Here is a 135115-nt window from a genome sequence, read left to right on the forward strand (position 1 = left end):
ATAGGGGTGAAAAGCGTGTCTGGCTATAGACTTTGCTCCTAGCACCTTCTGGTGCTGCTGCTATGTGACCTAGACTCCATGATGCAACCTCCTAGTGCCTCTGGTTTCCTCACTAGCACAAAGGGTGATTTGAAGGACACTAACTCAGAGGGGGCCTCAGAGGCACACCTTCCCATGGTATGAACTGCATGTGACAGCCAGCAGGCTGTCATTGTTCACTTTTCTGTTGCTGAGACAGATTACCCTGACTGTGGAGGTTTGAATATGCTTGGCCCATGGGAAGTGGCACAGTTAGGAGGTGTGGCCTTGTTGGAGTAGGTGTGGCTTTGTTGGAGGAAGTGTATTACTGTAGGATGGGCTTTGAGGTCCTATGCTCAAGCAATACCCAGTGAGGAAGAGCACCTTCTTCTGGCTGCCCGTGAAAGGCTGTGTCTCCCAGCCTTTGGATCAAGATGTAGAACTCTCAGCTCCTTCTGTAGCATCATGCCTGCCTGGATGGATGCTGCCTTGCTACCCACCACGATGACAATGGACCGAACCTTTGAAACTGTAAGCCAACCCCAATTAAATGGTGTCCTTTGTAAAAGTTGCTTTGGTCATGGTATCTCTACATAGAAATGAAACCCCAAGACACTGACAAAAACAAACAAACAAACAAAACAAAACAAAAACCTTTGTGAGAGAAAGGATTTATTTTGGTTTATAGTTCCAGAGAGACTTCCTTGTGCTGGGGCAGGACACACAGGAAGTAGAAAGAAAGAACAGGAAGTGAAGTCAGGCTACCAAACCTCAAAGCCTGTTCCAGTGACATGTTTCTTCCAGCAAGGCTCCACCTCTTAAAGTTCCCACAAGGTTCTTAAACAGGACCAAGTGTTCAATTACGGAAGCCTATAGGGCTCATTCCTCATTCCAGTCATAGCATGCCGCCTAGAACAAGCTGCAGGATTGCTAGTAGCCCATACACAGTACTGTTGTGTGTAGAAGCAGCCCGTCTTTTAGGTGCCTAGGAGATGAGACTCGAAGTCCTTTGGCTTTGTGGGTAAAATCATTCCCCTATTTGCATATGAGGAAATAAGAGATCAGAAAGCCTCAGAGGCCATGTCAATCACACAGCCAGACATGGTGAAAGCAGAAATGCAAACCAGGTCTCTGTGACCTCAAAGCTTTTATAGTTCTGTTCCTTCCCAGGTTGATGCTCCATTGTGAGTGTGGTTCGCCCTCCTGCCCCCCCCCCCACACAAGTGACTCTAGTTAGCACTCTGAGATGTAGCTTCCTGTTAGAGATTTAGGACCCTTTCCTACATCAGGGTCACCCAGCCAGCCTCAGGCTTTTTGTGGCACTGTCTGTGACCTAGGACTTTGTCTGTGTCACACTTTGCTCATTTGTGTCCCTGTGTAGCCCGAGCTGACCATGCTGTCAGCCTTCCCTCTGCTCAGACTGGCTGAGGGAGTCAGAGCTGGTGGTCCCCCGAGGCAGGGATCTGTTCTCTCTGGGTGATGTGTCAGCTCTGTCCCACTCCAAGCTCAGTTTTCACAGATTCCATTTTTCCAGGGTCAGCCCCACCCCGCCCGCCGAGTTGGCTTCATAATATAGAACCCAGTTCTCACCTGGGTGTTCTGAATTTAGGTCATAATCACAGACTATCAATCAGGACTTTAGACACTGGCATCCGTTCCTCCCCCTCCCCTCATGGAAGAGGCTGTGAGGCAGAACACAATGCCTTTCTTTTTTCCATTCCCTGCTCTGGTGAATAAGGAGTCACTTTCAAGGTGGGGTCAGCCAGGGGAAAAGCAGACGACCTGTGCCCTGACCCATGGGGAAGGACAGATTAGGCACTGCTCTGGAGGGTGGGCAGGTGCATGCAAGCTCCCATAGCAGGGCAGGCTCCGACTTCTCTTTTTTCTGCTTGCCCTGCTATCCCTCTCCATTGTCTTCCTCCACTGCTGCCTCCTCCACCTCAGTGATTTCCTTGTTCCTTTCTTTGTCTCCTCACTGTAGGCACCATGCTGTGTGTGTGAGGGTATGTGTGTGTATGTTTTTGTTCTGTGTGTGAATGTGTGTGCATGTGTGGGGGGGTGTATGAGTGTATGTGGTTGTATGTGTGTGTTTATGTGTGTATGTATGTATGTATGTGCTTATATGTGTTGGTGTGTGTATGTGTTTGCATATGTATGTCTGTGTATTTTGTGTGTGAATGTGTGTGCATGTGGGTGTGTGTGTATGAGTGTATGTGTTTGTGTGTGTGTATGTGAGTACATGTTTGTATGTGTATATGTCTGTATGTGAGTGTGTGTATTTGTGTGTATGTGTTTGTATCTGTGTGTGAATGTGTGTGTTTGTGTGTGTGTTTGTATATGTGTATGTATGTCAGTGTGTATTTATGTGTGAATTTGTGTGTTTGTGTGTGTTTGTGTGTATATGTGTATATATGTTTGAGTGGGTATATATGTGTATGTGTGTACGTGTTTGTGTGTGTATGTGTATATGTAGGTGTATATGTGTGTGTTTGTGTTTGTATGTTTGTGTGTGTGTGCATGTATGTATGTATGTATTTATGTTTGTATGGATGTGCATGCATGTGTGTGTGTGTAAGTTCCTTTCTCATAGCAATCTGTTCTTGGTTGATGAATTCTTGTTTTCCTCAGACTCTCTAAGTGGTTCACTTTTGGAGAAGAATCTTGTGCTTTAGGTATGGGTCACCTGTTGGGGTCAGGACCGAAGCATTCAGGATTTTCAGTGAGCTGCCTGCTCTGCAGACGGATCTTTTGTTATTACTGAGACTGTAGCTCAGCCTGGGCTGAAGCTCGCTGTATAGAGCAGGGTGATCTCAAATTCTTGATCCTCCTGCCTCCTAAGAGCTGGAATTATATATGTGCACCCTCACACCCTGCTTGGACACTGACTTTTGGCTCTGTCCTGAAGAGACCAGTGGTCAGATCTGCCTCTCTGGCAGACAGCTATGTGAACCTGGCTTCAGTATCAAATCTTCTCAGCTGTGTCTCCCACCTGTGCGAAGGCTGCAGCAACTGTGCATTTGGGCTCCACACCCATGACCACTGCTGTTCACATAAGTATACTCAAATGAAGGGTGATAGGACCCCTGAGCACTCCACAGGCTGCCATGGGGGAACTCCTCCTCCGTCAGCAGCACACAATCCTTCCCGGGCCCCAGCTGTTTCAAGGGCAGGCCTGGTATCCACTGTTCCCCTAACTGCAGCTTACCTTATTTGTATATGGCCTCTTATTTTAATCTCTTGTAGGATGGCCCTTGTTGACTGGACAACTGAGAGGCTGGGCTCATTCCCCTCTTCCAGTCAGTGACCACCCCTCTCCCTTTCTGTTAGCAATCACAGAGTCTCATAGAATCACACAGGACTCCCATGAAAGCACCTCATATACTGAGCTTCTCCCTGTCACACCGCACACCTCTCCCCCCTTTTCTCCTACAGCTAGTGTCCTTTGTTCCCCTAGACAGTTGAGCTTCCATTTCCCTGTCATCTGTACATATACCTTTATGTACAGATGCAAAGAGCACCATCCACGGACAAGAGAAAGCATGCGATGTTTGTATTTCTGAGGCAGACTTAATTTACTTATATGACTGTTTCTGTTTGCATCCATTGCATACCATGACCAAAACAACTCTTACAAAGGAAATCACTTATTTGAGGGGCTGGCTTACAGTTTCAGAGGTTTAGTCCATTATCATCATGGTAGGGAGCATGGTGGCCTGCAGGCAGACATGGGGCTGGGGAAGTAGCTGAGAGTTCTAGCCCTAAAGTCACAGGCAACAGCAGAAGAAAGAAGTCACTGGACCTGGCTTGGGTTTCTGAAACCTTAAAGCCTACCTTAGTGACACATGTCCTCTAACAAGGCCACACCTCCTCATCCTTCTCAAACAGTGTCACTTCCTGATGACTAAGTATTCAGATCTATGTGCCTATGGGGGCCATTCTCATTCAAAGCACCACACCTAGTCTCTGTGAATAGTGTTGCAGGAAACACTAATGATCAGTCTCTGCAACACATCGACTTACTCATCTGGATCATAGCATAGGTCTTTTTTTTTTTTTTTAAGCTTTCTGAAGAACCTTCATACTGAGTTCCATAGTGGTTGGAATGATTAAATTCCCCAGCACAGTAATAATGGTTCTTTCTTGCATGGTAGAGGTGTTTTCATATGTGTATTGGTTATTTGTATTTTATCTTTTGAGGTCTGTCTTCATGTTCTACTAGCCCATTTATTGACTGGTTTATTGTTTTGGTATTTAGTCTCTCTCTCTCTCTCTCTCTCTCTCTCTCTCTCTCTCTCTCTCTTTCTCTGTGTGTGTGTGTGTGTGTGTGTGTGCGTGCATGGCACATATGGAAGTCAGCAGGCAATTTTTAGGTCCTCCCTTTCACACGTGGGTCCAGGGGGATGAATTCAGGTTGTCAGGCATGGAAGTAAGTGTACTTACCAGTGCTCTAGTGCTTAGCGGTTCTCAGCTCTGAGTATAGCATAGATACTAACTCCTCTGCAGTCTCAGTACTACTTCCTCCTGCTTATCCTGATCCTCTGCAGTGTCCTCTGCCATCTCAGGGATGCACATTCTCTTCTGTATCTGTGGCACTCCTTCAACTGGGCATCCTCTGAGGCTCTGGTGATGCTGGAGGAGGTGGCCTGTCAGTCACTTTGATGGCCACAGCAGGGACCTGATGTCTAGTTGGGTCCTGGCCCGCGTACTTGGTAGATGTGTCTGAATGCATCTGTTACCCTGGCAGATCCTCTCTCCCTCCTCTTTTCTAGTATCCCTATGGCCTCTTTGTCCCAGTCATAGGTGCTCTCCTTTTCTCCATCCTCCTGCCTCAGCCTCCAGAGGGCTGGGATTACAGGTGAGTGTTACTCCTGGCCTCTAGGTACATTCAGAACATGGGAATCCCCTGTGTAATCTGTCTGAATCATGGTTCCTGGCACTGATGGATGAACGAATGACCTTCAACATGGTCACGTGTTCTTTCGTGTATGTGTATGTGATATTTGCTTGTCTGCAGGCACACAGTGTGAGTGCTCTATGTGTGTGTGTATGCATGCACATGGAGTTGAGTTTGATGTTCTTTATCTCTTGACACTCTATTTGCTCAGGCATCAACTCTTACTGAACCTGGAGTTACCTATTCAGCTAGCCTAGCTGGCCCCTCACCTGCCTCAGGCACCGCTGTCCCTGTTTCCCAAATCCCAGGCATACAGGCAGTCCCTACGCTTGCCTGGCTCTTACCTGGGTTCTGCCTGTCACATTTGCACAGCAAATGCTGTATCAATCAAGTCACCACCCCAGCCAAGATGTCATTTTCTCAGGCAAGCTTGATGGAGCCATTTTACCTTAATTTGCTTTGATTCATTTACTTAGTTAATTTAGCTGTAATGAGGATGGAACCAAGCTGAAAACTGTGGGTCAGACCCATAGCCATAGCTAAGGTGTAAGAGCACACGCTGCACAAATTCAGCAGGCTGCCATGCCTGCTCTAACCCAGGCTCTAACCACTATGCCCCACTGTTTCCATTTTATCCGTCAGGAAATGGACCCAGAGATGTGGAAAGACTTGTCCAGATCCACACGGATGCGGAGAATATGACTGCTCCCCTTCCAAAGTCTGTTTCTTACTGAGGACAGTGCCGTCTTTATTTAAAATTTTTGATATAATTTTTTTTTGTGGTGCTGGAGGTGGGAGTGTGTCAAAAACAGGGTCCTGTGGATACTGGGCAAGCTCTCTGCTCCCAAGCTGCAACCCTTTACATTAGAACCATTTCAATGTAATTGACATTTATTTATTTATTTTTATATATCTATTTATTTATTTATTTAGTGTTTAGTTAGTTCAGCAGAGATAGGGATGGAATGAAGGTTGTGAATTTTAGGTTAGTGCCTTACCAAGTTCTTAAGATCATGTTAATTCTACCTACCATCTACCTGTCTGTCTGTCTTTCTATCTAATCCATCCATCCATCCATCTATCTATCTATCTATCTATCTGTCATCTATTTATCTATCAATCATCTATTTATATATCTATCTCTATTTACAATCTATCAATTTATATATCTACCTATCTATCATCTATTATCTATTAATCATCTATCTATCATCTATTATCTATCTCTTCTCCCACCTCCCCCCACCCCCTGTCTCTCTACTCATTTGTGCTGGTGATGGAACCCAGACGCATAAGCTAAGGTTCTACCACTGAGCTAGATGCCAGGCCCTACAGCCCTTCTTGTACGGTTAACTATTTTATATATGAGTATTTGCCTGCATGTACACCTTTGGCACCATGTGAATGCCTGGTTCCCACAGAGGTCGGAAGAGGGCGCTGGATCCTCTGGAACTGGAGTTCTATATGGTTATGAAATACCAGATTGGTGCCAGGGCCTCTGCAAGAGAAGCCAGTGCTCTTAACCAGCAGCAGTGTCTCCAAACCCAAGAGCATTTTTTTTTTCAACCGTGTTGTGTATGCTGCATTTTTTCCTAGATATGTTGTGAATGTTACTCAGTGTGTCTCTGGTATTGCATCACAAAAATGACAAAATCCTTGTCGAGGGGCTCTTTGGAAGATAAATTGGCCAACTTTAGACACTCCCTGCCGATCGCCAATGGACAGAGTTGCCTGCCATCGTGCTATTTTCATTTTTGCTGACTCCTGCCTTGTACAACTGTGTTGCTTTTCTGTTGTTAATGTCTTGTCATGGGGTCTTTCCCGAGTGCTTCCAGAGTCACCCGAAGGTCAGGTCAGGCCTGGCCAGGCAGAGCGAGTCATCTGGTCCACAGAAGTATTCCTGCCACTGAGATGGGTCGCAGTGCAGCGTTCTGGAAGCTTGTGCCCTGCAACAGTATTTCTGATTCGCTATGTGGCCTTTTTGTGCTGTTTGGAGCTTTGTTTGCTTTTTATAGTATCAGGCAAGGAACTTGAGGGTAGGACCAGGTCTGTGTCTGTGTGAGCAGAGCTTCCAGTGCCACTCCACGGAGAGGAGGTGTCTGTGGCGGTCATGGTTCAGGAAGTAAGCAGTAAGTAACCACGCCCACAACCTCTATCACTCCATCCCTCCAACCTTCTCACCCCCCACCTCCCACAACACCCACCTCCACCCTCTCACTCTCACCCCCAAACCCACTCCCCACCCCTCACTGCCCCACCCCCACCCACCTATCCCCCCCAAAACACTCCCCTCACTCCCCCACCCCACCGATCCCACCCCACCCCCACTCCCACCTCAAGCAGTAGAAAAAAAATACAGCTTTGGCCTCGCCTGTTAGCAGGCCTCCAGGGCAAAGAAGGGTGCAGACCGTTGCCTTCTTAAATTGTGGCGCCTCCAATAACTGTTGTCTGGGATGGTTCACTCCTGTGAACCATCTCTGTATTTATGCTTCTTCCTGTAGTCAAGAGATTGGAGAAGGAACCCAGGGCTGCAGATGCTACAAGGCCTGGGGCTTCAGCTGCTTCCTTTGTCAAGTAAAAATTTAAACAACGGTAATTATCAGGATGAGAGAGCTGTAGGATGTCTGCAGGGTCCGGCCCATAGCAGTTTTATTGATTACTATAAAGTTCTTGAAAGCCAAGTAGAGGCAGGAGAGTGGATTTCAGTCTGGGAGTCTGCGGCCAGCCTAAGCAACATAGAGAGACTTATTGTCTCAAAACAATAGCAAATAAACATTGCTGGGCCAGGGGTCCAGGTCAACGGTGGGTACCAGCTTATTTCAACCCTGAGATCTGATGGGGAAATAAAAGCCACAAACAGCAACAAAAACTCAGATCACTTGGGGAAGGTTTGCTCTACCATGCAACACAGGTGAGGAGTCCCTGGGATTCAGAACTCTGTAGTCAGGAGATGGGGAGATGGTTCAGCTGGGAAATAAAGAACTGGCCAAGCGTGAGGGCCTGAATTTGAGTCCCAGAACCCATACAGAAAGCTAGATGCAGAAGCCTGCCCTCCCCTTGTAATCTCATTGTAGGGGAGCCAGAGACAAGAGGGACCCGGTGAGCTCCAGGTCTAAAAATTGAAAGTTTTTGAGACATCCCATCTCAACAAAATTCATTGAGAAATCCTGCCTCAACAAGTTCTGTGGGAGAGGCATCAAAGAAGATAACTGACCCCTACCTGCAATGCACACATATATGCACAGGGAACACACACACACAGAACACAGGAACACATGCATGAACATACATAGGAACACCTGTTCACACATATACAGGAATGCATGCATTCTCACACCCAGGAACACATGCATGCACATACACAGAAACATACACATCCAGATACTCAGGAACACATACAAATACACACAGAGACACATGCACACACACACACAGGAACTCACACATGCACACACATACATGGCTAGAAAGACACATGCATATAACAGTCTGAGAGCTACAAACAAACTGTAGCACAAGCATAACATGAAGAGCTTCTCGGGGTTTGGGAAATGAGCCCCCAGCTGACTTAGCACATGGACTTCTTAACGCTGACCAACCTAGGACTCCGTTACCTGCTGGCTGGGGGCATGTTGATGATGGAACATGCATGTTCCATCCCGGCCCAGTCACTCTTGCCAAAGGTGACTCAGGTGAGCATTTTATCCTTCCCGTTGCCAGTTGCTATGATCCAACCAGTACAGTCATGCCATGCACCCAGGCCGCTCACCTGTGCAGAAAATTCCCTGGCTTGTCTCCACTAGACTCGGAATGGAAAGAGGGGGAGACACTGACTGCTCCAGGGTGCGTGGTAGGCGTGGAGAGGAAGGGCACAACCAATGTGAGCAGAGCAAAGTGCCAGGAACCCCCAGGGCAGGTTCAATATGGAGGAGCCCCCCCCACCACTTCCTGACAGTTTAAACATATAGGTCACGATAACACCACACACCTCTTAGTACAAAGTATGGCAGGTTCTAGAAGTACAAAATTGAAAGTTGATGACCCGGGGTTACAGAGAAGGTTTGACTTAAATAGGAGGAGGAGCGAGAGACATAGTTTTACAAGGGACCTGTAAACTAAGACCTATGGGGAAACCCAGACGAGGATATTTATTAGTCAAAGGAACGGCAAGTAGAAGCCAGACAGGTTTTGGAATGTTTGACGAGCCATAAAGAGGCTAAGGAAGCTAACACACCGTGAGCAGGGGAACGAGGCTGGGCACTAGCTATCATTTCGAGCACACGGATATGTAATATATACCATACTGCTCAACGAACCCCACCTGACTGAGGATGGGGATCCCCATGTACTCTTGAAGCCTTGTTCCAAAGATGTCAGCTCGGATTTGAAACCCCCCCCCCCCACAGACTGCTTCAAGTGTGGAAAGGGGGTGGTTTCAACTCTGAGAACCCTGTCTGTCAGTGAGCTGTTGACACCTGCCTCTGTAGCTGGGGCTGCAGTAAGGAAATGTCTGGAATGCGTGGCTTTAGGTGTGCAGTGGGTTCCTGTCCTTGGTCCAAACAAACATCCATCCAGTCCTGACTGGGGAGTAAAAGGGATTTAATCCTGTCGCTGCTCTGCCTGCCCTCTTAGAAGAACCTGGAAGAGACCAGAACTTTCTAAGGACCAGGGTGGGAACCCACAGCAGGAGAACACCCAGAGAGTGTGTGGCTTCTCCCTCCCCCACTTAGCAGAAGGAACTAACAGAAGTCAGGTTGGGGGATGGTGGTGAGGGACAAGGATAAATGTTTTAAAAACTCTGCTGCAAGCTTGTCAGGGCAACACATGGACTAAAATTGAAATGACGTGTAGAAGATGGCACGGCCCCCAAGGGTGACTTGCAAATTGAGGCACTTCATAGTTCTGGAATCCAGGAGACAATGGACCAACGTTGTGGACTTGCTGACAAAGCAAACAGACCCTGCTTACCTCTTCGAAGGGGGGATTCTTCAGAAATGAAGGCTAAGCGGAAATGTTTCCAAGATTTGCTGAGTGAAGCTGGAACACAAAGACCCATTACTGCAGGACCCCCCAACCCCCAAATGATTCTCCCGAGTAAAGGCAGCATTCCCAAGGGACGTTCGGGCTGCAGGAGACAGGAGGATGCAGAAAAGGACACATGTTGGGTGAACATCCAAAATATCAGTTCTGTAGAGCAATAAAGAAGGAATGCTCCACTCTAAGGGGTCAACAGTGCCAGTGTGGAAGAGAATTGATAAAAACCACCATTCACCAAGACAGACTCTATGCTGAGCCATCCAGCAAGTCTCAGCAGATCTCAAAGGACTGAACTTCCATGGCAGTGAGCTCAGACCACAGGGCAGTCAGACAAGAAAGTAATAACAGAAAGCGCATCAGAGAGCCCCCCACCTACCCAAGCATTTGGGAATGCATTTCTGAATAACCAGAGGTGAGATCACAATGGGAATTCTTTGGATGGAAGGACAAAGAGAATCTACATTTATTATATTATGTATATACTCCATTATGTTTATATTGGAACTTGCTAGAGGCAGCTAAGAAAAAGCCAAGATGCAGAAGTTTCTAGCAGTAAGTGCATTAGAAATTAAGGAGGCCAAGCCAGGCATGATGGTATATGCCTGTCATTCATTCCCCCAGTGCAGTGGGGCAGAGGCAGGAGGATTGCTGCATGTTTGAGGTCAGACTGGTTAATATGGTGAGACTCTATTGAGAGACAGAGAGACAGAGAGACAGAGGCAGAGAGACAGAGACAGACACAGCAAGAGTCACTGAGATAAAAAGACAAAGGCAAAAAGAAAGTGTGACAGGGAGTTGTGGCAGAGACAGAGTGAAAGACAGACAGACAAAGAGGCAGAAGGACAGAGACAAAAAAAGTTTGACAGACAGGGAGAGAGAGACAGAGAGAAGGGGGGGAGGGAGCGAGAGGGAGAGAGAGAGAGAGAGGGAGAGAGAGAGGGGGAGAGAAAGAGAGGTTGGTCACAAACAACTTTAAACCAATAAAGGTGATGGGGTAGACAAGAAGGCTCAGTAGGTAAATGTGCTTGTCAACAAGCCCGCTGACCACAATTGGATCCCCAGGACCTACATGATGGAAGGAGAGAACTGACTTCCAAAAGTTGCCCTCTGACCACACACATGTCATGGTGCATTCAAAGCCCCACACTGTCACCCCCCCAAATAAATAATTAATAAGTGAAAATTTGAAGACCTTTTTTTCCACTTGCCCCCCCCCCAGGCTGTAGCCTATAAGACCTCTTAGCTGGCATTAGCTGACATCTTCAACTGCTCCTCCACATTGGGACTGCCTGTCACTTGTGTAGACCTCATACATAGGGACATCACACTTCCTTCTGCTACCTTCATAGGGAATAAACTACCGGAAGCACAGACAATTCACTGTCCTTCGCTGCTTCTGTGGGGCCACGGCATCTCAGTGCAGGACATTCCTATGTGGTCCTGTGCACCGTGCCAGGAGCTTCCATAACTATCACTGTCTTTGTGTCCGCCTCAGAGAGGCTTGGCGCAGAGACAGGTCTTTAGCATAGTTTTGTTATTGTCTTGTTTTTTATTACCATCACACTTTGAAATGCACATCTGCCGTTGCCAGGGAAACTGCATCTCCACAGTGCTTCCAGCACAGGCCACAGGATCCTGGCCAGGGCCTCAGAGGACTTACAGTCTGCCTGGCTTCTTTCTATCTATTACTGAGCTCTGTCCTCAGCCCCTGGCTCCCAAGGTCTCCAAAGACAGCAAAGACTGCAGCAAGCGCTTGTGATGTCCTGGCTGGATGAAGCCTTCTTTGTCCATTGGTTGCCAATCACAGTGACTATGAACAGTCTCCTGTCTTCCTCTTCAGCAGCATATATTGTGTCTGTCTTTGCTCAGTGACTCTGTGTTCTAATGGCTCCTTCTTTTTCTCCCCCACAGCCAACAGGCAAAATTGTGGGTGATGATTTAATATGACTAATAATAGGGAATCGGTGTGAATAGCCCAAGGCCAGGAACAAACCGGTGGTGACTGCTGCGGGTGAACGCTGCCTTACAGTGCTGTGTGTCGCCTGTGCTGGCCTTGAGGAACTGCTCCGCCAGCCTGTGTGTCCTGCCATTTTACACATGACCTCTGCTCTGGGGGCCAGGGGTTTGCTCGCTCAGCAAATTCCAGCAGCAGTGTGCAAACTGCGCTTAAAAGCAAGTCAGCGTTGGTACAGTGGCTGTGTCCTCAGAGAGATCTAGAACAATGAGCTTTGGCAGCAGGACAGATGAATCAGAACATGGAGACTGCAATGAAGTCCCTCTGCTAAGGAAAATGTGTAGAGGTGAGGGCGTGGGCAACATTCTGCAAGACAAGGGGCTTCACAGTGGTCCCCAGTCTATGTACTTTCTTTAAGACACTTTTTTACATTTATTTATTTATTTGTTTAATGTGTGTGTGTGTTGTGTATGTGTATGCATGTGTTGTATGTTGCATATGTGTGTATGTGTCTATGTGCTTGTATCTGTGTATGTGTGTGTATGTGCATATGTGTGTGTGTTTGTGTGTTTGTGTGTATGTGTGTGTGAGAGAGAATGCCTATACACAAAAACAAACAAAAACAACTTTAAACAGTATAATAGAAGATAAAAACAATTAAATTACAGAATTATTGATTTTATGTATGTATATGAGTACACTGTAGCTGTCAGACACACCAGAAGAGGTAATCAGATCCCACTGCAGATGGCCATGAGCCACCATGTGGTTGCTGAGATTTGAACTCAGGACCTCTAGAAGAAGAGTCAGTGCTCTTAACCACTGAGCCATCTCTCCAGCCAGCTGAAGAGCCCTTCCTTAAGTCACTGACCTCCCAGCCAGACCATACTCCAGAGTCCTCTACATGCTAGCACTGTGGTCAACAGAAAGCATGGCTGGCAGGATGGCACACATTTACTTTAAAATGAGTAAATACATCTTCCTTGCATTCCCCCAAGTGAGCAAACTCTGCTTTACTGGGTGGCAAACAAGTCTGATATATGAAAAGTACCCAAGACTCAGAATCCCATATCACAGACGGAGGGCTTCTCCTTGTTCAGCAGAGATACCAACGTAGCCCAGCATGTCCCACCAACACAGGTGGGCACCAGCATGCCACCCCAGGACATGTAAGTTTCCTCTGTAGTGGTCAGTGTGCTTGAGTATCCAAAGCAAGGCTTCTGGAAAGTTCCAGTAGCACCTGCTGGGGAGGCTCAGGAGAAACAGTTTCAAGCAAAATCTCCTCTAATTTGGACAGGCGACAGGGAAGACATAACATGGAGATTATTCTTTTGTGCCAAACTACTTGGTGGTGGTGATGGTGATTGGTGGTGATGGTGGTGGTGGTGATGGTGGTGGTGGTGATGGTGGTGGTGGTGATGGTGGTGGTGGTGATGGTGGTGGTGGAGATGGTGGTGGTGGTGATGGTGGTGGTGGAGATGGTGGTGGTGATGGTGGTGGTGGTGGTGATGGTGGTGGTGGTGGTGATGGTGGTGGTGGTGATGGTGGTGGTGGTGGTGATGGTGGTGGTGGTGGTGGTGGTGGTGGTGGTGGTGGTGGTGGTGGTGATGGTGGTGGTGGTGATGGTGGTGGTGGTGATGGTGGTGGTGGTGATGATGGTGATGGTGGTGGTGGTAGTGTGTCCTGTTTATGAAGCAGTAATCTCTGTTGTTCATGGGACTAAGCTCTGGCATGAAGCAACTTTACGTAGAGAAGTGCAGAATAGGTGTTGAGCCAGGATCACCATGTGCTCCACACACAGGGGCAGCAGTTGAGGTGAGGCAGCCTAATGGCAAGACAATGGTAAGACAGGTCTGTAAATGCTACCTTGTATCCAGCTCCTACTTAGGATGTGGGAACTTGATCACAAAGACTCCATTGGCCAATTGTTAGATGGCAGAGAGTAGCTTCTCAACCTGAGCGCTGACCCCCTGAAACATCCCTTTCCAGGAGTCACCTAAAACCATCAGAAAACACATATATTTCCATCGTGACTCAGAACAGCAGTAAAACTAGAGTTATGAAGTAGCAATGAAAATAATTTTACCATTGTGGGTCATCACAATGTGAGAAACTGTATTAATGGGTCACAGCAATTAGGGAGGCTGAGAACCCCCATGTTAGAGGATCTGGGTCCAAGTCTCCAGGTGACTCCTTCCTTGGTCCAGCTTCATGTCTTATGTTTTTTCCACTCCAACCCACCTTGACTCTTCTCCCTACCTCCCCCCCCCCGGAGCAGGCTGAGGTTGCACAGGGTGGGTTGCTTGAGTGATGGAGGGAGGTCCCAAGGAGACAGGTCACAAACTGCCATACACCTGTGCATTGCAGAGGAAGAAAGGGTGTAACAGAGAGGGAAACAGGTCGGCCGACTGTGGATGGATGCTTAGCAGACACCAACCCTGCCTTACCCCCTCCATCCCCCCCATGCCTCCACCCCCTCCATGCTCTGCCTCCTCCCAGTATCCACAGCCTTGGGAACCTATATATAAGTCCCATGGTAAGACAAGGGCAAGTAAGGGAAGAGAGGGAAGTTAAAGATTCAAGTCTGTTTTGGGAGCATTTCTCTGACTCCAACACTTTAAGTCCTTTGAAGATTAGCCTTCTGGGATCCCTGAGCTAATGTGTGGTTTTATGAACAATGAGCATGTATGTTGGGGGGGGCATGGAGTACACGTGGAAGTAAAAATCATGGGTGCTGTTTTCTAGTAGCATCCAGAAAGTGGATTCCTTCCAGCTTTGAGCTGAGAGGCCTTCTTATCCCAACCATCCTGCAAACCCTCTGAATTGAGGATCAGCCTCTGACTTAAGCCCATAGTATAAGCACACCATGACAAGGTTCCAGCAGAGCTGTCCCCTAGAGGTCTCATGAGCATGCCAAGGGCCCCAAGCACACTCACAGGTATGTCCGTGATGGGGTCTGCACAGAGGCTGCCTGGCACCTTTCCAGGCAGTGAAAAGCCTGGGCCCCCAGTCCCTGTAACCTCCTCCCCTGGGTGAATTACCTGCACACAATTAATTATGCAATTATCTAGATGGGGCCATGAAGAGCAACGATCAAATCATCAAGATGGGCTGTGGGATAAGACGCTTCTATGTTGCCAAGTGGAAAACAGTCCTCCCTCACTTCTGAGGTCCAGTGGCTGCCACAGCTAGGGCTCCAGTGTGAGCTTGGGGTGAACCTGGCTCAACAGGTCCTCAATGGGTTCCAAAGCCCAACCTGCTACCCCCAGAGCACTGCCACTTTGAGTAGCCTGGCTGTTCTTATGTCATGGAGAGGGTGCCGTCTGGAGAGCTGCTTTTCCGAAAACAGGGTGGTTCTAAGTTTGGGGTCTAAGATCAGGGCCTAAGAGAATAGACCCATTGTCCACCTGAGCTGCTGAAGATCTGCTTTTTGAAGCAGAGATGGGTAAGGTGCACACAGATCTGAAAGTCAATACTTGGAACCAGGTGTTGGGGAAGACTGGAGGCCGCATCTTTGGTTTTTATTTATTTACTTACTTACTTATTTATTTATTTATTATTTATTTATTTGCTTTTATTTGCTTGTTTGTTTTCAAATGAACTATTTTCTGAAAGAGGCTTAAAGTTACGAAAGAGGAGAGGATAAGGAAGGTGGGTTTGTTAGATCTCGGAAAAGGTTTTTTTTTTCCCCCCGGTAGCTTTTTATTAGTAGTTGCATCATAATTCGGGGTCCCAGGGTAGGGGTTCCCAAGGTCCCCCTTTTTTATCCAGGGGAAAAGGTCAAAGAAAAGAGGAGAGGTGAACAGAGCCTGGTCAGATCTTCCCAGGAAATGTGCCTTCTGCTATGCGGTCATCCCAGGCTGAGACCACGGGGTAGCGGGACTTGTACACACGCCAGTACCACTCACACACAGAGACGTCACCCCGCTTCACGGTCATCGCCTTCTCACAATGGTGGAAGTCCAGGTAGTTCTGCCAGCAGTTCCTGGTCTGGTTCTGGTTTGGGAAGCGGCTGTCAAAGGGAGCAGTTTTGTAGTTCTTGATTTTAGTCTTGATGTGTTCAGCCATCCTGACTCCTTAAGACTGACCCGGAGCAGCGTTACTTCAATGTGACCCTTAGCAAAGACGCCAATCGGAAAAAGTTTCTAACAAGATGCAGGAGAGTAGATTGTCTGAATTGTGAGTCGTGAGCTCCAGGGATTTGGAGAGTTAGGAATACTCCAGGGATTTGGCCTGGTAGTTAGGAATACTTGCTGCATCTGCAGAGTTTATTAGTTTAGTTCCTGGGTTGGGCAGCTCATAACTACCTGTGACTCCAGCTCCAGGGATCAACACCCTTTTCTGACCTCCTTGGGCACCCACACATGTGGAATACACACATGCATACTTAAGTACAGATGAACCCATCCTCCTCGGCGCTCACTGCTGCCACTGCTTACCTGCATCAGTTGCCATGGTGACAGGCTGCCAGCGCTGTGGCAAGAGTCTAAGCGTTCCTCCTACTTCCTGTCTGTTTGCAGCCCTTTGCTGCTTCCCATTCAGAGAAGCTCTTCTGAGGCAGGCACTATTTGGGGGGAACTTCAAGTGGAGAAAACCAAGTCCCCATTTTCGGGCCTCCTGCCCAGTAGGGGGCAGACACACAAGCAAATGCTTATAGGACAGTTATAAATCCCTGTCAACACTGCCTGTCCTGACTCCAATAAGCCGTGTCATCACACGACTGCAGCGTCAGTGCTGCTGACTGGGGATGTGTGTGAAGCAGTCCCCACATCCCCACGCCTCAACCCCACTGGAGAGTCCACATGATGCTGTTACACTGAATCCCTAGACACTGAAACCTAGGATCATGTGCTCCAGAGCTCCTGGGTGATTGACCCCGAACCCAAGTATGCAAACTCCAAGGCTGATAAGCTGTAAGGCCAGGCTGTCTCATTCTACCCTACCCTGCTGCCCTATTTTCAAAATGCAGCTAGACCCCTAAGGCCTCACAAGCAGAATCCAGGTGCTAGATGTTCTGGCCTTCTTTGTAAAAGTCCTTCTAACCTTGCTTTGTCATTGCAAGAATTTTCTCTCTATGGCGAACTAAGAAAGCAACTAGATCCCTCCTTCCAGGGTCCCAATGACAAACCGAAGATCCTCCCGGGAACTAATAAACTAATGACTTATTATATTTACTTACAAAGCATGGGTGATTGTCACAGGCAGGAATGTGGGTGACCCTCCCTCAAGTAGCCACACTGGAAGGTCTGCATCCAGCATGGATGATGGCTCCCACAAAGCTGCATAGATGAGCCTCTTTCCCCTAGTCCTCCCCAGACTATATACTATACCCCCCCAAGTCCCCAGGGCTCCACTCAATTAGAGCAGAATAGGAGACTGCATACAAGAGATTGGGAGGAGGGGCTGGATACTCAGGTGAGGGTCCCATGGCCCTCAGATCCCTCTCCTGTGAGGGAACGCCCATACCCAACAAGGCCAGCTGTGATGATCTTTTGCAAGCAGGCAAAGCTGAACCCAAGACGACAGCAGCTGCTTGGCTCTGAGGATGTGCTATGCAACATGCGTATTTGAAATTTTGGATGAAATATTTTAAAAGCAAAGAACAGGGGCTGGAGAGATGGCTCAGCAGTAAAGAACACTGACTGGTCTTCCAGAGGTCCTGGGTTCAATTCCCAGCACCCACATGGTGGCTCACAACCATCTGTAATGGGATCCGATGCTCTCATCTGGTGTCTCTGAAGACAGCGACAGTGCACTCATATTAAATAAATAAATAATTTTTTTTTTAAAAAGCAAAGAACATAGAGTTGATTTCAGGTGCTTATTTGCTAGAGCAGACTCAAGAACCTTGCTGGGACTTGGGTAGGCAGGCTCTCCATCTTTGGTTCTGTCAGCTTGGGGCGGGGGGCAGAGATGGGCTCTGTTCTTTCCTGGTTTCCATGTATTTATCAGTGCTGATCTCTCAAGGACACAGGCTGGCCTGAGCATCTCTCTGCTTCAAGCCACAGAACTCCTGAGTGCAGCTGGGTAGGTTCCCTTCTGTTGGGGTTTGTGTACTAAATGTTTCCCAAAGCTCCCAAGGTGAAGGCTTGGTTCCCAGTGCATTGATGTTCAGTGGTTTGTGAGGCCACCAGGAGATCACTGGGTCCTGGGGATGGTGGCTTCATCAAAGGATTCATCCATTGAAGGATTCATAACTTAATTGTGTTTAGGAAAGTGGTGGGAACTTCAGGAGTGGGGTTTAGTTCGAGGAAGTAGGGCATGGGGATGTGATTTTGAGGGGGACAAGGTCACACCAGCCACCCCCATAGACATTCTGGAACATACCAGCCACCCTCACAAACAGACAGGGATGCACCAGCCACCCTCTTTGGACACACTTAGACATACCAGGCACCCCACAGACCCACTGGGATATACCAGCTACCCTCACAGACACATAGAGACACACCAGCCACCCCAGACACACTGGAACACACCAGCCTCCCCCACAGCCAAACCAGGCCACACACAAACCTTGCAGCTCACATCTTTACCCAAGGGGCCCTCCTTTGAACAAAATTGCAATCCACTTTCTAAGTGCCCCGGAGGCACGCTTGTCAGCTGCTTCTGGGAAAAATTTATTGTGACATTTATTTATGTGCCACTCCACAGCAGCCATCAACTTGAAACACACAGAGCCCAGTTGGTTTAAAAAAAGAAAGAAAGAAAAAAAAAAAGAGTGTGAAAATGTCAACCCTCATGCAGACTCAGTGAGAATCGGCTACTTCATGGCTTTCGGGTGGAGCGCTGTTTTGAAAACTCCTTCAGTTGGTCCTTAGCACTGTCTAGCCCACAGGCAGGGAAAGGGAACAAGATTCAGCCTTTGTATAAAAAAAAAAAAAATGCAGGGATTAAACCACATGGCTGAGCAATGTTTAAACAGCACAGTACACCAGCTGGACTTAAGTTATGTGGCTCAGCTTAATGCACGTGGCCTTACAAACCAACACGGAACATCAAGGGATGCCCAAGGGTTATAGACAGGCACCTGGCGGCAAAAGCGTAGCCAGGGGTGGGGGTGCACTCTTGGCTGGACTGTGAACCGGCCCTCAGAACCAGTACTCAGAGACGAAGATATGCACGTTGACGACGTTCCGGTGGGAAACCACGCCCCCCAGCACATAATTCATCTCCAGCTTCAGGACGGCATAAAATGGGCCCACGATGGGCCGCACTTGGCGCACGACACCTGGGGAGAGAGCAGAAGGCACGCTGTTGGGTGACAGTGTCAGCAGGCACACGGCAACATGGGTATCCCCTCGGGAATTTCGAGCTACCATGGTAGCCCGAGGTAGATGCTTGAATCACCAGGTTAATCATCCCTTTCCACCTGGTCACTCTGGGTTGTTTCCAGTCACTAGAGATAAGTGACAGTGAGCTCACTACCTGCCTTCTGTCACACACAGCTTGGAACAGGATGGAAGCTGCGAGTGTGGCTCTGGAGATCGGCAGGTCTGGGGCTGGGCCAGCTCCTGCCCTTATGGGGAGCTTGGGTTTCCTGTTCCACTACCATTTGTCTAACAGGGGTTCAAAGGCCCTAGAAAAGGCCTGAAATAGAATCGAGCCTTCTCTCCTTCCATCCTTCCTTCTTAGATCCCAGATGGGGACCCTGGGAAGAAGAAAAGCCATAGTTTATTCCTGGGACATTTGAAGATTACAAGGGTGTGTCCTCAACCCCCTTTTCCAGGAGAAGCAGTTCCAAGTTCCTACAAGACAGGTCCTTGGACCTCCTGCAACACATAATCCAGACACCCCAGCATGTCCTCTGCCAACACATCACCCATAGACTTCTCCCTAGGCAAACCTGTTTTTAACTTGGGAAGCGGGCATTACAGACCTCCACAGGTGGTCAGCACCCCATTCTCCCATCGACGACGGCCACAGCATTGCAGCCATGTCCCTCCAAAGGCCTATAAGCAAAAATGGCTCCTGCCAAAGGCTTGTCACCCTTCGCCTGCCACTGGCCCCTTACTGGGCTGGGTCTGCCTGCCATGTTGGATGGAGTCACAATGCTGGCTGGGCCCATAATAGTCTCAAAGTTCCTTTGAATCCATAAATGACACTTTTCCTCCCTGTAGGCCCCAGGCCCACAGGGGGTCTGCTGGGCACTGTGGCATTAGCCACTAGAGAGCAAGGGTGCTCTAACCACTCTGCCCATGGCTAAAAAGCAGCTGCTCCAAGGGACCATGAGAGCCAATGAACCTGCGCTCTGCTACAGGACAGTGGCGTGATAAATGTCTTCAAAGGTCAGATCCTGCTTCATCGATATTAAGCAGTATTTCAATATAATTTTATGGGGACTGGACAGATGGCTCAATGGTTGGAGTGATACTGCTCTTGCAGAGGACCCACGTTTGATTGTTTGATTCCTAGCACCCACACTGAGTGGCACACAACACTATGTAACTCCAGCTCCAGGGGACACAAAGCCTCTTCTGAACTCTCATGCATATATACAAACGAGACTCCATTTCCAAAATATACATGTTGATATTTTATGTAACTCATATGTCTCATTCAAATAGTATATATATGTATATATGTATATGTATGTATGTATTCCTGATTATCTCTTTGTGGGAGTGGGTTTCAATCAGGGTCTCATGTAACCCAGGCTGGCTTTAAACAGATTATGTAGTAGATCATGACCTAAAACTCTTGATCCTCTGAACCCCATTTTTTGGGGATTATAGGCATGTATTACCATGCCCAACTTGAATAAAATCTTAAATGGTAAGGGTCACATTACAGTTACATTCTGACATAATATTTATATGGTGATCATACTGTCACACCTACAGGCTGACATGCATGTCAGTTTATATTATTTGAGTGAGCATTCCTAGATACTCGTGGAACTCCTCACAGGGTCCACATCAGACATGTAGTCATGACTGGGCATGTGGTAGGTGTCAGACATTGAAATACGTAAGAATGAAGAGGGGGCTGGTGAGATGGCTCAGTGGGTAAGGCAGTTGGCACACTAACCTGATAACCTGGAGTGTAGTACCTGGCGCCCACGGTAGAAGCTGTCTTCTGTGTATCCACATCTGTGTGTGTGTGTGTGTGTGTGTGTGTGTGTGTGGCACATACACGAAGTAAAGTAAGGTTTTAAAAAAGAATGTAGAGAATGCAATGGTAGTTGTAGAGGGTAGGTCTGGGTCAGAAAGGTAAGCAAAAACTCAGGTGTGGGGCACAGGGATCGAGCGTGGCCAACCTGTGTCAGAGGAGTTACTTAATGGCGCTGAGTCTCAATTTCCTTTTCTGTGGACAGACATAAAACCCAGCAATTTCAAAATCAGAAACCAGACAAACTTGGAGCCTGGGCCTGCAGTCGCAGGCACTTGGAATTTGAGAGCAGGAGGATCGAGTGTTCAAAGCCTTCCTGGGCTACAACAGGAGTTTGAGGTCAACTCGGGAGCTTAGTGAGATCCTGCCTCAAAATAAGGCTTCCAGAAAATGTAGCTCACTGACAGTACTGCCCAGCAAGTGTGAAGGCACTGATTTAGTCCCCAGAAAAACACACACACACACACATACACAAACACGCAGAGAGAGAGAGAGAGAGAGAGAGAGAGAGAGAGAGAGAGAGAGAGAGAGAGAGAGAGAGATATGATGGTTGGCTATAAAACAAGCAATATTTCATCGGATCTCTGCGCTCCGATGGGTAGGAGCATCTAAACCCATCATACCATGGAATCTATGAAAGATCATTCGCATCTGAAGACTAGAACTCTATACTTTTGTCTGGTTTGGAAAAATCGCATGACGGGGCAAAGCACCAAAGCAAATTCTGCCTTAGTCAGGGGAAGACTACGGGCCTCCAGGCGCCAGGCCTCATCACAGACATGAGTCACTTTCAGAGCCTACAGTGGCTCAGGATCTTTGCACCCAGCAAGACAGATGACTAAGGAGAGCTCGAGATGGTGCCTGGGTTAAGCAAGAGCTTGTGTGGGTGCAGGCTCAAGGAATGTGTCCCTTCCAGCTCGTCCAGAATCTTCTGTTTCTGCCCCTTTGACCTGAAGTCTGTGTGGTACCTGCAGCTAGCCACAGCCTCGCTCAGCCCAGAGCTATCTTTCCCACACTAGACCCCTTGGAGGGCCTGGCTCCCACCCTTCCTGGCACACTTTCCTGTGCCTCTGTTTTCAGAGAGTAAATTTTCTCCATCTCACTAATTCAAGCCTCACTCTCACACTCTTGCCCTCACCTTGGCTGAAACCAGACAGCAGTGTTTCGTGAAAGATGACACAAAACAACCCAGCTGGTCCCCAGTGCCTGGCATTCAACAGATGCCAAATGAATGACTGGTTCTGGTGCCAACTTTTTATTCATAGCTTCCTAACACATGCCAGCTTCTCACCTACCTATCATCCATCTATATACTCCACTTATCTACCAATCAGTGGATCCATCCATTGCTCCATCCATCCATCCATCCATCCATCCATCCATCCATCCATCCATCCATTAACCCATCCATCCATCCATTAACCCATCCATCCATCCATCCATCCATCCATTAACCCATCCATCCATCCATCCATCCATCCATCCATCCATCCATCCATCCATCCATCCATTAACCCATCCATCCACCCACTGACCATTCATTCATTGATCCATCTGTGTATTCATCCATCATCCATCCATCCATTGACCCATTTGTGCATCCATCCATTGACTCATCCACCCATCTATCATCCATCCATCCATTGACCCATCTGTCCATCCATCCATCCATCCATCCATCCATCCATCCATCCATCCACCCACCATTCATCCCACTGACCCACTCATCCATATATCTAACCATCTAGCCCATTCATTCTCCCAGCCATCCTTCCATCTACCCATTTGCCCCTCTATCCAACAGAGGTCAAGCGACACAGGGAGATTTGAATAAGTTTCTACAGAGGCACTGATATTTAAATTGGGTTGTGAAGAGTAAGTAGGGGCTCAGAGAGCAGAAAGGACATGTGTTCTCAACTGTAATGTTCCACCTCATTGCAATGGCTCCCATTCAGGGCAGACTACATTGTGTTCATGCCTGCTCTACCATCCCCAGGGCTTGGGCAGGAACCTGGCAGGAGTTCAGCCATGATTACTAAAGTAGATAGAGATTCGGAGGAAAGGAAAGAAAGTCAGTTTTTGATGTCACACTAAGAATGAACCACCATCTGGCCTCACAGGCAGCATTTCATTCTGTATAATCTGCCTTAAACTCCTATAAATAGTCTTCAAGAGCAAAGAACCCCTTCCTCTATGGAGACCATGGGTTAGTGTGGGCTATGGCATAAACTGGGAGTCATGAGGTTCATTCTGGGAGTCAGAAATTGGCTGGAGATGCTCCATGGTTTCTCCCCCTGTTCTGAACTCAGGGCCTCCAGTCCCATGTTCCCATCACCTTCCTGTGAGGAGCACTATGACCATTTTCTCCAACACAGTACTTCTCATTCCACACAGTTCTGTTCTGTGTTTGCCCATAGCATTTGCCTTCTTAGAGCATCCCATGAAGGAGGCTAGGGTCTCCCATCGAAACACTGTCCTGTGATGCAAACTGAGATGGCTCATTGGGTAAAGTGCATGCCTTGCAATCCAGAGGATCTGAGTTAGGATCCTCAGCATCCGTGTAAGGGTCCATGTGTGGTGATGTGCACTGTGGTCCTAGTGAAGGCCAGATGCGGGGCAGACAGGTGGATCCCTGGAGCACAGTGCCCGGCTAGCCTAACCTACTCAACAAAATTCCAGGCCAACGAGAGGCCCTGTGTTGAACAAAAGGTAGATGGTGCCTAAGGACCAACAGTAAAGACTGTCCTTTGAAAACCACATATACACTGTGCATGTAGGTACCTATACACCATGTACACATGTATACAGCTGTATTCATATGTGTAACACACACATGACCATGCACGCATGCACTCGAATACACACGCGTGCATGCGCACACACACAACCACACACACACACACACACACACACACACACATTTAGAGGCATGGTGCTGCCAAATTCAACAGCTTTAACCTTCTAAATCCTCATCTTAGGCATTTCTGCTCCAGGTCCCAGGCGCTTCTGTATTCCTCCTCAGCGTGTCTGTACCTCTTAGAGATATAATTAAGCCTGTTTTTCCCCAATGAAAAATGTAGCCCCCTGGGGCAGCTCTGCTGTGTAACCTGAAGCTGATGTTCTGGGATTCCTGATCCTGAGCACAAAGTCCACAGGTCCACAAGGGGAGGTCTGTCTCCTGGGGGTTGGTGCTCCTCAAACTCACCCCCCCCAGCCCATCCAAGCTCCTTCCATATAATGTATTCAGGTGTCTCTCAACCGCTTGAAATGACATAACCTTGTCTAGGCTCTCCGCACACCTGACTGGCTTTCAGACATTTTATCTAGATCGCTGGAGCCATACCCACTGGTTCTTGGGCCACCTCTGTCCTGGCCAGTTGTGCGACCTTATGCAAGGCCTCCTGTGGTCTTTAGTTCAGCTTCTGACAGGAAAGTGCTGCGATTCAAACTGACAGGGTGTAATGGAGTGGACCGGGCTGTCAGAATATTCCAACTAACAAGATGATGAATCAAGACGCTGCGGGTGATGCTGTAGCAAGGGACCAGACAGCGGCTTGGGTGGGGAAAGGCACACGTGACAGCCTGAAAGCTACAGGTCATCACCAAGCCGAGAATAAGAAACCATCCCTCCCTGCAGCCAGACTAGGGGTGGAGTGCATTTCTCTCCTCCAGGATCAGTCTCCCCACTGCAGTGTAAAATCCTGCATGCCTGGGTTCCTGGTTTACCCAATGAACGGCTGCTGGATGCATAGACCATGGGGTCAAGCATTGAATGTAATGTATAAAGTGGGAAGTTATGGGGAAATAGTGACCAACAGCCTAAAGCGTTGACATTTTAGATGGTGACCACTTGGGAGGAGAATGGGCAGTAAGGAAGTGTTGGGCTCACTGTCTGACCTCAGTGGCCACCTCCCCCATGCCAGACACTGGAATGAAGACATCACCAGCTCCAGCAAACCTCCCAGGACCAGACCCATAGGCTGCAAAAGGTAGCGTGAGCCAGATCAAGAAGCTAAAGTCAAGGAGGGGATACTGTTGGCTTAGTGAGCACTCCCATCCTCAACACCCAGGGGACTTTGGGATGTTTGTACACACGTGTCCTGCTGTATAGCAGAATGTTGCAGGTGAAGCCGGGAAGGACCCCCACATATGAACATGAAGTTCATCTGTTTCCTAGTTACCTGGGATGTTGCAGATGAAGGCAAATTTTATCATGTGAGACATTCTTCTCATAGTCTCAGATACCCATCAATTTTCAGCTTTTGGTGCATTTTGTATTTGAGGGGAATAAGGAATGCTTGACTTGAATCTATATACCACTAGGGTGCAGTTGGATGGGGGAAAGAGCCTACAGAGGGCAGGGGTGGGGAAGACCTCCAGTGGCTGAATTTGGTCCCCACCACTGATCTGTGAAGATGACCAGCTTCATCCATGAGGAGTTAGGAGCCAAAGGTGAAGCTCTGAGAGTAAGATGTCACAAATTCCAGCTACCAGGGCCAGGTAAAACTTATTCCAAAGTTCAGTTCACTATATAACAAGCCACAAATGCTTCCCATGTATCCTGCCCTGGCCTGACTCAAACATACCCCAGCAAGGGGCTGGAGAGATGGCCCCATGGTTAAGGCCACTTGTTTCTCTTTCAGAGGACTGGGGTTTGGTTTTCAGAATCCACATGGTGGCTCACAACCATCTATAATTCTAGTGCCAGGGCATCTAACACCCTCTTCTGACCTCTGTGGACACCAGCATGTGCACAGTGCACACACATATGTGTAGGCAAAGCACTCAAGCACACAAAACAAAATAAATAGTTCTTTTTAAAAAAATAATTCCAGAACTCGGCAGAAGTATCTGGAATTTCAGAGCCATCACAACCAGGAATTAGGGATGTGTCTGATCTCCCCACGCCCTGCCTTCCCTGCTTGCCCGAGAAACCCCATAATGGCCGGAAAGGAAGGAGGACAGGTGTCTAGGCTGCATATTTAAAATACCAAATGTCACTCAACATGTTTCAGCAAAACTCATCAGTCATATTTTGGGATTATTATAAATGTACCCCGCCCCGAGTCTCCAGTGAGCAAAAGCAGACACATCAAGCAGACAACTGCAGGCAGCCGAGTGGAGGAGGTAAGGCCCAGGGCGCAGCTGCCCTGCTGAGAAAACGAGGAGAAATGTGAAGAGAATCCAGCTTGGCTCTACACCTCCTGGACCCACGTCTGGGACAGGGAGCCAGAACTTCTGCAGCACTGAGCTAGCCCATGCTAAGGACTGCTGGTCGTGACTGGGACCAGTGCTACTGTTTTCTGGGGTTTGTGCTGGGGGAGGAAATCAAACTCAGGGTGAAGATCACACAGCAAGATGTAAACCAGGACTCTGATCGTAACCGGGGCTACTGTGCCTTCCCCTGAGCAGTGTGACTTTAACAAAAGAAAAGCAAGGTTTGGGTAATACTCTAGAGCAATGTGCTCCTACTTGTACTGAACTGGTCAAAGGTGGAATTGTACTGGTAGGAACAAGGTACTGTGTTCTTTTCCTATGTCCCTGCCTTGACCCTAGTCCTCCTCACCTACCTGCAGGGTCCTCCCAACATCAACCCCACCCACGTACAGGTGGCCCCAAATATCCTGAACCCTAACCCACCCTCTCCTGAACCTCTCTCCTTCCTCCTTGTGATTGTCAGTCCCTGTTCTCAACATAACTGATGTAGAATCACCCAGGAGACTTGAAAAGCACATCTCTAGGTTTCCCAGAGGATTAACTGGGGTGAGTGGGGCCACCCATGGGATGGGGACCCAGATAGTATGAAGGGGGTAAAGGGAGAAAGGTAGCAATGGTGCTCCCTGCCGTGCCTGGCTTCCTAGATGCCATGGGGTAAGCTAATCTACTGTGCCAGCCCTGCCATGCTGACCTGTGCCCCAGAGAACTGAGGACGGACAGAAGATTGCTCCTGTTTCTCTTGGGGATTTCGTCACTGAATGAACAAAAGAAGTCAAAAAAGGAAAGAGCACGGCTGCTCCTAGCTATGGTGGAGGAGAAGGTTTACTGTGGGTATGAGGGCAAGCATAGCCAGAGGTGGGAACATCTGGGAGAGTCCAGAGTGGACATGACCCTGAGCCTCGAGAGAAGAGGGGAAGAGGATTGTAACAGGTAGGGTCTGAAGGATGCTAGGAGCACATGACAGCCAAGTCCAGTCTGATCTGTTAATGAGCACCTCAGCCATTTGTTTAAGTCCTAACAGTCGTAATGACAAGAAAGCCCTATTCCCAAACCCTACTCGGCTCCCCAGAGCCAGGAACTTGGAGCGGTTCTGGTTCTCACCTGATATCTTCTTCCAGCCCTGGGCTCACTCATCACCAAAATTCTTAATATCAGAGTTCTTTCCTCCAAACAGGCCCTTGGGCCAGGCCTCATTGTTTCCACTGGAGCTTGTAACCCCTTTATCCCTACCTTCTAGAAGGTAAGTCTGGTAGCAGGGTTCTCCAGTGGTTCTGAACATCTGCTAGGTGAGGGCCTGGTACCTAGTATATGTTTCTGTGCATATTATGTACCCTTGAACATATGCATGTGTGCTCAAGAAACAAGGGGGGAGGGGCAACCCAATGATACATCCTTGGTCCTCATCGATCCCGAGTCTTAGCAGTATAGCTTAGCAGCCCTTCCTGGGTGCCCTGACCCCTGTTACCGGCTATTTCTTGTCTCTATGACCTCTGACCATCTTGGCTTGTATTCAGCCTGGGCCCTTCCATGTGTTTCCTCTCACCATGCTAATGAGCTCACCCACTCCCGAGGCCCTAATGACCTTCCGTTCTGAAGGGTTCCACCCCATGATTCCAGTCACATCTCTGAAGGTATTTGACAAGTGCTTTAGACGCCATGTCTGAATGAGCATCTCATCACCTTACCCTTTCCTGACATCATGTCACTGCTTTGGCCACTTCTCCCACAGCTGTTAAGACGATGACCTGCAATGCAAACTTGACCATGTCCCTCTCTGTCCGCACCCCACCCTTCCTAGCAGACCCCAGTGGTTAGAGCCACTGTCATCTCAGCCTCCTGGAGGATGATGACTGACATCCATCCCAGGAGGCAACTAGAGCAGCTTCCTGCATTGCTCAGCAAAGGCTTTCCTGTGGCTTTGAGGTCCCAAGGTCCCATCTCATTCTTCCTCTGCTTTAGCTGCAGCTTGGCGAACACATGAGCCTTAGGACTTTTTGTAGCCAGTTCTCTCAGCTTCTAATGCTCTTCCTCCAGCTGGTCTGAGGCTCATTCCCTGGGCTTCTCTGTCTTGGCCGAGTGTCCCCAGGATTCATATTTGAAGTGGTATGTCCTCCCTGTCCCTATGCCACCTCCCTTCCTGAGGTTCTTGTCACCACCAGAGCGCATCACTCTCTCTGCAGTGGGATAAAAGGTGTACAAATGCAGGAGGCACATCTGTCCCTCCCTCGGACCGCCTTGTTCCCAACTGTGATCCTGAGAATGGCCTGAGGTAGACTGTAAAAGATGAATAATTTACTAAGAGGAAAAAGAAGTGTCGGGAGCATGGTGTGCGTTTGGGGTGGGCACAACGGTAAAAGTCAACATTTGTGAGAGGCAGATCTGGGCGCATCATGCAGCCTATATCCTGAGTTTCCAGCCAGGTGCTGTTTAACTCTACAGTGATCAAGACAGAGAGACTGTCCCTTATGCTCTGTTCTGAGGAGAGGGGCAAAAGGGAACGGCAGCTCTAAGCTGCAGATATCTCTTCAGCCAGGCAGCAGGGAGAGACAAAATTAACACTGGCCGTCCGCAGGGAAGGAGCCACTCAGGTTCTACTGTGAAGAGTAGCGGCTGAGCTCTTTCAACCACAGCAGGCAAGCACGCTCCTCAGAAGGATGTGTCACGGGCTCTGCACTACTGCTAGGCCACAGGATGACAAGGGGATGGAGACTTGCTGTCTGGGACGCAGCTCCAGGGCAGGAGCCATGCACCAGCAGTCATGGAGGCCTGGTGGGCAAAGCAGTATCCCAAGGCTCCCAGAGTTCACGTCTGGCTTGTTCAGAGGCCTGTCCCTGCACTGTGCGCACACGGCCCACCTGCAGCCCCACCTGCAGCCCCACCTGCAGCACCACCTGCAGCACCACCTGCTGGTGGCTATCATTTGTCTACAGGCATCGCCGGGCCTCTCTCTAGAATGGGTAAGGGGAACGTACAGATGCTCCTTTGCTACAGTTGGTCCTTTATACCTCCTCACTGACTCTGCGAGAGATACCTTCTCAAGACTGTCATCTATTCAGACCGACATACTACCCTCATGTACCTGCCGCTGGCAGTCCCCAGGTACTGCACAAGTCTACAAGGACCAAGTGAGCTCAGAGGATGAACTTTCCAGATACTTGTCAGGCCAGCCTTCCAGTCTATACTTAATGATCACCATTGCACAGGAGTGAGGCAGGCATCATCCCGGTCTGACTTTCTTAGGAACTGAGATAGTCCCGCCCACACAGTTTCAACTGCCTGGCTCTTGTAACTGGGTGAGGGATTATTTAGTGCTTAGCTTGGGTGGGGCACCCTATCATATCATCTGTCCCTCTTTTAAAGTGGTGGCTCCAGGGGGCTGCTGGCCATCAGCTAGACTAGACTGTTGGCCTAAGGGGCCCCAGAACTGTACCAGCAGGGAAGGCAACACTGTCACCATTGGGCAACTGCTCAGGCCACACCCAGCAGGATCACAGGGGGCATTTAGAGCGACCTGGGCCAGGGCCAGGACTAGTAGCTGTTCTTTATGGCCCTTTAATATCATTTCAGTAGGCCCTTAGCAGAGATCACACCCCAACCGAGCTCTTCCCCATATTCATGACTGTGGATTGTGGGCCTATGTCTCATGTTTAGACCTTTGAGCATCTGCATTTGTGAGCTTGGGGGGTGGGCCATCTCCTATGGTGCCGAGATACCTTAGGCAGTGAGTAGATCCTACCTTTGCCCCACGGGGCCCCCACATAGGGAGCACAAAGGGTGTCTGTCCTCTTCTTACCCTTCTGTCTGGCTCCTTTGAGAGATACACCTCCCCGCCCCCTGCCCTGCCTGCACCTCCTGCCAGCCTCGTGGCAGAGTCAAGCCCTGGCCCATCCCAGACTGAGGAGGAGGAGGCTGGGCCCCTCAGCTGGGAAGCAAGTTGGCTGCTGGCCAGGGTGTGGCCCCGGGTGACAGGGCTGTGCCTCCCGGAGAAGAGAAGGCGCCTAATCCCTGGGATTTGCCGTGAAAGCCAGGACAGGGCCAATCACTCCTCACTGGGCAGGGATGGCTGTGCTGTTGTTTTAGGTGGAGTTTCTGAATGTCATTTGCAGTGCCCACTGATCCCAGGCCAAACCTGCCAAATTGGATTTCAGGGCAGGGTCAGTCTCTCCTATTTAACCCCTTAGGAGGTAATGGTTTAAAGAGGTAGTTCAGATCCTCCTAGCTTGGCCAGCAACGATGAATTGGTGCTGAAGGGCCTACGAAAGCAAGACCCTGAGACTTGAGTCAATTCTTTTGATTCTGTTCTGGGGCCGTTGTATACAGGCGTATGCAGGTTGTACACTGCATACAGACTAAGCTAGGAACGGCGTCTCTAGCGTTTTGTAGTGTATGACACGTTCCACTGCCCACGGCAGTCCTGACACATACGACTCTCACCCTCTTGAGATATGCAGCTAGCTTCTGAAAAACAGCCATCTTCAGCTGTGGAAACGCAATGAATGCATGCTAGAGAAACTAGCAGGCAGTATTTTGAAAGCAGGTGAAAGGAGCTGCTTCCTTGCCATCAGTAAAGGACCTGGCACAAGGCAGGGTCACACCTGCCCTTGCGGGATAACTATGATAATTCAAGACTGGCAAGACATGGGAGGTATCCCCTCCATTTTCCTTTAGGCCAGGCCAGACTCACTGGCCCAGGATATAGGCTATTCCTACTAAACAGTTCCCAGGCAGTGAACTGGAGTGAACTGCCCTACAAGGTCCCATTAAACCACTTGGGTACTGCCACCCAAGGGTGCTCTGAGCTTCCCCAAGGAGCTCATCTGTTAACAGCCCACGCAGGCAGAGTACTCTAACCCTGTGTTTAAATACACGAGTCACCTTGATTCTTAAGGTCCCACGGGGCAAGAACTGTGTTGATCTTCTGAGATAAAAACAGAGGCCCCAGAGAATTTGTATAATCAGCCTGAAGCTGCAAAACTGGAAGTGAAGACCCACAAACTGAGCCCAGAACAGCTCTCATCAGGGTTGTTTGGAACCCACTGTCTATGACCCTAAAAGAAGCAAACCAGCCCTTGGTATTTTTTAAATAGTATGCTTCAGTTGATGAGACCTGTGCCCTATGAACCCATAGATGAGTTTTTTTAAATACTAGTTCAGAATGAAAACTATTTTCGTGACCTTTAAGAGGAGGCCACAAGGACAGGGCATAGCAGGTCATACCGGTAATGTTAGCACTTGGGAGGCTAAGGCAGGAACATTGTCATGAGTTCCAGGCCAACCTGTGCATCAAAACGAGACTCTATTTCACAAGCAGAACGATAAATAAAAAGGCGGGGTGTGGGAGCTGTGGGATCAAGGAATACACTTGAGCCCAGGTGATATCGGAAACATGGAATCCTTTTCTCTGTCTAAGGTCAGCGTGTATTTTTTGAATACTGGCTGGACCATTTCTCACTGGTGGGGCTCAGATCCTTGGACACGGTCTCCAGTTCTGAACCCCTCCCAAACCCCAGTGTGGGCCATGCAGGTGGTTTTCCTCTTCGAGACAGACAGGCTACATGCATTGTGCAGATAGGCCTCTGTGATGACCTTTTCATCACAGGGTGACATCTTGACGCTCATGTCTGCTTGATCGATACCAGTCAGCTGCACCCAGGAACCTCAACAAAGGCTCTGACCCAGGCAGCCCCCTAACCCTACTCTTCAGGTTAGTTGAATGCGTATGTCAAAAGTGCTGCTCTGTTGCTGGTCCTGAGAAACACCAACTGTACCTGCTCCTTCCTGGGCTCAGCGACTTCCTCTTGCGTCCCACCTGAACATGAATCTGAACCTGCTTCCACCCCAGGCGGGTCTGGCATCTATAGTCACTCTCAAATGTGACACCAGAGACACGGGACTTGCAGCATCTGACCCATTATTGCTGGACTTCTGTAGTCCTCTCTGCACGCGACACTCGAAGGTGTCTCTCACAGATCCCTTTCTGGGTCACGGTGAAATAGACTGTAATCAGGGTGTCTCTTTCCTAACCTGACAGAGCAACAGTGCACAGAGTAAGCCAGCCAGCCCATCGTCCAGACCTACGTTCCAGCTTTCCCAGCTGCATGGGGCTTGGCCAGCCACACCCGTGCGTGGGACTGAGGAGGCCACCCTTCTTCTCCCCAGGAATACCTAGAAGCTATGTCCCCAGTGCCATCTAAGGGGTGAGGAGCTTGAGGACAACAGAGAACAGACCTACGGGCCTGGCAGGTAGCTGGCCACAGGACCCAGACAGACACTTCCCGTTTTTCCTCTGCAAATAACCAAGTCAGCGTGGAGTGGCTACATCTGGGACTGGTGGAAGGTTCAGTGCACAGGCTGGGTGACAGTTACTGACATTGGGTGACTCCAGAGCAAAACACCGCAAAGTCTCCTAACCCTGTTCCTGCTCCTGAGGTGGCACCAGAGTCATGGGACCTGGCCCTGATGCTATTACTACTACATGGTAAGCCAGAGCAGGGAACCAATCAGGAATCAAATGTCGCATGCACCCACACACTCAACCTCCCGCCCAGGACTCCCCAAACACACTCACAGCTACTCTCGGGCCCCCTATCCCCAACCCTGCACACACACCAAGTCAGGCCTTGGGACTTCCCCAGAAATGAGTGTGAAGTGAAGAGAGGGTCACAGCAGCCAACCAGAGCTGTTTCCAGCTGGGAGGATTTCTGCTTTCAAATCACCTTCCTGGGTCACCAGTGACCCCAGTGGCAACCTGAGTTCCCAACCCTGGAACTGCTCAGTCATTGGAGCCCTGGAGCCTGGCCTGCCAGTCCATGGGCAGATGGGGGATGGGGAGAGCAGAAGGACATGATGCTGAGTGTCCTCACAAGTCCTGGTATAGCACCTGCTAGAGCAGAGACTCATGGGTACTAGCCAGGTGGAGAATTGTGGGTGCTCCATACCCTGTCCCAGCCCTGACTGTGAAGTGGGTCTAAAGTAGTCCTCCAACACCTCCCACCTGACACTTGTGTTACCTCCTCCTAGAAGCCCGCCTGTGTGCCCCATTGTTAACATCGGCACCGGCTATCACGGCTGTCCTACAGGTAACTATTAGGTGATCTTTCAAGCATCTAGGGGTCCTGCGGAGGATGATGGGGTGCAGAGTCAGGATGGCAATGCAAAATCAGGCCACGGTCAAAAACAAACAAAAAAAACAAACAACAACAACAACAACAAAAAAAACCCTACGAACGAACAAACAGATAAAAATTTATCAGCTGAGTATTTTCAGCTCCTCTTGGCTTTTGGTGAGGCTTTGGTAGAAATTTTGGCAACGCTAACACCTCATTCTAGATAGGTTCTATTTTTCACGTCTAGAAAAACAGAGTAGAGAAGCGACATGTATACAAGCTAAAGGGAGACCCAGGGCCTGGGTATCCTCTAAACCCCAGAGGCTCAGACGGGGCTCAGGCTGACAGTGAGTAGCCCACAATTTTCACGGCCAGGGTTCCCCATCATTTACTGTACTCAGTTTCTTAAAGCACCCTGACTGCAGCCTAGTCTGCACAGTGAGGTGGGAACTCCCGAGCAGGATAGGAAGGCTCTGTGGTGGCCTGAGCATGCCCCAGGCATTTATAGAGCGTTTCTCCACAGGCCGGAGAAGCATCCCTCAAGTCTCACTGACAGCCGGAGAGAGAGGAATGCAAGGGGGCTTTGCAGAGGCATCAGCTCTGCCCTGAGCAGTATCTCCCTGATCCCCTAAAACCCAAGGACTACATTAGAGGAAGCCTTTTTAGCACCCCCCTCCCCAACACACACAGCACACACACACACTGACTCTCTCAAGCACTCCACTGCCTTGTCACTTTCAAGGGCCTGAATGCATTGCCACAGGGGTCAAAGCCTCATCATCGGCTGCTTATTTCTGTGGGACTTCCAGACTTGGAGAACTCTGGCTATACCAGCACTGGGCTTCTGTGGGCTCTAGCTCCGGGGAAGCCTAGGTCTGTGCTACGTCTACTCCAGTGCCAGCCCTTGCTCCCCTATCCCTGAGCAGAGAGAATCTCCCCATGTCCCAGGGACTGAGTGCTGGTTCCTGAATACTAGACTCACTAGGGCTCCTGATTGTGTGAGGAGACACTGCTTGGCCTTGCTTCTTTAGGGAAGCCTTGTGGTTATTGCTAAAAGCATGGCCCGAAGCGAGTATCGCGCTGTTCAAAATAAATCAGAAGATACCCAACTCGGTGTTTTGCTGCTGTGCAGTCTTACGAGGTCACTGGACTCCGTTCCCTCCTTTGCCCAAGGGAGATCTTCCTGCCCACCCCACCCCCCACCAGCAGCAGTCATGTTTACAAGGACAGAACAAGAACGCGGGGGCGAGAGTGTGGAGTGGTGGTAAGAAGTCATGAGGCTAAACCCCATTCCCAGGGCTGCCTCATGTCAGGCCAAAACTCCATCACCCTCCTCCCCTGCCTGCCCCAGTGGTCAGGTCTGCAGCCATGTATGGGGTTAGTTCCTGGAGGGACATCCTCAGGTACACAGAGATGTTTCTGGGCAGAAAAGAGGAAAAGAATTAGGCTACAGGCAATCTCAGGGAAAATGTCCCAAGCAGAGAACTGAGGCCATCAGACAAGAAGTCTGAAAGCTGAACCCAAACACAAGCGCAGCCTTTGTCCCCACTCAGGACAAGCTGCCCCACCTGGTCTCCCTCTCCACCTGGTAGGTGACGTGTGCACCAGATGGAACACCCAGTGAACTTGCTGAAGAAGTGGAAACGGCTGGGTCACTCAGTAGACAGGGAGATGAGCCCCAGGAATTTCGGAGGGCTGGGGATCCACCCCCACGCCGCCCAAGCCTAGAATTCCAAAGATCAGGGCACCCATGACCAAGCGCGCCGAGGGGAATGCTCAATCCCCCATGGCCTCCACTGCATTCCATTCCCGAGACACCCACTGCCTGAGGGTTACCTGTGGTCACTCATCACACCTGGAGCTATCTCGTAGCCAGCACCCCCCCCCCCAATCATGAAGACTGGTACCCTCATCCTCCAGTGGCCTTTGTTTCTCCTTTTGTGGAAGTGGTGGGAAAAGATGAGGCCTCTCAGCTCTGACACAAACGGGATTCTCTAATGCAGCAGATGGGAAGCCAAAAAGCAGACGCACCCAGGATCATTCTGTCTGGGGAGCAGCCATGACCCCCTCACTGGGCACGGGTGCCACACACCAGGACTCACCTCTGCCCAACTTCCTAGCTAAGACCACTCCAGGAGCGATTGAGCTGAGAAAAGATGTGGAAACGGGGAGGGCCAGGTCCTGAGAGAGCTGGGGTGGGCTAAGGAGGCTTGACACAACCCTGCAGGTTCATGGTCTCAGTGTATTGATGGTGCAGTCTCTCTAATGGGGAAAGGCAAGCATGGGGGCAGGGGAGGCAGTATCTCTATAAACACGGGCCAGCCAGGGCCAGTAACTCAAGTGTACAGAAAGTAACAGAGGGGCAAGCAAGCAAACGGGAAGGCACTATGGTTATAACCACAGCAGCCCTGGGCTGTGTCACACCAAAGCAATAGGTCACTCAAAGGGCAAGCGCTAGGGGGCTTCTGTGGGCCACTTCCAGGATACTCGTTTCTCAAGCACACCTGAAGCAGGACAAACCCTTACCACCTCCCCCGCCACACACAAACACACACACACACAACACCTCCCCTTGTCCATAGCTGAAGGTGAGACTTATGACAGCTGGAGGCCAGTCTGCATGCCCTCTCCTTGGAATCTCAGAGAGGGCTGCTGAACCATTAATTGTAATTAACTAATTATCCTTGCTGCCAAACAGCCGGGGGAGGAGGCTGGGGGTGGTGAGCCCCCAAGTGACTCAGCCGTGTTTACAACATGCAAACCCATTTAAGAGCTTGTAAAGTTGCTATAAATGGCTCTTTGGCAACAGGAGAATAACGATTCCCTTTCTCCAGCTGCCAGTTTAGCAACTGTCGGGGTTGTGGGGACAGCAGAGGATGGAGGTTTGGAGATCCAACAGCGCCACCTGGAGGCCAAACTACCAACGTTTCTCCGATCCAGACCTCACAGGGCTCTAGAGTATGAGAAAAACCGATGTCCAGCGGGGAGAGGGGATGGTCACCCAGTTTCTCAAATGCTTCAAAATATTCAGAGCGTGAATCTAAGTCAGAAGCCGCAGACGAGACCATTTTCCATCACCATGAATAAAAGTTAAAGACCTTTCTGATGAGCTACCGTGTGTGACAAAGGTCACAGAGTAAAGTGACCCACCGGGAACTGGTGGCATCCTACTAGGACTCACCTCTGCCCAACTGCCTAGCTTAGACCACTCCAGGAGTCATTTGTCTGATATGGAAATGCCCTCTAAGGGCTTTCAAGGTGAGCAGCAACAGGGACCAGAGTTCCCTCTACAGAGATAGTGTGGCTTCCCGGCTTCCCTCACTTCTTCCCTTGTGAGTGTTCACCAGCCCCTGTCCCCGTGTCTGACTTATCCTTTCCACTTCCTCTTCCCCATGCTCAGACGAAACCAACACAGAAGGATGCTCTGACTGTCCTTGACTCAGCCTCCTTTGGGCTTTTGAGACATGACTGTCCCAGAAGCAGGAAGAGCTCCACACACTAAAAAGGTAAGCAAGCAGTGGCAGCTGGGATCTTACCCACTGACACCCGGGGAGGGGTGACAAGTGGCTGGAGACTGCGTGCTAAGTCAAGGTAGTTAGTTACATGGCAGACGGTCCAGTTAACTCCCACTGACCCAGGCATACTGCCTGGCCCTGGCACACTCGAGACAGCCTTCGAAATCCAGTCGTGAGACACAGGATCTACTTCATCCACCGATTTTGTAAGTGGGGAGACTGAGGCTCACAGAGTTTACAGGAGAGTCAATGGTATGGCCAGGGTGACTCCCCAGCAGATGTTTTCACACGGACATAGCAGCCAGGTAGGATCGGACTTGGGAAAGGGGCTCTGATGGGAGTGAGGGGGATGCAGATGACCTTGGCCAATGTTCTGGGCTCCTCAGAGGGTCACTCACCCACAGTCATTCCATCCTCATAGCGCTTGATGATATCGAAGGAGTCTCGAAGGTTCCCTTCTGTGATGTCGAAGATGATGTCAGCCTGGTTGGCAGGATACAGCGGTGTGACAGCCCTCAGAAAGATGATCTCTGCGGCAAGTGAGAGGACGGCATGAGAACATTGTAGTGCTGGCCCTCCCTTCCCCTCCCCTACCTTGCCTTCCTTTCCCAGAGACTGGCCCCAACACCAAACAGAATAAGGATTCACTCCTAAGGCAACAATACTGAAATCACCCAACTCCCCGTGTGAAAAGGCAGAGTCCTTTGTTTTACCAGTAGGGAAACTGTGGCAATTTGACAGTCCTTATCTGCCCTGAGGTCATGGGGCTCAATTGGGAAGTGGTGGCCTGTGGTTCCAGATCACCTCAGGGTGAAGCAGTGTAAGCCAGCTTAGCTTCAGAAGGCTGATGAAGGAAGTTTGGAGAAAGCTGGCTGATGTCCACTGAGGGTCCTCTCAGTACCCCCACTTTCCTGCATGAACAAGTGTCTTGGCTGTCCACCATTCAGGTAACCAACTCCTGTGTCAGCACAGAGTGGAATACCATAAAAATGGCTGCGGGGGGGGGGGTTTGGTTGGGAGATGGCTCAGAGGTTAAGAGCACTGACTGCTCTTCCATGGGTCCTGAGTTCAATTCCCAGCACCCACATGGTGGCTCACAACCATCTGTAATGGGATCAGTTGCCCTCTTCTGGTGTGTATGAAGACAGCTATAGTGTACTCATATACATAAAATAGATAAATCTAAAAACAAAAACAATGGCTGCTGGGAACTTGGGAAAGACTTGAATGTAGGTTTGTTGAAACCCCATTTGACACAGGGCAACTTTGAGCTGTCATGATGTCTCTGGAAGAGTGAGCCAGCGGGAATGGAGTAGGGGCTGGGGACTTCCCTAAGGACAATGCCAGCTTTGTGGGTCTCACACATTTTCCCCACTGTATGGTGATCCTGCATGACTCTTTCACAGTGTCGGCCCAAGGATCATCTTGGATAGCTCAGCCACACATTTTCCTGAAGAGGGCCTTTCTTAGCATGTTCTTAGTATGTTAGCTGGCACACAAGCTTGCTGAATGTCTGCTGACAGACTTAGTTGTGGTGGTCAGGGTGGGAGTCTCCATGAAGAACAAAGAGGAAAGTGACGGGGAAGGTGACTGGGAAAACCAGAGAACCCACAACTACACACCCCAGGGTGTGTCATGAGTATGTGGTTCACCTAGGAGCTTGTAACCCCAGGCTGCCTCAGAAATTTGCTGTGATGGCACCAGCTATGTCCTTTAGGATATGGTCACAGGAAGGACACAGAATTGTTATGTTACCCTATGGCCTCTGCTTCCAGTCTGGCTGCTCCGTCCACCTGTCCCAGTCTCTGAGATGTCTTGGCATGCCAGACTCGTCTACTAGGGCCTCCCAACGGCTCTCTTGGGGTGAAGCCTCAGCTCCAGGTTTAGGTGCCGACTCATCCTTCCAGCCCTGCCAGTCTGTCTTAGTCCTCAATGCCCGCACCACCCAGCTCACCTCCAGCCCTTGCCAGCTGTGAGCTGCTGGCACGACTCCTCTCCTCCCACTTTGACCAATAACCTCCTACCTACTCCCCTCTGGAAGCCCTCCTCAACTCCCCAGCGTTCAGCATGGAATCAGCACTGAATGCTATTGACAGAAAGACTGTCAGCCATCAGAGGGACAGCCAGACAGGGAAAGGCTGAGCAGCCCGGGAACCCGGATGGGAAAGGTGTGCGTCCCACCCCGACCACATCCTACAAGGAAGGGCTCCTGCAGGCCAGGCTCTCTGCTCAATCAGACGGAGGCTCGGAAGCAAGTCCCGGAACCTTCAGGTCAATCCACTCACCCTCAGGACGGGTGAACTCTCGGAAGGTGGGCAGCGAGATGACGGTGTGGGAGACGGTGTGTACAGGATCCCGCATGCAGGCCTCATCAGTGGGACGGCAAGACTTGATACAGCGGACGGTGTCCGTTCGCTCTTGGCGGAAGCTGCAGAGAAACACACCCCAGGAAGGTTGGTGGCAAAGCCAGGACAACAGACAGCTCCCAGGGAATACCAGAAGTAGCAAGTGGCCCAGAGGCAGTTCAACCAGCATCTAACAGTGGCCTCTGAGGCCAGACTGTAATGTATGGATCTCTACTTCATATAAAATGGGGACACCATTTAGCCTCACTGCTCTTGTGTACAGTTTGAAACTTGCCAGCGGCACCAAGTGAGCATCAGTCTGCCCCTGAAGAACATGCTCACTTCTCAGTTGCTCAGCAACAATGTTGAGTAGCTATGGGTACCAGGTGCCATGAATACCAGTGAATAAGGGTGTCAGGTCCTTCATCCTGGGAGCCAACAGTTGGGCAGCCATCAGGGCTCATGGTGGGGGTGAGGGGTGGGGTTGAGGGTGGGGGCAGGGTTGGGGTTGGGGAGATGTATATTAACTGCTGATCTCAGTGTCCATCATAGAGAAGTTGAATCCATACCAAGTGCCAGGAAGGAAAAGAGTAACATTTACTGTAAGTACATGCCCATGTTCCAGGCACCATGCTACGCTGTTCTTAAAAAATTTACCATGAAATAAAAAACAAGGCTGGAGAGATGGCTCATCAGTTAAGAGCACTGTTTGCTCTTTTGGACAATCCATAAGGCAGCTGGGTCACAGCCATCTGCAATGTCAGAACCAGGGGACTCTAACACCCTCTGGCCTCTGTGGGCACTGCGCACACAGACATACATGCAGGCAAAACACCCATATGCATAAAATTAAATTAAAAGGAGGAGGAAAAAAAGGAGGAGAGGACAGTGTCTGGGAAACAACACCCAAAGTAGTCATCTGGCCTCCATAGGACACATGTACATACACACACACACACACACACACACACACACACACACACACACGAACAGCCAGGTGGTGGCGGCACATGCATTTAATCCCAGTATTTGGGAGGCGGAGGAATGTAGATCTCTGAGTTTGAGGCCAGCCTGGTTTTCATGGTGAGTTCCAGAGCAGCCAGGACTATACAAAGAAACCCTGTCCTCAAATAGCCTCAAATAGCCTCAAAAAAAAAAAAAAAAAACAACAACAAAAAAAAAAAAAAACCTGTCCAACCAACCAACCAAACAAACAAACAAACAAATGAGATAAAAGCAAAACCCACAAAACCAAACAAACAAAAAACCAGATATGAATGGAATACAAATACTTCAAAGAGTTATTGTATGGGAAACATCTTTATAATCATCAGCTACGTCAGGGAGTTGAGGCAGAAGGGTTACAAGTTCAAGGCCAGCCTGCTCTACACACAAGGAAAGAAACCTCAGCCAACCACCTGAGGCTACCTCGTGTGCACCAGACCAATACCAACGCCTCCTTCTCACAGTATGTACTGCTATGCCAATCAAATGAATTTGCCTATGAGTGAGTGCCGGTTGTCTTTAAGTCCCCTTTGACTGACAGTCCTCCACCATCCTATTTCCCACCGGATCTGGTGAAGAGCCTAGTGCATTTCAGCCTCGGAGCCCCACAGTCAGGAGCTGGCTGCTTGCATCCCTGGGACATGGTCCTCTGAATGTCCCTTCCATTGGCTGCTGGATCAGACACAGGCTGTCTGGTCGGAAGGATGACAGAGGTGCAGTGTGTCCCATCAGGTCATGTGGGTTCTGGTCTTTCTGGGATACCTGCAGGAGTTGGCGCTTAGGGCCTATACCTGCTGTGCTGCTTAGTTTCTGTCAGTCTGACACAAGCTAGAGTCATCTGGGAAGAAGGAATCTCAATAGGGAAAATGGTTCCTCCAGATTGGCCGGTAGGCAAGTCTATGAGGCATTGTCTTGTTAAATGACTGACACATGGGAGGACCCAGCCCACTATGGGTCATGGCACCCTTGGATAGGTGGTCCTGGATGACATAATGTTTGTGGGGTTTGTTTGTTTCTGTTTGTTTGAAACAAGTTCTCTCTATGTAGCTGGCTGTGCTAGAACTCAGTATGCAGACCAGATCGGACTTTAACTCACAGAGATCCTTTGCCTCTTGAGTGCTAGGATTAAAGGTGTGCACTACCAGGCATAGCTGGTCTTGGGTAATATAAGAAGGCAAGCTGAGAAAGCCATGGAGATAGAGATAGGTAGGTAGGTAGGTAGGTAGATAATTAGATGAATAGATAGACAGATGATAGATAAATAGATAGATAGATAGATAGATAGATAGATAGATAGATAGATAGATAGAAAGAAAGAAAAAAAAGATAGTATACTGACTAGTTTTGTGCCAACTTGACACAAGCTGGAGTTATCACAGAGAAAGGAGCTTCAGTTGAGGAAATGCCTCCATGAGATCCAGCTGTAAGGCATTTTCTCAACTAGTGATCAAGAGAGGAGGGCCCAGCCCATTGTGGGTGGTGCCATCCCTGGGCTGGTAAACCTGGGTTTTATAAGAAAGCAGGCTGAACAAGCCATGGGAAGCAAGCCAGTAAGTAACATCCCTCCATGGACTCTGCATCAGCTCCTGCTTCCTGACCTGCTTGAGTTCCAGTCCTGATTTTCTTTGGTGATGAACAGCAATGTGGAAGTGTAAACTGAATAAACCCTTTCCTCCCCAACTTGCTTCTTGGTCATGATGTTTTTTGTGCAGGAATAGAACCTTGACTAAGACAGACAGACAGACAGACAGACAGACAGACAGACAGAGATATTGCCAATAAGCAGCACTCCTCCATGGCTTCTGCTTCAGTTCCTGCCCCCAGGTTCCTGCCCTGATTCCCTTCATGGTGGACTATAATTTGTTAATGTTAAACAAGCCTCTTCTCCCCAGATTTCTTTTGCTCATAGTGTTTATCACAGTGAAAGAAACCCAAGCCACCCACTGACTGTACCTTGGGGCTGGAAAAATGCTGCTGACCTGACACACTTGGTTCTCATTCACTGGCTAGCCTTCTGTGCAGGGACTCAGTCTCACATAGGCTACTGCCACGGGGTCCACCAAGAAGCGTACAGTTCAATACTCGCTAGGTTCAATGCTACTCTGCTATTGACCAGTGTTATGTTGGCCATGATATGAATGTGGCATGATGAATATGAAATGAACATTGGATATGTAATGCTCCCTTCAGGTTCACAAATCGGAACACTTGGTCCCTAGGTGTTTTGAGAGGTTAAGAAACAGTGGGAGGAGGTGGATAATGAGTAGGGGCTTAAAATTTATGGCCTGGCCTCTTTTCTGAACTGCCAGGAAGTCAACCTGTTGCCTCATTTCCCCACCACAGTTAAGAGCTGCGTACCTGACCCACCACACCCACCACGGACTGTGCCCTCAAACGTGAAACAAATGCCCTCTCTTACACTAAGTTGCCTCTTGTTGCTAGGAATTTAAGAAGAGTAATTGATACAGACAAGTTTTTATATCACAAACATTAGGGCTCTCTATTCCTCCTCAAAGGATTTTGAGGGAGGAAGAATAAAGCCAGGGTGAACTCATGATGGGATCCAGTTTGATGAGGTGATCCACTGTCGTTGCTGTCCTTTGTAGAAACTCAAACTTTCCTTCCCTTCTTGGCCAGAGAGAAAAAGAGGATCTGGGGTCCCTTGTGCTTCCACAGCTCTTTAGCTATGAGGTAATAATACACAGTGCTCAGCTTCATCGAGGATGCTTCGCTGTACACTAGAGCCACTTCTCCAGTGAGCCCTGGATTTATCTGTCAGTGGTTTATGGGAAATAGTGATGCAGTATCATAGTCTACATAGCAACAATGCCCAGAGCAACAGGGCTGGCCACTGTTTCCGGGCATCACCAGCAGATATTCAAAATGTAAAATACAGCAATACGGGCTGATGACATGCCTCAGCCAGTTAAAAACTTGCTGCCAAACCTAATGACCTGAGTTTGGTCCTTGAGACCTACATGATAGACGTTGTCCTTTGACCTCCCCTCTAAATGAATGAATCCGATGAGAAATATATGCAATGCAAGCACACGCTAATATTTACAATTCAAAACAAGGTTTACAAACTTCTTAGTTTCTCCAGGGCTCAAGGGCATAGTTTTTACTCTACACCACAAGCCTGGTTCAGCAGACACAGAGAATCTCATACCTGTCCAATGTGACTGATACCACATTTCACAGAGAATAGTCCCAGAATAACAGTACTAAAGTGACCATCACCAACCAACCACTGTAAATAATTTCTCCAGTATGTTCTCCTTCTACTCAGTTATACTACATCTGTGTGGTGAGCTATTCGGCAACTGATAGCATGCTGCTTCCCTTTAACAGGCATGCAGCTATAATGCCACTGTGGTTGCTCAGCGTGTGCAAGTTCATAACACTCTTTGTCAGTTTTGCTGGGTATAAAACCCCTGGCTTACATTTCCTAATTGTCCCAAATACATCACTTCATTTTCATCTGACATAAAAAGTCAAAAAAAATATGATATGCAGGGCTTCAGGAGACAGCTCAGCAGTTAAGAGTGATGCTCTTCCAGAGAATTGGGGGTTCAGTTCCCAGGACCCATGTTGGATGACTCACAAACATCTGTAACTCTAGCTCCATGGAATCCAACAACTTTCTTCTGGCCTACTCAGACACCCAAATGCACATGTATGCATGCACTGCATAAATAAAAAATAAAAACAAATCTTTAAAGAAGCTCTGCTACCCATGCAAATACACATTCATGTGAGCACACACTCACACACATACATACATACACACACATATGCGCTCTCTCTCTCTCTCTCTCTCTCTCTCTCTCTCTCTCTCTCTCTCTCTCTCTCTCTCGGGCTCTTCCAAAGGTCTTGTGTTCCAGAATTTGCTTGAGTCCACAAGTGAACTAGATGAAGGATTTTGGTGTCTAGAAAGATTTGCTTACTGCTTTACAAAATGGTGAAAAAAAGTATTTCCATGTCCAAATGGACTTAGAAGTTAGAAGCTATAGAATTAGATACCTAAAAACAGGATGAGAAAAGGGGTCCTGAGTTGAAATCGCAAGAGAAGAAACGTTTAAGTCAGAAACAGAGAACTACAGATCCTGACCTGGGGCTTGATGGGTGGAAATTCCTGAGACATCATGAATCATTAGCTGATGCCACTCAAATTGCTGACTCTCACACAGGTCCTTCGTGGCTTGTGAAAATAATATACAAATGTTAAGACTCCAAACTCCTGGTTCTCTGAAACCAATCACCTTAACCTAATCTTTGGTAGTTTATATAATTTTTTCTTCATTTTAATTTTGTGTGTATGGGCTTTTTGCCTGCATGTAGGTCTATACACCATGTCCATGCAGTACCCACGGAAGCCAGAAGAGGGCGCCTGAACTGTAGTTACAGACTGCTGTTAATGACAAGACTATTAAGAATCAAACCTGGTTCCTTTGAAGTTAGTTAGTGAGTGAGCCATCTCTCCAAACCCCCTCATAGATTTAAAAAAAAAAAAATAGGGCTGGAGAGATGGCTCAGTGGTTAAGAGCACTGACTGATTTTTTCAGAGGTCTGTGAATTCAAATCCCAGCAACCACGTTGTGGCTCATAACTATCTGTAATGGGATCTGATGCCCTCTTCTGATGTGTCTGAAGACCGCTACAGTGTACTCTAAATAAATAAATAAATAAATAAATAAATAAATAAATAAATAGATAGATAGATAGATAGATAGATAGATGGATAGATAGATAAATAGATAGATAAAGATAGATAAATAAATAGATAAATAGATAAATAAATCTAAAAAACAAACAAATTTTTCCTGTAGTTATTTAAATAAATAAATAAACAAAATTCCACGCAGGAACCCACATTCAAGTACTTGTTGCCTAGGCATTGAGAGAAAAAAAACCAAGTATGGCAGTGACTTAGTAGGTCTGAAGCACAAATATGCCCTCTGGTGGCTGGGTGAGCTCTTGTTATCTCTGCGTTGTCTAAGATGTGGGAGTGACCAATGGGATAAGGCCAACTCAAAGCGGGTGTGACCCTCATCAGTTGATTGATTGGCTTAGGTCACCAGTCTGCGCCCCAAGCTCTTCCACCAAACCAGCCACTTCTTCCATTTGAACCACTTAATAATGCTGTTTCCCTGTTTAAAGGTGGATGCTACCTGATTGCTAAAATTGGCTCTGGTGCATGCTCTCTGGGTGAGCTAGAATGGTCACTCGGTGAGAGAAGTATGCATTACCTTCTCATGGTTGGGAGCAAATACCCAACAAGAAGTAACTTTCGGGAAGATGGGTATATTTGGCCCACGGTCTGAGGCCACAGACCATCAAGGTGGGGCCAGTAGGGCAATAGGAGTAGCTTCCTGCTGTGGAAACAAGAACTAAGGCTGCTGATACACATCTGGGTAGATCAAGAGATCTGCTGCCTTTCTCCAGTCCTACTTCCGACCCCTGCCCATGAGACTGTACCACCCGCATTCAGAGTGGGCTTTCCTCCTCAGTTAAGCCTCTCATAAGACCCCCTCACTAATGCTAGCAGTGTTTCTTCATTCAATCAACGTGGTAATCAAAATTACCATCACAGGGTGACTTATGTTCTTTCCTTCAATATCCATAGGTTCCTTGCCCCTCCCCCAATAATTTTACAAGACTGTCTTTATGTTGGTTGTTCTGAGGTAATCTTCCTACAGAGAATTTCAAAGTTTATTTTTAATTTATGTGGCTTTTTTCTCTCCCTTCAGTTATCACTTATAGTACTGACATCCCTCACTCCCATTTGTGGTTACCACAGACATTTTTTTAAGGGCTAGGGATTCAGAGATGCCTACTGTCACATGTTGGACCTTCTCTGAATACCTTCTGAGTTCCCTGTTATCTGCATGCTGGATCTGCTCTGTACACTGTCAAAGATGCCTGTTATCTGCAGACTGGAATTGCTTGGGTACCTTGAGTATTTGTTACTTTTCCTTAAGACTTTCCTCAGCTTTGCTTCTTTGTTACTGTGGTAAGATATTATGATCAAAGTGACCTGGGTGAAGCAAGTCAACTTGAGGCAGGAACCTGGGAGGTGCTACTTGCTGGTTCACCCACAGGCTCATGCTCAGCCATTTTTCTTATACAGCCAAGGACCACTTGCCTAAGGAATAGTGCTGCCCACAGTGGGCTAGATCCTCCTTTATCACAGAGTAGCCTGATAAGGACAAATGCTCAACTGAAACTTTTTTCTAGTGATTCTAGACTGTGTCAAGTTGGCAGTGCTAACTAGGACATTTAGGTTCTTTCTCTTAATTTTATTTTCTTTTTCTAACTTGTTTTTCTTTGGTGTTTGACTTTTTTGTTCCATTTCTTATCATTTATTTTTATTAAATAATTTAACATTAAAATATATTGACTATCCTGTTATGTTTTACATTCTAATTCATATTTTTCTTCCACATTTCGGTCTCTCAGACTCGCAAATGTGTGATGGGTTTGAGCCACTGTCAGTTGCTAAATATTAAGAGTTTTGTCTTTCAGAGGTACTTCCTGTACCTGAGGGACATCACACTAGTTCATTGTCTTTGTTCTTATAATAATTTTATGCACTGATTTTCTAAAGCTGCTACAAGGATATCACAGATGCTGTTTCAGCAACAGACATGCATTGTCTCAAGGTGGAGGCCAGAAGCCCATGCTTATGGTTGACGGGGTTGGTTTCTTCTGGGGCCTCTGCCTTTGACTTGTAGGAGTCACCATGTCTTCACGTGGACTCTCATAGGGTCTATTCATATAATGGATTAGGGTCCACTAGGGCGCCTTTCTGTTTTGTTTACCTCATTTAAAAATTTAAAGGCCCCTGTCTCTATCTTGAAAGACACCAAGGTTAGAACTTCAGTGTGTGAAATTGGTGACACTACAGTGCTGTCCCTTTAAAGACACAGTGACAAAGTGACAGCCTGTGATACCTCAGAAGATGGCCTTATTCGGAAGCAGGGTCATTGCAGATGTAATTAGCTAGGATGAAGTCACAGCAGAGCAGGTGGGAACCCGATCCAGGAAGACATTAGTCCTCTTAAAAAGGGGTCCGTGACAAGACAAAGACACATGAAGCGGAGGTTGTTTGATAGAACAGGAAGAGCCAGAGGGACATTACTATAAGCCAAGGAATGCCAACGGTGGCAAGCAAACTACCGGAGACTGTGCAGAGCTATTCCCCTGCAGAAAGAGGGTGCCTCGGGTCAGATGGAGCAGAGAGTGGCAAACACATAGTGGGGGATTACGTACACCTACTATGCATAACCACCTTGTTCAGTCCTTTGCTATAGAACCTAGTAGGTGGACTCTCACAGTGATGCTTTTTGGTAGCTCTGTTCTATGAGGAATTCGCTTCCCTGGCATTTTAAAGTCAGTATAGTTCAGAGTTGCTTTTATGACCTCCTAGAGCCCCCTAGTGGGCTGCCCTCTCTGATGTGCCTCTAATGATCTGGCACCTTCCTCTTCCATGGTGTCTGTTGTCACTGTTGATTTCCTATAGTTTCCACAAGCTGTCCCTAGAAAGACTCTGCCACTAAGGAAAGCCTTGACAACCCACACTGAGGGCTTAACTGCTCCCGCCTAACCCAGCCCTACCATGGGCTCCCACACACCTTGGCCACTGGAATGTGAGGAGGCTCCCATGCCTGAGCTCCCCACATTAGCCTGTTGCTCTTTCCAGGGGTGTCCCGGGGCTGTTTGGGATTCTCCAACAGGCAGAGCAGGCCCTAACTTGAATTAGGGAGGTTTGGGGGAACCGCTGTTGTTTTGCTTAGTAGTAAATACTTCCCATGGATTTGTAACCTTCCTGCCCAGTTGTTCTGGGCGTCTTGGGGGCAGGATCTGGAGAGCTTCAAAGACTGCCTGCATCTCTGCTGCCCATTCTGCACACACTTCTGCATTTTAAATTTCCCTTTTTATTGTATGCATATGGCTGTCTTGTCTACACATATGCATGCAAACTACACGCCCACTTGTTTAGTGAGTTGCTTCTTCAGGCCAAACAGCGCAAAGATACCAAAACCAACCAGAGAGACGACTCCTTCATTCAAAAGCCCACGGCTTAGCAGGTGTGAGAAACAAGTTAGTAATTTTAAGATGCCAGGATAAATGCTGTGAGGGATACCTGGGGCCAGAGAGTGGTAATTAACCAAGAAAAGCTTCACTGAGGGCGTGGTCTTGGAGCTAAGTCTGTAGGAAGAATGGCAGTTTGCAGAAAGAGGGCAGGGTTCAAACTGAGGAGCTTACATAGTCAGAGATTGGCAAGGAAGGGGCAAGTTGACCTACGGGCCAGGACACCAGCAAAGATAATGAGCCAGGTCATGGAAGCTACAGCTGAGAAGGAAAACAGGGCCAGAGCACGCTGGGAAAAGACAACTTTCAAGGGAATTAGACTTCAGGATCTAGTTAAGAAAACTAGAGAAAAGGAGTCTGGAGAGGAAGACCAGTCCTTCAGAGTCTTCTCCTATAGCCTGGTGCATGCTCGGGGAGACAGGCAACTCGAAGGCAACCTGACCCCCCCACACACCAGTGTTGGGGTGCCAGAGTTTCAGGTTCTGCTTCGAGCCAGCACCAGTGGTCAGATCCACTCAAAGACCCAAGCCAGTGTGGTGTTCGAGTGAAAACGGCCCCCAGGGGCTCAAAGGAAGTAGCACTATTGGGAGGTATGGACTGGTTGGAGCAGGTGTGGAGGAAGTGTGTCACTAGGGGTCGCCTCTGAGGTTTCAGAAGTTCAAGCCAGGCCCGATGTCACCTGCCGATGATGTCATTATGCAGGAAGGCAGGTCCAGGATAAAGCAAAGCCTATCGAGACGGAAAGGTAGGTGTGGGAGTCTTGGAAGGAAGAAGGAGCAAGAGCAAGGGAGAGAGGGAAGGTGGAAGAAGGCACAGATGTCCCTCTCTGCGTGCCTCTGCTTAGATACAGTTTGTTACAAAAATAAGGAATGGGTATGTACAGAATTTTGTGCTAAGTGGCAAATTCTATCTTCTCATTTGACTTTGAGTTTACAGTGTAGATGGTTTGTGGAGTGTAAAATTTACTGAGAAAATCTGAGATAAAGCCATTGTTAAATCACAAGTTTCTGGAGTTTTGAATTTGTTGGGCTTGCTGGAGTGTGGGTAGAGTTCACTGCTGGCCCCCTCTGCTGGGAGAGAGACGTCAGAGGGGAGAGGTCGCTGCTGAGATGAATTAATGTAAGTTCTATAGGGCCCACTGATGCCTGAACTAACGCCAGGGAGCCCACTGACCGCTCAAGTCAGAGGGAGCCGGAGTGGGTCTGCGCAGAGCGGAGAGGAACGGGTGGGAGCGAACGGGTGGGAACCGGGCACCTCACTTTTAATATTTACCACAACAGTCACTCTCTCAGCTACCTGCTGGTCTAGATGTAGAACTCTCAGCTACCTCTGAAGTACTATGTCTGCCTGCACACCGCCATGCTTCTTGCCGTGTTGACGATGAACTTATCTTCTGAACGGTAAAGCAGCCCCAATTAACCGCTTTCCTTTTTAAGAACTGTAGTGGTCATGATGTCTCTTCACAGCAATAGAAGCCCTAAGACAGCCCGTATTGGCATGATCTCCGTTTCCTCAACAGACATGGACAGAGTATCCTGCTGTGTGCCGGGAACCTTGCCGGGAGAACAGGACAGTCTCGGAATGAAACGGACCTAGTCCCTGCCTTTGTAGCATCTTCTAGATGGTGAGAAAGACAAACTCAAAGAAAAGAAGCAAATGGGAATCTCAGGCTGTTCAAAGCACCATAAAGATAGTGTTACAAGCAAGAGAGACCCGAGAGAACACACCTGGGGTGTTGGACAAAGCTCCTGTAACAGGAAGAACAGGGTGAGCATCCCCCAAGGCGTCCTGTACTGACATCTGACTGTTGAGGTATTAGGAGCGTGGACACTCACTGTAGCTATGATACCTAGAGATGGGATGTGAGGAAGGCAGCTGGGACGAGACGCTCAGCATGGTGGAGTCCCACAACTGAATTCTCAAGGCTGTATAAGACAAGAGATATAAATGTTGATGTATGCTCCATGTGACATCCTGAGACCCATCGGGGCTCTATCACCAAGAAGGGCCACTTTCAAGTGTAAAGCCCCGACCTTGGATCTCCTTAGCTGCAAGCCAAACAAGAAGCCAAACAAACATCTCTTCTTCAGGAAGGCACCCGGTCTCTGGTATTTTGTTATCTTAATAAAAAAATGGATTAATGGGCTCAGTGATTAAGAGCACCAACTGCCCTTCTAGAGGTCCTGAGTTCAAATCCCAGCAACCACATGGTGGCTCACAATCATCTGTAATGGGGTCTGGTGCTCTCTTCTGGTGTGTGTGAAGACAGCGACAGTGTACTCATATACATAAAATAAATAAATAAATCTTTAAAAAAATGGATTAATAAAGTCTGAAGAGGAAAGCCTACGTAAGCTGAGATTTAACCAGCTTTCAGGGTAAGGGTATAAAATTATGTCATTACGGCTTAGGGGGAGTAAGAAAGGGGAGAATAATCTGATGTCAGGCTGGACTGTCACCCTAAACTGAAGTTGTGTCCCCCCTTGAGAATCTCATTAAAATTTTCCCATGGTTAAGAGCACCAGCTACTTTACAGAGGACTTTTTTACTTTTTACAGAGGACCTAGGTTTAGTTTCTAGCACATACACGGAGACTCCCAAGGCCTAAAACTCCAATTCCAGGGGATCTGACACCCTCTTCTGGGCCTCCATCGGTTATGCATTCAGATAAAACACTCATACACATAAAATAGATATTTTTTAAAAAAGAAAGAGCAGAACAGGGACCGCAACTACACGCAACGGACGCCATGAAGGATCTCAGACCAATTCTTCAAAGTGCTCCAGCTTCTGAGTTGAGAATGAACTGTGGGGCCAGTCAAGTAGATGCCAGGAGATCGGCAGCTGGGTTGGCTGGACACATGATTGAGAAGACAGAGGCAAGAGGCTCAGGGCTCACAGTGGACATACTGAGACAGAGCGGACTAGGCAGAGAGGTGGAACTAGGGTACAGAGACCACCTGGGGAGAATCACCCCCTCTCTGAGTATCACGAGGACAATACGCACTGGTATTATATACAAACTCTGTTAGGCACTATGGCTCCAACAAGCACCACAACAGTGCCGGCCTTTACCGCCTCTTGGCACAGCCATGGACGTCAACAGAGGGAAATGAACTGTAGTGGAGAGCTTTATCAAAAAACCAACTGTGTTCAGTGTTTGCCTAGAGTAGATTAGTTACACACCCAGCCCTGGTGTTACTGTGCATAATCCTCAGTGGCCACAGGCCTATTACCCCAGGCTAGCTTGGCTACAATAGGCTGAGTCATGACTGTCAGGCCCTTCTCTTTCATGGCGGGAGGGGTCTCTATATTGGAAAGATGAAGGCGGCAGAGCTCGGGCATCTCTGAGAGTGAGGCCCCTTTCTCAGCCATCACAACTACACTTTTGAGTTTATACACAGGAAGAAAGCATTCATAGTCCCAGTCCCAGCCTCTTTCTTCCCTTGCCTGGACTGTCTGATAATGCAACCATGAAGTGCATTGCTGCGATTCTCGGGTGCCTCGACCGTATCAGAGTTATTCCCCAGTCACGTGTTTGGGAAACCAATTCTGGAAGGTGCTCAGCTTTCACCAGGAGAGCGAAAGCGGAGAGGCCCCTGTCTACCGCAAATAAAACCAAGGTACAAGAGGCATGCTCTTGGGATGGCTGCTGAGAGTTTATTAGAACCCCAAGGGTGGGAAAGCAACAAGAGGGAGTGCCCAGGGCCCAAGCAAGCACTCAGAGCTCCTCGGACACAAAGATATATAGCTTGGCCACAAAGGAGCTGACTGTGCCATGGCGATAGAGATCCATCTTGACGGTCAGGAGCAAGTCCCTGGGCTCAGGGATGGGCTTGGTGAGGGCCACCACCCCACTGTGGTGGCTCACCTTTCGAGTGGTGAAAAAGCCCTCCTCATTGCCCGCGGTGATGGCCAGCTGCATGCTGTCCCCAGGGACAGCACTGGAAGGACCCATGCGGAACACCACCGCGGGCACTTGGATGTTGGTGGGGAAAGACAGGTGGTAGTAGGTTATTCTCAGAGGCAGCCTGGGGCACTCCTGGGTCTCATGGCAAGGCAAGCGTTCACAGCGGCTGAAAGACAAGTGGACAGAGAGACAGGAAGAGGGTTAGCGCCACCTCAGCAAGCAGAGAAACAATAGAGTGAGGGCAAGCATGGCTTGCTGGGCGGGGGCGGGGTCTCCTGCCACCCCCCCAACCGATGCAGCCAGCACAAAAAGCACCCTCACTCACCTGGGCGAGGTGCTGTAGACCTCCAGGCCACAGACTTGGGTACAGCCTCTTCCAACACCCTCTAGGGGTACTGGTGGCCAGCGTCAAGCCATAACCCAGGAGGGAGATGTGTCCCCTTCTTGAGGCAGAGAGCTAGCTACCCTGGGCACGCTCAGTTAGAGTCACACCCAGATGGTGGCCAAAGCCACAAAGAGCTGCCAGGTGGGTCTCGGAGACTACTCAGAAATCATCATGGCTGTTGCCATTTACTGCATGTGGGGCTAATCCCCCATACGTTCATTAGTGTCGTCAAAACTAGTGCTCAAGATGGCGGCTTGAGTGCCCCTTGTCAGATGAGGAAACAGGTTCAGAGAAAGCCACATTGTAAGGGAAGAAGCCAAGTCTATGCTCAGGGATGAGATCTGCTCGCCAGCCCTGTGATTCAGCTTTAAACACTTGATCTAGTTCACAGAGACTGAGTGGCACTCAGAATGCCAGATTCTAATGTCCCGTGACAAGACTGAATTTCCTATGGCAGGATGGAGACAGGCCTAACTTCCTGTGTGGTGGAGATAAAGACAGGTTCCCACTTCCTGTGAGAAGATGGAGACAGGTCCTAACTTCCTATGTGGTGGAAATGAAGACAGACCAAAATCATATGACAGGACTGAACTTCCTGTGGTATGCCCAGGACAGGCTCTAACTTCCTGTGGCAGGATGGAGACAGGCCTAACTTCCTGTCTGGTAGAGATGGAGACAGGTTCTCACTTCCTGTGACAGACTCTAACTTCCAGTGTGTGGTATTGATGAAAGACAGGTTCTTTCCTGTGATAGGATGAGAATAAGTTCTCTTAGTAACGTCTAATTACAGCCTCTAACTTCCCGCAACAAGATGGCGACAGTACGTTGTTGTGGCAAATGATGGAACTTGTGCTCTTGTCCTGAACACCAGGCCTAGCACATGCTGAAGACAGAATGACATGAACTTAAGAAGCAGAGCCAAGATGGCCAGCCCCATAGGACTTGACCAAGCCCTCCTCAGGCAGGTCTGCCATTCTGACTGAGTTTGAATTCTCTGGTCACAGAATCTCTCAGGGTCTTCCATCACTTCTCTCCTCTGGCTTTTTAAGACTCCCGATGTCTTGTCCTGGATGCTTATCAGGGCTGCTAGGAAGCCTCTCCCTTACTTGACTAGTTAACGCTCTGGCTCTAAGAAAAGAGCAGTTCCTCAAGTGAGACCCAGAGCACCAATGACGGAAGAGAACCATGCCCACTGAAGGAGCCTGTCACAGACAGCCAAAGGTGGACATCATGGGCAGTGCTGAAAGGCTGCTGTCCCTAGAGATGCCCATAGAAGACCAGGTCAAATGGGGGTGTTCCACATACGAGAGCTATCTCTCTATCAAGGAAGGCCCTTTGATGATTGGGGGAAGGGAGGGTCACGAGAGCTATGCAGGCAGCTGGGGTCCATGTGCTGTGTTCCTCTGGGGTGTCAACGGCAGTAAGCAGCAAGTTCGGGTTTTAAAGTCGGCTTACTTCCCTTTAGACGCTCTCTCCCACCCATACACAAAGACACACATACACCCCACACAGACACATACCATATAACTCACATACACAGACACACACACATACATACCACATACATATATACAGATACACATAACACATCCACTCATAGACTCACACATACACAGAGACACACACCACACACACAGAGCACAGCACAGGCACTGCTTTGAGAGTAGCCTGAATGGATCTGGTCAATAGGTGGCGCTAGAATCTCCCTCATGGAATTTGGCTTTCCTACTGTCCTGTGAGACATGTATGATGTCCTGATCCAGCTCCTATGACTGTCACATCCCAGAGCACGACACTGTCATCCATCAGAGCACCCAAGCCCTCCCTGGAAAATGTGCCTGGGCTGGCTCTTTTTAGACCACTCACTTTCCAGATGAGGCCGTGGCTCCCTGGCTTTATCTCCAGTGCCAACACACTTTGTAAATGGTCACTGTACATGCACTTGGTCCTTGAGTTTCTTTCCCTGCCCCCAATTTATCAAAACATCCTAGAAATCAGCCAGGCGGTGGCTTTTAGTCTCAGCGCTTGGGAGGCAAAGGCAGGAGGATCTTGGGAGTTTCAGGCCAGCCTTGTCTACAGAGCGAATTCCAGGACAACCAGAGCTACACAGAGAAACCCTGTCTTGAAAAATAAGAGGGGGGTGGGGGAAGAGGAGGAGAAATAAAGAGGAGAGTGAGGAGGGAAGGGGAGGGGGAAATTGGGAGGAGAGGAGAAGAAACATCTTAGAAACTACAATCACTGTGTGTGGCAATCTACTGGTCAGACTAGGGACAGCAATAAAACCTATTAGCTGAATCACCCCGATGGGGGTGGGCAGCCATTACTGAATCTATTACAGAGTAGGACAGGGGGGCAGGGGCATGTGGCTAAACCTCAGACCAGCTCAGCATGGGGAGCAGGCTCACAGCTTCCACACACATTATCTCCTTATATATACATTACAGTGCAACATGCCCCAATCCTCAACATCTTTGACTGCAGCAGCCCAACCAAGTTCTGTGAAAATGATCAGAAGCCACTACAGAAGAGAGACAAAAGCTCAGAGGAGGACGGCAGACCCACCCCTGTGCCCATCTGCTGATGTCATTTCTGTTTGTCATTCCTGAGAGAGGCCCAGGACCTGGCCAAGTCCCTCTTGAGCTCTGTGACCATAGCTTTTAACTTGAGCTACTTTCCTAAGACACAGTATCCAAAACTACCCATCTCTACGACAGTTTTACAGCCATACTCAATTGGACTGGCTCCATGGACACAGAAAAAAGACGTATCCAGTCCTGTCGAATGCTAGAGACAGCCTTGAACACAGAAGTAGCAAGCACTCAGAGGTCAGGACGTTGGTGTGTCCATGAGACTCATTTGTGGGTTGTGGTCATAGCTTGCTGTGTCAGGCTTGTGGGTAGCCAGGAACAACATAGGAGAGAAGGAAGCTGCAGGAAATAAGAAAGGGTCTGAGGCCCAGAGGAGGGGGTGGGGCACAGAGGGTAGAAGAACAGACTGATTCTCACATCTTATCCACTACAGTTCCAAAACCAGCTGGCCTCATAGAGCAGGAATCTCAGGAGAGCCACCCACTGGCTCTTTTGTATATACACATATGCAATGTTTGTGTGCATGTATACAGATACATATGGGTCTCAGTACATCTGTGGGCACATGTATGTGGAGATCCAAGGCTGCCATCTGATGTCTTCTTCGATCTCTGACGTATATAATAATAAGGCAGGACATCTCACTGGAACTCAGAACATGACAATTTGGCTAGTCTAACCAGCCAGCTTGCGTGGGGGATCCTCTGTCTCCATGCTGAGGTTATAGGTGAGTCGCTGTGCATTTTTATGCTAGGGACCCGAACTCCAGTCTTCATACTTGTACAGCAAGCTCTTTACTGCTGAGCCGTCTCTTCAGCCCAGTTCATTTTGTCTCTTTTGAGACGGGCCTCATGTAAACTCAGCTGTCCCTGAATTCCTGATCTTCCTGCCTCTAGCTCGCCAAAGCGTGATGCCGTAGCATCCAATTTATACTGGATGTCTCTTTACTGGTCTCCTCTCTAAAGGTCAGGGGATTTAGAGGTTTCTGATGAAGAGTTGTAAAACAGAAGCCTCTCGTCTGAGATGTGCCAGGAAGTGAGTTTCTTCTCCAGAGTACCACCCCCCCCCGCCCGCCAACTGGGGTGAACAATAGGCGAAACCTTCCCACTGGAGACTCAGGCCCCACCCCCACTTCTTCCACCCAATACTGGTCTTGCGACTGTTCTACAACTGGACAGGGACTATCAAAGGAGAAACCAAGGACTATCAAACCAGAAAGACTCCCATACAGCTGCAATCAGGAAGCCATCACCACGAACCCTTCAGTGCCACCTCAGGCTTTCCCCACCTGAGAACTCAGTGACTCCTAGATAAAGTCCCCTTACCCACTGGCCAAAAGAACAAAACTGACAGCAAAAGACTTTTGTTCCCTGATCTGTACCTTGGGGAGAAGAACAATGGCCCACCACCCTTATCTCTACATCTCAATGTGCTGACTGGGCCAGCACTGAGCCAGGCTTGCTAGTCCTGATAATCGGGACCTGATCAAGCAAGTAAGCTTGGTACCATCTTACCTAGGTACCACTTAATCTAGGTGGCCCAAAGTTGACCCAAGGCCACAGCACTTAGAAAAGCCGGGAAGCCCAGCGTTTCTATATCGCAGCCCACGTTCTTCCATCTCCACACGGCCTCCCAGGTATGTGCCATAACCACCTAGGACCCAGCTTCCCTTCACCCAACAGAACCACGGAGATGAATGTGTCTTAGAATGCCTGTCCCTCTCTACTAGGCAGAACTTATATAAAAGAAAAAGAGGGAGGCTCTACCCAACAATCATGAGTGACTCTCAGGGACTCCTGCAGACCACCCCAACATTCCCTCTTACAGTTGAGGACAAGATGCTCCAAGAAACCCAGGAATTAGAAATCCAAGTTAGCCTGATTCCACAACTATGATCTTTCTAGAATGTCAGTCAGAGCATCTCCATAAGCCGTAAGTCCTTACTTAGAGATAAAGCATTCCCAGGGGGGTTCACTTGGACCTCCCCCAAATTCTCAGTACTGAGGGCTCTACCACGCTACCCCCACTCTCCTCCACAGCCTCTGTTGAGGCCATCGGTGATACACAGACAAGGACAGACAGTATCACCAGTAGACACCCATCTTCCCAGGGTTGAAGCATCAGTCCGTGCCTTCCCCAGGCCTGTGTCCACATCTGGCCTGGCGAACACAGAAGCAGTGGGACAGGTCAGCTGAGACCTGACACACCAACCCCACAGTGGAAGGAAACGTACCCCAGATGTCCCAAGGATACTCTATTTCAGTGTGTGCAGCTCCCCGATCTCCCCCGCTGCCCAATTCAGCTCCCAGTGACCTTAATTCAAACCTGGTCAATACCATGCATCCCATTTGCCCACCCGTCTACACCAGGCTGGCCTCCTTCCATCCTCAAGCATCCTGTGTACTCTGGTCACTGTCTGGCAAATGCTCCTAGAAGCTGGCCCAAGAGGTAGGGCATCCACGAACCAATGTTTACCCAGGAGCCTGTAGACACTCCGCCCACCAGCACTTGGGTTTTGCTAACCTTAACAATAAGTTCAGTAAACAAGGTCAAGCTGCCTATTCATGGGCTTGTATGTCCCGACCCCAGCAGGGCAGCCTCCTCTTTTAGACTACTGGCTGCACAGAAGTTAGAAATTGCCATTGCAACCACAGCCTGGCTTCTGGAATCCTCAAACCCACGCATTTATAATGGGAAACAGAGCACAGTCTTAAACCAAGGGTGCATAGCTTTCTTAGTGACTCAGGGCAGCTCTGGCCCCTGTAGCCGGGCTATTGCGTAACCCATGCCCTCTTAGGAAACTGACACATTTGTAAACTTGAGATTAGCTTTCCCCTCACTCAGGCACAGAAAGAAACAAGACATTGGGTGTCACTGAGACAGGAGTCTCAATATGTAGCCCAGGCTATCCTCAAGCTGGTGATCCACCTGTCTCTGCTTTCTATTGCTGGGACCGCAGGTTAGCATCATCACAACAAGGAAGGTGATTAAGTTTATAAGGAGATTAAAATCATGCTTGGGGATGCCAGCAGGGTGCTAAGCAAGCAGCCCAAGGTCTTTAAGAACTCAGGGCTGCCAAGGTAAAAGCAAGCTAGAAGCTAGACAGAACCTACAGCAGAAAGAGCTATCCCCAAGGTCATGGGTTAAACGTTGGAGTCTGAATCATCATTGAAAGAAAAAAGATGGATGAGCAGGAGGGATGGCTGGCTGAGAGCCAAAGACAAGCACAAGGCCAAGAGGTGGAAAACACAAGCTGTCTGGCCACATACTTGCTTTGAGCAATTCCGTCCTATGGGAGAGGTTATCAATCCACACTCTTGGAATGGGACTTTCCCTGAAGCCAGTAAATGAGCTTCTCTGAGTGGAACTCAAATGACGGTAGTTGCTGTAAGAACCTAGGCCTGGGAGTCCTCCTAAGGCCCTGGGGACACCAGAGATGTCACCATGATGATCAGAGCTGACAAGGGCACATGGCCACACAGTTTCAAGTATAAGACGCAGGAAACACCAAGCTGTTCCCACACATCACTCAGCCAGACTGAATGCAGAGGCCTTAGGGAGTCTCCTTGACCCTGGGTTTTGGCTAAGACAGCGAGATGGCGTCACCACCTGCTCATCCAAGTCAGCATATTTGCACATATTCATGCTACAGATGAAGAGACTGAGGCCTATCTCAATGACAGCACGCCCACGGTCCAAGATTCATCTGCGGTCACACCCGTGACCTCCTGATAGTCTCACTGGCTTCCGGGGGCCTGAGAACCGGGAACCAGAAGGTCCTTATGGCCCAATAGGAGAACACTAAGGTCACAGCTTGTGAACCACCTGCTCATGCCCAGAGCTGGACTTTTAGGCTGCCCAATCCAGACAGATGACAGCAGGCCCCAGGGACTTACGTGTCTGCAGAGCGGCGATAGTTCTCAGGGCATTCAAAGGACAGACAGCGGAAGCTGCCCTGGATGTTGAAGCAGGTCTCATTGATGGAACAGTTGTGGATACCAGTCACACACTCGTCAATGTCTGTAGAGACCCAGAGACAGCATGGTATAGGCTGAGGTCATGAAAAGCATCCCTACCCACATAAACTGTGGACTGATACCCTTGCCCTCTGAGGGAGCAGCATCTGGTACAGGATTTTCCATTTACCAGAAACCAAGATTTACAAGAGCACACAGAATCCCTGGAGTGGTGGTGTGTAACAAGAGCAGATACCATGTGACGGTCCCATAAGCACTGTCCAGAATGGGCTGCTACAACCCTTGTCTCAGGGAAGGCTCACACAGGTGAAGGAACCTGCCCACAGTCAGACCTTTTATAAGTGACAGAGCCAAGCTTTGAACCAGGCAGGTGAGCACTTGGAATCTGGTGCTCCAACTACCCAGCACCTTCCCATGGGTCTCAAGAAATGCTACCTGGACCTCAGATATGACTGGCTCCATCTAGTAGGGCAGAGAGGGTCAGAGCCTCTGGTCCCACATCACAGATGAGGAAGCAAAACCTACTGGAACCACGCAATCAATCTTGGGTCTCAGAGCAGTGACTAAAGTGGCTAGACAGGGTGACCAGGCCTGCTATAGGGTCTGGAACCTCTAGAGGTGGAGGAGCTCCTTCTATAACATTCCAACTGCTGCGGCTCAGAGGTATCACTGAGCCTAGGGGGCAGCTGTTCTGAAGTGTCACATGTCTGACCATCGCTGGCAAAAGCAACCCACGCCAATCTCAGGGAGCGTGGCTCAGGAATGCGGGCTTGTGTATTTTTTATTTTTACTTGGGTAATTTTACATTTTTATTTGGAGGGTGAGTGCCACAGCATGCGTGTGGAGGTCAGAGGACAACTTGCAAGAGCCTGTTCACTCTTTCCACCAAGTGGGTCCCAGGGATTGAACTCAGGATCATCAGGCTTGGCAACAAGAGCCTTATCCAATGAGCCATTTCACCAGCCCAGGAATGTGTTTTTGCTGTTTCTGGGCAGGACTCCAGGCTGTGGTGAGGAAGCTGGGCCAAGAGAACGGAAAGCAGGATTGGGGGGGGGGGGGTTGGGGGAGAAAGGTCCCGTCCAACCTCAGAGCAGCTGAGTGTGTTCCTTCCAGAGAATGCCACAGGCCCTGCCTTTGACTGGCCACCTTCTTTGTTGTTGTGGGTGATATGCAAGTGTGTGGGGGGAGGTGTGAGGGCAATCAATTATGTATGTGTATGGGGGGAGTGAAAATGCATGAATGTGTAGAGCACCAGGTATCTTCCTCTATTCCCCCCCACACACACACCCCACATGCCACAAAATAAAGAAAGAAAGAAAGAAAGAAAAAAAAACCCAGCATCTTTTACTAAACCTAGTGCTAAACATTTGGCTAGCTTGGCTGGTCACTGCCAGTCTCTGCACACACAATGTGCACAGCTTTCTAAAGACCATCTTCATGTGCAGGACCTGGGAGTCTCTGGAGCCTCTGGACGTCCAGCTCGTGGGGATGCATGAGAAAGGGGCTGGACCTCTTTCCCTGTGATCTCCTTGAGCAGCTCCAGGTGTGAGCCAGGGCATGCACAGAGCATCATTGGTTCACAAGCTTGTCCTCAGCCCTCTCAGTAACCAAATGGAGAATCACAGAATGCAGGGGAACCCAGTAAGTTCTTAGAAACAGGAACAGATATGGACAGACACTAGCAGCTTTCCTCACTGAGCCCACGCCAGAGCTGACCCAACCCCACTAAACACTCACAACCACCAGGGTCCCCGATACAGAGACCTCAGGGTTCTCATACCAGACAGGTGCAGAGGCACCCGATGTCCTCTCACTTCGATATCCCAGGACTTGGTTCATAGCCTGTCTGTCCAAAGACTGGGTCAGAGACTGCACAACTAGATCAAGCTGAGGACAGGGTCCTTGGGCCACACTCTTCCAAAGGCTGACAAGGACAGAGTGGGAGGAGAGCTTAAGTGTTCTTACCTGATAGGACCTTCACAGAACCTAGACAGCCCTGAGGACAAGCTAGATGTTGCAAATGGGAGATCAGAACACCTCATCCTACTCCCCGAATACATTCCCATCTGTGGTACAGTCCCTACATCTGGGAAGCACATCTCTCCCCTAACACTGTGGGACCTGTAATACCCCTGGGCGACACCAATGCAGAGAATCTGTCTCACTCACCTTGACAGTTGCGACCATTGGGGGCTAGCCTGTAGCCAGATGAGGGACAGCTGCACTGGAAGCTCCCGGGGATGTTGATGCAGCGGTAGGAACAGATGTGACCCCCAGTGGGCAGGGCACACTCATCAATATCTGCAACAGCACAGTTACAGTCCTCCCTCAGCATCTAGCTTTGGTCCAGGACCATAACCATTGCTGGGTCAAGGCGGGTAGCCCTAGATAGCCAAGCCAGGAAGAGACCTCAAGGTCACAGAGGCCGGGGTGGCCACAGAACCGTCATTACAGAAGGGGAAACTGAGACCCAGGGAGGGGATAGGACTAGTTTAGCAGGTTCGTGGTGTGAAGTACGCCCAAAGAAAGGGAATGAAGAGTAATTTGCTAAAAATTGCTCTTCAATCAAACAAACAAAACTCACCACACATCACAAGAAAATACAGGCTGAGTCTCCAGTATCTGAAATGCTTGGGATCAGAAGTGTCTCAGATATTTTGGAATATTGCCACTTGAATAATAAGATATCTCGGGGATGGGAGTCAAGTCTAACCCCCCAAATCCATCTGTTTTACACACACAGACTAAAGGTATTTCTAGACAGTATTTTCAGCGCACCTGAGTTTGGACTGTGACTCAGGGCTGCACAGGTACTCGAAAAGCTTCAGGTTTGGGGTCAGAGCTCAGTAGAATAGCATCTGCTGAGCAAGGCCCTAGGTTGGATCACAAGCCCCTACACGTACACACACACTCACGTACATACGAGTATGTGCACATGCACACACATGTGCACACATGTACACACACAGCATTGTTATAGCATCAGTAACCTCTGCCCCTGAAGCTCCCAGAGACTCCTGAACTGTCATCTTGTTGGATTGTCCAACAGTCCAAGGAGGGAGCACTGCCTCTGACAGAGAAGATGACAGTCAGGACTAGTGAGGATGGAGCTGAAAAAGCCAGAGCAGAGCTGGGCCTCAGGGGTTGGGTAGCTCTCAGGTTGCCCTTCTCCTCTCACTCACATGTAATGCCCAGAGTGTCAACACACTGAGGGGTTGCAACCATGTATCTTTAAGAGCAACCTGTGGACTTGTCTGCTCTCCTCCCAGTCTCTCTCCACCCAGTAAAAGTTCCTCAAGCTCTATCAGAGGGAGATAGCCAGAAGCTAGCTCAGCCTCCATGGGAGCAAATGCTTCACCAGGTGGCAAAATCCCGGCAGGCTGTTCGGTAGCAAGGTGGGGTGCTCCCCACAGTACACAGGGTGCCCTCACCTTCGCAGGTGACCCCGTCCACGTCACTGAGCTGGTAACCTCGTCGGCAATAACACTGGTAGGAGCCATAGACATTGGCGCACTCCTGGCTGCAAGGGCTGTTGAGACACTCATTCACATCTAGAAGAGAAGACGTTCCCAGGGGGGTCAGGTCCATGCCTCCACGGCAGACCTGACTGAGAACACAGAGAGCAGAATACTTCTTCATCACCTCCCTGATGAAAAACAGGGATGGGAAGTGTAACGTTGCAAGACTGAGATGCCCAGAGAGAGAAACTTCCACACCAGTCCACTAAAGCTGAGAAATCTGAAATCTCTCCACCCCTGCTATTGCCTCTGTGAAGCCTCGCTATCTCATGGCAAGAGGGTAGTAACAGCCTCCAGGCTTGCTTCTGTTCAATCCGGTCCCCACAGCTACAGGCTCAGCACGACAGCATATCCAGAGTCCCATCAGGACCAGTCCCTTATAGGCTTTCACTGAAAATCTCTCCTGCCCTCTCCACTTCATCTCTAAGATGGTGATGTAGGTGGGACGGCAGTTCTGGTACACTCCTAAATCTCTGGACTTAGGGGCTACTCAGTAACCCAGCTATTGCTTACCAATTCTCTTCACTTAGAGCAAGCTCCAAGCCAGACTTGGCCCACCACTTGTTTTTGTGAATAAAGTTTTATTGGCACAGAGGCACAAATACATTTGGCCAGGGCCCCATGGCTGCTTTTGTGCTCCTAAAGCAAAGTGAGTTACTGTGTACAGACTGGCCAGAAGGGTTTAAAATAGTCACCATGCATCTGGGAGAGAAAAATCGTGCCGACCTCATGCTTAGAGATTCCTTCTTACATTCATTTACTACTGTTTCCAACGGTAGGAGGGAATAGAGCATTCCTGTCAGTCAAATGTAGCCCCCACATGCCAGGCCAGGTTATCTGCTCAATCTAAATCCAGTGTGGTTTTCTATCATACCACAGGCACATCCCCTGACACTGGAACCACATCTTGCTACACCCACAGTGCATGTGCTTAATTATACGCAGCAGAGGCAAGGCTGGCCAGGCCCCAGCAACGTATCCTCGGTATCACGCAAGCACAAGGCTCAGATGCCTAAGCAACAGCCAGAAATAAGAACCTCAGCTGATAATACAAGGTAATCTGTTATCTGTGCACAGCAGGACGCACGAACCCAAACGGCTGGCCAAGCACTGCCAGCAATACTGGCCGAGTTTCGGCCTGGCTGCCACTGGCTTACGGTCACATCCCTAGAGTGAGGATTCTAGTGTCTTTAAAACACCTAAGAAATGAGCCTGTAAGCAGAGGAGAGGCATGGCTGAGGCTGTTGACGGCCGGCCTGCTCCGTGACCCGCCCTCACCTTCACAAGACCGGCCGTCCACAGACAGCTGGAAGCCCGCGGAGCAGCTGCAGTGGTAGGAGCCTGGCGTGTTCTCACACTTGTGGCCACACAGGCGCCCAGGATAGCGCTGACATTCGTTGACATCTGGAACAGAGGGGAAGTCAGCTCAGAGCTTGTCCACTGGAGCGACACCACGTCCCACCCTTCTGCCCATGGCATCGGTCCATGCTCCTCTGTCCCTTGTTCCCTTCATGTCTCAGGTGAAAGGACTGAGGCCTTTCATCTGCCAGCCTTGCCCCCAGGGGAGTCTGCGGGGAGTATGGGGCAGCTCTCCGACTCCACTGAGCATCCTAGTATCCTATCCGACTCCACTGAGCATCCTAGTATCCTATCAGCAAATGCTAGCTGGGTAGGATCTGACTCCACACCCGGCCACCTTTTGTTCTGACTACCTTTGAGAGCTGTGCATCCCAAACCCCTGGGCCCTTAAAGATCTGCACCAAATCTGAGAAATCACTACCATCTTGCCAGATGCAGATGTGGGCTGGAGTCTTGGACACCACTGGAGACTGGGGTCAAACAGAACACCCATTCCACAAGGAAGCAGGCTGATCCCGCTAGAGCCCTGCTGGTGGTCAGAGGACAAGGTGGCAACAGGGCTGCGGTTAGATAATGTCTTCTGACGAATGGTCTTCAATCTGGGACTGCCTAAGCTTGAAACCTCCTGAGGTAAGGATGGGACAGACATGGTGACCCTAGATGCCACAGGCTGTCTCCTGCGTGGCATCACCCGGCCAGGTCAGGACTCCCTGGGTCTGAAAGATATCACATACCCACACAGGTCCTGCTGATGCCATCAAAATAGTACCCAGCCTTGCACTCGCAGCGAAAGCTGCCAGGGGAGTTCAGGCAGTGGTGTCCCTTCCCACAGGGCTCCGCCGGTGGTGAGCACTCATCCACATCTTGTGAAGAAGAAAGGAAGACATGCTGAAAGCCTTTGAGTGTGCACACAAAACTGCCCACTGACAGTAGCAACCTAACCTTCACAGAGCACCTACTATGTCCGGGGCCCAATCTGAAACAGTAGCTGACCCTCCAAGAGGCCAGCATTGATCTCCACTGAGGCAGAAAGTTCCCAGGCCTGTGGGGGAGGAGCTGAGATGGCTGGGTGTGTGTGTGTGTGTGTGTGTGTGTGTGTGTGTGTGTGTGTGTGTGTGTGTGAGAGGAGGACTGTCCCTTTCCTAGCAGGGATCTGGGCTAGCTGACTCCCTTGGCCCACTCAGGAGCCGGCATGGGGTAGGTATAAATAAGATACCACACCGTAGTTTTCTGTCCTCTGGGGAGTAGCAAGACCTTTGTCATCCAGATTAGCTGTGACCAATTTAGGAGAACTGGATTGTGAGGGTCTGTCCTTGGCCACCAATAGGCTATGACCAGGTATCCTAAGAACCCTGGGCAAACTGAAGGCAAGGTTAGAAGCACTGCTGTGTTACTGTAATAGTGTAGGTAAGACAGGCAGAATGACTTCACTTTGGTGACCGACTCTCCCTTTTAGAGAAAAGAGAGAATGTGCTGGAAACAGACAGAAGGTCAAATTTCACAAATGTGTTCACACGTGCGGGTGTGCACGCAGACACGTGTGCCAGATACCCACCAACACAGCGGGTTCCCTCTTCGTTGAGATGATAGCCACGGCCACAGTTGGGCACATTCTTCTGACATGTGTAGGAGCCTTCTGTATTGATGCATGTCTGCCCCACAGGGCATGGGGCACTAATACTTAAACACTCATTGATATCTACAGAGAAGAAAGGCGAGACCCAGCACGGTTACACACAGACTATCCACGGACACAGCCACTGAACCCTCAAAAGAGCCTTTCCCTTCCCTCAGCAAAGTCACAAAACAATAGGCCCTGACCCCTTTACCCTACAGGGTCCCTCCTTGTCCCACCCCCGCCCCACGCTTCTAAGCACAGCTTCTCCACCTTCTTCCCCATTTTCTAGCCTGGCTTTTCCTGTATGCATCTGACCCACACAGGTACATAAGGCTATACCCTGAGCGTGTTACCAGGGAGATAGAGGTACCCATCTCTCTGTACCAGCCTGAGAGCCCCTAGGCTCCTCTCGTGGGTGGGTGGCCCCTGTCTACTTCACCTGGCCAGTCCTTGGAAGCCCCAGCAATATAGCTTCTGAACCAGCCATGGCCCCACACCAAATCACCATGGTAGCCATGTCTCTGGCTACCATCTCCACTGAAACTCCTTCCTGTGCCTCCGTCCACCTGACTCAAGACACTCAGAACTCCTTGTATGGGGTTTCCTACCTCAAGAGGACACAACTCTAGTATAAGGACCACTGGCCATTTACCACTGATGGACACATACAAACATGTACCAGTACCAAGGAACACTGGGGTGCACATCTGTTGGCTCCTTATGGTCTGATTCTATGCCCAAACCAAACCTCTTCCTAAAGCACAGCTAAGAAGACCTAAGTCTCAGAGATCCACCTCTAGGATCTTCCTAGTTCACACATTCACAAAGCACACTAGAACAGGGGGACAGCAGGCTGGGAGAGATGGTGGAAGACTCATGGCTGAAGCAAGAAAGAGCAGTCTGCTCCATGCAGGCTAAGCCCTACCCTCCTAAGGCTGCCTAAAAACCAGCCCGGACTCCCTCCCATCTCTGGGATGGGCCTCCACACAGACAACGCACCCACCACTTCAAAGTATTCATATCTCTTACCACTCTGGACTACAATAGCCAGCCTGCAGATGGCAGAGCCGACATTACCGTCTGTGTGTTAACATGCTGAGAACCCAGAACCTGGAGAGAACAAGCAGCCCCTTTGGGCTCACAGTAAGCAGAGAGGACGACACAGCCCAGGTCTAGATCCCTGGCCCCCATCCGCAGAATCACATCCAGTCTCCTTCCTCAAGATCCCTCTGGCCACATCTGGCCCACTGATCACTCTTTATTATAAATAAAGTTTTATTGGCAGGCAGCCAGTCCTGCTGCCTCACATGCGGCCTACAGCTGTTTCGTACATTACCACAACAGGAGCCTGGTGATTAGGACAGAAACCAGATGGCCGGAAGGTTGATATTTATTATCTATCCTTTACACAAAGCCAGGCAACTCCCGCCTGTGGTCACTGGTGAGTGCAGTGGCCAGTAGTGACCCCCTCAGCCTTGAGCGCTCCTGTCTGACGTGATTTCCCAAACTGTCTCCAAACACTGGTATCCCTTGAGGCTGTGTGCTCTCTTGGAGGAAGAGAGCCCCTTGTCTGGGCTCCATGAAAGTCAGATGGTGAATGAAATCAGAAGCGGACCGATGTAGGATGATGTCATTATACAACTAGGTGGGCCGAGCCTATCGCTGACTGAGAAGGAAAGGGAGGCAGGGAAAAGTCTAGATGGAGGAAGTGGAGGAGAAGAGGGAGACTGAAGAGGAGGCAACATGGAAGCAGACGTGGATGTTTCTCTCGGCGCATCTCTATATGGATAAGGTTGCTATAAATATTTTATAAGGGATGAAATTGTGCAGGATCATTTGACTTATCTAGGTGGGCAAATTATATCCTACCAATTGGATCAGAGTAATTTGGTGGGTTCTTTGATGTGGTGACTTAATTGAGTTCGAAGTGGTGGGACGCACAAAGCCCGCTGTAGAGTTGAGACGTACGTGTGCAAGGCTTGGCAACAACAAGCCATGGGAAAGTGAGTGAAAACAACACAGGAGGGTGGTCGTGGACCACCTAGGACAGAAGTAGCCGGGGTGGGCAGAGTGGATCGTGCCTGGGTAAAAAGCCAGAGCCTGTGAGTTGTACTTAGAGGTGGCGTGGAGCTGCTAAGATAAAGATACCCCGCAGTGCCACAGTGCCATGCAGTGAGAGATAAAAGGTTATTATTTTTTATCTTTACCGAAACAGATCAATAAAGTTAAATAGATAGGAAAGACTAGAGGTGGGCTCAGGGACACACTGCATGCTTTCCCTCATGGGATTCCCATGGCACAAGTGCAGGCTCTCTGGCTGACATTCTCAGCTCACTTTGTCTTACAAAGTACTTCTAAGACCCTTGATGGCTCCAGGGTCTTTAAAGAACCCAACACCTGTGGGCCAGCATATGGGAAGCACACCTGTGGGCCAGCATATGGGAAGCACACCTGTGGGCCAGCACATGGGAATCTCACCTGTGGGCCAGCATATGGGAAGCACACCTGTGGGCCAGCACATGGGAATCACACCTGTGGGCCAGCATATGGGAAGCACACCTGTGGGCCAGCACATGGGAATCACACCTGTGGGCTGGCACATGGGAATCACATCTGTGCTATGGAGAACAGTGCCCTGACCCCTTCCCTCCTCTTCACCAGGGAATGAAGAAAGAAATGAAACATGAGGTAGAGAGTGAAGAAAAAGAAAACCTGGAAAAGACTTCCTCACAGTGTTGAAGAATCAACTTCAAAGTTCTAAAAAAAAGTAATAATAATACACTTTATATGAAGAAGACTTCAGCTTTTTCAACCCAGCCTCTTGTCTTTTGTGCTAGTCTGACTGGGCAGGGTTCATCTTTCCTTGCACTGGAATGGGAATGGAGTGGAGTTTGGGGAAGGCAGATCCTGGGGTCACTGTTTCCCACCATAGAGCTGCTTTGGGAGATCAAGGAAACACAGGTAAGTGTGTGGGGTGTAGGTCCTGGATATGTAGAGAGAAGAGACAGCCCGCAGCTCTCTCCCTGACAGCCCTCATCTTTGGTTTTTATATTGTTCGGTTTTCTAAAACTGGGTCTCAACATGTAGCTCAGGCTGAATTTTAATTCCTATAGAGCCCAGGCCAGCCTTCAACTTACTGTATTCCTCCTGCCTCAACCTCTGCAGGGGTGACAGGTGCACTCAACGGTGCCTGGCTCTGCCCTCTCTCCCTACACTGTCTGTCTCCTGACAGCTATTTCTGCTGCTGAGGTTATTATTTTAGACAGGAATTAAAATGCTGACTCAAAATGATCTCTAAACACATTGTCAACAGGGAAAAACCAAGTGGTAGAACAGTCCGGTCCTGTTTCCATGGAAAAACAAAAAACAAAAAACAAACAAACAAACAAACCAGAGGAGCAATGCCCAGAAGCTGGCATGGCAGGAAGGGAGTTATTTTCTGCCCTTAGGTTTTCCTCATTTATAATCATATATGCATACCTTTTTACCATAAAAGAGATCATTTCTAGAAGAGATTAACTTGGTTGTGACCAGTAAGTACAAAGAGGGACCTCTTGCCATGTAAGTTAGGGGGCCTCTGCACTGAACATCTCAGGTCCTTGATGTCACTGTGGACCTCCACAGAGGTGAAAGAGGTATATGCCATTAGGTTGGGATCTGGCTAACACCCCAGGTGGAGATATATTGTATATATATCTTATATCTGATCTGGTGGGGATTGAGGGTTCATAGACGGATGACTCATGAAACATCTCTGCCCTTGCATTCTGTGGAGGGAAACCTGGGGCATGCCGAGACCTGCAAAGGTTTTCTCACAGAGGAGAGCAGGGTCAATCCTGCCAAGAGTCAGGTTTCCTTCCTCAGCTGATGCAGCCTCCACAGAGCCCCCTGAGCAGGCTGCAAGTCTCAGCAGGGTCTCCCCCCCCCCCGCCCCAGAAAAGTCACAGCCACCCTGCCTGCTGCACCTGTGTGGAGTGATGACAGTCTGACTTCAGGAGGCTGGCGAGGGGCCAAGTCACAGCTCAGACACTTCTCCACGAGCCAAGACCCAGGCTATGTGGTTGGGGCTTGGGCAAAACTCTTGGTCTAAAAGGTTCTACCTAGAGGGCAGTAAGACAGGGACGGGGGAATTGAACTTTTAATCTGATTTCAAAGAAAAGAACAAGCAAGGTTAGTTAAGAAATAAGGGGAGAAATAAGATAGGAGCGTGCACAGCAGTATCTAATCTTTCCCTTTGAAAGAGGAGAGGGGGTTGCAACCAGCAAAACCTGTAGCTCAATTTAGAATAAGGGGCTCTCTCTGGTCTCAAAGGAAAGGTTCAGAAACTCCTGCCTACAAAGCAGATCTGGGTTCAAATGCTAACAGCTAGGCGGCGCCCCTGAGCAGCCTTTCTCTGGCCTCTTACTGTCACACTGGGCTCATGGTTCCTTTACATACTGCCCTCTCTACCCAGACATCCTTGAGCCTTCTCTGCTTCCAGACTGAAACTGCCTCCACTGAACATCACCTCTCCATCCGGCCATCCCTGGTGACTACCACTCCAGTCTGCCTCTACGAAGCCAACCATTGTCTGTGAAATAGTTTCTAAAGGTCTATGTGGCCTTGGCAGGGAGCAACCGCATATCCAATGATGCTTCTCATGTACCCATCCTATCACAAGCACCTGCCACGGTCCTTGTTTCCAGCCTCTCAGCCGGATGTTACGTCTTACAGGGGAAACACCCGAGGCTTCAAGGAGGGAAATGAATCTCAGCACAAGTTCAAATCTAATAGCCTCTGACTCTAAAACCCATACTCCTTCACCCAAACCACAGGGCATTAGACCCTCAGACCAGGCCTTAGACCAAACCTAGCCTGCCAGGACACAACCCCACCACCTACGTCTATACACTGTGCCTTTCGGACTGTGACTGCCCAGATCACATGACTCAGTGCCTATGGCATTTGCTTGCCAGCCCTGACCTAGGCTGCTTGGTCCATGCTTGATTAACCCCACTAATGGCATCATGTCTCACCAATGCAGTTGCCTAGAGCATCCTGTATAAAGCCGCTCTTGCACTGCAGCTTGGGTCTGCAACGGAAGGATCCCAGAGTATTCTGACAGATAAAATCGGGGGGGCAGTTATGAATACCAGTCTCACACTCGTCAATATCTGGTGCATCATAAAAAAAGGAGATTGTTAGCAAGAGTCAGACCAGAAGCGTGTCACAATACTTTTAACATCACAAGAAAGTACTTTTAAAATAATAATAATAATAATGCTCATTTCTCAGACTATAACCCCAAAATATTTCAACAGAGAGGGTGTTATGAAAAAGCCCACGGTGAGCCAAACTGTGTAAAAAAATTGCTAAAGCCTTAAAAAACACTCCCCCGCTCCCTGACTTATGAGGCAAGCTTTTTGCTATTTAACAAATACGCAGGCATTTTCCTGGCAGGTATACCATTCATTCAGAAGTGTATGTTTGGATTAGGTCATACAGCGATTATCTTAGCGACAATAAACACAGACTTTAAATTCTTTTCATCCCAGGGTCTTCATAATAGTCCAAAACATTAACAATGGTTACATCAAGATAGGACAAGATAAATTGCCCTGTCTTGAAGTTCACGGCTGTCAAAGGTTCAAGTGTATCTATTCAGCTGGCCTGGCTCCCAGGCTCCGGAGTCCAGAGGCTCAGCCAGGGAGCAGTGCAGGGTGGGGCAGTGGGATTGCTCAAGGGCTTGGCTGCCAAGAGAAGGCGTCTGGCTTTTGGGTCACCCCTCACAGTTCGGTGATCAACATCTTTTTTACACAAGACCTGAGCTAGAGCTAGCGTCTTCGACAGATCCTGGTCTGAATCTGGCTTGGTTTTGCTTGTACAGAAACACAAGTGAGGACCCTGGACTTGTGTGACAAGGACCAGGCTCTGAGCTTCCTAAGTCAAAGTGCTGGTGTCATTAACTCAGCACCATATCAAAGTAAACCGGCTCATCACAGACCTTCATTTACCCTTGTGTACTTGCAAGGAAGTTGACCACATGGGGGCAGCACCGCAGAGCCCAATGGGCCCTTCCCTCTATGCCATACCCCACAGCCGGGGAAGGGGCGATTTTTAGAGTTGGATGTGAGCTGTATGTACCTTTGCAGTTATTATCCTCTGTGAGCTCATAGCCAGTCCCACAGCTGCTGTCCCGCTGGCACCGGAAAGAGCCCACCGTATTGATGCAGGATTCTCCCAGCCGGCAGTTATGGCTGCCTGTGATACACTCGTTGATATCTAGAGAGATTGAGGTGATTCAGAAGTAACCAGCAAGAACAACCAAGTCTTAAGCTTGGGCAGAAGGAATGTCCCAGAAGCCACGGTGCATCTGGCTTCCTGCATTCGTCAAGTTACCCGATCAGACTGAGCTGAGTCTTGCTGTGAGCACATCTGGCCAGGGCTCTGGAGAGGGGCCATCACAAGCCCTGGTAAGTTTCAGATCTCTCTGAGTAAGTGCCAGACCCTAGAACCACAGCATCTGCAAGACTCCCACAAAGGAGGCAGCAGCATCCCCATCTCTTAGACAAGGGGAGAGGTCTACCAAAGGCCTCAGGGCAGATCCTGAATCCAGAACCCAGGGGAACCCCAATGCAGCCCTTTCCCACACTGGAAGACAGCCTTGTCCACGAGCCTAAACTCAGGGCAGCACTGGCAAGCAGGTCCCAGTTGTGCTGCAGGAATGTGACCAGGGTTGTGCCACACAAGCCTGCTCAGACCTCCAGCAGAGACTCCCAAGCACAGTGACCAGCCCCAGATGTTACCTTCACAGGAGACACCATCCGACTGCAGCTGGTAGCCCACAAAGCAAGAACAGATCACCTCGTCCCCAGTGTCACGACACTGCTGCTTACAGGGCCCGCCACCTGCAACCAGACCCTGCATGAGCTAGTGAACAGGCTGAACGACCTTCAGAGACCCTCCCAGGGTGCACTGATGCAGAAAACAGGCTCCTTGCTACAGCCCTATGTGGTCCTTGGGACACTGCCAAGCCTCAGCTCTGGGTGTCTTTTGCAGGCAGTAGAGGTCTGACAAGTTAGGGAACTTGTGCTGCCTCTGTGGTTAGAGTGGACCTGGAGAGGCGCGCTGCTCACTTGTCAACAAGAAGCCTATTGTTGGCTCCTCCTGGACACCAGGCTCTGTTGGAGCCCACATAACTCACAAGCATTTCCAGCTGCCCATTCCCACTAGCTGGCCCATGCCCAGGTGCCACCACAATTGTGGGTACAGCCTCTTCCTGCCTGACACCTCCCCTGTGACTCACACAGGGGAGACTTCGAGTGTGACCCCACTGGGACGACCTGTGCTTCCTTTGCCACTGGCCCGGCTGGCTACTAGGGGCACACAGGCTTTGCCATGCTGGCTGATGGACCCTCCTACGTTACACACTCACTGTCACTTTCCCTGAAATCGCCTGTGGCCACCCAGAGAGGAATCCAAGCTTCCTGGAACTCTGGATCTCTCTCTCCCCTCCCCCACCTCTGGCTTCAGTCCAGGTTGACACTGTGTCCTGACTCTATCATTTTGTGATTACGCTGCCTCCATAACTAACACCCAGTCACAGAGTGAGCCCTTGGGTGGAACCGAAACTGAATGGTCAGGTTAGATGTGCCAGCACGTTCCTGATGAAAAACAGTTCAATCAGGAAAAGCAAAGCTGAGCGGCCACTCTGACTTAAGTGCAAAGGTCTCCTGGGAGACCACGACTCTAAAGGGACAAGCGGGGCTCCAGGGGACACACAGATAAGAAATAGATAATCTCCTGGAGCATCCCAGCCTTGGAGAAGCATCATCATCCACAGAGACCAGGAGCTTGCTGGTACTGGAATGCTCATACCACTCCTTCCTCCATAAGTCACTGTCCCTGACAGGTTCCCCAGCTCTGAGCACTTAAGGGTGGAAGAAAACAGGGGCCATAAAAGTCAACACTATCCCCTGGGCTTTCTTAGCTATCTACCCAAGGGCTCCCACAGGTCCCAACATATCACCTCGGCAGCGGTCATTCAGGTACGGGTCTTCTTGTTCTTCATCGTCAGCAATCTTAGCTAGGGGTAGAGAGATGAGACAAGATCACACACCCACTCCTGTCAGCTCCAGAGAGGAGGACCATATGAGGACACCACACTCGCACAACTTCAGTAAATGTACCTTCCCTTAAAGGTACTCCCAAACCACAGGCTGAGTTAGATAGCGTAGCCTTTGAGTATAAGGCTCGAGAGGGATGTGAATGAGACAAAATTCCCAGCAAGCAGAGTGCACACGGATGGCTGCCCCTTCTCAGTGCTTCCTACATATAACTCAGGAGCTCACCACGTGAGCGAGAAGATGGTGCTGGAGAGATGACTCAGCGGTTAAAATCCCATGTTCTTGCAGAGGACCTGGGGTCAGTTCCTAGCACCCACAGCTGACTCAGAGCCACCAGGAATTCCAGCTCCAGGGGCTCCAATTTCCTCCTCTGTCCTCTAAAAGAATTGCTCTGACTATGGAGGGCATGTGGTATACATCTATGCAGGAAACACTCATAAATATAAATTAAAAACCACAAGAAATCCCTACATCGTAGAGCCAAGCCCCTCAGGGCTTCAAGAACATCTGGTGGTTGTCATTGGCAACAGATAGAGCTGGTTAACAGCAGCCTCAAGATCTCTGGGGGCTGCTTCTGAGGTCCCACACCCGTCTGAGGAAGAAAGAGCCTGACACTTGAACACAGATGCACCCCAACTACTAGCCCACACTGGCCAAGTCTCCCTCCTCCATGTCATGTGTCCCTACACATCAAGGTCCTCACGAGGGGAACAGATCAAAGGGCAATCACCCACCAATCACCAGGGCAAAGTGAGGTGTGGAAGGGAGCCAGCCTCTTCCTGGCTCACAGCCGTTGTGATGGGATGTCGCTATGAAGGGAGCTTTGGTGATGTGACAGTTGTGTTTAAATCAATGGGCTCTGGGATGAGCGGATGGCCCCTCCGGGATGTTAAGTGAGCCTCTTAACCAGTTGGAGGCCCTAAGGGATGGAGACTGAGGAAGAGCATTCTGCCGGCCAAAGGCCTTTGGATTTCAGCAATGCCAGCTTTCCCCTGGAGCTCCGTGCCCTCCAGCCTCCCCAAACCCAATCATATAGCTCTCTCTACACAGCTGCCCTTTGGTATCCATGGGTATTGGTCCCGGGACCCCAGAGGGCATTAAAACCCATAGGCAAAGAGGCTGGGAGATGGCTCGGCAGCTAAAGAGCATGTGCTGCTCCTGCAGAGGGTCCAGGTTTGGTCCCAGCACCTATATGGCTTACGACCATCTGTAACTACAGTTCCACAAGATCCAGTGCCTATTTCTGGCTTTGGTAGACACAACACGCCTGCGGTGCAGAGGCATAAACGCAGGCAAATTGTTTGTACACATAAAATAAAAATAAATTAATTTTTTAACATCCATCAGCATCCAAGCCTCTCATGTAGAATATCATGTCTGTCTATAATCTATGCATATCTTCCTGTAAGCCTTAAATAATCTCTAGGTGACTTAATACCTAAAGTGATACCAGTACTACATAAGCAGTTGTCACTTTGTTCAAGAAATGACAAGGAAAATGTCCGCACACACCCAGTACAGATTCACTATCTTTTCTCCAACATTTTCTTTGAGCGTGTATAATGCACACGTGTTGTACAGGTGTTACACCCATGCATGCACACGAAGAGGTTACACATCGACATCCCAGTGTCTTCCTCTATTCCTCTCAACTCGTTTTTTGAGACAGGGTTTCTCGCCGAGCTGAGGCTCGGTGCTGCTTTCAGCTAGACTGGCAGTCCAGTAAGCTCTAGGGGTCTTCCTGTCTGCTCTACACCCCCAGCCCTCAGTTAAAGATGCATGCTACTTTGCCTGGCTTGTATGTGGGTTCTGGAGATCCAAAGTCCTGCTTTTATGTTTGCACCGCAAGCATTTTACCCACTGAGCCATCTCCCAGCCCCCTTTTCTCTTAATGTTTTTAATCTGTGATTGCTAGAATCCAGAAATGTGACACCCACGGGAAGGGGAAGCCAACCACGTCACAGACACACAGGCCCTGGGGAATACTAACGCACTGCTCTATGCTGGAAGGGAGAGGAATTACCTGGGTCCTGGAGGTCTGCACCATTGCCTCGGACGAAGTCTGAATTCTCCTGTCCCTTCACACAGCAGGCACGAAATACCAGCCCACACTGGTAACTTATCATGAGGTTGGGCTCACAGGTCTGGCCTCGGGCCTGGGCTGACCTTCCCAGCATGCAACAGTGGCAGCACCTCTATGAATGGAAAGATTCCAGACTGGGTCAGGGGTTTCTACAGGTGGCCCTTGGGACCTCGAAAGAACCTCAGGGTTACACCTCTGACACCCTCTTTCTTGTCTGTGTTCTCAGGACAGCAAGAAAACATCTGATGTGGGTAATTTATCAAAATGTCAGAAGTATATAGAAAAGCATGTTAGGCGCCTCCAAGCCTCCTAGGTCTGTCTGGAAGCCTGGCTGGTAAGGCACACTTGCTGAATGAGAAGGGAAGGGTACCTGAGTGGTCACAGGGGAAGGTGGACAGGGAGAACGGTGGCCTCGTGTGGTCCTCAGCCTTACTCACCTTTATGAATATAGTCTCAAGGCTACTGTTGTAGCCGTGGAGCGAGGAGCAGCCGTCTGGCTCGCTGGCCAGGTTAATGCCCGTGGCACAGTGCAGCTCCTCCAGTTGGTTATGACAACACTGCTCCTGGACCATCCTGTGGGCAGAGCAGAGGCCGCGCCAGGACTCTTTGGTGAAGCCAAGCTCAGAATAGAGGCTCAAGGAGAGGGATAATGAATGTCCTCTGACGTATTCCCCACCCCCACACATCCCAGCTCCCACAGGGAGAGAGAGACACACAGTAGGACTTACTCAGCAAGTGTTTAGAGAAAGCAAATGCAGAGTGGTATCCAGGGCAGGAGCCAGGAAACCCCAACTTGGCACACGGTTGAGCCTTTTGCCAAGACTGGTTGTAGAATGTCCCCTACTTGTAAACAAAGCAGCCTGCTGCAGGCTTCAGGCTCCACCCTCCTTTCCTACCATCTAGCTCAATTCTCCTCAACCTCAGCTCCACTTCCAGGCCCAGAGGGCAAGTTTCAGAGTCTTTTGGCACAGTCTGTTGAAGGACTAGATTGGAAGACAGTAGTAACAGCAATGCCCCAGCCTCAGCCCCACAGGACTGGCCATGAGAAGCTCCTCAGACAGAAAGAAGCTGCGGTAGGACCTGAACCTGCCGGAGTCTATGCCTCAGACGCAAACAGTTTGTGACATCTCAGAGCCAGAAAGCCAGCCCTGCAGACAACCGAGACCGAAGGGTGTCAAATATGGCTCTCATCCAAACCAAAGTAACCTAAAGCCAGAGACGGCAAGGGCAGAAACAAGAACCTAACCCCGTGATGTCTGCAAGAGAGGTTATGGCCTCCCTGGCTGCTCTTGCGATGCCCTTTGCCTATGCCTAAGGACAGAGGCCCCAGTCAACCTTTCCTCTACCCAGGACTCAGAAGTGTGAACCCCGGCTTCCCATGTCTCTCCAGGTCTGAGATGGGTGTGCATACTCGGTAACATCAGTTTCACACCTGCTTCACTGGATTTGCAGGCAAGAGGTATTTCACTAAATACCCATGATGCTAAAATGAATTAACAAGCTCTGCTGTGGTGATCTGAATGAGAATGGCCCCAAGAGACTCATACATTTGAATACTTGATCCCCAGTTGGTAGAACTGTTTAATAAGGATTAGAGGGTGTGGCCTTGTTGGAGGCAGACTAACTGGACTCTATCATGGGCTGTAACTGCCTGGAACTGTAGACCCAATCAAAAGCTTTCTTTTATAAGTTGCTTTGGTGATGCTGTCTTGTCCCAGCAAAAGAAACTAAAACAGGAGTAAAGATGAGGAGACGGGGGTGTAGGGTGTGGGGGGAGACTTCTCTATGGCTGGCAAGAAGGAAATGACTATTTGGAAAACAACATGGAGTTCCCCAAAAATGCTAAAAGAAGATCTGTCATAGGATCCAGCTATCCCCAATCAAGAGAATATGGAGCAGGGTCTCCAACATATGACTGCCCACCCAAGTTCATGGTAGCACCATTCACAATAGCCAAAATGTGGAAGGAACCTAAACGTGAGTTGAGGGACAAATGGACGAGCAGAACCGTGTGACTCAATGTGACTCTGCCTCAAAGCCCAAAGGAAATCCTGACATGTGTGACCATACAAGGAACCTACAGGGCCCAAAGCTAAGTGACACAAGCCACTCCCAAAGAAACACAGGAGAAGTCAAGAAACCAATGGGGTAGCATGTTATCAGAGGCTCCATTTTGCAGGATTAATTGGAAGGGTCTTGGAGAGGGACAGTAGTCAGGTGGCCAAACAGTACGAATGAGCCCTCACAAAGGATTAAGATGGTGAGTCTTACATGTGTATTTTACCACAGTTTACAAAGTACTGTTGTCTGCAGCCCTACTGTGTGCTAGCCAGCCACGAAAACTCCAGATATGCAAGCCAAATAGCATAGGTCCCACAGGCCCTCGGGGGCACACATACAAACTCAGCCCTGACAGGAGGGTACCTGGGGAACTGGCACCCAATCCCTATTCTCCCTTCATTGTTGCTGATGCTAGCAGTGATGGGGACAAGCACATCAACTTTAGTTAGCCTGTTCCTCACCTCCTGGGTTGGGCAAGGTCACCACATCACTACTCAGCAGTGTCACACAAGTTCATGGGCACACTATTGCCCTAAGGTTACAGAGCCCCACCCAGCGCCATGACTGTAACCCCCTCCAGTGACTGAGAACCACGCCCCCACACCTCCCACAGACTTTGAACAAATGGTCCCAGGTCCATTTGTACTAAATGACTTGGCAGAGGAAATGTCACAAGTCAGGCTGATGATGTCTAGGAGGCAGCTGGCAGGAACCTAGCTGCCCAGCCTCCACCTGCCTTTAAACAGGAGGAAGGAGACTGATCAGGCTACCCAGGTGCACCTCTGCTTCAGGGCAGCCAGGGCTTCCCGAAGAACTGCAAAGTCTCCAGGCTTTGAAGAAAAAAAAACCCAAAGAACCAACCAGTCTAGGGTCACTCAATCTTGCCTGTCCCAACGCTCTTCCTGGATGGGATTCCTCTGAGCACTAGTGAGGGGTGAGGTGCTGTTACCCTAATGAGGCTTACAGGAGAGGATTCACTGGGCACCTAGAACGGACCCCAGGGTGCTGGGGTTGCCCCCTCACATCCAATGTCTCCTCTGATCAACACTTCTGATCCTCTCTCTAGCTGGCCTCTTCACACTCCTAGCAGGACCAACAGCTGCTCACGTAGGTTTCTGGGTATCTAAGGAGACACAGTCTGATTCTACCCCAGCCCCACTCAGGCTTTTCCCAATGCATCCCTTCTCATCGGCCCAGCTGGACAAAGTGAACCTCTGAGCCACTGACGTCCCTCTGGACCCCGCCCTGCTCCCAGTACCGACAGCTTGGCTCCCTGCCTCCATTTACTTCCAGCCAGACCCTTCCCTCTATCCCAGTTGACGGCCCAGTTCCAAGTCACCTCATATCTCCTAGAGTCCTTCAAACAGCTTGCTAGTCTCTTAGCTTCCGCTCCCTCATGTCAGCTGCCTTCTGCTTCAAAGGATCTTTTAAAGACACATCTGGACAGATGTGCTGCCACCTTCAGCAGACTCTTAGCCTGCTCCCAGTTAGTTCCTAAAATAACCACGCTACCAGGAGCAATGGGGAACACCCGTAGCCCTACCTCCCTCTGGCTCTGTGTCTTTCAGCCCTGCTGGTCTCTGTTCAGACACTCTCTGGATGCCTTGCAGCCGCCCCAGGAACCTGCACAGAGCATCCACACTGGCTGCTTCCTCCCTGGATGCTCTTCCCACATTTCACATATGACTGTAAAGATCTGATCAGTTCTTTATGATAATCAACATAATCTATTATCATAATCTACTCTAAGGTTTTTACATTCCTCCAAACTTTGTGAGTGCCTGACGTGTTCTAGAGAGAAAATCAAGATATGCTGAATCTGTATGAATGAACTGTTTGTGTCCTTGAGGGCTCCTCAAGTCACAAGGTCTCCTCTGACGCTCTACGACAAACCTTCTTTTTACTTGGAGAAATGTCTTGCCCAGAGTTAGACGGCTGTGTCAGACCTGACTGCACATCTGGATGGTTTTACTTTGCAGGCTGGGGAAGGCTACAGATGCCCCAGTGAGCACTAGGCAGCCTAGGGCAAGGAGCCAAGCTCTGTGCACACTGCTCAGAACAGAGGAGGAGGCAGAAGACAAAGGAAGGAAGGTCCCCCTATCTCAGACATCTGGCACACATCTGGATGTCCTTTTTCCCACTTGCCTCTAGAGGGGCATGTGATCTCAGACTTCGGTAAGAACACATACCTGCACTCTGTGGATTCTGAGGTGTACGGCAGCGAGCAGTCCCTGTGCTGGTTAGCCATTTGATTTCCCTCCGTGCAGCAAGCCTCCATGGAGATATCTGCATTCGCTGTGTAGGGAAGAGAACGTGCGGATGGGTGACCCCACCTGGTATCTCTCACCCCTGCCACATCATCAGGATGCCTGCTTCTTACAGCCCCAACTACCACCGTCAGGCCAAGTCTGGAAGGGCAGGGAGTACTCACAGAACACTCTTGATCACTTTGGAAACCAGTAATGAGCTTGCGAACTACTCTCAGCTGGAAGCGTCTACCCTACTACAAAGGCCTGGGCTAGCTGTGAAAGCACCAAACTCAGTGCAGAGACCTGAATATCCAGACCACACCCCTGCTTTCCTGGTCCAGAGATTAAAGGAGAATTCTGCACTCAAATGTATGGTAGGGGCACCGTCGACCCAGCATGCACAGGATGACCAGGGTCTGGCTCCTCCAGAGGGAAGACAGGAAGAAAAGCCTCAAAAAGTGGCAAGCCCTCTATCTCTGGACCAGCTTCTGGGATGCCACACCTAGGTTTTCATTTAATCTTTGCAATATGGGAGGGGTTTCCACCGTCAGCATATAGTTAGGGAAACTGAGGCTGGTGATCATTCTGCCCTTAGGCATAACAGTCTTCTGTAAAAACAGAGATCAAAGAGGCGAGGGCAGCACTGGCTTGGCACAATGCCAGGCTCAGAAGTAACAGCTGTCCTGCCAAGCAGTTAGCCCAAGCCTTCAGCAAATGGTCGAGCCAGAAACTTACGCCCTCATCCCAGCCCAAGTCTTTGGCCTCACTAGGCTGTGCCCCCTCTACTACTGGCAGGTAGAAGATCCCCCATGAAGGCCCAGGGAAGGGTAATGTATCCTAAGATGCCACACCACACATTTGCTTTCAGCCCAAAGGATTTACAGGACAGGAAACAGCGCAGGGAGCGTCGGTTACCATGTAAAAGGTACTGTCTGTCAGGACCTTACAAAACTCCGCTTCTAGAGACACCATAGGAGCTTGAGAGATGGCTCAGAGGTTAAGAGTCCTTGAGGCTCTTGCAGAGGACTGAGTTCTGTTCCCAGCACCTGTTTCAGGTGGCTCACAACCACCTATAACTCCAGCTCCTGGAAACCAGGTGCCTTCACTTGAATGTACATGCCTACACATACATACTCACACATGTAAATAACCATGGGAGGGTAGGAAAGACAGCTCAGCAGTGGAGAACATGTATTTCTCTTTCAGGGGACCTGTGTGACCCTGACCGGGTCACCTCAACCCTCTGGCCCATAGGCTCATTTGTGTTTAATTAGAGCTCACAAGACCTCTGCAGCCTCTGAGAAGGTAGAGCAGGCGAGGTTCTAAACAACGGGCACTGCAACTTGTTAGAGGGCAGAGGAATGCCTGCTGTCATCGGTTCGAGGGGAGCCTCTGCCAGTCCTGTGTGTTACATGCCATTAGTACGGTTACACTCCATGTGAGCGGGTGGGAATTGCATCCTGAGCTGCACGGGGTGTTTAATGTGTTTTAAAATGATGCCTGTCAGGGGACCTTGGACACTCTGAACCTTGTGCACTCAACAGGACTGCCTGTTAAAACTTTCAGGCAGTCTGGAAACTTGGAATGTCCTTGGAATGTGGCTCCGCTGTTCTTGAGCAGAGTGTCCCAGGCCTGTTACCTGCAGAGCAGGGCTGTCTGAAAGCTGTCCGGGGCTCCCCTAAAGTGGCAAGGGGTCAACTCACTCTCCTTGGGCTTGAGGAGTCTCATAAGTCAGTGGACAGTGCCTGCCTGCATGCCCCCTTAAGAGACCAGGAAGAGGACAGGCGGGGACCATGGCCAGGCTGGACAATGGCCAGATAGGGAGTATCCTTGTGGCAATAAACAAGCCTGGGTTGAAGGCCCTTGCAAACAAGGTCCCACTGGGACCCCAGATCCTGTCCCCTCAAGTTCTGAGCTTTACACTTCGACTCAACCCAACACATAACATTAGTGGGATTAGTCGAAGAATGGAGAATCTATAACCACTTCCTGCCCCGTTTGCCCTACCAGGAATACATTATTACTTCTAACCTTTCTCTCTCAGGAAGGAATACCCCAAACCAGCAGAACAGCTGAGCAGAACATGAGGATTTAGAAATTTTCTTCTATGTGATCATTACTTCTCTGGCTACAGCCTAGAAAGGAGAGGAGTCAGGCTGGGGACGGCAACATTTTCTAAATCCCGCTGAGACCAATGCCCAAGCAGCACTCTAAAGGCCCAACACTGTGGCTAAACAGTGACGCCACGGGGATTGCCATGCTGGCCCTGTGCCAACAGCTGGAGCTGCACTGACTGGCCCAAGCTCATGGGCTCCTTGATCAAGGTGGAGTTGTCTAAGGCTGTGCTGGGAGCTCCAGCCCAACAAGAAAGGAGCCCATGAGGGCACGTGGCAGACTAGAGGAGCTTGCAACAGCTAGGGATGCTGAAGAGGAGGTGGAGGAGGCAGGCATGCGCACACCTGGGTCTGGGGTCACCATCCTGCAGTTATCAGAAGTCCACCAGGGTTTTTTCCTACTTCTGTTCCCCAACAACAGTTCCCCAACTGTTCCCATGGTCGCCATTCTCTTTCAGATACCTCCAAATGCTCAGCCACCGAAGGGTCACAGCAAGGAAGGACTTCGGACTTCAAGTCACCACTAACAAAAACAATGCCGATGTGTCCCCCTCCCCACCAAGGCTATGACTCTCCAGCCAAAAGCAGCACCTGACCAGTTCTGCCCAGGACCTGGCAGACACAGAGGGGCTTACGAGCTCCTGCTCCCTGGCACAGGTTCTGCAGCCCCACCCTGAACTGGATCTAGTCACGGACAAAGACGCATCTCCCTCCCCTCGCTCTCCACACAGCACCTGTATTGGCCAGCATATCCACTGAGGATCAAGAAGCATTGATTCCAAAGAACAAGGAACTGCTGGGCTTAACCACTGCTAAGCCACAGAGGCTGTTTGGGGCAAGATGCTCTGCCTTTCAAAAGGGGGCTTCTTCCTGGTTCATCTCCGGAGTAGAGGGAGTAACCAGAGAAACTGTTCCTAGGCTGGAGCAGGGCACGGCAAAGGGCAAGACTCGCTAGAAGTTTAACAAGAGCTAGAGAGTCTAAAATTGCCATTTCCGTTTCCTGGAGACAGGTCTTACTTCCCACGGGTGTGCTCAAGGCACTAGCCATCTCTTTTCTATTAAACAAGACAGAGCTACAGGAAGAGGAGGGGTTGGAGAAATGAGAACACAAGGCGGGTAAGAGTAGTACATTCCTATGAACCCCAGCCTGGGAAGCTGAGGTAATCAGATGCGAAGCTCACACTCCACAGGGAGGTCCTGTCTGGCCCCAAATAAAATAAAGCAGAATGGTTTCTGCGAGTCTTTCTGCCTTCTCCGTCACCAGGAAAGGAACTGAACATTTTGCCCGTAAACTCTTGTCTTTTTCCGCCGGGGCTGCTGTGACTGTCATGAAGAGATTAATTTGGTCCACTGCATTTCAGAACGATCTTAAAGAGCTGCTGAATAGACAACGAGCCGGTTCGCAGGCTGAGCTGTGAGACTCCAAATGGGAACTGCTAAACTGAGCAGCAATGAGTACAAATTATTCAAATTAATTTCTTTTTAAAAACCTCCTTGGGGAATGTCTTCCCCCAAGTTTCTGAGGTAGCCATGGGGGAAGTGTTAGATCCAAAGCAGTTCCCCAAAATGTCAGTGTTGGTGACAAGGTCCCAAACAGAAGGACCCTGACTGGGTAAACAGAAGCCCACACTCAGCATTCCTCAGGAATCTTGTAAAGCAGTTTTCTCTTTGCCAGGAAAAAAAAAAAATACTACATCCTATATCAGCCCCAAAGGCCAGCTACATCGGACAAGGGCATCTAGTTCCTGGTTAATCTCAATAGGCTGTGTCAACTCAAAGGCCACCCACCACCTTGCTGACTATCACATAAAATCCATTTGCTTTCCCACCGAGTGGCTGTTCCCTCTATCCCTGTGAGACAGCCAGGAACTTGCTTTTCCCAAATGAAAGTTTCTTTCCACCCACAGGGCAGTCCAGGTGGATGGTGTCAGGGCAGTGAGGAGGGACCTGACTGCCACACCTGCTCAGCTGTGACCTCCTCCTCATGCAGGTGCAGCTCCCGCAGACTCACCTGGGGATGGGGAATTCTCGAGTCACCTTGAACACTGCCATCCTGAGTCCTACTGTCCCAACACAAACTCAACAGACTTCCTGAAGCCCACGGAGGGTTCTCTCCTTCCTTCACCCCACAGTTCACTCACACCACACCCAGAGCAACCTCTCCATGTTTACCAACGAGTTACGGAGCAAAGTACCCACCAAGGGCACACTGCACAGGTACCATGAGTTCCACACCACAGCATCTGGCCCACAGCTGGTCAGTCACAGAAAGGGGAAGGACAACTGCACACAAACCTCCAGCACCGAGAAGAGCAACTTGGAACCCATAACAATGTCAGCATTTGGTGGGGACAGAGATAGAAGGTACAGCTCCCCACTGGTGCCTGCAGCATGTAGGGATGTCAACTCAAGCCAAAACCTGAGTTGAACGTGGCTTTGAAGCAATGCAGAAAAGACTCTCAAGACTGGCCAGAGGTGAGGTTTAATAAGAGTATTTGAAAAAACAAACAACAAAGCAAAAGACAGGCTTAAATCGGAGGATTAAGAGGAGAGATGCTCAGAAAGATAAGACACACCCAAGCACTGGGGTTGGGCTTCTCTAAGGAGAGCCTTGGAACAGAAAACATACCCAAGTGTGGGTGTGAGCCTCCTGAGGGAGAGCGGGCGAGCGCTGATTTCTGAAAGGCAGATACATCATTTCTTTTCGGGTTTTTTAAAAAGTTACTCTCTTCAAGGGCTTACTATGAAACCTAAATGTTCACCGGAAGGCTATCTGACAGGATCGCAATTGTAATATACAGTAGAAAAGTCTAGCCCACAGGGATGTGGACAGGTAGAAGAGCTACGTCGTGAACACACTTACTGTGGTGAAGAGTCCCAAGCCCAAACTGGGGAAAGGAATGAGGCGTTACCCCACACCATACTGCCCAGAGGCCTCAAACCTGGCTCCTCTCACTTATATGAAGCAGTGGTTCTCAGCTTTCCTAATGCTGAAACCCTCTAATATAGTTCCTCAAGTTGTGGTAACCCCCAGCCATAAGATTACCAAGTTGCTACTCCCAAAGGGGTTGCAACCCACTTGCTGAGAACCGCTGATATAAAGTATCTGTAAACAAAAGGAATACTGACTGCATATGCTGGGATTCTTGCTTCTCAGCTGACCAGAGGCTTCAGTCAGACTCCACAGGGAGTAGCTCCTCTCCTTCCCGTGTCCCCACAAGCTCTGTCTTTCTGTTCTGCTTCCAGGCCACCACTTCTGTGCAGTCAGCCTATGGCACCAGCTTCAAAGTCTGTCAATTAACTCACCCACACTGTGATCTTCCAGATCCTTTCACTGAGCAGGGACCTCCAGCCAATCCAGAACCTTCTCTCACTCCAGCGCGGGTCGCTTCTCTATAGACATACCACCTATCAACTAGTTTTAACGTCTAACTCTGTCATCTGACTGTGTGACAAGATGCTCAAGCAATTAACAGCATAAACCAAGAGTAAACTCTGTTGACAATATGGCTGACCTTCAGTCAAATAATCCACGGGCAAGCAGCCTTCCCAATACTGAGACCCTCCAATAGTTCCATAGGCTGTGGTATCTCCCAACCATAAAATCACTAAACTGCTGTTTCATAACTGTAATTTGCTGTTATGAATCATAACGTAAAGATCTGATATGCATACTCGGCCGGAGGGCAGTGGCACGCCTTTAATCTCAGCACTGGGGAGGCAGAGGCAGGCAGACCTCTGTGAATTTGAGGCGAGCCTGGTCTACAGAGAGAATGAGAGGGTTCCAGGACAGCCAGGGCTACGCAGAAAAGCCCTGATTCAAACAAAGAAGCAAAAAGTGTGATTCTCCATGGGGCTGGAGAAACAGCTCAAACGCTAGGAGCATTTGCTGCTCTTCAGAGGTCCAGGGTTTGATTCCAAGCACTCAGGTGACATACAATAGTCTGCAACTGTCCAGGAGATGGGGACCAGATTGAGCAGCATATAGAAGATGTCACCAAACAGAAGGTAACACTGCTCAGCCTCAAACAAGCTGCCGTATCTCTCCAACCAGATGGGCAGGAACGGTGATGTGGAGAAAGTAATCTTGGGGATGGGACTGCAGGATAAAACAGAACCACAAAATCCTACAAACAGGGCAGATATTCTATAGCAATTGCATATTCCCCAGCACCCACCCACCCCCAGATCCCTATTCTAGAAAATGCCACCGACCCACAGAACTACTGTGGCAGGCCGGCAGAGGGCATCAGGGTAACTTTCTTCCAGGTGAGCTAACACATCCCAGGGGCTGGGAGACAGCTTAGTCAGTGAAGTGTTTTCCATGCAGTGGACGGACCTGAGCCTGAGGCCCAGAACCCACACAAGAGGCTGAGCACAGTGCCCTGCATTTATAATCCCCGTACTGAGGAGTTGGAGGCAGAAGGATTACTGGGGACTTGCTAGCCAGCCTAGCCTAACAATGGTGAACCTCAGGTCCCAGTGAAAGGCCTCATCTCAAAAGCAAAGCAAGGCTGGAGAGATGAGCCAGCTGTGAAGAGCACTTGCTGCTCTTCAGGGGACCCGAGTTCAGTTCACCGTAACCAGGCTATGTGTGGGTCCTTGGCTGCTAGATTCATAAGGAAAGCAAAGGCACTTCCCAAAGAGCCATCTTCCCAAAAACATTTTTCTTCTGAGACTCTTTCCAAAACTCAGGACATCAAATGTCCTCTAGTTCTTCTACAGAGTAGGTAGGGGAAGGTTGAGGAAGGACCAATAGTAAGGCTAGCCTCCGATGACTCCCTGGGGTTCTGAACAAGCTCAGACCCCCAGAGAGTGCTGAGGGTGCTGGTGTTTTGTGACGGGTAGAATCCTGGGACTGCCCCTGGAGCCTCCGCAGCTCACACCTTGCAAGGATCTTACCCACTGCCTCAGCCACTGACTTCTCTAAAGCTACAACAGAATGAGGGGACCCTACAGGGACTTGGGGCCGGCAATTCGAGAAGCCAAAACCGCAGACCCTGATAAGAAAGCCAACCGAACGGAATACGCACGCGTGCCCAGCGCCTGTCACGGACAGCACAAGGGTCTGAGGTATAGAGAAGCAGCCAGGAGGAGGTAGCGGAAGACCAGGGGCATGTGCAGGACACAGCTAGGAGGGTGAGTGTTCTTCCCCTTGAAGCTCCCTGGAGCAGGTCTGTGTGCCAAGTTCAGCACACACTGTGACATCCTCACCCCTGACCCCTGCCCTACCCTGAGGGTCTCTTAAGCTTTCAGAACCCATCTCCCCCTTGGTTTCCTTCACCTCTCTGGGCCACCTGTCATGTGTCCTCGCACCTGGCTTTTAGAAGCTGCAGCCGGGTGGTCCTGGGCCAATGCTCTCCTGCCAACAACCCTTTCTTCAGGGACTCCCAACCACCCTCAACTCGCTGGAACATGCAGGCTCACAGAAGAACTGTATCCTGTCTTGCGCGGAGCCCCTTTGTTCTCTTACATTCCCGGCACTTAGCACAAATGATTATACTTCAACTTAACAAGGAGGGCGGGGCCGGGCTGAGTTTCACTCTGTACTTTGTCCCATTGTTTTCCACAACAGCCACCACTTGAGAAGCAAATGATCGCATGAGACCCTAGCAGATCTATATGGACCCTAAAGAGACTCAAGTAGACTGGACCTCAACCCAGCTCAGCTTCTAAAGCTCCACTATAAAAGCCCGGGGGTGGCAGTGGGGGAGTCGCTGGAGTTAAGAAAATAAAGGGTTAAGAGGAAAGAGATGAGGCCACTGAATATCCTTGTTAGAGGACTGAAATGCTCAGCCAGGCTTCCTGGAGTCCTTAGTCTCCCTGTGCCTCAATGTCCTGTACAATGGGGACCATGACAGAGTCCTCTGTGAGGAGGCATTTGGCATGCAACAAGGTCCTATAGGTGAAGCAGGGTCAAGAATCCACACTGCCAAGAACTAATAGTGCCCCACAGTCCCTCTCAGGCAGTACTGACTCTTAGTAATGGATTATCCCAAGAGAATTTTTAAGCCAAAAGGGATGGCAAGGCTTCACACATGTAGCAAAACTCAATCTTAACTCCAATAGGTGGGAAGACCAAAGGCAAAAAGAGACCCAGGAAAAATACTGGGCCACATACTTCACAGGGTTGTCAGCTCTCGGATGGGAATCTCTCCAGTCGGCCTAACGGCCCAGAACAGCATTAACCCGAGTGAAGTTGACTGACTTCAAGAAATACAGGCTTGGGTCACCCACCATCTTGAGCCACTTTCAGAACCATGTCTAGCTGCCTCCTACCCTCTTTTGGGGTGAGATTCCCCTTTGTACACCCCCATGGAAACATACAAACCGCTGAGTACCATGTACCAGCTCCATTGCTGACCCAACCTTACTCAGAACCAGCCTGGGATGGGAGGAGGTGAGGCCTGTCCAGCTTAGGAAATAGCTCCTGCTTGCCCTGAGTGGGGCAGATGCCTCACCCAGATTTTGAAGAAGTTCCTCTCCTCCCACCCTATTTTGTTACACAGCCATCGCTGAGGTCATTTCAAAGAAATTGGACCCACACGCACTATGTCAAAGTGGCATTAATCAAAATGCTATGATGTGATATGTCACAAAAGGAAAGTCTTTTGTTGGAAAAAATGCACTGGGGTAGGGGTGGGGGACTGGAAAGATGACTTAGAAGAAAAAAGTACTGGATGTGGGTTTAATTCCCAGAATCCATATGACAGCTTAAAACTGTCTGGAACTCCAGTACAAGGGGACCTGATGCCCTCTTCTGGTCTCCCTAGGTACTGCACACACATGGTGCACATACATCCAGGCAAAACTTATACAGATGAAATTTTAAAAGTAAAACAAACCTAAAAGAAAAAGTGCACTGGCAGAATCTCACGTGCCTTTTGAGAACTGTTATCCAAAGTGTCATCTGCAAAGCTGCCTGTCCATTATGCCTTTTGTTTAGGTTACTGGACCTTCAGGTAGTTGCGAGCAGGGGCTTCCCCAGGCACAAGGATCAGGCAGAACCCCCACATGTTCCTGAGTATCTTGTTGTGGTGGTTGGAACAGGAATAACCCCCATAGACTCATATATCTGAATACTTGGTCCCCAGTTGGTGGAATGCTTTGGAGAGAATTGGGGGTGTGGCCTTGTTGGAGGTGTGTCACTGGGGGTGGGCTTTGAAGTTTTAAAAGTCCATACCATTCCCAGTTCTCTGTCTCTCCCCCGCCCTACACCCCCCCAACCCCACACCTCCTGCTCGTGGATTAAATGCAAGCTCTCGGCTACATCTCCAGCCCCATGCCTCCATCTCTGCCTGACTCCCTGACCATACTCCATACCATGACCATGGACTCTACCTCTCTGAAACCTTGATCCCCAAACTAAACGCTTTCTTTTATGATTTGCCTTAGTTATGGTGGTTTATTTCCATGGCAACTGAAACCTGCCTAAGACGCTCAAGTTTTCCTTTGCCAACAGGACTCTCTGCTCAGGCTCTTTCCCCTGCCAGGAACGCACACTTTCCTCCCAGCAAACGATTAGATAAATTCTCCTCCACAGACCACAGGCGCGCACCGCCTCCTCCAGAAAGTCTCCCCAGACTCAGCCATCAGGGCCTGGCTCTTTAATCTGGATCTCCTTGAAGCTACAAACCACATGTAGGGAAAGGACTGAGTTTTTCTCATCCCTCGCCACGTCTGGGAAACCCTGCCACTCCCCCCTCCCCCAGCAGCTATTTAGTGAATGCTTCTGCGTGACCTTCACTGCCAGGACTGGATGTGAGGACTGCAGCCGGGGGCTACTTCGGGAAGAGTTTGAACTTCCGATGCATGAACAAGAATCTGAACAAGAATCGCTCAAGACGGTTCTCCTGCTGCTTAGCTCTCTTCCTTGACCCTTAAGGCAACCAGCCTAACAACTGTATAAACAGAGCACCACCCAGCCATCCCACTGGCTTTTTCTCTAGATATGGAAACTGGTTTCCAAAGCAATGGGTACCCAGGTAATCTGATGAGTGAGCTGAGATGGGTCCCCCGACTTCTGCCCTTCACAGTACGACTGGGAGTGGGGAGAGAAGAAGGGGGCACAGGCACACCTTAGCAAAAACTGCAACTCAGAGTTAGTAACTTTGAGCCCCGGAGGTCTCAGTGCTGCCCCCAGGGTTCTCCCAACCCCCAGCCCCATCTTCCTGCCTCCAGTCTCCACCTCCCGACTGGGAAACTTCCAGGAGCTCAGCTCACAGCCACATGTTTCTGCCAAGGGCTCAGGGCCTTTGTTCTCCCTCCCAACAGGACTTTCTTTTAATCAGTCGGAAACTGCAAGCTGGAGCCAGAGGCCAAGCAAGCCTTGGAGAAAACACAACTGTTTCTCCCAACGCCTCCCCCTCCCCACACCCTCAGCTGGTCCTGGGGCAGCCAAGCCCAACAGGACAGATAGTCACAGGACAGTCACAGGAGCTGTCTCTGTCCCTTAACAATAAATAAATAAATAAATAAATAATAAAAAAATCAGGGCTCTTCTGCATATAGGTGGCCACATAGCCCATTGGTGGACAAGTGAATAGCAGCTGATTTTGGCCGGCTTCCCTAAGGTCCTTTTTTGATGTCAGCTACCTTGCCAACCCCACAGCTCTCTGGGGCCTGAGGTCAGGGTCTCCTGGCCTTACAGGGGTACAAGCTGCAGGAAGGAGCCAAGCCGCTTCAAACCCTTTTCTAAAACCACACCGAATGAAACTAACCAAACTCTAGGCAGCTCCCCCTACAAGATACTAAATGGGTCCTGGGATGTTCTATACCGGCTGGCTTCAGGGTAAAGCTTTTTCTATGAAGAATGATGCTTACAAGGCCTGAGCGATTCCGGGCTAGCACGTGTGAGTTCTCACACACACCTCTAAGTACCACATCTACCTGTCTCCTCTCTACAGCAATATGTGGTATCAGAGGTCCCTGTCATGTGCAACAGTGTGCCTCCCCCCTTATTGAAAGTCCTCTCTGCCTTTCACTCTCCCTGGCAGGGACTCAAAGGCCTTCTTTGGCCCACAGACCCACCTCACCATCTCTCATCCGAGCGCAATCTTCTCCAAGAAGCCCCCCTCAACTCTGAGGGGCTGCAAAGCTCTTGGCACTAGCAGAGGCCTATGAGCCTACCCACCCGGTCTCCTACACTAAGAAGTGACCCAAGATGTGCCAAGGATGCAGGCGGTGCCCAGAACAGCCAGCCCTCCTCCAGGATTCAGAACCCAGCCCCTTCTCCCTCCCCTCCACCTCTCTCTAAGACTTCGGCCAGCAGTTATCTACAACCCCTGACATTTTGACCAGAAGGGTGGCTATCAGAGAATTCAAAAGAAACTAAGCTAACCCAGGGATAAAGAAGAGATCAAGAGGGTGGAGTGGGTCTGGGTGCCCCTCCCCCCTGCAGAAACAAAGACTCCAGGAGGGCCAGGCATGGCTCTGAGAGCCCCTGAATCACAAAGGTTAAAGGTCATAGATTTACAACCCCACAGCTTCTCTGATAGACAGGTGACGTGCTTGCGGCCAGGCCTTGAGGCTTTTGGACTGAGAAAATCAAAGCCTAGGTGGACCCTAGTCCATTCTAAGTTTCCTGTACTGGGGAAGTGTTTCTGAGCCACCAGACTGCTAGATGGTACTCCGGTGGCCCAGCAGGGAAGAAGTGGCCAACTTCCAAACCTCTGGACTGTTCCTCTAATTTTCTCTTTTCTTTCTGCCCCCATATCTGAACAACTTACTGCTCTTGTCTTCCTGTCTCAGTTTATTCAGGAGCAAAATAGGTGTAGCAGTCCCTCCCGCCCCACTCTCTTCCCCCACCCCGCCCCCCACGCCCCAGGGAGCGCGAGGCCCGGGTGGGGACCCAGTGTGGGGCCCGGGGCGCCCCTACCTCGGGCCGCCAGCAGCGAGAGGCTGCCGAGCAGCAGCAGCAACGGCAGCGGGACGAGGCGCGACGGCGCGGGGCGCTCCATGGAGCTGGCGGGCTCGGGCGGCGGACAAAGGCTCGGCGGGCAGCGGCTACGCGCTCTAGCCGGGCCTGGGCAGATCAACGCCAGGCTCCTGCGCGCCGCGTTCAATTATCCCGCCCGGAGGAGGTGCGGCGGGGGCGGGGCCCACGGGGACCCTCCCTCCGGCACTGCGCAGCAGGAGCACGCCGCCACCCAGACTGTCCAGCGGGGAGGCAAGCAAAGCGCAAAGCTCTGAGACGTGCCACCCACCTATGCGCGGAAAGTCACATGAATAGGTGTCTGACCGGACAAGTCCGGATAGCAGGCAGAGACCTAGACTAGACCAGCAGAAGCCTGTTTGTGTAGACTACGTGGCAGCCGCCAGACAGTTGAAGAGCATTCTCCGATTTATTAAAAAATAAAAACAAAAACTCGGAAGAGGACTCGATGGCTCAGTGGATAAGACACTTGCTGTGAGGAGACGAGGACCGAGTTCAAATTTCAAGCACTCATGGTAAAATAAATAAAATCAATGCAAAAAAAAAATTTTTTTTGACTTTTAGCTGGATGTGATGGCACACGCTTTAACCCCAGCACTCCAAAGGCAAAGGCAAGAAAATCTCCTGAGCCAGGTCTACAGATTTGAGTTCCAGGACAGCCAGGCCTACAAAGACAAACACTGTCTGGAAAAGCAAACAAGATTAAAATAAAAACCCAACCCAGTACAGGTAAATGTGGAGGACCATCTGACACCCTTTAGCTGATTGTGTGGGAACTGCAATTCAGTCACGGGGATTAGGCTTTGCTAGAATAAATGTGCCTATCTGGAAACGTGAGCTAGATAAACGGTCAGAAAGTCCAGTGGGAGCCACCCAACACCATCCACAGGAATGAATACTTAGGGGGAGTAGTCACATACTGGGACCTTAAACTCTGAGGGCTTAGGGTGGAACCAAACGCAGATAAACTTTGACTGCATAGTTCTCCTTGTAGAAAGGACAGAAGTTAGGAGACGGGTGCTCCTGGGAGGAGTCGTCTCTAGAGGTAGCAGCTGAGGAATGGTTTTCTTAATGCAGTCAGTGTGTGAAAATGTATCAGGCTGTTCATTTAGGAAATGTGCCCGTCTGTTTGGTTTTTGAGAAGGGAGCATCACGCTCTGTTGCCCATGTTTGCCTCGACCTCCTTGGCTCCAGTGACCCTTCTTCCTCAGCCTTCTAAGTAGCTCAGTCTACATACAGGTGTGCACCACTGTGTCCAGCTGTCTTTGAATGAAACCTCCTTTCAAAAGATGCCTTAATGCCAGAGGTTTGCAGAGAGACTGGGGAGGCTGGAGGAAGGGCCTGCTGGCTGAGTTCCGTTCCCTTTGTTCAGTTCAGGAGGCCTCCCGGAAGCGAGGCAAGGCTCAGGTGTAATCCAGTTTGTAGAATACTTTTCGGAGCGTGTGCAGAGCCCTGGGTTGGATCCCCAACAGTACATAAAGCAGGTATCGTGGCAAAAACCTTTAATTCTAGCCGTCAGGAGATGTGAGCCTGAGGATCAGAAGTATAAGGCCATCCCCTCAGCTACACAGTGAGCTCGAGAATGGGTAGGATGTACAAGAAAGAAGAGGGGCGAGGGAGGGGGAGGGAGGGAGGGTGGGCGGAGGAAACAGCCTCTGCAAAGGCTCACAGGCTTTGGCACCAGAGAGAAATGGGGGTGGCGGAGGGGAGCATTGTGGTTCAGGAGGCCTGAGCGTGTGCAGGTGCCTGAGGAGCAGATTGGAGACTTGATAGTCTTTTGGTTTGAATTCGATTATTGATGTAGAGTTTGGAGAAGCAAGAGAAGGTGTCTGAGGGGAGTCAGGGACCCCAAGGTCTGTGCTCAGCCCTTACCCCCAGGCTCTGCCATTCATCCCATCCTCATCTTCCCCACTTTTGAGGTACCCCAGGATGGGCTATGGTGGAGACCGAGAATGAGGAAAATGGACAACTGTGAAAGTAGAGCATCCAGTCCAACCCAGGCTGAACCACTTCTGGCTCTGTGACACCCTGTGAGTCACTCACCCACGTTATGCCTTTCTGTCCTCATTTGTTAAATTCGATTGGACTTTGATCAATTGAGAAGTAAAGGATACAAAATGGTACCAAAGAGTCTGTGGTTTCCAAGAGCACTGTGGCTCACTTGCTGCCAGCCATGTGACAACAAAGGAGCAACAATCCATCACAGCACAGCAGCCCTCCGTCAGTCCCAACCTCCTCTCCATCTCACTCCAGCCTGGCCCCAGACTCACTACCCCTATTTGCAAAAATGATCTGGATCAGCAGGGAAACTTCAGATCCCAAATCCTAGATGGCTTTGGGTTCCTGGGCTCATTCTAGCTAGACCCCACCTCCCAGGTGTCCCTGGAAAGACTGAAGGCTTGGGATTTTTTGCAGATACTGAGAGGGGCTATTTCCCCGGAGCCCCAGGCATTCCCACACAGTCCACATGAAATGCAAAGTCCAAGCTACCCTGTTATCTGTCAGTACCTCAGGGTGGGTCCACAAGCGAGCAGCCTGGAGGACGGTACACACACGTGATCCCATCTCCCTGCCTCCATATCCTTGAACAGGATGATGCTCTACCATGGCTGTCACCCCCCCATCTGTCATACTGCCCCCCTCAGCACCCGCTGTCACTGGAGAGTGACTCCTGCCATTTAGACCAGCATGGCAAGCTCCATGTTCTCTGAGGGTATGGAGGTGCTCAACACTGACCCTTGACCTCAAGCCCCTAGAGGGTGAGAGACTCAGGGAGTATCTTTGTATTTCAGCTTTCGACTCTTGAGTCTCCGGCCCAAAGAGTGGCGCCTCTGGGATTAGACTTCGTGTCCTCTGACACCTAGCCCAAGTTCCGTTCTGTATCTGGGCATCTGCTCCCTACCAAACACCAAGGTGGAAACGTGCACGTGTCTTGGTAAGACCTAGAGGGACCACTGTGTGAATGTTATGGGTGTGACTAGGGGATGGTCTCCTGGCATAGGATGGTCAGATTCTGTTGAGTTAGAGACTGTAGCAGTGTGAGTCCTATGCTCCAGGCTGGGCTGTCTCTGCAGGTCCTGGCATGGGTGCCGGGGAAGCTGAATGAGAAATTCACATTCAGGGAACAGGACCCAAATGTGGAATCTCTCCACTTTCCAGACAGCACAGAGTTTCTTCCTGTAGGCTATTTTCACCAGCAAAACCAAAACAACGGCAAAACCAGTCTAATTTCTATTCCCACAGAGAACCAAACATCTCTCTCCTGCATTAGGAGCCGTTTGCATTTCTCTGTGTCATTTCTATCTCTTTTCTCCTTTTAACTGGGTTATTGCAATGGAAGAATTATTTATAACAGCAAAAATGTAGGAAAAAAATGCAGTGTCCATCAATAGCCTCCTTGTGGTATGCACAATTTGATTGAACTAACAATTATGCCAGAAACCTAGAGAGATATAATTATTGCACCTCAACTTGACCCTGAGTTTCTTGGCAACCAAAAGGGGGAAAAAATCAAATTGTGGCGGCTTCTGCGGTTCTTGTTTTTAGCCCAAAGGAGGACCCTGTGTTGCTGGGAGACACACGTATTTCTGTAAAGTCAATGAAAGTTCAAGACTTACATGTTGGATTATACTTTGAGGGAAAAAAAATGAAGTCAAGGCAACCAATAGTGATACATGCCTTTAATTCCAACACTCGGGAGGCAGAGGTAGGTAGGTCTCTGAGTTCCAGGCCAACCTGATCTACGGATCGAGTTCCAAGACAGCCAAAGCTATGCAGAGAAAAGAGAAAGGAAATGAGGCTGATCTTCAGAGAGGTTCCATGTGGAGCGAGAGCACAGAAACCTCTGACCCTGGGTTCTAGGCAGGATGACACATACCCACACAGTCACACAATCCATTACCAGCAGGAAGTCGTTCATCACGGCCTGTGTGACAGTCCAGCTTTGTCTCATCTCCAGAGCCAGATTAACAGATGGCTTTTCCTGATAACAAACAGCCCTTCATCTGTTTGAGAGATCATAGCTGGTGCTTGTAGGCTGTCCTGTCCTTCCCCTTCCCCCACATTAGAAGACAAACGGCTCGAAGCCACCAGCCTCTGGAGCCCAGCTGCCTGTGATTTCTGTTCATGAAGCCATGCTGTTCCTCCCACCCCCCCATGGCTTTCTGAAAGCAGAGGCTGCCCTGACCTCTGTGTCCACCCCTCGAGGGCACATCTCAGCCTCACATCCCTCACACCCCTCCTCAGCCCCTTGGTTTGTGCATGGCTCCCAGAGCACCTAAGCCCTACCTTGCTTTCTGCCTCTGGGCAGCAGCAGCAGCAGACAGAAGCCCTTCCCAGGCAGGGGGCTGCGTGTGCAGTTGGCTTCTATTGGTTATAACTGTTGGCTTCTGTCTGGTTCCAAAACCAGCTTCAAAGGGAGCTTCAAAGGCTTCATGGCCTTACATTTAAGCAGCTGGCTTCTTCCTGTCCTGCATGCCTCGGCCAAGATTCACCTCTAAGAAGCACTCCTATTTTCCATGCTGGCCACATTTGGGCATCGATGTCCCCTGCCCTGCACCAGTCCACTTGCCGTGCAAGCATGAAGACCTGTGTTCAGATCCCCAGCAACCACAGAAACCACGGAAAAGGCTAAGCACAGGCTCATGAGTTTGCCATCCCAGCCCCGAGGAAGCAGAGATATGTGGAGTTCTGGAACTCAGGGACCAGCGGAGCTCCCCTCCAGGTCCAGACACATCATTGTAAGAGCACTAGAGAGTCAAAGGAACAGCAGGTGTGCCCAGAGTGTGCAAACAGTTCCCTAAACCTGCTGCATGGCCCTGCACACCTCTTTTGCATAACAGGGAAGGTACAATTTTACCAGTCCTCAGAGTTTATCTTTCTGGACGTCACTTACATTAAAAAAAAAAAAAAAAAAAAAAAAAAAAAAAAACCCACAAACATAGATGTAGGTTCATCTATGTTTAGTTTTAGATCCTGTTTATTTTTAAAGCTTATCAGACATCTGACCTTGAAATCCAGTTTTGATGTGAATTTTCTACTCTAATCTCCTAGTTTGGGGGTTAGTTTAGGAAAGTCGGGGGGGGGAGACACAGACTATTAGGTATTCACAAGAGGTGAGTGTTACCTGTTCATTTGCCTGGGGACAGTCAATCCAGAACCAATGTCATTGGAGCCAATGTAATAGCTACACAATACTCAGTTGCCTTTATAGCAAAGGCAGTTAATGAGACAGTTGCTGTTTTAGTTAGAGTTCCTATTGCTGGGAAGAGACACCACGGCCAAGGCAACTCGTATAAGGAAAAGCATTTGGAGCTGACTTATTGTCTCAGAGGCTCAGTCCATTATTGTTATGGCTGGAAACATGGCGACACCTCCTAATAGTGGCACTCTCTATGGGCCAAGCATTTAAACACATGAGTCCTAATCAAACCATCAAAGTTGGGTTGAGCTCAGCAACTGGAGGCTTGTTTGTACACAGAGAGAAAAGGATGTTTTCCCTTTTCCATGGTTACTGGTCAACCAAGGGGTAGAATATAGTAAACACTTTTGGGAAATGGTGCCCAGCCCTTGACTTCTGGTTTAAGAACTACATGCTTCTGACCCCAGGCTTGGTTCCTGGAAGTTCTATTCATACTGTGTGAATCCCTATATCCCTGGATCCCAGCTGACTATTTCTGATTGTTCTATTGCTACCACTAATATAGGTACATTAAGATGACCCAAGGATTGAAACCAGAGAGATGGCTCAGTGGTTAAGAGCATTTGCTGCTCTTGCAGGGGACCCAAGTTCAGTTGCCAGCTCACAGAAGTATCTCAGAGCCATTCGTAACTCCAGATCCAGGGGGCCCAACACCTCTCCTCACCACCAACACAGACTTCTGCAGCCATATAGTGTAGTGCACATACTTGCACTTGGGTGCACATACATGCAGTCAAGCACACACAAACACATAAAAAAACACACATAGGAACTTTAAATTCCCTGATTCCCAGGCTGTGAGAATTGGGAGTAAGTGTCAGATTCACATGTGATTCACAATACAGAGAAATTCAGGACTCCTTACCTACTAAACCTTTCCATGAACCAACCTTCCAATTTCCAGCAGGTTTTTTTTTTTTGTTCATGTAGCTAAAAGGGACTTGACTAAGATACATGTGATTCCATCATGGCTTTTTTCACAAATACCTTGCTTGTGATTTATATTATCATATAGGTGAGGGGGGTGTGCACGAATGCGTGTGACATCTTCCATCCTTTTTATTGATTTGTTATTATTTTAGACATTGAAGATGTTTGACATGATGTTGTAGCACATGCAACATTGGCATAGCCTTTATCGCATGATTTCCTTCTTGTATGCGTGTAGGAATATCACATAGTCCCTCCTGGCCTCCCCTCAGCTACCTGCACTTTGGGTTCTCCATCAAACAAGGGAGTGTCCTGCAGGGATAAGCATAACTTATGACAGAATTCAGTGTTCTCCAGCATGATGGCAGAAAGATAATCACCATCACCACCACAACCATTACCATGGCCACCATCACCACCATCATCATGATCACCATCACCATCACCACCATCACCATGGTTACCATCACCACCATCATCATGATCACCACAGTCACCATCACCACCATCACCATCACCACCACCACTACCACATGTTCGACATCCTCACAGTAGCACTAGGGATGAAACCTGGGCCTTGTGCATGCTAAGCACAGCTGTGGATCTGCGCTCACACCTCCATCCTTAGCACATTTGTAGTTGATTGCCATTCTTAGTAGAATATTTTCCCTTGTTTTCTAATTTGTTGTTGGAGATATGGAGGAGAGCTGTATGATTTATACATGTTTGCTGTGGACAAGTACAGGAGCTGTATCTGCAAACATTTATCACCATGGGACCTATCATAAAAACATAATCACTAAGAGAAATATAAGGACTGTATCAGACAGGGACAGTCACATAAATACAACATACCCCACTTGAAATATGGTAAAAACCTCACATTTGCAAACAGGAACACTGTTGGAATAAACGATTTTCTAAATAAAACAAAATAAAACTGTAAGCAGAAGTTAAGATTGTGCACATGCTGCCTTTGTTAAAGTAAGTATTGAGGCTGGGGAATGACTCAGGCAATAAAGCACTTGCCAGGCAAAAATGAGAACCCAAAACACCCACAGAAAGGCTGGGTACAGCGTGGGCTTCTGCAAGCCTCGCAGTGAGGAGGTGAAGACAGGAGGACCTCTGGGGCTACAGAGCCCGTCCCGACAGATGATGGGCTCTGGGCTCATAGAGAAAGGCCTGTCCCGAAATAAAGTGGAGAATGACTGAGAAAAACACGGAACATCGGTCTCCACTCCACTTGCACATGACCTCACACATGTACACACACGTACATACACAGATATACACATATATATGCATACACACATATACACACATACACAAATATACACATATATACATGCACACATATATATGTACAGATACACACATAAATAAATACACATGCAAACACACATACATGTGTGCACACACACATTCGCACACACAGACACACACACACACAGATGAACTGACACTAGAAGAAGACACAGCCAGGTCTTTCTTTCCTGAGTACTTCCCCCTCAACATGTTCTACTTATTAGCATCAGCCAGGGTGGGTTTCCATTGTCTGCAGAAAGACAAAGAAATCCAAAGCAGACAATGCCAGTGACTCTACAGAAAATGCTTTTCACCGACTCAGAAATTCATATTCATATTCTCTCTCTCTCTCTCTCTCTCTGTGTGTGTGTGTGTGTGTGTGTGTGTGTGTGTGTGTGTATGGAAACTATCCATTTCCTTCTTCACTTTTAATTGCTTATTTACAATATACTTTTAACCAGAACCACATTGCAGAAAATTGGGAAAATGGAAACAAAGATTTCCCATAATGCCTCCCTCGTGACACAGCTGGAGCTGCAGCATGTTCATTCTGGTATTTGATGTGAGTGGCTTCCATAGCTCATCACAGGGTACCTAGTTTTGAACTTGAACTCTTTCTTCAACTCTCCTGGGTTGCCATGGAGCTTCCTGGACACTCCCATTAGGGACATCATCCAGCCAGGCAGGCAGAGCCGCATCTCCCTTTCCCCTTGATGTCCTCTCCTCTGCTGTCAGAACTATTGCAAGGATCCTTATCTGCTCGTAAGCCTTCCCATATTTGGAGCTATTTCTTTAGGACTGATTCCCAGAAGTCGGACGAACAGGTCAGAGGACACATACTGTGGTGATGCTCACCTTTTGCAGTTGGCCCAGCCACCTGCTGTTTGCTGGAAGGACAAACGGTTCCAATTAGAGGCCTGGAGTTTCTCACAGATTCCAGCTGCAGAAATGAACCCCTGAGGCGCACACAATGTAGTGAACTTGCTCCGCTGCACTCATGGGAGGCAGGGAGCCCTGTTAAACCAGTCCCTGAAGGAACTCAATGGCCTTTTGGATGGGCTTGTGTTTCAGGAGACACATGGTTGTAGCTGTAAACACGCACACTTGGCAGAGCAAGGGGCAGGTCCAAAGCCTTCGTTCCCAGACCTAGATTTGAATCTCCTTCACCTTACCTCACAGCTAAGTTCAGGATTTACCAGTCTTTTTGTTTCTCATTGCTTCATTGCCTCCAAGGATGAGAAAACAGAGACTCAAAAGGGTGAAGGGGCTGGGGCAGGGGAGCATAATCTTGTCACCAAGTCAGTACTCACTGAGCCACTCTGCTCCTGGTCCTCTTCTGGGTCCATTCACACTGGATAGATTTACTCATTACATGTGCTCGAGTGTGTGCATGCATACACACATGTATACACATGCACACACGTGCATACACATATACACACACATGCATGCATGTACGTGTATGCACACATGTGCACACACATATACATATATGCACACATATGCACACACAGATGTATACACACACATGCACACACACCAGCTCTGTGCTGGGCTCTGGACAGCAGGAAGAAATAGTGCTAAAAAGAATTGTGGGTATCCTGAGAAGAGCATTCTGAAGGAACTAAGGGGTCCTCAGAGGCCCCTGATTAAGTTTGCAAGGCAATGGTCAGCAAGAAGCCTCAGCAGGCAAGATGCTTGCTGTGCAAGCATGACAACCTGAATGATAGCATGACAACCTGAATGATAGCATGACAACCTGAATGATAGCATGATATCAGAATAGCAGAACCCATGATAGCAGGAGACAATTGGCTCCTGAAAGTTGTCCTGGGAATTCCACGCACATGCCGGGGTGTGCGTGTGCCCACACTGAGGCACACACACCACTCACACACAGTAAAGATAATAATAATCAAAACAAAACAAACAACAACAACAACGTGTTTCTCCTGGCCTCCTGGGTAGGATCCTAAAAGACAAGGGCCAGGAGTGGCTAAGGATGGTGTTGGAGGTCACAGTCACCTTCTAGGCTATGATGCGTTGCAATGGTTAAGAGCAAAGCTTTGCTCATGCAGATCTGCACTTAGATGCAACCTGTTCCCTCCTCTGCTCTTCCTCCCTCTCTCCCTCCCTCTCTCTGTCTTCTCTGTCTCTACTCCCTCCTCAACTCCCCTCCCCATGCCCTAAATAAACTATTCCATACTATGTCTGTTGTCATATGGCTACCTCAGAGGGAAGGGCTGCCTGTGCCTGAGCATGGGCCTGCAGAGGCACCCTCTTCCCCCACTCTATGCCATACTTTTACCAAACATATCCTTGGCTCTATTTTTTCTTTTATATAAAATACAACAGGGTTTAGTGAAGTTCACTTTTGTGCCTAGAATAATGCTTGGAGCCTGACTCTGTGGCTTGCACCTGGGAACCTGAGGTAGGAGAATTTGAGGCCAGCCAGGAATACATAGTGAGACCCTGCCTAGGGCAGGGCACAGCTTCTGGCACATGCTCAGTGAAGCACTTAGAACATGGGTGGAAGAATGAGCTGCTCGCTTTGTATACAAAGAAGAGGCTGAAGATAAAGGAGCAGACAGAAGGATCCCAAGGCCTGGGTGAGGCTGTCGGAGGTTCTGGACCTATCCCCAAAAACAAGGGGAAATCGGCAGGAATCTAGCAAGATCCCTTTGCTCCTGTCCAGCTGTCCCAAACACCACGACAGAAAGAGAGGATGTGTGGCTGGTCACACCTTGGGCATTGCTTAGACCACAGCTGGAAACACCTCAGTCCTCAGAATGCGCTCCCAGAAAGAGCCCATGGCAGGCATGGAGGGCATGTGGTACTTACTTCTCAAGGTCACACCCAACTGCTGTGCCTGGCTCAAAGGAAGCTGAAGACAAACAAGGTGAAATTCAGCAGGAGGATGTGAGGAGGGAGTCCAGGCTAGCCTGTCTAAGCTGTGATGGTTGCCCTGGGTGACGCACACACCTAGATGCTGAGTGCCAAGACAGACTTCCCGTCTGATGGTTACAGGAGGGTAAGGCTTGACAAGAGCAATGAATTGACCCTGTGCCAACAGACAGTGAAGAGCCTGTCCCACTTCCCAGTCAGGACTCACGTGGATGAACATGTACAATAGCTAAAGCCCACGGCTGAGAGACTGAGATAGCTCAGCTGGTAAACGGCTTGCTGTCTGAAGACCCGAGACCTAGTCCCATGTAGGTCACAGTGGTGTGTGTCTATAATATTCACACTGGGGAGGTGAGGATAGGAAATCTTTGGGGCTTGCTGCTCAGTCTGTCTAGCCAAATCTGCTAATTTCTAGGTCAATGAGAGACCCTGTCTCAAAGAAATTAGGTTGTGGGGGATGGGAACTGGAGAGATGGCTCATAGGTTAAGAACACTGTCATAGGACCCAGGTTCAGTTCCCAGCACACACATGATAGCTCACAACCAGTTATAACCAGTTTCCAGTTCTAAGGGATCCAATACCCTCTTCTGGTCTCTGAGGCTGCCAGAAATGCATATAGTTCACAGACAAACATGCAAGAATGATACTCATGTACATAAAATAAAATTATATCTATATTTTTTAGAGACAGTATTTCTCTGTGTAGCCTTGGCTGTCCTGGAACATGCTATAGAGACCAGGCTGGTCTCAAACTCACAGAGATCTGCCTGCCTCTGCCCACCAAGTGCTGGGATTAAAGGCATGTGCCACCACCACTAGGCTAAAATAATATTTGTTAAATGTTGGAGACTCTGAGGCCTCTCTCTAAAACTTTGTTATCTTTCTACCTCTGGTATCTTGTATGTCTTTCTCTGTCCATAGACCTTTTCATAATCTTCTCATCTGAGGTTCAGAATCTTCAGGAAGACTTCCAAGCTACAGTCTGCCCACCACCTCCTCCACCACCACCACCATAGCCAACTCTTAGCAAACGGGTCTCAAGAGCCCAGTTATAAACTTCCCAGACGCTGTCCTCAGGAAGCCTTCCAACACCCACAGGCAGAGGACACCACTATGCTTTTTAGGGAAGCAGCCACTGAAGCTTGGGGAAGGCCAGTAACTTGCATCATCAGCTCTGGTACCTACTCCCATACACATGCCTACAGGTAAACACAAGCATGCATCATGAAAGATAATAAAACTAAATCTTCGAAGCTGGAGAGATGGCTCAGTGGTTAGGCACACGCGTTGCTCTTGTAGAGCACCTAGGTTCAGTTCCCAGCACCCATGTCAGAAAACCCACAGTCACCTGTAACTCCAGCTCATGCACATATATGTAAATGCAAATAAATACAAGTCTAAACACACACACACACACACACACACACACAAACCTGTCTCCAATTGAGACATGAACGATTCTTTCCCATCACCCTCTCCTTGGATACAGCTGCTGCTCCCTTACCTAGCAGCTCCCTACCCCCTCTATCCTGCCAAACTCATTCCCATTCTTCAAAGAATCCTGCAGGGCTTCCTCTGGAGCCCCGTGACAGGAGGGTTAGGATGGGTTTCTGTTGTAGGCACTCCCCGGTCCTAACCACAAACGACCTTGAAAGCCTGGGGGGCCCACCCGGAGCAGGAGGTGCCTCTCACCAGAGAATGGGGCCGGGGTTCTTCTATTATCTCTGGTTTAGCTTTTCTTCTTGATGTGAGATGGATGACGCTTACCCCCAACCAGGAGGAAGTTCTGCCTGTTCCTCCGGTTTCAGTTTACAAGGCTGAATTCGGTTTTTTTTTTTTTTTTTTTTTTTTTTTTGTTTTGTTTTGTTTTGTTTTGTTGTACCTGTGGTTTTGTTTGTTTCAGCCCACCAAATACCTTCAACATCCTTGGGGGCCTCAGGTTTCAGTGTGGTGTGCACCAGTGTACAAATGTGGGGAATAGGTTGGGTGGGCTGTTGGGGTCTGAGGTCCATGACTCCTTCACTCCTTTGGGTCTCCTTGGATGGTTTTTCCATGGTTCTGGGAATACATCAGGCCATTTTGGCTTGGCCAGTTGTTGGGTACTGACTCGCATCTAGTATTCTGTACAAGTGTGAAAAGGTTCGACTCATGCATGGATTTAGCCAGATTATCCTAAAATCCCAGAGCTGGGCATGTGTTTCTCCACGGGTGGCTCTGGGACTCCATAGCCCCAGGTCATCTGGGTTATGAAGTTTAACTGATTTTCAGTTTATCTGCCACTACTCTCTGTATATATGAGGTGTGTAAGAGTGAGTGTACATATGTGTGCCACAGCACACATGTAGAAGACAGAATACAATCCTTCAGCCGCAGAGATCGAGGATCAAACTTGTGGTATCAGATTTGCACTGAAAATGGTCTACCGAGTGAGCTCCAGGAAAGTGAAGGCTACACAAACTGTCTCAAAAAACAAAACAAAATAAAACCTTCCTCCTGGTAAGCACTGCCCATCCCACATCAAGAAGAAAAGCAAAACCAGAGATAACAGAAGAACCCCAGCTCCAGTTTCTGATGGGAAGCACCTCCTACTAGGTGGGTCCCCAGGCTTGCAAGGTCATTTGTGATTAGGACCCCGGAGTGCCTACAACAACTCACCCTTGAAAGACCCTCGTTGAGAGGACCTTTAGCTGAGGAGACCCCAGGACCCAAGAATCAGCCGAGACCACTGGATGCAAGTCGCAAGAGGGTTTTATTGGTCACAGACGTCCGTGGGCGACAGCCTATTCAGAGGACTGGCGCGCTAGACCAAGGGACAGTTTCTTTTTATAGGGTTTGGGGGGCAGAAGCAAAGTTCAGAAGCAGAAACATAGTAACCGGGTTCTAATTGGCTAGTTTAAATGTGGCCAGGGAGTGAGCCCAAAAATATGGCTCTAAGGACACAACTCCTGGTACCAGCCGGGGTTACAGCTTCCGAGAATAGTTGTGTTAGGCTTATCTAAGTGTGGGAACTATGGCAGAAATATGGCTCAAAGGAAGCAACTCCTGGTACCAGTTGGGGATGCAGCTTCCGAGGATAGTTGTGTTGGGCTTATCTAAGTGTGGGAATGGTGGCAGAAATATGGCTCAAAGGAAGCAACTCCTGGTACCAGTTGGGGATGCAGCTTCCAAGGATAATTGCTTTGGGCTTATCTAAGTGTGGGAACGGTGACAGAAATATGGCTCCAAGGAAGTAACTCCTGGTACCAGTTGGGGGCTGCAGCTTATCTGAAAGCTGGGCTTATCTGAGTGTCTTCCTTTCTTTGTCTATTGTAAGCTAGCCACCAACCGGTATCTTGCTTGGCCACCTGGGATCCTGACCTAGCCTGCCGTGTGTGCACAGCCTTACAGACATGGCATTTATTGTTGCTAAGTGGGGGTCTTTCATTCCCCCATTTTCTCTTCTGCATTAAGGGAAATCTTTCACTTATTTAGTATCAGGGTACCTCTGTATCCTGCTGTTGTAATCTTTGGTAGTGCTGTTCAGTCAGGGTCAGTGCCTGGACAACAGAAATTCTTTCTCTGACAAATTGTAGGAGTCTGTTGATGATGCAGGGTCCAAATGTTAGAATCATGAGTAAGATCACTATGGGTCCCATCAGGGAGGAGAGCAGGGTGGTCAACCAAGGGGACTTAGAAAACCAGCTTTCGAACCACCCTTGATTGTTTTCAAACAGTTTCTGCCTCTGGGTTAGTCGTTCCCTGAGTTTGGTCATGCTATCTCGGACCAATCCTGTCTTGTCTGCATAGAAACAACATTCTTCTTTTAGAGCGGCACACAAACCTCCCTCTTTGAGGAACAAAATATCTAGTCCTCTTCTGTTCTGCAAGACTACTTCTGACAAGGAAGTAAGACTCTGCTCTAGTGCTGTCACTGATTCTTCTAGAGCTTTAATATCATTATGCATGGCTGCCTGTAGTTGCCCTATGTGATTTAGATTGATTAGGGCAGTGGTTCCTGTGCCTATCCCGGCAGCAATGCCTCCCATGGTTATTCCTCCAAGAAGTAGGGCTAGAGTTAAAGAAACCGGTTCTCTCTTGGACCTTTCTATAATATACCTATTTTCATAAAAAGAGTACACATATTCAGGATGATGATAAGTTACCTTGGGCCACAGTTCAACAAGGATGCAAAATTCAGATGTGTGATTGAAGGCAGTGGAAGATATACAAGGGGTGAGACCAGTATTACAAGCCCAATAAGTGTTCGGGGGGGCTATTAAATATTTCCCCGACTGGTTGGTAACGTTATGGGTCTGATTACAGAGAGCCTGATGAGACACTGGAGCTAGCCCTAAACATAGTCCTCGGCCTGACACCTCCGAGAGGGTCAGGCGGTGCCGGGGAGTGTTGGTGCAATTGGCTGGAACACTACTCAGAGTGGAGTAGTTGCCTAGTACTGCCACTCCCTCATAGTAAGGTGGGGAGGAGACTAGGCATAACCAGCACTCGGCAGCCTTGTCAGGGGCAGAGGAATTGAGGACTGAATAAGCTCCGTGAATTAAGCCAAGGAGCCTGTCACCTGTTCCCAGTGGAGCGTGGGATGTGGTCTCTTGCTGGAGTGTGGTAGGGGTCTGAGTGACCTCAGTCCTATTGCCTACTGTACCCTGGGTAGGCTTCGGAGCCACAGGTACCGCTAGTGGTCGAACAGGTGCTGGGAGAGAGGGAAGTTTTTGGGCAGGCAACACCGGGTTGGGGCCCACTGGTTGGGTGACAGGAGCTACAGTTCGTCTAGCAATGGAGAAAAGGGTCACTGGGTCTGACCCACCACTTCTGTATAGTCGTAGTCCCCAAGATAGGGGGGCGTCCCAGGGGGCTCCTTTTCCTTGTTCTGTAAATTTGATGACCAGGGGGTTGCACCGCCCTCCGACTGTGGCACCCGGAACATTTTTGGTACTTTGTGAGTCATAGCAAGGACCACAAACCATGGGAGTATTGGCTGTGCATCCTGACCGGAGATTCACAGGGGCCTTACTAAGAGTTATATAGTCCCAAGAGGAGGAGGGTTTCCAATAGGCATCCCCAGTGGTCTCACAACCCCAGCTATTGCAATATTCGTCAGCAGGTCCCCCGCACCGGCTGGTCAGCTTATGCCCGGGACATACGTAAATATCATGGTCTCTACTTTTTCGTTTTGCTGAGGGAGATTTACACCCATAACTGGGGTTTACGGGATTAGCGCTAGAGGGATCCCAATCAGTTCCCACCAGGTCACAAAGGTCTATGTACAGGGTGGGAAAAGCGTCTCCCAGGGTCCCCCGGACAGTGGTGGAGTTTGCTACTCGGCCGGTCATTAGGTTGGAGACTGTCCAAGTGACATCAAAGACTCGATGGGGGCTATCTTTAGGATCTACAGCAGTCATCTGCCTCAAGCACAGGATAAGGATCAGTCCCGAGAGAGTTTGAGTTTTAGGGGATTGGAAGTCCGGTGTACTCGCCATGGCTGATCAAAAGGAGTGTCTTTTTCACCAGGAGTCACCTTTTTCACATGGGAAGCATGAATCCAAGAGGCGATTCCGTCGACCTTGAGGGCCGTGGGCGTGGTGAGCAGTACGGTGTAGGGTCCCTTCCAGCGGGGTTCGAGATTTTTGGTCTGATGCCGTCGTACCCACACGGAATCTCCAATCTCGAAAGGGTGTGGAGCTCCTACTTCATGGTGGGTCTGGTAGGCAGCAGCCAGGGGTTTCCAGATCTCCTTCTGCACAATCTGGAGGGCCTGTAAGTGAGCTTCCAGAGAAGGGGGGTTAACATCTGAGGGCAGTTTATATCCCAGCATGTTGATCAAGGGCGTAGGTGCCCCAAAGACAATCTCAAATGGGGTCAGCCCATGGGGCCCCGGGGTGTTTCAGGCTCTGTATAGAGCCAAGGGTAGGAGGAGAACCCAGTCTTTAGAGCCAGTTGCAAGCGATAATTTGGTTATGGTCTCCTTGATAGTTCTATTCATCCGTTCTACCTGTCCTGAACTCTGGGGTCTATAAGCACAATGAAGTTTCCAATTAATCCCCAGTATCCTAGCCACCGCCTGACTTACCTGGGAGATGAAAGCAGGCCCGTTATCAGAACCCAATACCTGTGGTACCCCAAACCGGGGCAGGATTTCTTCTAGCAGTTTCTTGGCCACCGTGTTGGCAGTTTCAGTTTTTGTTGGGAAGGCCTCCACCCATCCTGAAAAGGTGTCTACAAAAACTAACAGATACCTGTATCCATACGTTCCAGGTTTAACTTCTGTAAAGTCCAGTTCCCAGTGAGCACCAGGTCGGTGCCCTCGGGGCCTTATTCCAGGTCTTATTTTGGCTTTTCCAGGGTTGACTTGAGCACATGCCTGACATTCTTCAGCCACTCGTTGGAGGGCTCCTCCCTTGTTTAAGAGGTAGGGACCCCTTTCTTCTCGGTCTAACAGTTCTCGCATCTTTTTAGGACTTAGATGGGTCAGTTTGTGTAAATGAGAAATGAGTTCAAAAGTTAAGCTTTCAGGCATTACAGGCTTCCCCTTATAGACCCAGCATTGTAGTGACGGGTCATAGGAGGCCCCCATTTTCTCTAGCGTGTGAACATCTTCTTGGCGATATTTCCATGGGATAGGTCTGGGATCGTCAAGGCCCGCTCTTCCTTGGAGGGCCAGGATGACTGTTTCCATAGCTGCCTCCCGAGCTGTGGCATCTGCCAGGCGATTTCCCTTTGCTATTGGATCATTGCCTTTTTGATGGCCAGGGCAGTGCATAATGCTCAGTCTTTTTGGCAGAAAGAGGGCCTCTAGGAGGTCTAAGATCTCAGTCTTATTTTTAATCTCTCTGCCTTCTGACGTGAGCAGCCCCCTCCTCCGGTATATTTCTCCGTGTATGTGGGCCGTGGCAAAGGCATAACGGCTGTCGGTGTAGACATTGAGTCTCTTACCTTTTGCCATCCGGAGTTCCTGGGTCAGGGCTATTAGTTCGGCGCGTTGTGCAGAAGTCCCTGCTGGGAGGGCACTTGACCATACTACCTGGTCTGAGGTGGTGACGGCTGCTCCAGCCTTCCGTTCTCCGTTGACAAGGTAACTGCTGCCATCCGTGTACCAGGTGAAGTCAGCACTCGTCATTGGTTGGTCCGTGAGGTCTGGTCTGGTTCCATGAACTTCTGCTAGAATCTGTTGGCAGTCGTGGGGCTCTGCTCCTCCAGGGAGAGGGAGTAGAGTTGCCGGGTTTAGGGTGACAACAGGCCCGAACTGCACCCTGTCTGCATTAAGCAGGAGGGCCTGATAATGAGTCATCCTGGCATTAGATAGCCACCTGTCGGGCGGCTGTTTGACCAGAGCCTCCACTGCGTGTGGGGCCAAGATTGTCAGAGGCTGTCCCAAAGTTAGTTTGCTGGCATCTTTGATGAGCACTGCTATGGCAGCGACCATCCGGAGGCAAGGAGGCCACCCAGAAGCTACAGGGTCTAACTTCTTGGACAGGTAGGCAACTGGACGTCGCCAGGGTCCCAATTTTTGAGTAAGGACTCCCTTTGCAAAGCCCTGGGTTTCATCCACAAATAGTTCAAAAGGCTTGGTCAGGTCCGGGAGTCCTAACGCTGGGGAGGTTAATAAGGCCTTTTTGATGTTATCGAAGGCCACTTGATGTTTAGCTCCCCACTGGAAGAGCACTCCTTGTTTGGTCAGTGGATACAAAGGGGCTGCCATTTCAGCAAACCCAGGGATCCAGAGGCGACAGAACCCTGCTGTCCCCAGAAACTCTCTTAATTGTCGAGGGCTCTTGGGGGCGGGGATGCTGGCCACAGTCTGCTTACGAGCCTGTGTTAGCCATCTCTGTCCATTTTTTAATAGGTACCCAAGGTAGGTGACTTGGGTTTGACATATCTGGGCCTTTTTGGCTGAGGCCCGATAGCCTAATCGTCCTAAAGTTTGCAGTAAAGACTCAGTTCCCCGAGTACACTCTTCCTGGGAGGGCGCAGCTAACAAAAGATCATCGACATACTGAAGAAGGATGAGGGATGGGTGCTGTACCCGGAAGTCAGCCAAGTCCCGATGTAGGGCCTCATCAAAAAGAGTGGGGCTGTTTTTGAACCCTTGGGGAAGTCTAGTCCAAGTTAGCTGTCCTGAGATCCCCAGCTCGGGATCTTTCCACTCAAAGGCAAATATTGGTTGACTTTGGGGGCTCAATCGGAGGCAGAAAAAAGCATCTTTCAGGTCTAATACTGTGTACCATCGATGTGAGGGTGGCAGTGTGCTAAGCAAATTGTAGGGGTTGGGGACTGTAGGGTGGATATCTTCGACCCTCTTGTTGACTTCCCTTAGGTCTTGTACTGGTCGGTAATCCCCAGTCCCGGGCTTCTTTACTGGTAGAAGGGGTGTATTCCAGGGAGACCGGCAGGGCACTAGAATACCCTGATCTAACAGTCTCTTTATGTGAGGTCTAATTCCCAAGCGAGCCTCGTGAGACATGGGGTACTGTTTGATTGAGACAGGAGTGGCTGACGTCTTAAGACCAATTACTAATGGGGGCTGCGATACAGCAAGTCCCATTTCTCCCGTCTCGGCCCAAGCTTGGGGGTACTTGCTTACCCAGTCTTGTAGATCAGGATTTGAGTTCTCCTCGGTGGCTTCAGGTTCATGGAGGCGATATTCGTCCTCGAGATTTAAGGTGAGAACATGAAGAGGCCTCCCCTTGGGTCCAGTGATTATCGCCCCTTCCCCTTTAAAGTGAATCTGGGCCCGTAATTTAGTGAGGAGGTCTCTCCCCAGCAGGGGATATGGGCAGTCAGGAACATGTAAGAAGGAATGTGTTACCTGCCCAGTGGCCAGCTCCACTCGGCGATCAGTAGTCCATCGATAGCTCTTACTGCCGGTAGCCCCCTGGACCCAGGCTGTTCGAGGACTTAATGGGCCTGGGGTCTTGGTAAGAACTGAATGCTGGGCTCCGGTGTCTACCAGAAAGGTGACAGGTTGCCCCCCGACTCGGAGAGTTATCCTGGGCTCAGGGGGGGGCTCCTGGCCCTGACCTCCCTAGTCTTTATCTAGCGCCAGGAGGGAAGTCTGGGGTCGCTGCTTCCGGGGTTCCCGGGGCTTCTTGTTAGGGCATTCTCTGGCCCAATGTCCCTTCTCCTTGCAGTAGGCGCATTGGTCTTTATCTAGTTTGGGTCGGCTCCTCTCATCTCCCCTATCTCCCTTTCTCTCTGCCTTCTGCATGGCGGTGACTAGCAACTTACTCAGGTCTCTATTTTTCTTCTTGTCTCTCTCATCCCTTTCTCTACGTACTCTATCTTCTCTTTCTTCCGGCGTCTCCCTCTTGTTAAAGATTCTCTCTGCCTCTTTAAGCAAATCCTGCACTGAGAATCCCTGCAGATTGTCCAGTCTCTGCAACTTTACTCTAATGTCTGGGGCCGACTGCCAAATGAATGACATCAACACGCCAGTCTGCTGCCCTGGATCCTCTGGGTCATAGGGAGTATATCTCCTGTAGGCCTCTTTGAGCCTTTCTAGAAACACTGATGGTGGCTCATCTGGTCCCTGTAGTACTTGCTTAACCTGGGCCAAATTAGTGGGGCGCTTACCTGCCCCTCGGAGACCCGCCATGAGCAACTGGCGATAAAGACGTAGGCTTCCCCTACCTGCAGGTGTGCGGTAGTCCCAGTCTGGTCGGGTCAAGGGAAAAGCTGCATCGACCTCACTAGGCAGTTGAGTGGGACGGCCGTCTTCCCCTGGAACATTTTTGCGGGCCTCTGAGAAGACCCTTTGTCTCTCATCAGAGGTCAGGAGTGCCTGCAGCAACTGTTGGCAATCATCCCAGGTGGGCTGATGGGTGACTAGAACAGACTCAATTAAGTTAGTAAGGGCTGTGGGATCGCTGGAGAAAGCAGGGTTATGCTGCTTCCAGTTGTAGAGGTCCGAGGCAGAAAAGGGCCAGTACTGGGTCTGGCCATTTGGATTTTCCCTCAAGGGCAATAGGTGGGAGGGGGGTTCTGCCGGGGGCTCACGTCTTCCCCTGAGTCTCCCAGCCACCGGGGAGGGGGCCGGAGGCTCCCTAGGCTGGTCCCCTTGCCCAGCGGTCTCTGCTCCTTGTGGGACCTGGGATCTGTAGGGAGGGGGTTCTTCAGAAAGGAGTTCGATAAGGGGGGTATTAGGATCTGGGGGAATCACTTCTTTGGAGGGGGTGAGAGGTTTAGGGAGTTTAGTGAGGGCAGGGTAGAGAGAAGAGGAAGAGGGAGTTGGGGAAGAGGGGGAGGTCAGGGCAGGGGCAGTTGCAGTAGCTGTTGTTACTGATGAGGGCCCCCTTTGGTGTACAAAGGGAGCCACCCAGGGAGGGGGTTCCAGAACCAGGTTTTCCCAGATAGCAATATATGGCACCTGGTCAGGGTAGCCATGCGGGCCCTTGTCAAAGACTCGCTCCTTGACCTGGGAAATAATATCCAAGTTAAAAGTACCCTCCTTAGGCCACCCAACACCCATTAAATTCCATTCTCCCACACACAGCGCTTGCCACTTTCTCTTCTTCACATCCACCGACATGTTGTGTGCGTGGTCACGCACTTCAGACCAGTGATCTAGTGTAAGACTCAAAGGGGTGGTTATTGTCTGACCCATAGTTTCTTCGAAGAACACCAACAGAGAGACAATACAAACACAAACAGTAACAACGAGACCAAGACAAATCTGCGCTGCGCGGCTTTGGCGTAAAACCGAAAGCAGAAACTCAGATGGGGACTTAGAGGGTCCGGATCCCTCGTCCCCTACCAGGACCACATATCCTTCCGATACAGGCTGAGCACCGAAAAATCGGGCTCCAGATACAGGCTGAGCACCGAAAAATCGGGCTCCAGACACCCTTGGAACGTCTTCCAGAGCTGCGGGGGGAGAAGTCCGAGCTCGTCAGCTCCTTCCCTGGCCCGCCAGATACAGGGCAACTCAGATCTGAGAAGTACACCGATTTCAAGAAACACTGAACACTGAACACACAGACAATAGACAGGAGTGCTCCACAATAAACAGAAGTGCCGGCCGGCTTACCTCCCGGTGGTGAGTCGGAGATCTATAGGTCAGGGGCCTATCTCGGTGGGACCTCCAAATGAAAGACCCTCGTTGAGAGGACCTTTAGCTGAGGAGACCCCAGGACCCAAGAATCAGCCGAGACCACTGGATGCAAGTCGCAAGAGGGTTTTATTGGTCACAGACGTCCGTGGGCGACAGCCTATTCAGAGGACTGGCGCGCTAGACCAAGGGACAGTTTCTTTTTATAGGGTTTGGGGGGCAGAAGCAAAGTTCAGAAGCAGAAACATAGTAACCGGGTTCTAATTGGCTAGTTTAAATGTGGCCAGGGAGTGAGCCCAAAAATATGGCTCTAAGGACACAACTCCTGGTACCAGCCGGGGTTACAGCTTCCGAGAATAGTTGTGTTAGGCTTATCTAAGTGTGGGAACTATGGCAGAAATATGGCTCAAAGGAAGCAACTCCTGGTACCAGTTGGGGATGCAGCTTCCGAGGATAGTTGTGTTGGGCTTATCTAAGTGTGGGAATGGTGGCAGAAATATGGCTCAAAGGAAGCAACTCCTGGTACCAGTTGGGGATGCAGCTTCCAAGGATAATTGCTTTGGGCTTATCTAAGTGTGGGAACGGTGACAGAAATATGGCTCCAAGGAAGTAACTCCTGGTACCAGTTGGGGGCTGCAGCTTATCTGAAAGCTGGGCTTATCTGAGTGTCTTCCTTTCTTTGTCTATTGTAAGCTAGCCACCAACCGGTATCTTGCTTGGCCACCTGGGATCCTGACCTAGCCTGCCGTGTGTGCACAGCCTTACAGACATGGCATTTATTGTTGCTAAGTGGGGGTCTTTCACCCTAACCCTTCTGTCTCCGGGCTCCAGTGTGAATCCTATACGGATTCTTTACCTGCTGAGCTTTCTCACCAGCCCCAGGTTCCCACACTATATAACAAGGCCCTAGAAAGCAGTGTAATTTTCCCTCTTTACAGTTGGCTTTTATTAAGTGCTGGAAAATCTAGACTTAAGTCCTGATGCTTCTCTGGGCCACCTCCCCAGCCCTTTCTCTAGTCTTTTTTTCTCAAGGCTGAGAACAGGGCTTCTCTCAGCTTCTTACAGGGGGCAATCACAAGAAGAAGGCCAAGAATCTAGGATCAGCCTGTTTGCCCTGGTGGCTCATCTGTGGAGTTCTGTCTGCACAAAGCAGAGAGGGGCTGAGCAGTGAAATCTACTCCTATCTTGGAGTTTTCAAGGGCAAGGTGGCAAAAGGTCCACCAAATTCTCAGTGAGAAGACTGTGAGGAGCCGGCAGTGGTGCAAAAAGGACCAGAATTTTATGTTCATTTTCAGCTGCATAGGTTCAAGGCCAGCATGGTCTACTTAAGCCACAGTCTCAAAGAAAGAGACAGGGAAGAGAGTAAGGAAGGAAAGAAGACAGGAGAGAAAGAGGAAGAGAGAAGAGGAAGGGGAGAGAGAGAGAGAGAGAGAGAGAGAGAGAGAGAGAGAAAGAGAGAGAGCTTTTGTCCTGAGGTATTGCTGCCTCTTCTAGGGACCTGTTCATGTAACATCTCTTAGGGAATACTCAAATAATCTCTCTCCCCTGAGTGAGCTAGGAACTCAAAATGAAGGAATGAGCAAGTCCCAGGCCTGCCCCCGGGAAGAGAGAGTCTTAACTCAGAGCATTTGAAAGCCGACAATTGGGTCCATTGCTTTTGAGCCAATATTCTAGAAAATATGGTCTCTTTCTTTGTTCCCCACCCCCTGCCCCCACCCTGCAATGAGATTAGTAAAAAGAATGTGTTTCGAGCACTTTCCAAACCCACCCTGCAACCCAGCACGTGTTCACTGTTGGCACAAAATCATGCTGGAACTGAGAGTGCACAAGTGGGTGAGACAAATTGGAAGGCAGTACCACCTCATAGTCTCACAGCTAATCCCAGAGGCCAGTCTTCCTTCCAAGGTTTACATTTGGGCAGATTGGAGTCACGATAGAGATTTAAGACAAGCCTACAAAATCCAAGCTGAAAAGCAGGAAAGTATCTATATGTTAAAGGCATCAATATCACCACCCAGCCAAGACTGAACCCTGCAGTCAAAATAAAGACACTCCCCAGAGACCGAGTGTGTTTTTTATGGCAAGCTTCATTTGAGCCTAATCTCCCTCTACACAGAAACATCGTCTTAATAAAACACCCCCGGACACACACTCAGATTCTAGAAAGAGACCATCTGTTGACGATTCTGAGGTCTTATGACTTCATTCTAAAATCAAAATATACTGTTCAAGACTGCATGGAAAATGAGACAGACCATAAAGACACGAGGTCTACTTTAGCGGAGCAAGAAAGAATTACTTCACAGTTACACGGAATTCAAAATCCTTCGGTCTTCACCCAGGAACGAGCCCGTCAAACACTGACGTCAAAACAAGTCTTTGAGGAGGGATTTACCACCTTCGTGTCATTACAAACAGAGGGGTGCTCATAAGCGCTCCACACTCACTGGTCCTGTGTTTGGAAGAGCAAGCAGTAAGTCTCCACGAGCAAGCAGGGTCTCCTGTAGCCCAGGCTAACCTCAAACTTCTGATCCCCCTGTTTCCATTTTCCAAGTGCTAAGACCTCAGGTTACCACCAAGCCTGATGTCCTATGGTACATGTCTGAGCCAGGAGTTTGTGCATGTTGGGCAACTACTCTACCACTGAGCTACAGTCCAGACTCCAGTTTTGTTCTCTTTGAGACAAGATCTTGCTCTGTAGGCCTGGCAGGGCTAGCCCCTGTGTAGAGCAGGCTGGTTCAAAACTCTCTCAGTGACCCACTGGCCTTGGCCTCTGGTTGCTGGGATTACAGAAATGTGCTGCCATACTGTTATATGTACATACATGTTACATGAGGAGGTTTCCACACTATATTTCCTTGTCTTCAGAAACAGGATGTCGGGCTCTCAAGCTGCCGATCTACTCGAAGTGGTGAACTCTAGGTTTAATGAGAGATCCTGCCTCACAAATGAGGTGGTGAGCAGAAATCATCTCACATTGGTTCACACCTTCATGCCTATGGGTAGCTAGGCATGACAGCACATGCCTGCAATCCTCCTACTAGTAAGGCTAAGGCAGGTGAATTCAGGGCTAGCTTAGGCTACCCAGGAAGTTCCAGTATAGCCTGGGCTACAAGTGAGACCCTGACTCAAACAAACGATGGTGAGATGTGTTGAAGAAGTGAACCCCTTTGGCCCACTTCACAGAACATCATTGACTAGAATGAGTTTCACAAGAAAACAAAACAGTGTTTATTCATGAAGTGGCCATCTCTGGATATGGGAGAGCAAGTCTCAAATTCACCTCCCCAAGAACTTACTTAAGGGGTTTTTATGTGCAGCCAGGAAACAAGTCAGACTTGCAGCACTGCCCCCCAACCTCCCACATTCCGAGTATGCTAGTCTTGCCTTAGGAAGGGATTAGAGGCAAGAGGAAGTCTCAGTGATGAATAAGTGGATTCCATCAGACATTCCAGGAGAGAAAAAGTTCAAGTTCATTTTACACTAACTCTTTCAGAACTTAGAGGGAAAGGAATCCTTACTGATTCGTTATGTAAAAGCAGCATTACCCTCCTAACCAAAACCAAAGGAGAAAAGAAAATTGCAGTTTAATAACTCTCCTACCAAACTTCAAACCAAATCCAGCAGTATATAAAAAGGATGATACATCAGGACTGAGTGGGCCTCAGATCAGCTTAACATCTGAACACCAATCAGAGGGATTCACCGCATTGACACAAATTATGAAACCATTTCAATATCGATGGGGAAAGCGCTTGATGGAACAAATGTCTCTGCAAACTAGGAATGTCTTTACCTTGAGGAAGGTGGGCTTTGTACTTTACTCTGAACACTCCCCTGGGTGCTGAGCTTGAACCCTCCTTACTGCTTGTCTTAAGACTTTACTACTATGAACAGATACCATGACCAAGGCAACTCTTTTTTTTTTTTTTTAAGATTTATTTTTTATTTATGTGTACAGTGCAGCTGTCTTTAGGCACACACCAGAAAGGTGCATTGGATCCCATTACAGATGGTTATGAGCCACCATGTGGCTTCTGGGATTTGAACTCAGGACCTCTGGAAGAGCAGTCGGTGTTCTTAACCACTGAGCCATCTCTCCAGCCCCCAAGGCAACTCTTATAAGGCCAACATTTCACTGGGGCTGGCTTACAGGCTCAGAGGTTCAGTCTATTATCATCAAGGTGGGGGCTTGGCAGTGTCCAGGCAGGCATGGTTCAGGAGGAGCTGAGAGTTCTACATCTTCATCTGAAGGTCCCTTGGAGAAGACTGGCTTTCAGGCAGCTAGGATGAGGGCCTTAAAGGCCACACCCACAGTGCCACAATTTCTCTAACAAGACCACACCTCTAAATGGTGCCGCTCTTTGAGCCAAGCATATACAAACTATCACACTGCTATTCCTTCTCATTCTAGAAGTTACTGAAGGATCCAAATATACGGGCAGAATTACTGCTTTTATTTTTAGTTGTAAACATTTGACAGTTTTGCTTTTGGGTAACGCATCTAGAATTGCTGTATCTTGGTGGGCTGGCTCTTCACCCTCATACATTTTTTTCTGTCTGTCTCTGGAACTTATTTCTGCTCCAAAACCCTGCTTTGCTCAGCTGATATCTATACGCCGACCTGCTTTCTTCTTGTTAATATTTGCATGATAGATCTTCCACCCATGAGCTGTCAAGCCGCCCGAATGGTTTGAAGCCCCTTACAAATGTTGTTAGATTCTGCATTGTGTTCACTCTGCCAACCTGCCAACCTCTAGGGATATTCATGGCTGATGTAACTATTGATTTGCTAGAGCTTGTGCCAGCCACTTCATCTTTTCTAATGTTTGTTCTCTACTTGTCTCTTTTTAGAATCTAATTTTAGCCAGGTGGTGGTGGTGAAGGCACACACTTTACACACACACACACACACACACACACAATTTTGTTTTACTTTATTGGTCTTTATTATTTTGTATATGAGTACACTGTAGCTGTCTTCAGACACACCAGAAGAGGGCATCAGATCCCATTATAGATAGCTGTGAACCACCATGTGGTTGCTGGGAATTGAACTCAGGACCTCTGGCTCTTAGCCACTAAGCCATCTCTCCAGCCCCCATGGCACACACTTTTAATCCCAGCACTCAGGAGGCAGAGGCAGGAGGATCTCTGTGAATTTGAGGCCAGCCTGGTCTACAGAGTGAGTTACAGGACAGCCAGAACTACACAAAGAAACCCTGCCTTGGGAAACCAAAAACAAACAAGCCCACAGCAACAAAAAAAGGATTTTTATTTTAATTTATTTGTCATAAATTTTCTGTTTGTTTGTTTAATTTTCTTGCTTTGTAGCCTAAACAGCCCTTGAATTTTTTATCCTCCTGCTTCAACCTCCTAGGTAGTTAGAGTTCTTTTTATAATCATTTAAGGTATTTTCTTCACATATATTTAGTCAGATCAGCATTTTAAAATACCATGCTGTGTCTTGGTGGTGTCAAGTTTGATCAGATTGGAAGGTTCACTAAACCTCTCAGAGGTATGTGTGTTCCCCCTACTTGGGGGGTTTTACATTATGTCATCTCTACACCCTTTTCTTCATACAGAATTCCATGGAACATCTGTCCCCAGCGTCCTGCTGGGATCTCCTTGAAGGCTTTTGTCTCTTGTTCTTATTGGGCAATTTCTATTTTCCTAAATTTCCGTTTATAGAATCTGTTTCCTTTTGAAATTTACAAATCACTCTTTGAGGCTCTGTTTTTCTTTTCTTTCTCCAGACGTAGTTGCCTACTAAAACACTTTTATCACAGCAGCCTCCAGACCTCGGTCTGATCACCCACCATTCCTGCCACCCCATGGCTGTATCTTTCTCTTGTCATGTTTCACTCCAATTGCAATCTTTCTAGCAGTTGGTGTAATGATGAGTGATTTTTTTCCACTGAAACCTGAACAGTTTCACATTTCATATGAGACCCTGGATCTTATTTAAGTGTCCCGCCATGGCTGGCTGTTTTTTGTGCAGCTTTGGCAGGGGAAGGGGAGAAAACCGGCCTTTCTGCTCAGCCTTCTATGATAACCTGGGCGGGGGGGGGGGGGGGGGGGGAGAACTCTGTCCCTTGCCACTAGTGAGTGCAAGTGACAGTTCCAGCTCTCCACCAGCCTCCTCTGCCAATATCTGCCTGGAACCTTGAAGCTGGTGGAGGGACAGCTCTGTCATCAGGGGACAGAATCTTGAATCCCTATAGGCACTAGAAAGGCACCTTGCTATTCTAGGTGAAAGTCCTCTCTACTGACACCAAGGTGAGGGACCAGTTCCCCGTGGCAGGAATGAAGGTCTTGCTCTCTGCCCTGCCTTCTGCAATGCCAACTGGCAGGATGTCTGGACACTTCCTAGGGCTTGGCATGTGTGTGGCAGTCCCGTCCCATCCATGGTGACTATGGGGCTCAGTGAAAGCACACCGTTATTCTATCGTGGTAGGCTGCATTGTCCCGGCTCTGTAATTTAGTCTGTGCCTATTAGTGATTCTGGATGGCAACTTCCTGGGTTCCTTCAGTCTGGAGATCCCTAGTTTCCCCCCAGCCTGTCTGCCAATCTCTCTGTATCCAGGCTTTGCAGTCATACTTGCTGGGGTGCATAGGGGTAATACATCCGTCTATCTGCCCCCCACAAACAGTCTCTCTCTGTGTTGTTTTTCAAAACTTTCTGTCAATTTTTAATTTTTTTTTTCAAAATGAAGTTTGAAAGGGGGCTGTCAAGATGTCTCAGTGGATAAAGTGCTTGCCACACAAACATAAGGGCTCTAGTTCAAATCCCCAGAGTCCAAGAGAAAACTAGGCCAATGTGGTAGCAACCTGTAGTCCTGGCATGTGGGAGGCAGACATCCTGAGGCAAGCTGGCTAGTTATACTACCCAAATTGGTGGGCTTGTGATTCAGTGAGAGACCCTACCTCAACAGATAATGTGTAAGATATTATCAGGTTTCCTTGTGCACATGTGTGTGCACATGAATCTGTGCAAATGCACATCCACACATAAGTGTACCTGCAAACACGTATATACACATCCACATGATAAAAGTGAAAAATGACTTCCAGTATCGGGGTCAAGTTTACTGAAATATCAAAAAACAAGAAAGATATGACAGTGGTTCTCAACCTGTGGGTCATGACCCCTTTGGCCACCCTTTATCTCTAAAAACATTTACATTACAATTTATAACAACATTGGGGAGGTTGAGAACCTCTGCTCTAAGAGAAGAAAACTACCCATGCAAGTCAGTACATGGCAAATGCCAAAGGTGGAACAGTCACAGGTATGGCTCAGCAGTTTGGAGGTCCTATCACCAAGAGCAGATTCATCTGGGCATTAAGATACCCCAAACACCAGCCATGGTGAGAGAAGAGGGTCTGTGTAGACAGGCCTGGGAAGGTGACTCAGAGTCACCAAACCCTTTTCAAATGAAAAGCAGGAATCCTCCAATGGCTGACCTTCATGCTGAGGCCCTGGTAAGCCAATGAGACTCAGCCAAGTGAATCTTAGAGCTGAAAGGTCTGCAGAGGAGCCTGCTTGGCCTTGTCTATTACAAGAGGCAAGGCCATGGGCCTCGCTGCAGTGGGTGTGTGAGACACTGGGCTGGGAAAGTCCATCTGGCTGTGGACAGCCAGACTGAGGGTGGGGGCCCAGTTGGCCAGCCAGACTCCTGGCTGGAGAAGATTGGAAGCATCTGGAAGCATCTGGAAGGCATCATTCCCTTCAACCAATGAATGCTGGGATGCCGAACAAGCTGCAGTAAGCATAGGCAGGGTGGAGCTCTCTCTCTCTCTCTCTCTCTCTCTCTCTCTCTCTCTCTCTCTCTCTCTCTCTCTCTCAACCTTCCAAGTAGACTATTCATTTAGATGTGTCCTTTAACTTCAGAATCCCCTGGAGACATTGTGAACATCTTAAGATCAAAGACATATCGATTTGCCCTACCCAGACAGTGGGCTGTATTTGAGAACAGAGAAAACCATACTATACCTGCTAGGTGAATGAAATTATTTTTGTATCTTCATTTTCATTCTGTTTCCCAAACCATGGCCCTGAGGTGATGAAACTCAGCTGCTGCTCCTAACTGTTTTCTGTCCTGTAGAAGACAGAGCGGAGTGAAAAGCAGGTATAAAGAGGCTCCAGAGCCATGGCATATGTGTGTGTGTGTGTGTGTGTGTGTGTGTGTGTGTGTCATAATACTGAGAAATCGGACCCATGGAGACCACACCTTAAAGCAGTGGTTCATAACCTTCCTAATGCTGCAACCCTTTAATACAGTTCATTGTGTTATGGTGACCCCCATAGGTTCGTTGCTACTTCATAACTGTAATTTTGCTTCTATTATGAATTGTAATGTAAATATTTTTGGAAGATAGAGGTTTGCCAAAGGGATCAGGTTGAGAACTACTGTCTTAAAATTACCCTTCCTTTGGGACTTTCTAGGATTCTACCTACCCCTGGGTCTTTTGATTCAATGGCCACAGCTCCCATCTGCTGTCTCTACTGTGGGTCCTAGACATTGGTTCTGTGTTCTCCTCCCTCTCTGTTGTTCCTTGAATCCGGTCACTGTCCTTAACTCCTTACACCTGGATTCGCGTCCCCAGCCAAGCTGTCCCCCTCTGAAAAAATTACACACCCCTAACACTGCCTCTCACATGCTTACCTGTTTCTCCGAACGAACTCAGCCTCTTTTAAACTGTGTGCCCACTATAATGGCTGAATCATGCCCCCGCTACCCAAACCCCTAGGATCTCAGCACCCGACATGCTTGGAGTTAGTAAAGTGCTGAAGTTTGACGCTGTCATTACACGGACAGGGGAGTATACAAACACACAAAGGGACAACCATCCAAGGACACAGGGAGAAGATGGCTGTCTATAAATGGTCAAGAGAAAAAAACTCAGAAGAAACCAGCCCCAGGAACATCTTGACTTTCCTGTTTTCTAGATATGCAAGATGCCTCATCCTACACTGCTTGGTGCTGGAGACTTCAGTGGGCAATGGGCAATGAAGAAAGGACAGACACTCCTACAGAAAAGCAGAGCCTGGGCAGGGTGCGCTCTGCTTGCTCTGCTGGAGAGCACCAACTGCAGCCCAGAAATGTCTTTGTATCCATTGTCTCTGTGGAAGAGACAGGTTTGTTGTGTTCAACAGCCTAAAGAGACAGGTTTAGCTACTAGGTCCCTGTAGGGACCAGTCTCAGGCGGCAGGCATCCCCAGGAGGAAGCTCTGTTTGGAATTTTTGTTCACCCATCCTTCATTGACAGTTGTGTATCAGGCCAGGAGACAGCATTGACAATTTCCCTGAGCTTAACCCAGGGAAGGCTTGAGTGTGTCCATGGACCTGGGGCATTAGGATCTTGACATGGCCCCACTCATGTCAACAATACACATTCACTAGGCTTCGTCTGCTCTTTGCGCCTTCACTCGCGGTTTCCCAACTCCCCACAGCAAGAAAACTCATTTCTGAAGTTTAAATTCCCTGGGCTGTGTGGTCTGTTGTTATAGCAGTGGTTGTGAATTCTTACATGTGTTCTCACACAGAAGCTGGCTAACTTCTGTGACCGATATCACCAGTGGCCAGCTGCTAGAGCAAAGCATCTCCCCCGGGATCCATCCCTGGCCATTCATGACCTATGTAACTGAGCCTCCGGAACAGCTTTCCAGTACGTTCACATCCTTCTACCCAAACAATCCTCCTTCATGCCAAAGGCTGACTGACCACCCAACAGGTGGAATGGCCAGCCAAGCATGTCTTGGGATCTGTAAATCCAGCATGCGCAGCAGCATAGTCACAAGGCTTTCTCCTTAATGACTTCCGGGGCCTGAGCACAGGTCCTGCCTAGTCAGAGACTACTACACAATCAGGGTACTAGGTTCCAAGACAGCACCATGCCTGATACTGAGAAACTGCCTATTAAATCCAAGCATCATTCTATTTTACCGAAGCCCCACAAGGCAGAGTCAAATATTTGGGGGCTCCATACTTAGGCTCCTCCCACCTTGGAAACACCTCAACCCAGACTGTCTTCTGTGAAACTGGTAGCCGAGGCCTTGTGCTCTCCTCATAGCCCCGGATGGCTCTTCGGTGCTTTGTAGCCTCAAGGTTGCCAGGTGGTGGTGGTGCACACCTTTCATGCCAGCAACACTCAGGAGGCAGAGGCAGGTGGATCTCTGAGTTTGTGCCCAGCCTGGGTCCACAGAGTGAGTTCCAGAATACAGAGAAACCCTGTCTTGAAAAACAAAACAGAACAAAAGAAAGTCTCGTAACCTCAAGGTTTTCGGGAATGAGGAGTGAACATGAACACACCTGTGTCCTTATGCTTTGTACCCACTGCCATTTTATCACTGTTACCAAATACCTGGTACAAACTTAGGAGGAGGACTGGACAGGTGGCTCAGTGGTTAGGAGCCCTTGCTGCTCTTGCAGAGGTCCTGGGTTCACTTCCCAGCCTCCATCCGGCAACACAACTGCCTGTTACTCTGGCTCCAGGGATCTGAGGACACTTGCACACACATGATGCACAGATGCACAGACAGGTACAATAGCCATATGCATAAAAATACATTAAAGGGAAAAAGATTTACTCTGTTCAGGGTTTCGAAGGTCTCAATGTAAGCTCAGCTGGATCTGTTTCTGTGGGCCTGAGACAAAGCTAAATATCCTAGCAGCAGGGTCGTGTGGTGGGGGAGGATGCTTGTGTCATAATGATAAGTAATTAGAAAAACACAGAAGAAGATAGCAAAGATATGTACCCTTCAAAGACCCCACAGCTCATTCCCTTCCTCCAGTCAGGCCCCTCTTCCAATCTCTGCTAGCCAGCTATAGTCTGCTCAGATATTAATCCTTTGATGGATTAACCCATATCTGAAGTCAGATCCATCATGACAAACCATCCATTAGTGCTAGAATCCATCACCTGGGTACCGAGCCTTAATCACCAGTCTCTTCAAGGGACACTTATACCCAAACCACAGCATGTTTTTTGTCCATGTACAGGACGTCAGCAAAGGTGGGGCATAGAACCACCAAGAAAGAGCACACTGGAAGAAATCATGCAGAAATCATCATCAGAGGAGAAAGGCACTAAGATTCTAAGGTGGTGGTTTTAATCACTGGTGAGAAGATTAACGGGGGTGGCATGGGTACCAAAGGAAAACAGAGGTTTACAGGGGAGTGCCAGGTAGGGCTTGGCACCGGATCTTATACAAATTCACTAGTCAGTATGGGCAAGCCTTGGAAGGATTTGCAGGCATAGACATCTGCATTGCCTGTCTTATGTTTTTTATTGCTTGGACGAAACACGTTGACCAAAAGCAAGTTGGGAAGGAAAGGGTTTATTGGCTTACACTTCCATATCTCTATCATCAAAGGAAATCAGGGCAGGAGCTCAAACAGGGCAGCAACGCAGAGGCAGGAGCTGATGCAGAGGCCATGGAGGGGTGCTGCTTACTGGCTTGCTTCCCACGGTTTGATCAGCCTGTTTTCATATAGACCCCAGGCTCCCAGCCCAGGCATGGCACCACCCCATCAATGACTGATCAAGAAAATACCCTTGTTAGGTATATAAAATACCTTGTTAGCTTCTCTATAGTGGGATCTTACAGAGGCATTTTTCTTAGTCGGGGTTCCATCCTCTCAAATGACTTTAGCTTGTGTCAGGTTGACATCTAGCACGCCACATTTTCTTTCAGGTCCTGCTGTCAACCACAGGAGGTAGACAAAGGACAAAGGTGTTCCCTGAGAGGCGCATACTATAGTCAGCATGGAAAAATTCAGAAGCCAAAGAAAAGCAGCTCTGGGGAGAGAGGAAGAAAAGCCATTTGCCAAGTAGGCTGATGGGTAAAGGGTAATCAGGACAACCAGAGGGGCTAAGGCTGGACTAGCAGGCGGGACCATTACAGGGATTTAAAGACATTGTCCACACCTGAGGTTAAACTTGTGGGAGTGATGAAGTTGGGCTTGTTTTTTGAAAGAATCTGGCTCCAAAGTTCTCAAATGTCTTCACAAAAGACTGCTTTGGGAGCACTGAGGATGTAGCTCGATTGGTAGAATTATTTATTTTCCCTACCACGTTTGAAACCCCGAATTTGATCTCTATCACCATGTAAACTGGGTGTAGGGTGCATACCTATAATCCCGGCATTGGGGAGGCAGAGGTAGGAGGATAAGAAACTTGAGGTCAACCTCAACTACGTAGCAGTCCTGAGGATAGCCTGGGCTACAAACCAACCTTGCAAACTAACCAAACAAAATATGACAGCCTCAGTTTCTTCCTCTGTTAGGGGGAGGTAATAACAGAATGTGCCATGTGGTCTGTGTCACTGCTGAGTGTCACCACTGTTCTGAATTCTCTGGAGTGGCATTTTCAGGAGAATGCAGACTTATTGTTGTGGCTGGCCCTCCTGGACCATTCTTTTTAGCAGGCCTAAGCCCAAACAACAGTGTGGATGATGGTTTGTGAGCTGACCAGACCAGGTATCTGAGCCAAGGGCCATACACACCAGAGGGCTAATCTTTGAGGTAGGGCTGATTTAGGGTAATTTTCTGTTTCACAACTGTAGTGTTAGAGTTCCAAGAACAGTAAAGGGAACTTCAATGTCACCCTCATGTTGAAGAGGGGCTACAGGTAGAGGACAGACTTCTAAGAGTAGGGCTGAGGATGGAGAATCACTGTAGTAAGAGAGAGGCTCCCATGAACCCCTTCTAGGTCAGAACCCTTCCTCAGGACACACTTCTAGATTTCCATGGGATTCTGTATGCAAATAAAATCTGGACTCTCAGAAGTCAGTGTGCCTAGCTTGCCTGTTCTAGCACTGTGTGTCACATGGGAGAGAGACTTAGTGTTAAGTTGTGTAGCAATTTCCTCAGAGATAAAATATTCCATCCTGGAGGAAAGTTCATGAAGACACGAGATATTCTAGGAAGAAAACATTCCATACTTAGGTTAAAACACAGGATGTTAAAAGGGAGGGGTAGCTGTCCTACTAGGAAACTCTTTAAGACACAGGATGTTCTAAGAGGAGGTCAAACACTACATCCTGCAGATAGGCTTCTTAAATTCAGGAAGTAAACAACCAAAAGGCTTCAGGAAGTCCCTGAAACTTACCAGATTCACTAGTTATCTCCCTATGGGCAATAAGAATCACTGAAGGGAGCTCCCAGATATTCTGAGGTGCCTGGAGAAGACAGATCAGCCAAGCTACCTGGAAGAGGCTGAGACCAGCTGAACTACCTGGAACATGTTGAACCTCCTGCAGTTTATTCAGGGAGCTCCAGGTTTCCAGCTTTCATGAGCTGTCACCCATGCTGAGGAGGGCTTTCTTGATGCAGTTGCTTTTGAGTCATTTTGCACCCCCTCATTCATACTCCTGTATAACAAAAATATGACTCACTGATGACCTTTGGTGTTATCCATACCTTGGTCTGACCTCTGTTCCTTACTCAAGGTAAGTAAATGCTCATTCATACCTCTCTAGGAAAAGTGTCACATCACACAAATCCCAGGACAGAGTCACAGAAAACCTGAATCAGGCCTTGCCTCAGGTTCCCTGAGGCTATGGGGGTGGGGCTCAGCAGCTGGACCTCCCTAGTCTTCTCAACTCTAACCTGGTGTTCTGGCAACTCATGGTTTCCTCAACTCATAGTCGAGAGGAGCCTGAAGTAAGCAAACCTGTATATAGCACAAAGCAGGGGCCTGGCACAGGGCAGGTACCTCATAAACACCAGCAGGGAGTCATGGGGGGGGTGGGGAAAACACATGCCAGTACTTTCCACTGACGCCTGAATTCCGTTTGAAGGTTGTAATTTGGCCAGGGGTTTGTTTTAATTAGCGAGCTGCAGGAAGAGTGAATTTGGGTGAGTGGGTGGGGATTCAAATGCTTGACGATTTCTCCAGGTGGCAGGGAAAAAAAAAAAAATTAAATGGGAAAAAAAAAAAAGAAAAAAAAAAAAAAAAAAAACAGCCTGAGAAACAATCTCAGGAGCAAGGCCTGTGAGCATGGCCTAAATATAGCAAAGGGCATTTTTTTTTTTTTTTTTTTTTTTTTTTTTGTAAATGGCAAAATGGTGCCGAGGGCTTGGAAGAAAACAGCATCTTGCCCAGAGTTTCCATCCAGCTCCCTCATGAATCAAGGTGGTCAGCAACAGCTGGCAGGGGCCAGCGTATGAGTATCAGCCCCACAGCCTGGCTCTGGACACTGCCTGGTGCAGAGGGGCGAAAGACAGTGAACCCTTTTCCAGCTCGACTGCGGGAGCCTGCTCAACCACACCTCCAAGGCTTTTTTGCAAATCTGTGTTTTGAAAGGGCAGCAGAGCTCCGAGGAGGCAGAATTCAGTCAAAGAGCTTTACAAACAAACTCCGAGGGCCTGAGTCCCACAAACCCCTAATTGGGTCCAGGTTAGCAGAGCCGCAGCAGGGACTCGCCATGTGGTGTCTGACAAAAGCCTTCCTTCCCCAGAGGCTCCTTTTCTGATTTTTTGACATAAGCCATAACAAACCCCATACAGAACCAATTAATCGGCGCCCTATGGAAGAGGCCATGCTGTGGCTGTGGTGGTTGGCTGTGGGCCCCTCTTAGGATGCCTCCTCTGTGCAAAGGTTACTTACTCCTCTGCCAGTTTGGTGAACCTGTTCTGTCCAAAGCCAGGCCTGCCAATCCCCAGGAAAACCACAGCATGATTGATGGTGAATTCGGAAATGTGGGCGGTGTGGCGACTTCCACTCAGAAAGACGGGCTCATGGATGCTAAGTGATTGAATAGCTGCCTTTCAGGGGCTTTTAATGTCATAAACCAAAAGGGGCTCACACTACAGAGGGAGAGGTTGGTGGTGTAAGGGTTGCTGGGTATGTGATCAAGCAGGGCACCCATGTGCTCAGTTGGCAAACCTCTACTGAGTACTGTGCTGTGGGGGTCCCTTAGAACATGCATCCCAGTTGTTCATGGCCTTTCCTGGAAAGAGTAAGAGATTGTAGCAGGTGAAGGTGCAGGGCTGGAACTTGCTCTGCACAGAACGGCATATGACAGCCAAGTGTGCCTTCTGGAGTGAGAATCATGAGTTCCAGTCCTCATGGCCTAGAGTTCTCGTCGAAAGCTAGGAGCCATCTGATAGTGGCACTCAAAAGGGTGGTCCTCAATACATAGAGGAACCCAAGCAAAAGGTCTCAGGACAAAGAAGGAGCTTCAATTTCCTTTCCGACAGAGAGTCTGTTAAGTTAACAGAAACCCAAACTGAGCTCTCTCTTCTGAGCTTATCACTTTGGGCATGTCAGGACAGCCCAGCAGGGAAGGAAAGGGGATAATTCATTTACCTAACATATGCTTAGTTCCTGGCTGCCTTTTAAAAGCAAAGCAAACAAATGCTCTCCAGTCTGTTATTAATTAGAAGCCCCAAACAAGCATACCTGCCCCACAGAGATGCTGGCCCAAGACTAAGGGACAAATCCAGGTGAGGGACGGCTGGCCTGTGTAGGCCTCCATATAGAAAATGGTTCTCAACCTGTGGGTCCAACCCTTTCCCAGGAGTGGCCTGAGAGCATCAGGAAACACAGACATTCACATTACGTTTCACAACAGCAGCAAAATGACAGTTCTGACCCTGTAGGACCCTCCCTTTGCCAACTTTACCTTCAATCATCCCAGACCAGAGCTCCTCAGTAGCGGGGCGCCTCATGACTTCTTTTGGTGAGGGAGACTAAGGGGTTACTCACAGGGCTGTGGGTGACTCAAAAGCTGCTGCATCACCACAAAAGCATACCCAGCACAGGTGACCCTGAGGTAGGTGACAATTTGAAGAAGCTACACTGCTGGAGTCCCTACCTCAGTCAATCTTCTACCTCGTTTGGATTCTAGTTCATCAAGATGGTGTGCACCTGAGGGTGCTGGGGAGGGGGTGGAGGGAGGGAGTGGCTGGAATCACACACCTCTGTCTCTACACCCCCAATCCTGTGAGGGCCTCTTGTTAGTAAAATCACTGTTGCTTTCCTTTCAAGACAGCAGTGGCGGACCTGGGGATAGAGGTCCACTAGATAGGACTTCATCAGAGCTATCCCCCTGCCCCAGGACCTGCCCTGTGTATTACTAAGTCCCTTCACCACAGGTCCCACTGGGCAGGACATGGTGAGTGAACAGGAGGGACAGGTGCAGCCTGTGCCCTGAGCATCAGGCAATAAGGACAGTTTCTGAAGGTCTTCCTTGGTAGATCCTAAATATGAGTTTTATATTGATGTCATTTACAATTTTTCCTGGGAGGTGAAGTTCGACTTGAGAATATGGAGGGAGCCAGACCGCAATGGAGGTTTTCGGGTGTTGTTTGATCACGTGTGTACAAGATGCATGTGCAGAGGCCAGAGGTCAACCTTAGGGATGGTTCCTCAGTCATCATTAAAAAAAAAAAAAAGATTTTCGTATGTTTAGCCTATAGTATATGTGTGTGCTGATGTGTGTGGAAGCCAGAGGCCAGTGTACAGTGTCTTCCTCTACCCTTCCTCACCCTGGTGTTTGAACTCAGAACTCACAGATTGGCTGAGCAGACTGCTCAAGTGAGTCTCAGGGATCTGCCTGTCTGTCTCTGCCTTGCTGGGATTGGAGTTACAGAGGCTGTTGTACATGGGGCTGCTCTGTGGTCGTACAGCAGCTGCTCTAGTAAGCTACCTTTTCATTTCTCTTTTGAAAGGGGGCTTCTTACTGGGATGGTGAGCCCCAGGACTTCTGCTTCCCCTGGCATTGGGATTACGCATGCATATTGTGGTGCTGGGCTTTTTACCCATGTACTAGAGATCAAACCCAGTTCCTCATGCCTGCACATCAAATACACATTAACTGACTGAACTGTCTCTCCAGCCCCGCCTTCAGTTTCAATTATGGCTGAATAGGATCTTTTGTCTTTTCCAGGCTGTCCCCCAGAAGATCATTTTGGCTGGAGATGCCCTTGAAAAGGAAAGACACTATTGGAGTCCAAGGATTCAGTGTCTGGAGGGAGGCCGGATGCCAGGACTGGGCCAAATGTGTGGATAAGAAGGAATGATGTCAGAGCAAGAGAGGCCACTGGCTGGTAGAGGCTGCATGGGGAAGGGTCAGAAATGATTTCCAGATTTTTCTGTAGGACCGGGGCTGGCTTTCATTGGGATGTCATCTAGAGATAGAAGAGCAAGCCAGGTTGGAGGCAAATGGTGGGTCTGGTTTTGACATGTCTAGGTAGAAGTTTCTAGATGTGGCCAAGGAAGGAGCTCAGAGAAGAAGGCTGGAGATCAGACTGGAGCTGTGTGAGGTATCTGCACCAGCCAGTGGAAGCCTCCAAAGAGCCCGCACAGTCCCAGCTCACTCATGCCTGGGGCGAAAGCAGCAGGAGCCTTCAGGGTTTCGACATCCCTAGGTGATTTGTAGGAAAGATGTCTTTGTGTGTTTGTTTCTCAGCAGGCCTTCCAGGGGGAATCTAAAACCCCACATTCTGATGCTCAGAGTAATTTCCAGTCATTTCCACCAACAACATTTGGTTCTTATTATCAAAAGATACTCACACAGATGCTGCATTAAAACCTTGGCTTCCATGGATAAAGAAAACAAGATATTCTGAAGTATTGCAGCAGCCCTCAGACATTTACGATTCCAAGAAACGCGTGTTGGCTAACTCTCCAGCAGATCCATTTCCAGTGTTTCTGGGTGGATGAAGGCCAGCCGCTCCGGGGATTTGGGGCTGTCATTTGAACTTTCAGCTGGGAGGGCCAATGGGAGGATGCCTGGGCATTTCCCCCAACCTCCTGCCTTTCACTCAGGGGGGCCCTCAGACATGGCTAATCAGGGCTTGTTTACTGAGGAAAGACACAGGCCATTGCCACAAGTCATTGCATGCAAAGTGTTCTCAATTTGATGTTGCTTACCAAAGGTTCTAGCAGTTTCTTACCAGAAGGGGTGATTTTTCTAAGACAGAGAAAGAAAAATACTTATGTGGAGCTCTTGGTTTGGAATTCAGTTGGGACCCTTACCTTCCCCCTGTTGAATTTGATTTCAGTGATTTTTGGCTCCTTCTACTTAGCATCACTGACATGACATGTTACATGCACGAGCTCTAAATATCCCTGAAGCATATTTTTTCATGTAATTGCCATTTAAGTCTTGGAGGAAGATTAGAGTGACAGTGTGTTTATTAACCCTGTTTTATGGGGAAACCCAGTTTTGGGATGTCTAAGTCATGGGCAGTTAGAAGACAGAAGATATTTAAGTGACCCTAACACCCATCGGACACTGGGTCTGAGTTCCTGAGGCCACAGTGACCTAAGCCAGGCAGGATGTACCTTTTCACATGTCTCATCAATGATGAGACTCTTAGGTTAGTGGTTGGAGGTCAGATACTTGGTCAAGTCACAGGAAGCAGAGAGAGCTGTATCTGTCCCAGGGCTGTGTTTCTCTCCATAGCCTGGACTCTGCTCCTCTCCCTGTGTCCCCAACTTGGGCTGTGATAGGTGGATGACACAGCCTCCCTCCAACAGTTGGGATCAATCAACTCAAGTCCTCAGTCTTGGGAACTCAGAACACCCTATAACCCAATGAAGTTGTGGCTTTAAAGGCTCATCGAATCCTGGAGAAGAGGCAGAAGAGGCTGCATGTATATGCAGATGGAAGGGTTTCAGATCCTGAGACCAGTGTCTTTCCTGCCTCTGAACTGTTTATCCCATGCACACAGTAACATGAAACTCAGTCAGTTCTCACCTACCCTGGGTCTTGCTTGCTCAGCAAATTATCAGCGGAGTCCGGGAAGCCTCTTTTTCCCTACCTGCTTGGAGCTTCAGTGGCCAGCCAGCTTCCCACACTACCCAGATGAGAGGCTAGGTAGTATGGCCAATGTGTGTGTGGCCCCTTTGTGGAGGCTGGGATCCTAGAAAACAGACTCAAGTTCCTCAGGATGCTGACAGGATGCTGATACCCAGAGTCATATCACCCACCCCTTCATGATGATCACAGGACCTCTGAAGTGGCTGCTAACGTCACTCACTCATGGCTTTGGGTCTTCCGCATACACACTGCATTGAGTTCTCCCTCATCATCTACCAGGTAAGCAGATAGAAGGCAGAAATCCCAGATGAGCCTTGGAGGCACAAGGCCTGGGTTCCTATCCCTGCTTATGGCTCTAGGGTCTGGAAGAAATTCTTTTCTTACTCTGAGCCTTAGTTTATCTTATCAAAATGAGTATAAGATTCGTTGATGTTTATGTTTTGAGACAGCGTTTGTTTGTGAAGCCCTAGTTTTCCTGAAATGTACCTTAGAGACCAGGCTGGCCTTGAACTCACAGAGGTCCACCTGCCTCTGCCTCCCAAGTGTTGGGACTAAAGGCATAACCACCTGGCTAATATGAAGATTTAAAATCTGGACCTGAAGACCCCCACCATATCTGTGAAGGAGAGGAGCGGGATCCATGAAATGGACTGTAAGAAAGTACCCTGCAAAAATGCAGCACTTCCTCTCAGGAAGATATGGAACATTCTAGAAGAGTATCCACAGCACCTATGCAGGCCACCTGAACTTCAAAATTAGGCCTTTCGAGTTATCATTGGATCTTGCTTAGTCAATTAATTCATAAACAGCCTCCTAAGCATGCTTCCACTATAGGAACCTGGGTTTGTAGGCAGCTGGGTATGTTCCCTCAACTTCCCCACATGAGCTCTCTCTGTACTTGTACCTGCTTGGCTTAAACACCTGCTGCAGGTATCTCCCCACCAGAGGACAGTGACTCTAAAGCCCATAGGTAGAGCTGCTCAATCCTGTAGAATGTTCTAGAAGAAGGCCTCCATTTTGTAATAGCAACATCACCCAAACAGTTTCAGTCCCCAGGCCTCAGATTGGTCATTGACTTGCCTCTCCCTTCACATCAAATGTAGCAGGATACCCATCTGCATCATCATTGGCTTTGCCAGGTAGCCAATCCTGTTAACTTCATTGGCCTGGTGTGGTCTGTCTGGATGCTAGACGTTATTCTATCACAACAGATCCTGTTTCACCTTTTCTGCTGCTTTGTCATGACTGGGTGATTGAAGCAGCCATGTCCTTCTGGTGTTTCCTCTGAGCCATTGCCTTATCTCAGAAGCCACAGAGTCAGCTCTTCTTGGGGCCTTTGCACAGCACCCCACCTTCAGCCTGCTGAAACCTTTGCTTGCTCTGAGATATTGAGAGGTGTCACTCAGATGATGGTCTTACTTCCCTGGATGGCTGTTGCTCTCTGAAGATTGCCTTGACTGGAAAAAAAAAGCTGTCTGCCCAAGGCCATATCTCCCTCCAGAATGGCCACATCTAATAACTGGTGTGTGTGTGTGTGTGTGTGTGTGTGTGTGTGCATCTAATGGCTGGTTCCTGATGATTCTGAGGACCTACTCATATGCAGAGCTCCTCGTGGGCTTGGCTGGGGCCTTTGTGCCCCTGGATCCCAGTTCAGTTTCTGTTTCTGTCTAAGCCTGCTTCCATTGGCCCCCACAAACCCATTCATGCCAATGACATTGTCTGGAAAAAGCCCTGCATACTAACCTCCCAGTCAGAGTCTACTCCGTGGGAACCCAAACAATGGACCTTGTCACCCACCTCTAATAGCAGCAGCCCCCCCAAAATGCACCCACTTTCCTTCTCTTGGGTACCTGTGACCATCTGCACAAGCAGATTTTATTGTTCATAGGTCTTATGATTTATTCTCCCATCAAAATATCACCTCTATAAAGGCAGGAGCAGGTTTGGTTTACATGCCTTGAATTCTGTGGCCTATTCTAGTGCCTGGTCCTATGAGCATCCAGTCAAAACACATAGAATGAGTAAAGTCACTTGACCCATCACGATCGGCAAGATTCCCTAGGTCACCTGTACGCCTCTGAGACTGTGGCATGCTGGGACCATGTGACTGATTTTCAGAACTTGGTTTTAGACCTGACACCTTGTCATACCCCAAGTCCAGGATGCTCCCCATTGTGTTGTGTGGATCCTGGTGTTTGACTCCCATCTCCCGGAGACCAGGGGATCAGGTGATGTTTTTTGTTTTATCTGCCCCTTCAGCATGGCTTTGGAATGGAGCTGACTTGGGGGGTAGGTAATGAGGAAATGGCAGATACACATACAGAAACCCTGGCATCGGGTGGTCTGGGGGAGCCGGGAGCCCTGGTGGAGAAACTCCAGGTGTTTGTTTGAATAGCTCAGGGAGGGGGCTGGTTGATTATGGTAGGGCCTGTCTGTAGGGGAGGAGTCTTGGGGAGGAGGAAGCTGTGGTTGATAATTTCTGCACACACTGTCATCATCTCTGCTTGGACCAGGGCAGGACCTTGCCATTTCCCTGAGCCTGACCCAGGGAAAGCCTGGCATTCCCACGAGTCTGAGACATTGGTGTCTTTCCCACGGCCATGCTCCCATCACAAATACTTGTTCATACAAGGGTACACAAGCTTCCTCCATTTATCAAACTTGCTAATAAAAACATCAACATCACACTCAGACATTCTGTGGGTCTATTTGAGTTGGATCCTGACTATGTATTTGCTTGTTTCTTTCTGTCCCTTTGC

The 135115-nt window shown here is 49.2% G+C and overlaps 2 protein-coding genes across 3 annotated transcripts; both read right to left on the minus strand.

Annotated features, from left to right (window-relative positions):
* Positions 1-15716: 15716 nt before the first annotated feature.
* Positions 15717-16030, minus strand: LOC308438458 (cytochrome c oxidase subunit 6B1-like; the record flags this gene model as incomplete). Its single annotated transcript, XM_080939849.1, has 1 exon — positions 15717-16030. Exon 1 carries the CDS (start codon positions 15969-15971, stop codon positions 15717-15719), a length of 255 nt encoding a protein of 84 aa, XP_080795975.1. The 5' UTR covers positions 15972-16030.
* A 2558-nt stretch (positions 16031-18588) lies between these two features.
* FBLN1 (fibulin 1) lies at positions 18589-92237 on the minus strand. 2 transcript variants are annotated; one of them, XM_080939830.1, is made up of 17 exons: positions 92141-92237; positions 80090-80195; positions 76277-76412; positions 75780-75951; positions 73660-73716; positions 72437-72538; positions 71775-71912; positions 70667-70804; positions 65589-65732; positions 64768-64896; positions 63953-64078; positions 62588-62707; positions 61326-61457; positions 59076-59199; positions 39138-39280; positions 37251-37382; positions 18589-19134 (listed from the first exon to the last, which is right to left on the minus strand). In XM_080939830.1, exons 1-17 carry the CDS (start codon positions 92220-92222, stop codon positions 18995-18997), a joined length of 2121 nt encoding a protein of 706 aa, XP_080795956.1. In that variant the 5' UTR covers positions 92223-92237; the 3' UTR covers positions 18589-18994. The 2 variants fall into 2 exon arrangements, with proteins under 2 accessions (XP_080795956.1, XP_080795957.1); XM_080939831.1 differs by lacking the exons at positions 18589-19134; positions 37251-37382; positions 39138-39280 and adding an exon at positions 51995-52372.
* Positions 92238-135115: the final 42878 nt, after the last annotated feature.

Source organism: Micromys minutus (genome assembly GCF_963924665.1).
Source record: "Micromys minutus genome assembly, chromosome: 27".
In the NCBI taxonomy this organism is placed as follows: Eukaryota; Metazoa; Chordata; class Mammalia; order Rodentia; family Muridae; genus Micromys; species Micromys minutus.

Excerpts from the sequence above, each read along its gene's own strand:
- FBLN1 (XM_080939830.1), bottom strand. The coding sequence starts at position 92,222 with ATGGAGCGCCCCGCGCCGTCGCGCCTCGTCCCGCTGCCGTTGCTGCTG. Across the intron at positions 64,079-64,767 it reads CATCAGCAGGACCTGTGTGG|ATGTCAACGAATGTCAGCGC; the intron begins GTATGTGATATC and ends CCTCTGTTCCAG. Across the intron at positions 19,135-37,250 it reads TGAGGATGGAATGACTGTGG|GTGTCGTGCGCCAAGTGCGG; the intron begins GTGAGTGACCCT and ends CTCTCTCCCCAG.